Raw genomic sequence first — 121,300 nt, forward strand, 5'->3', positions numbered from 1 at the left:
ATACAAATAAACAATCCTTGATCGTAAGTCTTCAGACAGCTCTTTTGACCGAGCAATGATGCACGTAAGACAATGCATCTCATCAAGACAACTCTTACCAGGTGTGCGTTTTATAGTGGACAGGGCCGCTTTAAACCACTCATCAGTGATTGGGCACACATCTGACTTAAATTGTTTGGTAAAAATTGGTTTAAATAGCTCTTTAAGTCTCCTAAGGCAGAGGGTTCACGGACTTATTTTTCCCAACCTATAAATGTTTGGGTGGTTTTAGTTAAAGTAGACAATGTTTTTACATCTGTGTGATTTTGGCAAAGGTCAGATCACATTTTATGGTGATTCTATGCAGAAATGTGAGATATTCCAAAAGGTTCAGATACTTTTTCATACCACTGAAAATAATAATATCCCCTTTTCACAGATCTTACCTACTTTCTTAACCCCTTCAGTTCTGCACTGATTTTTTTCCTACTCAAACACAAGGACAAAGTGCAGTTTTTTTGGTCGGGGATATTTCATGGCTTTTATTGGTTATTTTTTATGTTAATGTGTTTTTATTGACAAATGAGCACTTTATGTTATACTTTTTTAAAGTTGCATTTGGTCAGCCATTTTCAAAGAGCCAAAAATAGCAAAGAGGGCGTGTCAAACCTCATTATTTGATTTCGATGGGTAAAGTTTCATTCAATCATCTCCAAGAAGTGGCAACAGCAACTAAATATAATGTATTTATTGGTTTAGAGACACGAACGTGTCATGTCCTTCAGCAGCGTGCTTAGGTCTGAAGGGGTTAATAATACAAATAGAGAATCAAACGTAATTGTAAAGGAATTACTATCAACAAGCATATTCATCAAAGAAATGAGACATTTTTTTACCCCCATGGGAAATTTTGAAGGTTGCAATGTAGATTGACCAGTCTTTGCTAGAAGGAGGTGGGAATTTCCACTAAAGGGCTGACGACCACTTCCCGGAAAACTGGACCACGCGGACGAAGGGCTATAAGAGCAGACGGTGCCGCACTTTCAAGCCACAGTCACATTCACACACTCATTGAGACAGCAACACTTAACACTCAAGACTGAGAGCCCTTCTATACATCATTTAAAATGGTAAGTGTTAACATTTAAATAAGAAAACTTTAGAACGCAGAAGATTGACTGACTTCATCTTTGCCTTTTGCTTTCTTCTTCAGGAATTCTGCTGTGGGTTACTTCAGAGTCGTGCATCCAAAATGTCCAGCTGCTGGATCATGCTGGCTTTTATTTTCTCAAGTAGGTGCAAAGTCATTAAAACATTACCATTACTCATTCTGTACAGAAACAGTGTTTTAATATAAGGTTGCGTGCTCCATCCTCAGTGCTGTCCATGCAAGTTCACTGCTGGTCCTACTTCTACTCTAACACCACCATGAACTGGGCAAATGCCCGAGCATGGTGCCAAGAGCACTACACCGACATGGTGGCCATCCAGAACCAGGAGGAGATAAGCCATTTGAACACCTGGCTGCCAAAAAAGAACAACTACTACTGGATCGGAATCCGAAAAATCAACGGTACCTGGACGTGGGTGGGCACCAACAAGTCTCTGACAGCAGAGGCCACCAACTGGGCTCAGGGAGAGCCCAACAATGGCATGCACGGCAAAATCCATGGCAATAGCGAGGATTGCGTGGAGATGTACATCAAGAGGAGTCCGCAGCCCGGGAAATGGAACGACGAGAGATGCAGTAAGAAGAAAACGGCTCTGTGCTACACAGGTGAGCAGAAAGATATGCGATATGAAAAGAACAGAACTTGAAATGTTCAAGTGTGTAACGTCCTTCTTCTTCTACCAGCTGCGTGTCAGAAAGACTCATGCGTCTATGGAGATTGTGTCGAAACCATTAACAGCCACAAGTGCCAGTGCTTCGAAGGCTTCTATGGAGATAAGTGTGAATACGGTGAGGATTTACTTGTTTTTTTATATTATTAGTTTAAAAAGTACATATACAACATACAATATATATATATAACTCCAATCAACATAAATTCAAACTAATCTCAAGACTATAATTAAAAGGAGACATGCACATTTACGGAGGCTCTAAAAAGCGGTGGGCTCACTATAGTGCATTAATAATTGTGGCTTTATGCTTCATTTCAGTTGTTCAGTGCAACAAAAGCGAGCTGACACTCCCTCATAAGGGCAGCGTCGAATGCACAAACAAGTATGGCGAATTCACCTTTGACTCCTTATGTCAATACTCCTGCGAAGAAGGATACCAACTAAGTAGACAAGAACCCTTAAGGTGCACCGCCACCAAAAACTGGTCACAAACGCCTCCTACATGTCAAGGTGAGTGGAACAACATGTCACAAAAATAACCAAACTTCACTTACGTCATTCAAGAGTTCCTGATTTATTTATTCTTATTCTCTGCAGCCGTCCAGTGTCCTGCCTTACTCCAATTGGACAACGGCACAGTCAGCTGTGAAGATGATGATCCAGACACGAGGTTCAGCTACGGGGGCACCTGCACGTTCAGCTGTGACCTCGGCTATCGGATGGTGGGCCCGAGCGAAGTGACGTGCACATCGGCTGCGCGGTGGAGTGACACGATGCCGCGCTGTGAAGGTGAGAATACACATTTTAAATCCATAAATTTAAACTGCTTTTGATAGCAACGGCAGAATTAAAACCAGTGTTGTTTTTGGCAGCCATTTTAATTTTCCGTCATAGCCTTTGTCATATTTTAGTCATTTCAAAATGTGTTCGTCTTTGTATAGTTTTAGTCGAAAATTCTCAAAATGTTTTCATCTATAAACTTCAAAAGTTTTAGTCCATGAATAAACAAAAGGTTTCCAACTATTTCGAATGAACATGACAGACGAGCACATAACTGTATAGTCTACAGATATGAAGATATCACCATTTTCATGATGATAATACACACTCAGCAGGAAAACAGCACATTATTTGCAATTAATTAAACTCACTCGGAAGCCACGAACTGTATGTAAAATGTTTTCCAAGAGTTTAAGAAGGCACTGAGTCACTGCGCTTAATGCTAATGCTATGCTAACACTACAAGTTAGTTTAGTGTGTGATGATCACTCAGCACAGAGCTTTAAAGGCTACGGCAACATGGCATATCTAGCCAAGACAAGAAAGCAAAACTTACCAAGCAGCACCTGACACATATGTTTCACAAAAGTAGCCTGGAATGGGCACAGGCTTACCCGTGTGTGGGGGTGGGGGAGTCGGGGGGAGGCGCAGCATGTCACATGAGTGACACGATCAAACACTGCTAAATGCGTGCTAAATACGCATACAATAAGAAAATATCACACAGATTTATGACAGAAACTATGGCGAAGTTTCATCTCGTTGTCGTGTCGTCAAAAGACAATTGGCATCTATCTCGTTATGTTTTAGTCTCCCAAGACACGTTTTCAGCGTGTCATCGTGACGTCGTCATGAAAAAAAATGTTCGTTGACGAAATATTTTCATTATCGTCATCGTTGACGAAAACAACACTGATTAAAACAAATACACAAACATATGTTTGTTTTACCCTTTCGCTGCCAGTCAAGATGGGTTGGACATCTAATGCCGCTAATGGTTGCCGATGAATCGAATGAGTGCTCTATGAGGGTTAAATGCATTTTTATTCTTTCCCTCCCTCTATGCAGCAATTACATGCCCTGCCCCTGAAGTTCCCAAAAGAGGTCACGTGAACTGCACTTCATCCCTTCTCCCATCATGGGGCTCCTATCTGCACAATACAGTCTGCACATTCAGCTGTGATGAAGGCCACGAACTCCGAGGCGCTTCCAACACTGCGTGCACGCTTCTGGGCGAGTGGAACGTCGTGCCTCCGACATGCATAGGTATAAAAGTGGACCGCGTAGAGGTTTTAAATATTTCAAGTTTGGTTGTCAGTCATTAACGTTTATTTTGTAACTGTTTCTTCAGAGTCAACGACTGAGTTTAGTGCTATTACGGCTGGTGCAACAATAGGAGGCGCTGTGTCATTGTCTACCTTGTCTGTGGTCATGTGGATCCTCAGACGAATGAGGAAGAAGGCAACCAAGTTTGAGCTGAACAGGTAAGATCACATTTAAAATGTATATGGCGGAAAACACTCAGGTGAATTGAAGTTCTGCTCTGAGACCCCCAATTTGGCCAAATTTCAAAATTGTCCTTGTGTGATACATCATGGGAAAGCTTAAAATCTCAATTTTCTGGGGGAAGAACATTTTTAAACAGGAGGGCATTTAAGGAAAAAAAAAAAAAAAAATTAAACCCTTAAACACTAACTCGGGGTGAGAGCATGAGAGAGCATAATTAAAGACACCAGGATTTTAGCGAAATATTATCGCGTACTTACCATGTTTCGATCCAAAACCTCGTGTAGCATGTCTCACCGAGTGTCAAGACACAGCTGTGAATGGCGACAACCGGACTTTGTGGGGATTTTATGGGTGAAACACGGTAAGATAACGAGGGTCGGAATGCAGAAATCGCAGACATCAAGGAGTGGACGAGATTTTCTTTTTCAAATATTTACCCTTTGAAACTTTTTTTTTTCTTTCAATTTTTCTTTGTTTGGATCGATGATTTATCATCTAAAATATTGGGAAAATGCGACAGTAACAACAACAACAACAAAAAAATACAATTAAGCGATAGTTATGAGGTAGATTTCCGTGACCTATTAACAGACACTAATTGTTTTCATTGTGACGTAATTTTTTTAAGAGTATAAAATATGCGAGTGAATAATTTTATAAAGTAATTTAAAAAAATATATATATATTAGACACCAATTAATTTTTCGAAGCTAAAATGATAGACTTTGAATAATAAATATTAATTATCTTCTTTTTATGGCTGGGTTGAAACAAAAGCGGTTTTGCGGTGTCTGTAAACGGGGGTCTTCAGGGTAAAACGGACAAATTAAAAATAGTTTGAGGGCATAATGCGCCATGAAACTGCTATGGCAGCATATAGACATATTGTTCTATCAAACAAAACAGTTCTTTTGGCTTAAAATACACAAGTTTATTTTTAAAGAGGGGTGCAAGAGCAGAAACTGCTTTTTCAGCCTTGTCTGTGTTTTCCGCCATATTCATGCACAACCTTGGTTATCCATTTTTTTCTGAGTTGAGCTGAACTCATATGCAGTCTTATTTTTTTCTTACAGCAACTCTGACATTGAAGACCCTCCTCAAGTCTACAAAAACAGCATTGACAGCCTCATATAGGACTGCTACATCACCTCGACACCAACCATCATTTGAAAAGTTCCATTAAAACAAGTGATGTACTTGTTTCGTGTCTTTGACATGTATTTGCTCCCAAAGGGAGTTTTGTATTGAGCATATTGTTTGATACCCTTAAGAACATGCAGGAAGTGTGATGTTACCAAACATAGTGCACTGTCGTGTCCTTATTAAGCTGTGAGTAATTTAGTATATTTATAGAGTGTGATATTTATTGTAGTATTTGAAATGTTTTATGTTAATGTTCTTATGTTGATGTATTGAATGTCAAAATGATGTCAATGATCATGGTTTGATTCTATTTTTTTCTTTTTAAATTTTCCACGTCATGGCACTAAGTTGTACAGTGTGTACTGAATTACATAAATGCAATGAGCAATAAAAGAGAAATATGACGAAAACATTTATGAAGTTGGCATCTTATCACTTTATCTAGTCATTACTTTGATGTGTCAAATTATTAGCTAGATATTAATGGAAACCACTTATTTGCGCTGTCAGTTCTGTTAAACACACACACATGCAGGCTGACCTTGCAAAATTGTTCCAATGCCTGTCAAGTCAGATTTGGGCAGAAGCAGAGGAAGCGGAAGAGGAATTTTCAGATTTGATAAGACATTTCTTTATTATTTGTCATTAGTGGGGGAAATTCATACTGTATCAGGATGTCATCATTATTGTGTGTCTTCCATCGGCACTTTGGGGAGGATAACTGGAAGAGATCACACTAGAGGTGACACAGTAATTAATCAGACAACTTATGTAATGACAAACTATCAGCCAATCTTTTTTGCCGCACAGGTCATGTTTTAAGCAACACTTGAAACCAAATTCTTGAGTGCGTAATGGAAAGAAGTTATTTTAATACAAGTCAAACAACACTATACTTTTAATTACTGATGGACTAATACCGATACCTGTATCGGCGGGGGGGCAAAATGGTGGTATCCGTATCGGCAAGTACCAACATACAGGGCGCCAATACCATTCGCCGGTCCGGTAACACTGAACGCAGCCTTTTTTCTCCTGACACGCACAACACTCTGTGTTGTGTAATCACACATGATTACTTTGCATGCCAAGCAGCTATCGGTATTGACATGCTCCAGACCAATGAGAGCGGTCCAACAGTTGCTCTTAACCAATGCCGGGGCAGCTTTTTCATATGAAGGAAAAACAAACTAGCAGTAGGAGAAGAAAACGTCTGAGGTTTCGGAATAGTTCAGCATCGAGTACAATGGCCAGGGATGGACCGCAGCAACTAACTCAGTAGGATGAGATGAGTGAAGCAGCAAAACAGATGTCCGAAAAAATCACCGAAATGACTGTTGTCTGTAAACTGCCCCTTCCCTTCATTGAAAGCGTGTGAATCCTGCTTTTTATGGCTCACGCGGTACCTAAGTCCCAAGTGGCAAATACATTAAGGAGACGACTATCCTGCACTAAAAAAATTAAGTAACGAAACATGTTTTACAAAAGCTGGAGAAGGCAGGGGCCATAAGCTTTTCAACCGACGTCTGGAGCAGCCAAGTCTCCCAACTTTCCCTGTCTACTTGACAGCCAACTGGAAAATGTACAGTAGTACTTCATGCGAATAAATTCAACGGATCACACACACCAGCCAAGCTGTTATTGCTGCTCAACTGGAGCATCCCGACATCAAAGGTACTTTACTTTTCTTGTCTTTTACTGCAAGAAATGCCGCAGTAATTTAAGGTTGTTTCAAAAGTGCTGTACAATTAAGCAAAGTAAGCTAAGCTAAGTGGCTAAGCTGTGTGCGCGCTTTTTGCATTTGTGCGTTGCTATAGATGGACTTGAGTTATGTTGCTGCTGGTGTACAAAGAGGGGGGCGAATAGACAGGATGCTGTGGTCAATTATTATTATTATTATTACTAATAATTTCATGAAAGTTGCACTGTTTGGCCTTTGAGAAGTTTAAAAGTTTATTCAGTTAATTCAGAGTTTATTATTATGAATGTATTTTTACTTTCTTACTGTTGGGCTAGTATTATACATGTCTTAATTTCTCGACTTTAGCACCATTTTGGCCTTTGAGAGCCACAGTTTTATTCAACAATTGCCACCCATACCAGGTATGCAATAAAAAGTTCTACTGGATTAATTTAGGCTAGGTTCATACTACAGGTCTTAATGCACGAATCCGATTTTTTCGTGTTTTTCCGACTCCAGTCAGGCATTAACTTGACGGTCTGAATGGGATAAGTCGCATAGAAGTTTCATTTCAAAAACGATCTGAGTCACTTTCGTATGTGGTTCAAATCCGATCTGGGCCACATTTTTTCAGAACGTGACCAGCGGTCTGAACTGTCAAGACTCCCAAATCCGAATTCATGCAGCAATTACGTAAGCAAAGAGCAAGAGGCACGGAGGACGGCAGCCATGTAGGCATTAACGCCTAGCTTGAACTCTGCTTTTAAGCACAAAGTGCGCTTGACCACAATCATAAAAAAATAAAATGTAGAAAAGAATAAGCCTTACAATTTTCGATTTTCATTCTGTGCGCCGAATGAGCAATATTTCATTAACTGATGCACCCACGTCATTTCAAGCACACACGTCAAGGCTCATGTGTGTGCGTGAATGCGTTTTATCAGTCCATATAAACTTTGAGTATAAGATTAAATGGGGATTATTAATGTCTGTTATTTGTGTCCTCTTTTTTGGAAATCAAAATATGATCACTCTGGAATGACATACAGCTAGCATGTGTAATTTGTTTTGATGCTTCTGCACATGCGGGTCTCTTTGCTGATCGCATCTCGGACTGCGAATTAGTGCGCATGCGTGATACTTGAACGGTCTCAATGGACAAGGGCAGTCTGAACGGGCAGGCCAAAAAAAAATAGATATGGCAAGAAATTGGATTTGTGCATTAAGACTTGTAGTATGAACCTAGCCTTTGCATTAGTCTTTTTCCTGTTTCGCAAAGGTAAGCAGCAGCCTGACAAAGCCACGATAGCTATGATTTCACATCCAAGTATGTAGCGCTTTGAAAAAAAATATTTATACAGTACATGTAAATTAGGGCTGTCAAAATTATCGCGTTAACGGGCAGTAATTATTTTTTTAAATTAATCACGTTAAAATATTTGAAGCAATTAACGCACATGCCCCGCTCAAACAGATTAAAATGACAGCACGGTGTCATGTCCACTAGTTACTTGTGTTTTGTTGCCCTCTGCTGGCGCTTGGGTGCGATTGATTTTATGGGTTTAAGCACCATGAGCATTGTGTAATTATTGACATCAACAATGGCGAGCTACTAGTTTATTTTTTGATTGAAAATTTTACAAATTTTAATAAAACGAAAACATTAAGAGGGGTTTTAATATAAAATTTCTATAACTTGTACTAACATTTATCTTTTAAGAACTACAAGTCTTTCTATCCATGAATCGCTTTAACAGAATGTTAATGTTAATGCCATCTTGTTGATTTATTGTTATAATAAACAAATACAGTACTTATGTACAGTATGTTGAATGTATATATCCGTCTTGTGTCTTATCTTTCCATTCCAACAATAATTTACAGAAAAAGATGGCATATATTATAGATGGTTTGAATTGCGATTAATTACGATTAATTTTTTTAAAGCTGTGATTAACTCGATTAAAAATTTCAATTGTTTGACAGCCCTAATATGAATATAAAGTGAGTGGTATCGGTATCGTATAGGCCAATACTGCACAGCCAGGTATCGGTACTGGGGCGAAAAAATTGTATCACTACTTTTGCAACACTACTTTTAATTTTTAATGTAAAAAAAAATGACAACGCATAATATCGGATCAACCATGCACAAAGTAATGAATAAATTACAAACAGGTATTTTCCTTTTATCACATGATGAGAGTTTGAAATTTGGAAGGAAAAAAACCGAATAATAATAATACCGTATGACTCATTGACACCATCTTATCAGAGTTTACAGTAATTTGGAGGCTGTCAATCATCACATTGATTAACATTGTACAGAAGCATCCAGGTATTGTCCAGACTGAGATCATATAAGAGCTTGACATGAACTGTTGCTTAATTTAGTCATCTACCGCTGTATAGCTTCCACTGGAATAACAGCAAATTGACGATGATTTAGAATATTCAGTACTTGTTCTAAAAAAAAGTATATACCCTATAGCTGGCACCACTGTAGGTAAGTGAGCACTCTCTTATTAAGGAGTGATATTATTTTTGTAAATATTTCTCTTGTACAGGTTTTCTGAAAATGAAGTGGATGCTGTTGCTGTTCCTTGGTGAGTACTCGAACGGCATGTGTTCGCAACTTCATTATTAAGACCTGTACAACTGAAAGTCCAATACAGAAGTTTGCATGAAAAAAACCCCTTTCTGTTCTGCTATCGGCCCGACCAATTATTGACTTAATCGAAATTTCTGTAATATTTGTTGCGTTAATTTAGCCATTCATCTTCACTTCTTTTTAAAATCAGTTTAAAGTATTAGAATATCATGTATTTTTATGTCTCTTCATAAATACTTGGTGAATCAATTCATTGTAGAGAGAATAACATAAACAATTTCATACACATGTTTAATAATGTTTTATTTATTTTATCCTAATATCAATATGGCGGAAAACACTCAGGTGACTTGAAGTTCCGTTCTGAGACCCACAATTTGGCCAAATTTCAAAATTGTCCAATATGCATGTGTAATACATCATTGGAGAGCTTAATATCTAAATTTTCTGGGGGAAGAAAATTTTTGAACAGGAGGGCATTTAAAAAAAAAAAAAAAAAAACATTTTTAAACAGCAAAACCCTAACTGGACATGAGAGCACGCGAGAGCATAATTAAAGACACCATGATTTTAACAAGATATTATCGCGTACTAACCTCTTTTCTATCCAAAAACTCCATGTAGCATGCATCACCGAGTGTCAAGACACAGCTGTGAATGGCCACAGCTGGATTTTGGGGGGATTTTATGGGTGAAAAATGGTAATATAACAGGGGTCGCGATGCAGAAATCGCAGACATCAAGGAGTAATTGATTTTTATTTTTAATTTTTATTTTCATATATTTACCCTTTTAAACGTCTTTTTTCAATTTTTCTTTGTTTGGACCGATTATTTGTCATCTAACATAAAATGCGACAGTAACGAAAAAAATACAATTAAGCCATAGCTATGAGGTCGATATCCATGACTTTTTTACAGACGCCAATTTTTTCATTGTGACATAACTTGTTTAAAAGTTTAGAATATGCAAGTGAATAATTTTTTAAAGTCGTTTTTTTTTTAAAACTAAATATCAGACATCAATTAATGATTCTAAGCTAAAAATGACATTTCGAATCATAAATACAATTACTTACCTTCTTTCGATGGGTAAGTTGAAACAAAAGCAGTTGCGCGACGTCTGTAAATGGGGGTTTCAAGGGTAAAACGGACAAACTAAAAATTGTTCGGGGACTTAATGCACAATGAATCTGCTATGGCAGGATATAGACATACTGTTCTATCGAACACAAGTTTTTTTGGCTTAAAATGCCGCAGTTTATTTTAAAGAGGGGTGCAAGAAAGAGCAGAAACTGCTTCTTCAGTCTTGTCTGTGTTTTCCGCCATATATATATATATATATATATATATGTATATATATATATATATATGTGTGTGTGTGTGTGTGTGTGTGTAAGAATCAGGCTTGAACCGCTCATTTGGAATGCTAAACCTAGTTTGAAACCTTTGTTTGAAACCAAATTGGAAGCCTTACTTGAAACCTTACTGATCGTTTGAAACCCTAAGTTTACAGCTTTATTTCTTGTAACAATAATTTGAAACACTTACTATATCTTAAAAACCTGACTCCCGTTTTACTTGAAATTACAAAGCCCTAACAATAGACTTCATAATGTATTGACATGACACATTCCCCATTCACTGCGTCACGCCTTCCTAAAGGGGGCCGTCCAATACGCCGCTTCATTTATTAGCAGTCGGTCACATGCAGCGATCTAACGCCGGATTTAGGTTGTCTCAGGACTGATTTGTTCGAGGATTCAAGGTAATTATTATATTTTTTTGTACCATGCATGCATTTTAAAACGTGAAAAAAAATCAGTGGGAGAAATTAGCCGCTACAGCATTGGCATTTACTTCGCAATATTTACATAAAATAAATGGTACATATGGCGACGCTAATTTCCTTACTGACTAGCCTCATAGATTGCAATATTTACGTAAAACAAATGCTACCTGCTACCTCTGTCAGCTTTGCTGAAGAATCGGCCTCGCTCCCCGTGTCATGTCAATACATTATGAAGTCTATGCCCTAACTTTGGTCTGAAGTCCGTGTCCAGGCTTAAAACCCTTGTACAGTAACAACAACACATGATAATAACTATTTGCTTGTCAAATTACAAATCAGGAAGCTGCCTCACTGGTGTCAGCTCGGGATGGACGTATCACTACTCTAACAGCACCATGACGTGGACCAATGCCCGAAAGTGGTGCCAGACTTACTACACAGACATGGTGGTCGTTCAGAACCAGGACGAGAATGCCGAACTTGTCTCCTTCTTGCCAAACAAGAATCATAGCCCGTACTACTGGCTCGGTATCACCAGAGAGCACAAGGACGGGAACTGGATCTGGATCGGGAACAACAGCACGTGGGTGGGCAAAGAGTCCTGGGCGGAGAATGAGCCCAACAACAACCAAAGTTGGCCCGTTTGCGTGGAGCTCTATGTCAACGCCGGAGCTAACCGAGGGAAATGGAATGACGAGAAGTGCCATAACAGGAAATATGCAGTGTGCTATCAAGGTTGTGATGGGAAAATAAAATAGAATGCAAAAATACAGAATTAACATTTAATTGTGCAGAATCAGTGTGAGTAAAGTGGGTATTATAGAAGTTTAAAAAATGATTACAGTATTTTTCGGACTATAATGTGCACTAAAAATCCTTTGTTTTTCTCAATAATTGACAGTGCACCTTATGTATGAATTCTGGTGCCTAATGACCAATTAAATGATTTTTTTTTTTTTTTTTTTACTTTTTCAGTAAAGTGCTGAAGATACAAGCACCACTCATCAAACCCATAACTACAACTACTTTAAATAAAAATGATGGTACTAAAGAAAAAAAATATGACAATGTAAAAGATATAAATGACAAATGCAGTGCATTTATGCACTAATGTGCCTTGTAATCAGGTATACCTCATACAGTGTATCACAAAAGTGAGCCCCTCGCATTTCTGCAGATATTTAGGTATATCTTTTCATGGGACAACACTGACAAAATGACACTTTGACACAATGAAAAGTAGTCTGTGTGCAGCGTATAAAATAGAGTTAATTTATTTTCTCCTCAAAATAACTCAAAATATAGCCACTGATACCTAAACCCCTGGCAACATAAGTGAGTATACCTCTTAGAAACTACGTACATCCCTAAATGTCCAAATTGAGTACTGCTTGTCATTTTCCCTCCAAAATGTCATGTGACTCGTTACAGGAGTGCTGTCAGCATTGATGCAGAGATTGAAGAGGTGGGGGGGTCAGCCTGTCAATGCTCAGACCATACGCCGCACTCTAAAAATTGGTGTGCATGGCTGTCACCCCAGGAGGAAGCCTTTTCTGAAGACGGTACACAAGAAAGCCCGCAAACAGTTTGCTGAAGACATGTCAACAAGGCACATGGATTACTGGAACCATGTCCTATGGTCTGATGAGACGGGTGGGCTTTCTTGTGTGCAGCGATGCTGACAGCACTCCTATAATGAGTCACATGAAATTTTGGAGGGAAAATGACAAGCAGTACTCAATTTGGACATTTAGGGATGTACGTAGTTTCTAAGGGGTGTACTCACTTTTATTGCCAGGGGTTTAGATATTAATGGCTATATTTTGAGTTATTTTGAGGGGAAAATAAATTAACTCTATTATATAAACTGCACACAGATTACTTTTCATTGTGTCAAAGTGTGATTTTGTCAGTGTTGTCCCATGAAAAGATATACTTAAATATCTGCAGAAATGTTAGGGGTGTACTCATTTTTGTGATACACTGTATATGAAATAAAATGATTAAGTGATGATTTGGCTTAGTGCACTTTATAGTCAGAAAAAAAAAATGTAATAATCCCTAATTTAGATGCTAATATAGTAGTACTATAGAAATTACAGGAAAATAATAATACTCTATACAGTTTATGGCAGAGGAGTTTCTGTTGATATTATGTTGGTTTTGTGACAGCTCAATGTAATGCAACCATATGTGGGAGAGGAAAATGCCAGGAAGCTGTCAACAATGTCACATGTTTATGTGAGCCGGGCTTTGCAGGGAATGCTTGTCAAACAGGTAAGTAGTCTCTTTACTAGTTCCTAATAATGTCTTGCATCACCCAAATCTGAAAAACGCCAAATTCTGTGCCCCGTACACTCCCAATGTCAGTGGGCCCCTATCCATGCCAGTACATGCATGAGACAACCGATCACCCCCTTCAAAAAAGGGGAGGGGTGTTTATTTAATATATGTGAAAAAAAATACAACAACTTAGAAATAGGCCAGTTGTTGTCGGCGGACGAAACAATTTTGTGCCCAGGACTGGAGGGCTGTGATTTAAAGTTAATTTTCTCAGTTTATTTTATCAGTAGTTTCATTTTTTTGTTCTGGACATTGCATGTTAATGACAAATACATGTAAACATACCACACCAGATTTATGCCATTTGCTGATTTCCAGAGAGAACCCAATATACAAAGCAGTGTTGTTTTTGGCAGCTCTTTTAATTTCGTGTTAGTCTTTTGGACAAAAATACTTTTTAGTCTTTTTAGTCTTCATCTAGTTTTAGTCGACAATTCTCAAAATGTTTTCGTCTATAAACTTCAAAAGTTTTGGTCCATGGATAAATAAATAAATAAATAAATAAATAAATAAATAAATAAATAAATAAAAGGTTTCCAACAATTTCGAATGAAGATTGGCAGACTAGCACATTATTGTGGAGTCGACAAGGACATCAACATCTTCATGATGATAATACACACTCAGCAGGAAAACAGCACATTATTATTTGCAATTAGTTTAACTCAGCTGGACGCCACGAAATGTAAGTAAAAAGTTTTCCAAGAGTTTAAGATACTCACCGCGTCACCGCGCTAAATGCTAACGCAAACACTATCCTAACGCTACAAATTAGTTTAGTGTGTGATGATCACTCAGCACAGACCTTTAAAGGCTAAAGTAACATGGCATAACTAGCCAACCAAGATAAGAAAGCAAAACTTACCAAGCAGCACCTGACACGTGTATCATAAAAGGAGCCTGGAATGTGCACACGCTTAAAGAGCATACGACAGGAGAAAAAGTCTTAAATGGCATTATTATGTGAATTAGAATCATATTTTGAGACGATTCGACTATATACAACAATTTAGCAAAGCGCAGATGACGAGAAATTAGTCTTTTAATCTGCCGGTTAGCCACGCCTACCATTATAGGGCTTTGGCGTCCCCAACAGGTGGGTGACGTCAGCGGTAGACTGGGCTCATCGGTTTTACTATTCAGCCCATTGAGGGGGAATTATTCAGAACGAGGAAAACGCGACGAAGAGAGCCGCAAAATGTCATTGTTTCAGTCTCTCTACTCCAATATTTTTACAGGATATTTTTTTTATTAAAGTATTTTTCCCCAATAGCTATATAAATGGCTTGAGAAGGACCAGTCAGCCTGTCGAGGGGGAACTATTCACAACGAGGAAAACGCGACGAAGAGAGCTGCAAAATCTCATTGTTTCTGTCTCTTTACTTCAGTATTTTTACAGGATATTCTTTTTATCCAAGTATTTTCCCCAATTGCTAAATAAATGGCATGGTCATGACAAATAACAGTCTTGTGCTAAATGGAATATGAAATAATAAAAATGCATTTATTCAGGACGACATGGCAAAATTACTCCATAATGGTCAAAACTGTCGACTTCACCTTTACTGTCGCACTTCCCGAACGATATTTTATGACACCTAAATCGGACATATGTCATTTCCCTTCCCCGGCTTCGGAGAATGTAAACAAACCAAAAGGCGTGACAGCTAGCCGACATGCTAACCCGAACCGAGTGATGTTTCAAAGTCTTCGAAGCGGAAAATCACACATAACTAGTCTGGATTATTTGACATGACGACTGGGTTGTCGATTGTCTTTGTGGATCGGCAAACCGCCCGGCGGAGAGCAATTTACAGTTCGTTCCCCGGAGGAGGATGGCTGCAGTTGTTGTGCAGCTAACGTGCTGCTAATGTGCATGAGGACAGCTTTTTACATGCCTATCAATGATCAAACGTAAGTAGTCCTTTATTTAAAGAAAGTTTGTAGTGCTTACTTTGTAATCGCTGTATTCGTATTTGACAAATACAAAACAAGATGTTTACTCACTTCCTCGTAAGTCCAAAGGTCCCACAGTAAATATCCACGGTGAATGGGAACCTTTTGAAACTCCAAAAAGGCGCATACGCCTCTCCCTCATACAGAATGATTTTTCTGCAGCCGTTTGGCTGGCGTGATGCGAAAAATAAACATATTAATCCGCAAAATCAGCTGAATCCTTCGTCCTCATACACAACAGTACACTGTAGCGTGAAGAGGACGTCTTCTACCGTACACGTCACAGCGCCCTCCTCCACAATGCAAGCCGGAAGTCACTCATTTTCATGGCGCGGGATTCAAAAAACTAAATAAAAATAGTGATCGCTTCCACACACATCCAAGCGGTCCATATCATTGAGGAGCATAAAATACCGCGTGTATTATGAAATAAACATGCTTTTTCGTGTCACATGCACTTTAAGCCTGTGTGTGGGTTGGGGGGAGGCTCAGCACATCACATGAGTCACACGACCAAACACTGCTAAAATGTGTGTTAACTCCACATACGAGAAGAAAATATCACACATTGTGAACTCATGACGGAAACTATGGTGAAGTTTCGTCCCATTCTCATCAGATAACTACTGGCATCCATCTTGTTTTGTTTTGGTCTGTGAAGATACGTTTTTAGCTCGTGACGTCATCGTCATGAAACAAATTGTTTGTTATCGACACTATTTTCTTTGAATTAAGCAATTAATTCCAGGTTGTTTTCATCACCGATGACTATAACCAAAATATTTCATCAACGGACAATTTTTTTCCTGATGATGACGCGCTGAAAACGTGTCTTGGGAGATTAAAACATAACCAGATGGATGCACGTTGTCGTCTGACGAGAACGAGATGAAAATTCGCCATAGTTTCCATCATTAGTTCACAATGTGTGATATTTTCTTATTCTACGTGTAGTTAGCACACATCTTGGCAGCGTTTGGTTGTGTCAGTCATGTGACGTGCTGCGCCTCCACCCTGACCCACGCTTAAGCGTGTGCCCACTCCAGGCTCCTTTTGAGAAACACATGTGTCAGGTGCTGCTTGGTAAGTTTTATCTTGACTAGATATGCAATGTTTCTGTAGCCTTTAAAGGTCTGTGCTGAGTGATCATCACACGCTAGTAGCGTTCGCATTAGCAAAGCGTTCGCGTTAGCATTTAGCGCGGTGACTGTGTCTAATTAAACTCTTGGAAAACATTTTACATACAGTTTGTGGCGTCCAGGTGAGTTTAATTAATTGTAAATAATGTGCTGTTTTCCTGCTAAGTGTGTGGGAAACTTATTATCTATTTAACTTTTGAAGTTTATAGGAGAAAACATTTTGTGTAAGTTTCCGTTGACTAAAACTAGACAAAGACGAACACATTTTAAACTGACTAAAGTATGACTAAGACTAAGAAGTATTTTCGTCCAAAAGACTAAGACGGAAAATTAAATGGCTGCCAAAAACAACACTGATTAATTCTTTAATGTTGACTTTGTTGAAATTGTGGAAACCTTTTCAAACAGTCTACAGCAGAGCTTAATCGACTAACAATTATTGAAATGAACCTTTCTCATTGTCTTTGGCTTTAAAAATATTATTAATATCTCACTTACCTTTCATCTTTTATTATGATATAATCTCTGGATCTGTACTCATACAGCATTGATATTGTTGAAAAACCATGGTAATCTTTAGCCAACCACCTGTTTCCTCTCCTTTGAAACATCTTTCAGCATTTTTTTTTTTGGTAGGTATTCAACTTTTTTCCATAATCGTACCACACTGTTTAGTTTCAGTTACCCCACCTGTGGAATGCCCCCCTATGTCACCCCCCAACGGATACTTCCACTGTGCAGAAGGCAACCACACTGTAAACTCTACATGCCGGTTCACGTGCCACGGCGGTTTCCTGAGGATCGGCTCAGCGGAGGTCACCTGCGGGGTGACGGCCAACTGGGGTGGCCCAAAGCCTGCTTGTGCAAGTATAGATGTTTTTGTTACTACAGTGAGGCAGATAGGTATTTAGTCAACCACTAATTGTGCAAGTTCGCCCACTTGAAAATATTAGAGAGGCCTGTAATTGTCAACATGTGTGAACATCAACCATGAGAGACAGAATGTGAAAAAAAAACACCAAAAAATCACATTGTTTGATTTTTAAAGAATTTATTTGCAAATCATGGTGGAAATTAAGTATTTGGTCAATACCAATAGTTCATCTCAATTAGAGCTGAAACGAATACTCGAGCAACTCGAGTAACTCGAGTTTAAAAACTAATCCGAGTAATTTTATTCACCTCGAGGAATCGTTTAATTTTGCCAGCTGTAAGCATCACGTTTTGACCGGACTACTTTTAATGCGGGACAACACGCTGATGTCACGTGCGTAGAGGAAGAAGCAATGAGAAAAAAAAAAAAAAAAAACTGCAGCCGACAGCGCTACAAACTACGCCGACGTTGCTAAAAACTAGCCCGCATGAAGCTACGGTGGTAGCAGTAGCAGGTAAGGTCTGATGCGTCTCATAGATATTACATGTATGTTAAACTAGATGCAAAATGACAGAGTCAGCGGCATTAGCAAACGGCCATCATCTTAAAGCAGTACACTTCTCAGCGCTGATAAATAAGATTAACGTTACTATCACTCGCTCATGTAGCGTTAGCCCCACGGAGGGCTCGGTTTCTATTAATTATGACCACTAACGATACACAGGCTTTATTTAATCTGTGAAAACATAGCACTGTAGAGTGATGAGGGTGTAAAATAATAACTTAATAATGCTGTCAATTTTAGCTCAGTAGTCATTGCTGGATAAAACACCAAGTAGCACTGGTCCCTAATCTGCTCCAATACAGCAGGCATCATACTGTAACATTGACAAAGAGTCACCCGCTTCGTTAGGTTACAATTATTTATTTTTTAGGAACTTTTAGAACAACCAACACAACGCACACGCACCTGCCAGAACGACAATAACAACAGGAAGGCACGTCTTCCGCTCTCCCGCACCTCCCTCACCCCCGCACGTCAAGCGGTCCATTCAGGAACGTATGCAAATATCCCTGCCATATTATAACCTGATATGTTACAGTACATTTATTTTGAACACTGCAAAAACTCAAAATCCTATCAGTACTTACAGTTTAGACTAACTTAAAACTTAACTAGAACTTACAAATAGCTTGACACAAATGGAAATTCAATTGAAACACGAGGGAAAAACTCCTAACTTTTAAGTGTTGTTTGTTATCAAGCGTAATGACATTTTTAGGTAAGAAATAAGATTTTTTTTTTTTTTCACAGGATCAGTAATTTTTTTTGAGTGAAGCAGTGAATTTTTGGGAGTGGGTTTTCTGGTCACATCTGAGATGCAATTGTTGGCTGTTTTCAACAATGTACATGGAAAATAAAGACATTGATTGACTGAAAATGGTTCAATATTAGGTGAAATGTCTTGTTTTCTCATGTATATTTATAATTGCTCTTTACCTAAAAAAATGTATGTTTTATCCGATTACTCGATTAATCGATAGAATTTTCAGTCGATTACTCGATTACTAAAATATTCGATAGCTGCAGCACTAATCTCAATACTTTGTTATGTACCCTTTGTTGGCAATAACGGAGGCCAAACGTTTTCTGTAACTCTTCACAAGCTTTTCACACACTGTTGCTGGTATTTTGGCCCATTCCTCCATGCAGATCTCCTCTAGATTAGTGATGTTTTGGGGCTGTCGTTGGGCTACACAGACTTTGAACTCCCTCCTCACCCCGTGGCGTCAAAATGATAACAAGAACGGTGAGCAAAAATCCCAGAACCACACGGGGGGGGCCTAGTGAATGACCTACAGAGAGCTGGGACCACAGTAACAAAGGCTACTATCAGTAACACAATGCGCCTCCAGGGACTCAAATCCTGCACTGCAAGACGTGTCCCCCTGCTGAAAAAAGTACACGTCCAGGCCTGTCTGCGGTTCGCTAGAGAGCATTTGGATGATCCAGAAGAGGACTGGGAGAATGTGTTATGGTCAGATGAAACCAAAATAGAACTTTTTGGTAGAAACACAGGTTCTCTTGTTTGGAGGAGAAAGGATACTGAATTGCACCATACCCACTGTGAAGCATGGGGGTGGAAACATCATGCTTTGGGGCTGTTTTTCTGCATAGGGACCAGGACGACTGATCTGTGTAAAGGAAAGAATGAATGGGGCCATGTATCGAAAGATTATGAGTGAAAATGTCCTTCCATCAGCAAGGGCATTGAAGATGAGACATGGCAGGGTCTTTCAGCATGACAATGATCCCAAACACACAGCCAGGGCAACAAAGGAGTGGCTTCGTAAGAAGCATTTCAGGGTCCTGGAGTGGCCTAGCCAGTCTCCAGATCTCAACCCCATAGAAAATCTGTGGAGGGAGTTGAAAGTCCGTGTTGCCCAACGACAGCCCCAAAACATCACTGCTCTAAAGGAGATCTGCATCGAGGAATGGGCCAAAATACCAGCAACAGTGTGTGACAAAGTTGTGAAGGGTTACAGAAAACGTTTGGCCTCCGTTATTGCCAACAAAGGGTACATAACAAAGTATTGAGATGAACTTTTGGTATTGGCTAAACACTTATTTTCCACCATGATTTGCAAATATATTCTTTAAAAATCAAACATTGTGATTTTCTGTTTTTTTTTTCCACATTCTGTCTCTCATGTTTGAGGTTTACCCATGTTGACAATTACAGGCCTGGCTAATATTTTCAAGTGGGTGATCTTGCACAATTAGTGGTTGACTAAATACATATTTGCCCCACTGTATATTATTTTTGAAAGTGTGTGTTAATATTATTGTTGGCATAACATTCACTATCATTGTATCCTCAGGCTATAAATTCTTGTTGATTGTAGTAGGATGTGGAGTGCTCACACTTTTCTGCAGCTGTTGCATGTGTATTAGATGGACAAAGAGCAGGACAAGTAAGTGATTGTAAGCATATATACAGTACTACACTAAGAGAACAAACTAACATTTTCTTCATCCCAACAGGAAAGACTCCTGGCCAGTTGAGGTCAGTGCTGATATATTGACAAAAATGGTGATCATGTTCGCTCTCATGGCCAAATTTGATCAATTTTGTGTTTTCCTACAAATCAATAATGTTGGTCAGTTTCTCCATGTTTTTTTGTTTTTGTTTTTTTTAATCTAAAATGTAGCATTACTTATTCCACTTGGATTTGTTGACAGGAGGATTGGTTTATGACTAGGCTTGTTTTGCTTAGACTTGGAATAGATTGATGACCGGACAACATTCAGATTGCAGGAAAAATACACATCAGTGCCATGTATGGATTAGGCAGAATTTTATAATGCTCAGGTTTCGAAAGGCTTTAAAAAAGGAGCAAGTCTGATTTGAAAGTGCTCGTCTAATTGCTAACTGCAGCTGTTTAGATTTGTGATTCATCGAATCTGACCCATCAAAATAAAGAATGCCCTGCTAATGACTGTAATTTTCATGCTTCTTGTGACTCTCAGGAGGGTTACTGAAAACTGGTTCCATCCACTCAAAAAACGTACCACAAATAAATAAAAGACATTGTACCAAATTCAACAATGCAAGTGAGGGTTGGACCAGAAAGAAAAAATATGCATTTTCATAAGCATGCCAATTTGTATTCTTTCACAGGTTGACTGAGGAAGGAGAAAGAATGCCCAGTGAACTGGAGGGATGAAGATCAACACAACCATGTCGCCATGCTTTTGTTATACTTGTGATTGTGTTATATGATCCTGCAAAGAGACTAATCGCAGTCCTTTTATTAATACAAGAAACTAATGTAAATTTGTCAACAAAAAATTATCCTCTCATTGTTCTGGCATTTAGCTAGTAGAAATAATATTGCTAATCCTAATGGACCTAAATTAGAAGAGCTTTAGTCAGATTTTGAATCAAACAAACCCATCAGAAAGCTGCAGTTATATTAATTGTTACATTCTGTAAATAAATAATATATATATATATACCTGTGAGTATTGTTATATTGGTAATCGGCATGAATCTTCTAGGGCTGTCCCAAACAACTATTTTTCTCCCGATTCGTCAGCAGACTTTTTTTTTTTTTTAACGATTAGTCGACTAATCTAATGTAATCTAATCTAATGTAATCTAATCTAATCTAATAAATTTGTTTTTTTTTTTAAAAACAAATCTAGAAATTTAGTTTTATTGACACTTCTTAATTCACAAAAACATTTTGGAAGACTTAAATTCTTTATTAAAGTACAAATAAACACATAAATAACAATAATACATCACAAATAAACAATGACGTCAACTGGTGATAGCATTAACTAGTGCAAAAGAATGGAATGTAAACAGATTCAGAACACTGACTTTGCCTTTCCAACATGATTCAAAACAGTTCTTGAAAAAAAAGAAATAAAATTATCTAGCACTAATATTATAGTATACTCCTATATATAATAATATTATAATAACTGTTTATTGCCAATCAGATTTTTCATAAAGGGTGTCATTTAAAAGCTATTCTTAGTGTAGAATCTGAATTCTGAAGTATGTGAGATTAACTCCAGAAATGGTTATTTATATGTTGAACATGGCGTGCTTTTATTTTGAAATGTTCACCAAAAGTACTTTTGCTAAACCGCTAACCGTAAGCTTCCAACTCGGCAAAAAAAGTGCACTTTTCGTCATTGCACGTGGTGTCAATAATACATTTAAAAAAAAAAAAAATCTTTGTTTGCAAATGCTGTGAAACAAACAAATTTTCATGTTTGAAGTGTCACCTTTTGACTGCAAGTTTGCGTTTTGGAGTAGACTGCCAATGTTTCACAGCTAGCTAAAGAAGGTTGTCTTTTTTTCTCCATTAGCCTCAATGTAGCAATGCTAACGATTACATTATAGATGTGTTTCCTTATTTTGTATGTCCGAACTTTAATTCTACGGCGTGTTGATGACCAATAAACATCTGTGAAAGGAACTGGAGTCTCATATCCCATCAAAACGCACGTGTACAGCGGCGATAAAATGCAGCACTGACAATTACCGCCCTAATTTTTATTTACCGTGCGATAAATGGACTTACTGCATATCGCGACAGGCTTAGCAACTTCAATAAAAAATGTCGTTCGTTCGTTCGTTCGTTAGTTAGACGGACTTACAATCTGCGAGCTTCTTGTCTCCTGCTGTCTTCCAAAATTACAACTGGGAGACGGCGCTTAAAGTGTTCATTCGCGGCTGAAGTGCAGCCAAGCTTGGAATTGAAGAGACAGGACACATGAATGTACCCTCCTTTATTTCGTTGAAATAAATCAATGTTTTGGCCACTTTGGTATGCTTTTTTTGGCTTTGTGCCGCTTTCCACGCTTGCATACCGAGCATCCGCCATTCTCAACTTTCCACGCATATATTTTTTTAACCTTAGTCGATTTTTTTTCTTTTATCCCAGACAATAGTAGGTGATTTAATTACCTGACATGTTTCGTCGAACACTTCCGCCTTTATCAGAGGTTCACTGGTGTTTGGTGGGACGCGTCTTTATCAGTTGATGGATTAAGGCGTGACTCACCTGTAAGATTGACAGGCGAATCACGCCCTCTGCTGACCATTCACTCTTCCAGGATGCTGGTCCAGGTTGTAGACAGCATGTACGCCCTTTAAACAGGAAGCAAGAGCAATTACAACACTATCAAAAAAATAAAGATATCACAATCCTCCCAGCAATCCTCCCTATTATTGTCTGGAATAAAGGAAAAAAATCGACTAATCTACAAATGTAGGCAAAATGAACTCAATACAATTATTTTTTTTAACCCTTCATTAACCATCGACAGGATGTTGTGCTCATCGACGCATTTACGTCACCGATGACATTGACTACGTCGACTAGTCCGGACAGCTCTAGAATCTACACATGTAAACATATTAATAACAACTCTTTCCTGACACCTCCAGTATATCTATATACTGTAGGTACTAGGGATGTTCTGATTCAATCATGTGATCAGAAATCGGGCAGATCGCGCCATTTTTCAGAGGATCGGAATTGGGTGAAAAGGATCAAGTTTTTAATTTAAATGTTTTTTTTAAAATGTTTTTCTGTTTCATGCTTGTACAGTGCCACACCCTCCCTCCTGCTAAGCAGTGCAGCCGAACAGTCCAGTAAAGCTTGTGTTTGGTTATGAATGATTGACAGGTTTGTAGCTTTGATCTTGCCAGAGAAGCTTGGAAGCTCTACACCAAATGTGTCAATAATTGTTAAATTTGCAGTCCAGTCATAATTGTGCTGTGGCAACTCATTGTGTAAGTGAGAGGCTGTTCTCTGTGGATTTGAGTGGACTCACTCAATGAAGCATTGAATAAAGACAAGCATTTTTCTACATTATTCTTGTTTAAAAATAATTCACATTATGGAGAACATGTTTGGATCTTTTGTTCAAAATTTTTTAAAAAAATCTTTTTTTCGTATCGGATCGGGACTCAGATTCGCAAAATCAGATGACTCAGACTCGGGTGCAAAAATATGCGATCAGGACATTTCTAGTAGGTACGCCAAATCAAAGATATGAGTTGCCCGGACAATTGGGGGAGCTATGTGTGGCTCAGAGGCGTGACACTCAGCGAGAAAAATACTAATCTGATTGGCACATACAAGACAAATTGTTCTGTTGGAGAAAGGTACTTCCCGTCGGCCAGGAAATGCATGTTGAAGAGCACTGAAAGTTCAGCAGTTACACGTGACTAACACACTTTCAGGTTAGATGAGCAACAGCTTGTAAATAGACATAAGTAACAATGCTCACTATTCACAAGGGAGGGGGAATGTTTTGAAATTATAATTTAAATAATTGACGCTCTAGCTTACACTATAACGAACACTGACACACATATTGCTCACTTTACCCTGATTAGTCTTGTGGGAATTACAAAAATTAATCATGTTGACGACTGACCAAGTGGGAGCTGCACACACCTCTCCACTATACACTCAAAAAAATGAATCAGGCAGGTTGTAAAGTTTACTAAAAGACAGTGTGCATTTTCAGCAAGAAACCATCATGTTTCCAAGGTGAGCATGATTGAATCATGCAGTCTCTACATAAACATGAACAGTGAATGAGGAGCTTGATTAGATATTGTTGATGCAACATTATGTTAATGTGTCTTTCCAACTAATTGCAATAGTCTCGTGATTTCTCGCGAGATTTAAACGTAGGATTGCCAACTCCCTGAAAACGTAAGGGACACCTCATTGGTACCGTCACCATTGAATTATTATTTTGTATGTGAAAAGAGATTTTTTTATTAGATGGGACTTTGAAAGGCAAAGGCCCAGCTAGTAAAATTCCTCAACTTTATTTTTATTTCTTTCTTTCATAATCTTATTATCCACATTTTTTCGGCGCAGTGGAGACTACAAACCGTTTGACCGACCGGCACCGTTTGAATATCAAAATGACCGGAATTCCATTCATTTTTAATAGCAAACATTTTCCATTCATTTTCAATGACAGGAAAACATAGGTGGTATTGATTTTTGACCACTTACCATTACAGCCCATTGACATTGAAGTGGCGCCTAAGTACGTAAGTCAATACCACTGACAGCTATGTACGTCCATGCCATTGACTATCATGAATGTCGCTACTATTGATGCCAATGTACTGGATTCCATTGAGGCATATATAAATTGATGCCATTGACGGCCATTTACGTTAAAATTAGGGCTGTCAAACGATTAAAAATTTTAATCGAGTTAATCACAGCTTAGAAATTAATTCATCATAATTAATCACAATTCAAACCATTTCTAAAATATGCCATATTTTACTGTAAATTACTGTTGGAATGGAAAGATAAGACAAGACGGATATATACATTCAACATACTGTACATAGGTACTGTATTTGTTTATTATTACAATAAATCCACAAGATTGCATTAACATAATTAACATTCTTTCTGTGAAAGGGATCCACGGATAGATTCTTAAAGGATAAATGTGAGTTTGTATATTGCCATCTAGTGTATGTGTTGAGCTTTCAGTAAATGATAATGTAGTTACAAAACTGTTCTGCCCAAATGCATGATGGGAAGTGGGTAACCATGACTGTGTGTGGCGGCTGCAAATAATATATCTTCTCTGTGTTGCGTATAATGCAGGGTGTTAAGAAAAAGATCAACTCCTGTCATTCTCCCCTACGTTGCTTGCCTCAATAGATATAATTGTTGTGGAAGAGATGTCAAAGCTTTACGCAATTAAAAGCAAGGTCCAAATGAATGCCTGTATCAATTCTACTCACCTGTCACTGCCTCTTAGCTCTGTGTATACGTAGAACTAGAGCAGGGCGGTAAACCGAAAATTTACCGTCACCGAAATTCTTAACGATGACCGACGTAATTTTGACCATGTCGGTAAATTCGGTAAATCAATAAAACAAGAAAATATAGTCTTTTCATCCCGCTTTGATTCTGTGTTGTTCGTCTATGTTCATTCCCCTTTAAGACAGCAGTGAATGTGCTTACGTAGGGAGTCACGTGATCATCAGGAAGCCAATCAAACAAAAGCCCGGTAAGCTAACGCTAGCAGCTAACGCTACAAGCAAAACGTGATGGAGTGTGGCTTAAGGGAGGTTCACCAAACTTTCAACCGACATTTAGTAGACTGTTGGTGGCATCCAGACGGGCTTTCACCCGCTGTCCTCCTTTGTTCTCACGATTTCCGGAGATGGTGCTTTCAGTGCTTTCTACTGGTAGCGAGGCTAACGCTAGCTAGCGGCTAACGCTACATATGAACGTTATGGAGTCGGATAGCGGCTCTAACATTGTCGAAACGGCTGAACTTAATGAGTGGATTGGGCACGGACTGCATCTAGCAATTACTATGTGGCGTTATTTTGTATCTGTGTGTGATTCCTCTGATAGCTTTTGTGATGGTAAAGCATTCAGCATAAAGTAGAATCCAACGGCAAAACTTATAATGACCGAGAAATGGCCCCAGCTATTTTTATTGTGCGTGCATTTACTGAAAAATTACATGTTTGCACAGGCATATTGATTTTGACAATGTACATTGTTCAAGTCATACACGTTGTTATAAATGTTCATACTTGAATTCTTATTGCTTACAATACATTTTTATAAACTTAATGTTTAGACTGCATGTACAATTGTTAAATACAGTATATCAAATTGAATGCTGGTAAATAAATCAACAAGAAATAGTTAATCTGTATTTCATGCATTGATTCAGATTTTCAAATTATATAACAGTCCGCTTGGGCGAATTTATCGGCATTTATCGTTATCGAGATAAATCTGCTCAATTTATCGTGATACATGTTTAAGGCCATATCGCCCAGCCCTACGTAGAACGTCGCCATTGTAGTCTGTTTGCGGCAATGCGTGAGTGGGTCGCTCTGTGCATCCGTTAAATATTTTAACGTGATTAATTTAAAAAATTAATTACCGCCCGTTAACGCGATAAATTTGACAACCCTAGTTGTGCCTTGTGTTGGCTCAACATGTGTGCTTTATATTAAAAGAACACAATTGCCAAATACTGAAGGAAAGCAATTTAATCAGGTGCAAATGATGTATTTCTTTAATGTCCGTTCAACATGTATTTTGGGGTGAACATGAGTGCCTTATGTTGGCTCAACAAGAGTGCTTTATGTTCGCGCAACATGTGAAAAGACTTCACATGTTGTCCCCAGTGCCAAATTCAAAGGTGGATGCAATGACCTAAACCAGGGATGCTCATTGTTTTTTGCTCCAAGATCTACTTTTCAAGGAGAAACGCCCCCGCGATCTACCTTAACAGTCGGAGTGGGGGGTTCATTGGGGTTGCTGAGCCACATATGTTGCTCATACAACTTAATAAAGTATGTATATTAAAAAAAAAACAACAAAAAAAAACACACACACACACACTAGGGTTGCGATCGACCGGTAGATCGCTTCAACGTAATAAGCACTCTTGGCCTAAGCTCTCCCCTGCAGACTGGACATGATCGACCCGACCACTGCGGCACACTGGCTCGACAAAAGCTGTGAATGCACGACAGTATGACATAATCTTTGAAAATGTCCAGACAGGTCAGACATTGGATATGGTCCTCCACTCTTCCAGCCGTGGTCCCTGTGAAGAGGTATCTCTGCCTTTGAAAACCCACTAAAACATGTTGAGCCGTGCATTTTCCTCCCAGTTGTGGTAAGTGACAAGTGGAAAATGTGTAGGGTTTTCTCACCCAGAAATTCAACTGCCAATTTCATTTGTTTCCTCTATAGTTCTAGATATCTTTTTTGTGTGTATTCAAGTTGTTATTATTTACTCAAAATGGTTTGAAATATCTGGAATACCTGACAATAATATAAAATAACAAAAGTGAAAGGATTGGGGGTGTCACGACTCCGGTTTACTCTTTCAGTGCCATTGACCATGACAGAAGTCCGCTTCATTTGAATGTGAGGTGCTAGCGGCGACATTGCAAGGCAATAAGGGCCAGTGTTTAAAATATAAACTATAATGTAAGAATTTTCTCTGTTTTGGTGCCTTTGTTTTTGTGGTCAGGTGTGATTTTATTTGTTGGTTGCGATTGTTTGCATTCTAACAAATCCAACCAACTAGAGCAAATGTTTTTATTTCACACTATTTGATAACAAAAGTCACTGTTAAAGAACAAAGTCCAGTTCATGTACAGTGGGGAGAACAAGCATTTGATACGCTGCCGATTTTGCTGGTTTTTCCACTTGCAAGCCACGGAGAGGTCTGTAATTTGTATCATAAGTTCTCTTCAACTGTGAGGGACGGAATCTAATACAAAAATCCAGAAAATCACCTTTTTTAATTTTTAAATAATAAATTTGTATTTAACTGCATGAAATAAGTATTTGATACATTACCAACTAGTAAATATTTCGGCTCTTAGTTCTTTTTCAAGAACCCCTCCTGTTCTCCACTCATTACCGGAAGTAACTGCACCTGTCTGAACTTGTTACCTGTATAAAAGACACCTGTTCACATGCTCAAACAAACAAACTCCAACCTCTCCACAATGGCCAAGACCAAAGAGCTCTGTAAGGACATCAGGGATAAAATAATAGACCTGCACAAGGCTGGGATGGGCTACAGGAAAATAAGCAAGCAACTTGGTGAGAAGGTAACAACTGTTGGAGCGATTATTAGAAAATGGAAGAAGTTCAAGTTGACGGTCAATCTGCCCCGTTCTGGGGCTCCATGCAAGATCTCACCTCGTGGGGCATCACTGATCATGAGGAAGGTGAGGGATCAGCCCAGAACTACACGGCAGGACGTGGTCAATGACCTGAAGAGAGCTGGAACCACAGTCTCGAAGAAAACCATCGGAAACACATTACGCCTTCATGGATTAAACTCCTACAGCGCACGCAAGGTCCCGCTGCTGAAGCCAGTGCATGTCCAGACACGTCTGAAGTTTGCCATTGACCATCTGGATGATCCAGAGGAGCAATGGGAGAAGGTCATGTGGTCGGATGAGACCAAAATGGAACTTTTTGGTCTAAACTCGGCTCGTCGTGTTTGGAGGGAAAAAGAAGGATGAGTACAACCCCAAGAACACCATCCCAACCGTGAAACATGGAGGAGGAAACATCATTTTTTGGGGGGCTGCTTCTCTGCCAAGGGTACAGGACGACTGCACCGTATTGAGGGGAGGATGGATGGGGCTATGTATCGCCAGATCTTGGCTGACAACCTCCTTCCTTCAGTGAGAGCCCTGAAGATGGGTCGTGGCTGGGTCTTCCAGCATGACAACAACCCAAAGCACACAGCCAAGGCAACTAAAGAGTGGCTCCGTAAGAAGCATCTTAAGGTCCTGGAGTGGCCTAGCCAGTCACCAGATCTGTACCCGATATAAAATCTATGGAGGGAGCTGAAAGTCCGTGTTGCCCGGCAGCAGCCCCGAAACCTGAAGGCTCTGGAGAAGATCTGCATGGAGGAGTGGGCCAAAATCCCTGCTGCAGTGTGTGCAAACCTTGTCAAGGACTACTGAAACATTTGGTATCTGTAATAGCAAACAAAGGTTTCTGTACCAAATATTAAGTTCGATTTTTGTGATGTATCAAATACTTATTTCATGCAATTAAATGCAAATTTATTATTTAAAAATCATACAACGTAATTTTCTGTTTTTTTTGTAGTACTCACTTTTTTTTTTTACTTAAGTAAAAGTACAGATACAAGGGCAAAAATAACTTAAGTAAAAGTCTAAGAAAAGAGTTACACAAGTACAAAAGTACTTGCCATAGAATTTACACGTAAAAAGCAAAAGTACTTTCTCCTAATGCAAAAATGTGATACATGAGATCAGTGCCTAATTTTTAAATCATAAGGTGCCGGAACGCAAAGTACATATGACAGCGCAGGGAAGACGAGACGGGCACAGGTCCCGGAACATAAGCAGAAAATGTTGCTGAAAACAACACGCAAATGCCCACTTGCCATGCTGTGGGACTTACAAGCCTCAATTTTAAGATAATATCCATGGTATAAATGTTATGAGAACAATTTACAATTATTTAGGCTATACTCTGCACAGCACTGGCAATTGCCCACATAACCACAGGTGGGACTTACAGTAACGTACAGTCTAACTTGTATAACATTAAAAAATAAAAATAAAGAAAAATCTGAGAACAGAATAAATTACACAAACCCATTCTTTTGCAAGTTTCAAACCCCCCCCCCCCCCCCCCCCCACCTTCTCTGGCCTCAAAGTTCCCACTGCCTTACAAATTGTGGAGCCCAAACCTGAATTTCCTATAACGGTACTGGCCTGTTGCTCTGGCTGTTGGTGGTCCACCTTGCTGACTTCTGGCACTGTAGCTGGCCCCCACTCCGGGTGGCGCTGAACCTGCTGCCACGGTGGCAGCCTCCTGCTCTGGCTTGGCTGGCTGTCCGTGAACCTGGCTAGCTGCTGCGGCGCTAGCCTCCTGCTGTTAGTATGCCTCCTCCGTTTGCATGATCGCTGCAGCTGCCCTCATCGCCGGTTGTTGCTTTTCTGACTCGTTTTGAATCATCTTCCTTCTTTGTGAAATAAGACAGTCAATGCAACTGTCTTTTTTTGCATGTTGAATTACTGTTTGATCCTGGCTGCTTGCTCCCCAGATGCCACAAATTTCTAATGTTTTTATTTATTTATTTATTTATTTATTTTTTATAATGTCAGGGGGGTGATTTGCTGGTGCAGCTTTTGAGTGCATTAAGAAATCGCTGACTCTTTCAAATGACGTTAAATTTTTATAAACAACATGCAATTCCTGGGATTTATTCTGTAAATGAATTTATGTCTATAATTATTTTTATTTTATACTATTATGTCCGTAACTACGCACGGTCCCTTTAAGAGAGGATGGGACTGGAGAGCTGTGAGATAGTAAGAAACAAGGGGGAGACGGGTGAGAAGCAAAAGTTTGCGGTCGAATGTGGCGGCAGTCCGCTGTTATTTTGTTTGTTTTCTTATAGTTGCCACAATAAAGTGGAGCAAGCCATCAACGACTCCTCTCCTTCTTTCCTCCCATTCGGAGTTATTACAACACATTTTTAAAAACCGTTTTTATATTATTATTATCTTCTATACACAAGAGGTGCCGGATCTGCCCAAATAAGTGCCGAAGCACAGGGAGGTCAAAATCAAGAGGTGCCGGACCTTGTTCAGGCAGGATCCGGCACAAATTAATCCCTGTACGAGAACTGAGCCAATATGCAAAGAACCAGAAACTTCATTCACTGCTCAGTTTTATTTAAAACTGTGCAGAATGGAAAAAAAGCAATAGAATTAACTGCACTGTAAACAGAAGCTTAAAAAGCTCAAAATTAGGGAGTAAACAACTTTCAGGCACATACTGTACGAGAGCATGAATGGGGAGTGGATTTTCACTCCCGTTCTTTTCCGCTCCCATTCTATCCCAATCCCGGGGTTAAATCAAAAAGTAAATCTCATTCCGTCCTACACCTGGAGATTGATTCCCAATCCCGTCCCGCTCCCAGTACAAATTACACCCACTTCCGTTTTTTTTTTTTAATTTAAAAAACATCTTTAAGGTGATCGTTAGGAAAGTCAATGGACTGTTTTTTTAGATTAATGTGTTAAATGCAATTCAAAATCAAATTGAGACCACTCGTCCCCGAGTCACTACAACCAGACCCATACATTTTTTTCACGCCACTTATTTTGTAGTGGGACAGTCGCATTTCACTTTCAAGAAGTTTTCAAATAACTTGGACCTTCCTTCTCGAGCTTTCATGTGTAGTTCTCTCTTTGGATTTTCACCTCCACCATTCCATACTGGAATATGTACAGGTAGTTCCTTTGACGTGCCACCACAAGTCGAGAAAATGTTGCCCACGAACAAAAAATAGACGCTTCGGTCTTCTAGGTTTTTTAACAAAGGTGAAAATCATCATCTATTACGTTGTACTTGCTCCCGTTTATTAATATTCCTGTCTCGTGACCCACGAAAGAAGAGAACGCTGGGATACACACATACACATACAGTGGAGGTCAGGCTTTGCTGCTCAAACATGAGGCCGCATTGGACCAGGAATGCTTTGTAAGCACCCAGATCGCCATCATAGGGAGCGGGCGTCGGCACCATGGGTTCACGCAGGGGTGGAGCTGGCGGTGTTGCAAACGGGGCAGGTGCTCATTGAGGTGACGAAGGTCGTTGAGCGTGTGGCAAGGGCGTGAGCTGGGCTTGAAGTGAAAGCCCTCTTAGCCGACTGGATGCCAGGAATGGTATGCAATAGCCAATGGCAGAGTAGCTATAAGTATGTTACGTTCATTAAACTGTGGGATCTGCGTGTATGATCCATACTGTATTTTTGCCTTTCGTATCCTGAAATTTCTTTCTTAAAACAGGCAATATTTTCCCGTTGAGGCGTGTCTTAACCTGAAAATTCTGTATGCAGAGACGTTCGTAAATAGAGGTATCCCCATATCTTGAAAAAAAAAAAAGTGTTCCTTTTACGACGCTTTATTTTGAAAACTGCACATCACGATCTTCTGTCTGCAAGCTCACGCCAACAGTAATGGAAGCAGTGCCCAGAAAAAGGTATTTAATATTAAAAGAATCTATTTCTTGTTTAAGCCTGTGAAATCAACCCAAATTTTGACATTGTTACCAAATGTAACGTTTCATTGATTTTGTTTGTTTATTCTGCAAGTCTAAATCACCCCGACCTAGCTCGTTGTCCTGACTCGTCACCGGTTGCAATTTCAAATGAGTATTTTAAAGTAATTTTGGAAAGAAGAGAAAAATTTCCAAGGACCTGTGTCAGGTAACAAAAAATAAATAAATGGTTGTTGTAGTTGTTGTTGTTGTGATGTAGACTGTCCCATTCCGCCATGTATGATTTGCCCTCACGTTCCAGAGGGACTTAGCCCTCCCGCTCGAAGGAGTAGAAATAACCAAAATTCTATGGCAAGCGTTGTCTATTATGTCGAGATAAAGTTTTTAAAAACAGAATCAGGAACGATCACAGACACTTGTTGAGACGGGAAATTGAGTGGAGGAGCGAAAGTTATTAGATAGTAAAGCAAGGAAGGGGGCACAGTCCAGGGAAGGAGAGGTCTCAAGAAAAAAAAAGCAAGCAGACAGAGAATCTGGCTGGGATCCAATGCCATTTGATTGACAGACCATTCCTTTCGGTAAAAGCAAAGGCAAAGAAAATGACAAGCGAAATAGAAAAAGGCAAAGGAAGAAAAAAAAAATTCCGTTTGTTTTTCAATGACAAAAATTGCCAGTTTTTTTGTCTGTTTTTAAATGAAAAAAATTAAAAGTCAACGACAAAAAATATACTTTTATATTTTCATGCATTCATTCATTTATTGCTCTTTACTATTCATTTATTTAAATGTTCATTCATTTTTTTATTTTATTTTATTTTGGCTCTCCCGTGATTCCATACAGGGCACCTTAGGCAGAAGTTCAATGATTGACTATGTGGTCGTGTCATCAGACTTGTGGCCTCATGTCTTTGACACTCAAATGAAGAGTAGGGTGGAGCTGTCACTCAAAATGTGTGTGGATGTTTTGTGTTAGATTTGTGTGCGCATCAAAAATGTGTTTCGTGTCAGATGTGTGTGCGCATTGAAAATGTGTGTGTGTTCAGTAAGACGGTTCGATTAATCGATTTTTTAAAAACCAAAATCAACTTTTCTGGTTAAAAACGTTTAAATTGGTATGTTTGGTTTTCAAAAACACAGTTTTGGTTAATCTAAGCCAGAGGTGTCCATGTCCGGTCCGCGAGAGCCCTTATCCAGCTTGTTTTCCATGTCTCCTCCTTGAACACACCTGAATCAAATGATCAGCTCATCAGCAAGCTCTGCAGGAGCCTGATAATTCATTCATTCATTCATTTTCCATGCCGCTTTTCCTCACAAGGGTCGCGGAGTTGCTGGAGCCTATCCCAGCTAACTACGGGCAGTAGGCAGGGGGACACCCTGAACTGGCTGCCAGCCAATCGCAGGGCACATGGAGACACACAACCATTCACGCACACACTCATACCTACGGACAATTTAGAGTGTTCAATCAGCCTACAATGCCTGTTTTTGGGATGTGGGAGGAAACCGGAGTTCCCGAAATATTATGGCAAAAATGCATAGGTCTACATTTTAAAATTTTAAATGTGTTTGACCTGACTTCTTTTGGAAAGATCAGGTGCTCATAACTCTAAGGGATCATTCTGTTTGTTACCTGCACTGGGGTGCATACTTGTGTTTTTTTAGACAAGGTGATTGCCACCTTGCATATTGTTATTATCAAGTGATAGTTTTGCACTAATGATTCATTTATGTAAGACCAAAGAGAAATGTGACAGCACATCACCCTGAGCCTGGCTGCCTACCTACTTCACCTGACTTACTTGATTGACTGGTTGGCAGACTGACTTGCTGACAGACTATTTGGTTTACAGACTGACTACCTTTTCTCATGTTTAATTTTGTTTCAAATGGCATGTGCACTTTCTTCTTTCGTTATTGCTTTAATTAAGAACAGAGCTGGAGTATGATGAATAAATATAATGCTCTTAATCCCAAGGGATTGTTCTATTTGCATTAACAGACTTAAATTCACTGGCACTTTCAGTTATAATAAAGAAAAAAAATAAGTTCAAATAGAAGACATTCCGAATACTTTGTCATTATTTTTATTTTGCCAAGAAATTGTAATCGATATCAGAAAATCAGGTTTGAGAGAAAATAATCATGATTTCTTGTTAGGCAAAATCGAACAGCCCTAGTGTTGAGTATGAGACTGTTCTAGCTCCATAGAACTCTGGGCTTCCCTGCTGTCCCCGCAACCCGACCTCCGACAAGCAGGAGATGAATGTATGGAACAATCAGTTTGGAGTGGCAGGTTACAATAAAATTAAAGACAAGTCTTGCATCAACCCATTCCATGTTCTAACGTTCCTTCTCAACTTTTGAATAGACTTTCCAGCTCACTTTAGCATTTAGATAACCATCGCCATCTGCTGGCGTAAACATAACTGCAGCAAGAGGGAGACAAATTTTGAGAAGGGTCCAGCTGCTGCTTGCAGTACTCGCCAACCGCGCCCTCTTTGGAGATTCGGGCCACTTTAAGTACAGTGTTGAAAATATACTACAACCAGTGCTGCCAGATCTCCGCGTGACCAATCAACTAATTCCTATCACGATATATTGGATCACTCATTTACTTTGACAGATATAGGAAGCTCCGCATTCGCAGAGCATCAAAAAATTGAGAAAACTATTGTTGTTCCTCCCCACGGAAATCTTTAGTAAAAGGCGAAAGATTTATGCGATCTGAAGAGAAACAAGAGTGTACTATTTAACTGTCGTCTGAATGAAGGAACTCATCATCCGCCATACCATTTTAATACACGGTCTGAATTGCTACATACCAGCAGGGCGTGTTCCAGTGCGATTTAGCAGCCAATCACGTTGCGGCTACCGTGTCTTTCATCCAATAGCAGTGACCCTTCTCATTTAACAGCGCTCTGAGTAATCCCAAAATCAGAGCCATGGAGAAAGAGAGTTGCGACACTCTGATTTCGCCGCGGGTGGCCACGTGGTTCATGTAGAGCATGGGTGTCCAAACCTGTCCTCAAGGGCCGCTGTGGGTCCTGTTTTTTGTTCCTACCAATCGGGCACAGACAGTTTAACCAATGAAGTTTGTGCTAAAACAAGCAGCACCTGACTGCAATCAACTGATTACACTTGTGAGACACCAGATTGGTGAAAGGTTGTCCTCATGACGGGTTTGAACAAAAACCTGCACCCACTGCAGCCCTATGTGGAATAGTTTGGAAACCACTGATGTAGAGTGTGAGTAGTTCCAAGCACAAGCAGCGCTGTATTGGTTTTCAATGGAACTAAGCTGTGATTGCGTCATTTATAGGAAAATAGAAAAAAATCACATATGGAAGTACTTGTTTGATTATGTCATTGCATTATAACATAAATGTTAATGCTAATTTTACGTTTGGAGTGGTAAGGCCACAACTGAAAACTAGGTAGACTGTTACGCAGAAGGGAACTTTCCCATGTTGTGGAGTGAAAGTTTCATGTTTGTGTTAGCATTAGCAAGATTACTGTTTTTCTTTCATCACAACTAGAATACTGTTTTTCCAGAGAAAGTCTATATTTCCTTGATTCACCTACCTGCCTCTTAACGTATTAACGCCATGTATAACACATTTTGTTCCCAACTTCTAAGTGGACGTTCCTAGTTTGTTTCGTCGCATTGACACATAAAACACTTCCCAAAAATTTTGGATTTGTGATCACGACTTTTAAATTCTATTTCCCACTTCCCTTTACTGTTGTACTTTCTAATGCTTGTGTACAGTATGTGTGTGTGTACATCTTTCTTCTTATAGATTTGGTTTGATCAGAAACACAAAAAAATTACATTTAGCAAATATTTGCTGCATAACTTGACTTAATTTTGAAGATGGCCTCTAATTTTAGCTAAACTAAACCTGTACCTCTTTGGAGGCATTTTTCATTTAGTTTGGACCCAAGCAACACAAATAAAATGATTACAAGACAGGAACAAAATGTTATTTTCCCTGCACATGGTGTAATGTATTGCAATAACAACTCTGATGAAGAAAATCATATTTTTTATGGAACAATTGGTGAAATTGGTGTCATGAGTCATTGTTTACACCTAACATTTTATAATTCAGTGGCCTGTGATGGTTGGTTGTGCAGCATGGTTTCCCCAAGTAGCAACAGCAGCAGAAAAAATGGATGGCAATGGTCAGCCGTCAAAACATGAGATAAAAGACTTTTGTTGTTGTTGCTTTTCTTGCTATTTAAAAAGGGCTTAGTGCCCACAGCCATCAGTCACCATCAGCAGGGACCAGCAGCATGATACTGCGGTGAACTGAGCCGCGTTTTGTCCAAGCCAGCCGCACTTTGTTTTCTGTTGCGTTTCCCTTTCGGGTATTACCGCACCGTGATAGACGGCGTAGGTGTGGTGCATTTAGTCTATATACACCAACATGCCTGTGACGTCATGTGCTAGAATGGCCTAGTGGTAAAGTTATTTGTGGCTTATACATGACAATGCGGGTTCGTATCCCGCTTAAGAGCTGTGTTTCTTTGTATTTTTCTATGGCTGCCTGACTAATTAAAAACTGTTAAAATAAAAAAATTTAAATCAAGCACGCATTTTGTCTCAAGTATATTGACAGATCGTAATCAATATGTGCTAGGATTTACAGAAACATGGAAAATGTGTAGCTGTCTTAATTATAACTTTTTTTTTTTTAATCCACAAACAGAGAGGACAGTACTACGAATGTAGACTGATAATTAACAATAGGTGACATCACAGCTATTAAAATTTGAATCAAGTCACTCAATCAAAAAATTATGAAAAATTTGAAAAACTTATATATAGATAAATTGGAAATCTAAGAGGTGTGCCCTGATCTCCAAGTAAAGTACTTCAACCCTGCACTGGTTTGGGGTCAAAAGGTCAAATGGGCTAGGAGCTATTGAAGTTGGAAGCTAGTCAGTCAATTAAAAAAATCATTAAAAATTTTTAAAGAGATAAATTGGAAAACTAAGAGGTGTGCCCTGATCTCCAAGTAAAGTACTTCAACCCTGCACTGGTTTGGGGTCAAAAGGTCAAATGGGCTAGGAGCTATTGAAGTTGGAAGCTAGTCAGTCAATTAAAAAAATCATTAAAAATTTATAAAGAGATAAATTGGAAAACTAAGAGGTGTGCCCTGATCTCCAAGTAATGTAAATGGTGGTAAATGGTGTTATACTTCAACCCTGCATTGGTTTGGGGTCAAAAGGTCAAATGGGCTAGGAGCTATTGAAGTCGGAAGCTAGTCAAAAAATAAAAAAATCACAAAAAATTTATAAAGAGATAAATTGGAAAACTAAGAGGTGTGCCCTGATCTCCAAGTAAAGTACTTCAACCCTGCACTGGTTTCGGGTCAAAAGGTCAAATGGGCTAGGAGCTATTGAAGTTTGAAATTTGTCAGTCAATTTAAAAAATCATGAAATATTTTTAAAGAGATAAATTGGAAAACTAAGAGAAAAAAAAAATATATATATATATGAAGAGCTGTTGTCTGTTGACCAAGGACTTGCTCATTCAAAAGTACTTGGGTAATTCTGGCCACCTCTCAGGGTTTTTACCGGGGAGAAGAAAAATCGGCCTTTGCTTGGGACCTGTAGGAGTACCAGAATTCTCTGGTACTTGTAGTGTTAAGGTGTAACCCAGCTACTGCCTAAAGTTTGCTGAGATAGGCTACAGCACCCCCGTGATCCTAGTCAGGAGAACCGGTACAGAATGAAAGAATATATATCCTTTAAAAGTATTGAAAATAAAAAAAATAATTGTTTCTGAAGTGGAGTATTTGTTGTATAAAAAATAATGAAATTACTTATTTATTGATAGGCAGTCTAAATAAAGTATTTTGAAATCAAATTTATGTTTTTACTTAGTTATGTACATATCCATAAACATCTATGTAGTATCTACATTGTAATTTTTCCAAAAAATTTTTCTTCCAAAAATAGCCAGGGTTTGTTCATATTGGTTTACAATTAAAAAATGGATGGATATAAATAAATTGTCGTTAAATTTGAGTAAAACCAAAGCTATGATGTTTGGTAGCGTTAAAACTAATTCTGATTTGCATATAATTATTGACGGTTTCCAAATTGAAAACGCAGATGTGAATACATTTTTAGGTGTCAAAATTGATAGTAAACTGACATGGAAACCCCACATCAGACATATAAAAACAAAAATTTCCAAGAGTCTCTCAATTATAAATAAAGCTAAACAATTTCTTGACGAGAACGCACTCTGCACTTTATACTGCTCCTTGGTTCTTCCATACTTCTCATATTGTGTTGAAGTCTGGGGAAACACCTATCAAAGCACGATAAATCCTTTAGTCACCTTACAGAAACGGGCTGTGCGAATCATCCATAAGGTCGGGTTTCTGGAGCACACACATAATTTGTTTATTTACTCAAAGCTGCTAAAATTTAACGATCTTGTAAAGTATAATACCTCAATAATCCTCTATAAAGCATTTAATAAATTATTACCAATTAAATTGCAAAACCTTTTTACTATGAAAGAGAGAACTCATAACTTGAGAGGATATGGAGACTTCAAAATACCAAAAATTCGAACAACTCGTAAAAGTTTTTGTGTGTCTGTGTGTGGAGTAATCTGGGAATGCAACACAAGCAATGCCAAACTATCTACAGATTTAAACGGTTATACAAACTTATGGTCTGGTCACAGTATACTGATATAAGGTCTTAATTACATCAGTAAGTTGTCTTGGTATGAGTGCTGGTTGTTTCTTACCATTGCTGGTATATTGCCCGGTACCATTGTTGGTATAGTTATTGTTGCCATTTATAATTTGTTTGCCCTGTGTGAGTGGCCTTTACCATAGTTGGTATGGTTTAACTTTCATTACCATGTTGGTATGAAATTGGTTTTGGGTTTGGGTGTTACCTGTGGTAACTTCATGTCAAGGGCAGGCATGAAAATGGGTCAGGGGTTAAAAAGGTGAGAAGGGTGTGGAGGAAATATGTTCCGGCGTTCTGCCAAAATGTCCTCCGTCGGCGAAACATGAGGCGAATTTGACAATTTTAATTTTTCACATAAGGCTTAATATTCAAATTAGCAGGGGTTTAATTAGTTGAAGGAGTTGATTTCAACCACCATTGACTCGCGCTCTCACTCCGAAGCCCTGAAACTATCAAATAACTGGCAAACTGCACAGAATTTGTTCAAATCAACTCCAGTGACCAATTGAACCCAGGCTAACTCAAAGATTAAGCCTAATGTAAAAAAATCTGAACTTCCCCTTTAAAGTATAGACCATTGAATATGACCATTAAAATGTTGTCTATAAAAGTTTTAGAGCAATAAAACAACAAAAATGAATGAAATGAATAAGAATGCTTCAAAGTATTTCATAATGGGTCCAAATTATTTTTCGAACAGATCCTGTGACTATAGCACCTGAGAGACAGCCGTTTGCTTTGCTTAGCCAAAACTACAGCTGAGGAGGCAAGATGGATATTTAGAATTTCTTTAAACCTAAGCTTTCAAAACCCTCAACAACAACAGAGCTTGAACAGAGGATTGAGCACGAGCAGTATCAAAAAGTCCTGGCTGTCTTGCTACCTGTTGTGCTGTAATTCCAGGTGGTGCTTGAATTGGATGCTTTAGCGGTCAACAGTCTTTTAGAGCCAGCGCAAGGAGATATTTTTGTCATCTTTACTGGACAAAAATGTGAAGTAATGGCTGTGTTTCCAGTGTGCAAATGCAGCCGTTTGTAGTATATCTCCTGCCTATTTAATTGCATCCTGGCGAGATAGCAAGGCTATGTTGTTTTGACCGCAAATTCCCAGCGCTCACGGCTCACGCATCATGGTAAAACACGTCACCTGTTTTTTTTCCATACCCGATTAGAAAATGTGACACGTGCTGTCACTCCCATGACTACAGTATTCTTCATTATACATACATTATGGGGCAATAACAAAATAGTAACGCACATGCATCAAGGAAAGTATATCAAGGAAAGTAACTTTAATCAGATTACAGATTTAGAAAAATGAACGCGTTAGATTGCTCTTTACTGAAAGAAAGTAATCAGATTACTGTTACGCATTACTCACATAACGCGTTACTGACAACACTGCTTTTATATTACCATTAAATACACAAGCTTGACGCTAACCAAACGGGAGCTATTTTTTTCACCAGAGATTTGGCTAGCTCTGGCAGTATTCAATGCAAGCTGGAACGAACGGCAGTAACTTGTCATAACGCAAAATATGAAAACGATTGAAACCATTACTCACCAAATTCAATATGCTGGCAAATGCATTCATCTAAAAAAAATTGGGAGTGAGACCTCTCCTCTTCCAGCGAACGTGATTTTGTACTTAGAACAAGATCATCTGTCGCAATTAACGATCTTTGACACTCTTTTCTCCCCCCCTGCATTCAAACTTGTTTCTCTCTCAGCGGCTGTGATTAACCTCAATGAAGTTGCTCTCCTTGCTAAGCCTTGCCTATCATTCTGCTTTGTAAGTTTTTAGTAACTTTGTATATTGAATTTGAAAGGAAAATGTGTGGGGGTTTTTTTGGCAAACTTTTTCATGAAGCTAAACTGTTGAAGCTACTCACACTTGGAAAAATACGATTGTACGTTTTAAATGTATTCATTTGGTATATTTCAGTTGCCACGATGTGAGAGATCAATAAATTGCAGAGAAGTACGCCTTGCGTTTAGAGTGCTTGTTTTTGGGTTTGCTGGAATAGCGTCACTGGCACACGCAGCATCAAACAGGGGAAAGGGTAAGCGCTGCCGCGCCAAGCCACTTCTGGCTGCATTTTTGACACATGAAAAATAACGATTATGTACTACTGTATGACGAAAAATTTTAGTGGTTTTGTAACCGCGACGTTTTAATAGCATGACAAACCGTGAAGGTAACCGGCACATGCCTACACCCGAACCCCCCCCCCCCTTAAAAATTTTCTCCTCGGATCTACACGATTCACGTAGGTCATCCTTTTTTACTTCAAAACGGCGAATTTCGCCGAAAGGTGAGAGATTTTCATGCCTGCAAGGGACAACATTTGTTACAAAAATGAAATTGTACATAACTGTTTGAACTGATTTTTTGGTTGCCTACACTTTTGGAAGGAAGTAGCAAGATTTTTTTTCTTCCTAATTAGATGAGAATAGTGGTGGGATTAAATAAGTTTTCTTCTTCCCACTCCTTTTCAGGCATGTAGTTGATGTTGCTATGTTAGTTTTGCTGCTCTTTTTTGTTATATGTTTATAAGAGCTGTATATGTTTGCTGTCTTGACAAGGAAAATTACGGCCTGAAATAAACAAATGAAATGAAATGAAATGATAAAGTGAACAAACCCTTTACAATTCACAGCTCTTTCTTTAAAAAAAAAAAAAAAAAAAAAAAAAAAAAAAAAAAAAGATTAAATGAAAAGTAATTATCTATCAAACTAATGACTTGATTATTATTACAATGTCTACAGGGTGGGAGGATTCTTCAGTTATTTGAAAGTTGCACCTAGTAGAATTTGACATGTTTGGGTTTTGCTTACGTCTTGGAACAAAAAATAATTGACAAGATTCCAATACCTTGACAGTTACTATTGAAATGTTATAATTGTATTTTTAATTACGTGTTGCACATTATGGTTTTCCAATGTAATTGGATGCCTTTGTGGATTTCATTTTAGTGTACATTATTACATGCAAGACTCCATTATGTTCTAACTGTAATGTTGAAACGAAACGAATTATTGAATGAATTAATAAAGTAAATAATTTTTTAATTAAGTAAAATAGGAATTACCCAAATAATTGGAGTGGGTGGTATCTTTTACTTTTATTACTTTAATCTAGATTTTGAAGCAAGTACAGTACAGTAGTGAAGTAGTAAAGTAGTAGTTTACAGTAGTAAAGTAAGGCTGTCATTGGGATTCATCAATTAAAAAAAAAGTTATATAGTTACTTGTAATAATCCAATGCCTTTAAATATGAAAAGGAACACAGTACAACTTGCTCATGTTTATTACATTATAAATCTGAATGGGTTACTCGGACTCAAAATAAAAAATAAAATATATAAATATATAAATAAAATATGGAATGCCAAATAAAATTTGAAAAAAAAACATGCAATTAATCTATGTCAAAAGTGTTCATTAACACAATGTTCTTTAATAAATCATGCCATTAGCAAGCGAGCTATAGGCCTATAGGTAATAGGTTAATGCATATAAGCCCATGAAGTCAAAATGTGTTTTCCACATTTGAGTTGCGCAAAAATTATGATGCATCATTCATATGTTCTGCTATTTTCACCCTATAAATCGAGGATATAAGTGGGTTTAAATTCAAAATTGTATTTATTTGCATGCACTGTAGTGGGGGATGGGTCTGATATATCGATATCGTGGGTCTGCTTTAAGGAAAAGGCCTTGTCCTTGCTTGTCTCTGGACTGTAACATTCTCCGTAATACATGCAAGACACCATTTAGATAACCTTAACTTTTAACTTATTGATCTGGCCATGGCAATAATAAAAGTTTGTTCTGTACTAGCTTCCAACTTCAATAGCTCCTAGCCCATTTGACCTTTTGACCCCAAACCAGTGCAAGGTTGAAGTACTTTACTTGGAGATCAGGGCACACCTCTAAGATTTCCAATTTATCTATATATAAGTTTTTCAAATTTTTCATAATTTTTTGATTGAGTGACTTGATTCAAATTTTAATAGCTGTGATGTCACCTTTTGTTAATTATCAGTCTACATTCGTAATACTGTCCTCTCTGTTTGTGGATTAAAAAAAAAAAAAAAAAATTATAATTAAGACAGCTACACATTTTCCATGTTTCTGTAAATCCTAGCACATATTGATTACAATCTGTCAATATACTTGAGACAAAATGCGTGCTTGATTTAAATTTTTTATTTTAACAGTTTTTAATTAGTCAGGCAGCCATAGAAAAATACAAAGAAACACAGTTCTTAAGCGGGATACGAACCCGCATTGTCACATATAAGCCACGAATAACTTTACCACTAGGCCAGTCTGGCACATGATGTCACAGGCATGTTGTTGTATATAGACTAAATGCACCACACCTACGCCGTCTATCACGGTGCGGTAATACCCGAAAGGGAAACGCAACAGAAAACAAAGTGCGGCTGGCTTGGACAAAACGCGGCTCAGTTCACCGCAGTAGCATGATGTGGATCATGAAAATGTAACCTAAAAAAAAAAGTATACATTAGTTTCCTATTCTAAATTTATGTCTATTGTTTGTTGACATCACTTTTCAATCTATACACATCTCTAAAATATAATTATGTCATACATTTTGGTGTAAAGAATACAGGTTGTCATGCATTGACTTGTACTCTTCCATGAGGATGATACCTTAGTTTAAAGCTTACTAAATCGAGCTAATAAGAACGTGAAAGCCAGTTGTCTACCATTACTGTACTCACAAATACAGATGAGTGTGTACGTCACAAAGGGCCTCTGAAAGAGTTGACAATTTAAAAGAGCTAGTGACTTAATCAATTTATCCCTAGAGATACCTTCCCAGTAAGCAGAGTCAGATTAAAAAGTAGGAAAAAATCGCTCGTCAACCAAGATAAAATATATGTATAATTACGCCACGCACATACAAATAAAGCTCAACATATACACCATAAAGCACCTCTGATAGAAAACAGAATGTTGAAAATTCAAAGGGAATTGTTTTTTTTCATCAAATTACCTCCGAATATGCTTAGAACCAGCCATTCATATGAATGCGGTCCGCCCTCATCGAAGCGATGTTTAGAACTCCCCGAGATTCCACAACCCGGAAGTAAAATCGTATCATGGATCCCTATAGACCCTACTCACGTGACGTCACAGCCACGCCCCCGCGCCATGTTGTCCGTATACTCGTCATGTTAATGCATTAGCGCTTCGTAAATTCCTCCTATTATGGCGTGTTTTTCTGCTCGTTAAAATTAATAATCAAAATGGTGAAGTCGTGTGTGGCGGTCGGTTGCAAAAACAGAGAAGATAGAGACTTGAAGTTTTACCGTATTCCAAGAGACCCGAAGAGGAGACCGAGATTGACTGCTGCAATTCGACGAGAAAACTGGGCTCCAAACGACTACCACAGATTATGTAGTAGTCATTTTATATCTGGTAAGATGCATTTAATATATATTTTAGAGGGTTTTGGGCTGACAACCACAATTAAGATCATTGCTAGGCTAATCGCCGACAACATACACTCAGACGTTGTGAATGAACTACCTGAAAATATATAATTATAGGGGGATAATCAGACAGTTGTCATACAATTAATTTACAATTTCTCTATTGAAGTCAAAAGCCAAAAAATAAATTCAACTAGGGACAATCTGGAGTAGTGCTATTGCACTTCATATTTATTACATATTATATATGTATGTAGTGAGAGTGCTATCGCTAAAACATATAAACATTAAAAGCCCTAGCTCCATTGACAAATGACATGAACTACATTATACTTGACAGTGGATGTTAGCAAGAACAAAAGATTTTGAATTGAAAATTTCGTAACTCACCTTCCGAGCACAAGATTCTTGCCGAATTTTCGTGTACGAGGACCTGTTTCACCCAACCAGCAACGTAGCATTTATAAGCCTCCAAGCTCTCCAAGTTTTTCAAACTTTCGTGAGAATAGGCTGATTTTGTGTGGACAAGATAGTTGTAAATATCAGGATAGCAGATGTCAGGCAAAGACAGCGAAGCCAGCGGGTCGAAAAACATCGATTTAGGCATCAAATACGGATCTGGCGAATGGATAAACTGAAGCTTTTCCATGTAACGCCTTTTATGCAATGCATCCAATGAGTTTACAGCGTCAGATAACACCGGGGCTTCCATGAATTGCTCTATAACTTGCTCGACTAATTGAAAACAATGAGAATAGGTCTAAAAAATAGGTACAATATGGCGGCCGGAAACAGCGACACGCCCATTTTGTGACGTAGGTGAGTAGGGTCTATAGGAGTGTCGCAACTCTGTTTTCCATGGCTCTCCCCAGGATACCACTTGGTCCCCTCCAGATTCCACTCGATCTGCTGCACTGTGCTCAGCTGCATTCCGGATGACGCAACAAGTACAGTACGTTTGTATTGTAATCAATACGAGGTGGTCTGAGTCCGGCCTCTCCGGTCCGTCAAAACTAAAATACAATTGCGTCCATGGGTTGTTATGTGATTCTACATAACTGTAGCTAAGCTGCACTATTGGCCTTTGTGTATTTTTGGCCCATACATGTGCGTTTTTTTCTGAAAATAATGTGCCAATAATAAACTCACGTGATCGTCTAGAGTCCACGGGTGTACGGACTGCATGAGACGTATGCATTGGGCATCGCAGGCGGTCCGCATCGGAGCTGAGGGCAGTGCACACAGATCGAGTGGAATTCCAGGGTAACTTGACAGCAACTCATTACTTTTTAGATCATAGAAATCGTCTTTCTCAAAACATTTTCATGGAGAGGAATAAAAAGAGTCCCATTTCATTTATTAATGCCCTGCGAATGCTGACTCAAAATAATCTTATCACATATGAAGCTCATTATCATCGACATTGGAGAGAAATTGTACATGTACCCAGGCCCGGAGTGACTAATCGGGAGCTTCTGGACGATTCCAGATGGGCCGGTCCGCGTTTTATTAAAAAAAAAAAAAAAAAATTACACTGTTAACATTTTTTGTTTGGTATTTATTTATGACAGTGTCACTGAGTATAACTTACATTCTGTTACCGCTGTCCCTGTGGGCCGTCTTAAAAAAAAAAAAAAAACAGTATTATTTTTTTTTCCAGACTCATCCTCACGTGTGCAGACGAAAAATACAGCATGCAGCTCCGCCCCCTAATTGTAGTCTGTATTGAGCCAAATTAGCTGCTATCTCGGTGCTCGGATGGATAAAAAGAGCAAGGGTGGCGCTGAAAAATAAGAATTAAAAAGAGAAAAGCACTCGTGAAAGAATCGGCAAAATGCGCGAAAATAGCTAATTTTTTTCATGCAACGACCTTGCTGCCTCAAACTACAGAGGATTACAACGAAAGTGGTAAGGCCAGATGGCGAATAAAATGCAACTTGCACCGTGTGATACGAGAATATGTAATTGTGGAAACTTTGGCTTCTTGTAGCACCTCACAAGGGATATGTAGCAGCAAGCATTAGCCATAATGAACACACCACAGGTGCAGAGCTGGAAGGTAGGATTGCCATGTCGTTCAGCGAGTGAACATTAGAATTAATATAATCAATTACGTGGCGTTTTTAAAGTGGAAATGGAAAATAGATAATAGTATCATTAGAAGTTGTTACAATGTGCAATACGTATTCTTTATTTTTCATATTGTTATGTTGCTATGTTTGTTTTATCTGTAAGCACTCATTTTGTTAATATTTGATGTTGCAGAAAAGGTCTTATTTATTCATTTATTTTGGGGCTGCCAAAATTATCGCGTTAACGGGCGGTAATTAATTTTTTTAATGAATCACGTTAAAATATTTGACGCAATTAACGCACATGCCCTGCTCAGACAGATTTAAATGACAGTACAATGACATGCCCACTTGTTAATTGTGCTTTATGGAGTTTTGCCGCCCTCCGCTGGCGTTTGGGTGCGACTGATTTTATAGGCTTCAGCACCCATGAGCATTGTGTAAGTAATTATTGACATCAACAATGGCGGGCTACTAGTTTATTTTTTGATTGAAAATTTTACAAATTTTATTAAAACGAAAACATTAAGAGGGGTTTTAATATAAAATTTCTATAACTTGTACTAACATTTATCTTATAAGAACTACAAGTCTTTCTATCCATGGATCGCTTTAACAATGTTAATAATGTTAATGCCATCTTGTTGATTTATTGTTATAATAAACAAATACAGTCCTTATGTACCTTATGTTGAATGTATATATCCATCTTGTGTCTCATCTTTCCATTCCAACAATAATTTACAGAAAAATATGGCATATTTTATAGATGGTTTGAATTGCGATTAATTACGATTAATTTTTAAGCTGTAATTAACTCGATCAAAAATTTTAATCATTTGACAGGCCTAATTTATTTTTCAAATGTATCATTAAAATAGTTTTTTTTAAAATCCATTTTTAAATTTGTTCAAAATATGTTGTGTTGCACTTGTTAAAATAAAGCCACCTTGTTAAACAACCATGACCTGCACTGAATTGGAATACACAGAATTACAGTACACGGCTTTAGAGAACACTGAACTTAACACGTGTATGCATAATGACATAATTTTAAATGAGTGGGCCGGTCTGAGGCATGAAATTCCAGGGCCGAAAATGAGTCCCACTCCGGCCCTGCATGTACCTACAGATTGGCCTGATTTGAGTGATTTGGACCTACAAAACTGTAACCCAAAATTCACTGATCACTGTTCCCATTTTTTGCGTGCAAGTGTTAATTTGCCTTTGGGATATGATTTCATTGACTAATAACTACATCTTGACTCAACAACAATAAATGCAATTTCAACAAAACAATGAAGCACTGTTTTTGTTCCGGGCTACTATATCCATTTTACAGAACACAGTGAATCTACGAATCAGTTAGTTTTGTCCATCCATTTACAGACCCGCTTATTCTCATAAAACAATGTATGATCAGGAAATAATTTGAAATTTACACATATTTCCCCATTTATCTGAAATATGATTGGAATTTTTACGCGGGTTTAGAACTGAATCTACTGTCATCAGCTCGTAGCAAGTGAGAGATTAAACATTAGTGCACTACATTGTATGTGCAGCAGCATTCTGCAACTTTTCATTTACATACACAGCTATTCCTGAAATGAGGTTTTATCGACAAGATTGCATAACTACACTGAAGATACTGTATTCCTTCCATCACTGCTCCATGAAGAAGCAATTAACATTCATCAATGGCAAAGAACATATGACGAATCATTTTTCTCTGACAGCTTCACGCTCAGAAAGGAATATCTAGCGAGACCAATCACTTTAGAAACACATTTCTCAAGTCAAGAACTATAGAAATAATTCCTGAAAGTATAGTCTTAACTTTTACCTGGCGGACGATGATAAGTCATCTGCGAAGGAACTATTTTCACCCAGAGTAACACCCAACGGCTGTGTGATTACTTTTCTCGAAAGCCCCAACATGTTTTCACCAATAATGACAATACAAGCAAATATTCAATTCAATTATTATTTGGACAGCTTAACATGGCTTTAAATGAGCTCACTTTAGAAGTGTTCGATTCTCAGAATGCTTTGGGCAAACGGTTTCAAAAACATTTTTTTTTGTTAAAAAAGTGGCAAATTTTAAAGCTTATTTCTTTAACAAACTTGTAGCTAAAAATAAAATGTGTTATTTTTAAACGTTACTTTGAAAGGGAAAAATAGAAGGTCGATTTTGAGTTAATAATTGAAAGAAGCTTACTCAGCGCATCTGTTATTGACAAGTTTCCTGAGGAAAAATTGGGCGGCACAATCCTTGACATTTTCTGCTACGGACTTCCAGTTTAGACAGAACAATACGAAGTGCGGTTGAAGTAAGCAGTGTGTAGACAAAGTTAAAACTGCAAAATCAAACCATAGGAACCCACGGAATCTCCAAAAATTGATTCAGCACGACGCAGATGAGGCTCTGGGACTTTCTGTGCTGTGCATGAACTACTGGGAGCGCCTATTGGTTAGAAGTGGAATGTTTTGACCAGCGACCAGCTAGTAGCTGCAAAGCACCAGTGTGGATCTACCTCGCCATACGCCTTAAATCGAAACCAGCAGCAGACAATAAGTTAAGGATGTGCTTTAAACCTGAAGAACCCACCTAAAAGATTGTATGTTTGTTGTTATCACTTTGTTGATCGTTCGTGGAAAACAATTTAAAAATCTGTTGTGTTAACATGAGGTGTAGATTGATAAACCCGGCCACTTTAGTGATCAAAATAAGGCAAAATTACAAATAATATTACAGTTGCCGAATGCAGAAAGGCTGACACGGATTTTGTTGTTACAAGGAAATACTACAAGATATGGAAAATGAATGAATGAATGAATTTTTCATCTGGTTATAATTATGGTATTTTAAGCTCATCACGCATGCACATATGAACACAAATAGTATGTCATTTTTTTTTATTGCAGATATTGATTGCAATTCAACATTTGGACAACATGATTCCATTTCTTGTTTTATTTTAAAAACTTGTGCATGTGCAAAATAGGTCAATAAATCACTATTTATAAAATTATTAGAAAAATATTAACTAAGGTGGACCAAAAATCGAGCCTTCCATCATCAAGGTAGAATGCACATACCCGGTAGTCTCAATACAGGTCCTTCTAAAAAAATTAGTATATTGTGTTAAAGTTCATTATTTTCTGTAATGTACTGATAAACATTAGACTTTCATATAATTTTTATATTTTTTTCATTACACACAACTGAAGTAGTTCAAGCCTTTTATTGTTTTAATATCGATGATTTTGGCAAAAAAGTAAAGAAAAAACAAAAATCCCTATCTCAAAAAAATTGCATATTTCATCCAACCAATACAAACAAGTGTTTTTTAATACAAAAAAGTCAACCTTCAATTAATTATATAAGCTACGCACTCAATACTTAGTCGGGAATCATTTTGCAGAAACGACTGCTTCAATGCGGCGTGGCATGGAGGCAATAAGCCTGTGGCACTGCTGAGGTGTTATGGAGGCCCAGGATGCTTCGATAGTGGCCTTAAACTCATCCACGATATTGGGTCTGGTGTTTCTCAACTTCTTCTTCACAATATCCCACAGATACTCTATGGGGTTCAGGTCATGAGAGTTGGCAAGCCAACTGAACACAGTAATGCCATGGTCAGTAAACCATTTACTAGTGGTTTTGGCACTGTGAGCAGGTGCCAGGCCGTGCTGAAAAATGAAATCTTTATCTCCATAAAGCTTTTCAGCAGATGGAAGCATGAAGTGCTCCAAAATCTCCTGATAGCTAGCTGCATTGACCCTGCCCTTGATAAAACACAGTAGACCAACACCAGCAGCTGACATGGCACCCCAGACCATCACTGCACAATCTTTCTCAGGGTGCGGTCACCTCTTCTGGTTGTGCAGCATTTCCTGCCACACTTTTTCCTTCCCACAGAGGTGCCTTGATACAGCACTCTGGGAACAGCCTATTCGCTCAGAAATTTCTTTCTGTGTCTTAGCCTCTTGCTTGAGGGTGTCAATGATGGCCTTCTGGACAGCAGTCAGGTCGGCGGTCTTGCCCATGGTTGCGGTTTTGTGTAATGAACCAGGCTGGGAGTTTTTAAAAGCCTCAGATATCTTTCGCAGGTGTTTTGTGTTAATTCGTTGATTCAGATGATTAGGTTAGTCACTTCTTTAGAATACTTTTTCATGATATGCTAATTTTTTGAGATAGGGGTTTTTGGTTTTTGTTGACTTTTTTGCCATAATCATCAATATTAAAACAATAAAAGGCTTGAACTACTACATTTGTGTGTAATGAATCTAAAATATATGAAAGTCAAATGTTTACCAATGCATTACAGAAAATAATTAACTTACCACAGTATGCTAATTTTTTGAGAAGGACCTGCATATGTCCATCAACATGTGTTGTCGTGAGGCACATCAAGTTGTCTTCCCTTGCCTAACAGCGATTTCCACCAGTAAACAACCGAACAAAAAAACGTGTAAGACTTGCATTTAGGGTAAAAAGCCTGTGTATGACTTGTGGTAGATGAGTGTTTGTTTTCCATTTCTTTATTGTTGAAGCTAATGCAAAGCTATGATGTCTCCTCAGCTGTGACACAACACACAGAACTGTAGTCAAATTGAACGTAATTGTACCCATTATTGCTTTGTAGTGGCACTGTCTTGGTTCCACATCTGCCTTCATGAACACAAAATTCCTGTATCATGTATTACGACACATTCCGCTTTGTTAATGCGCAGGTAGGTATTGGATGCCTCGGAGCTTGCGATTCCGTTTCCATCCACTGCTATTAAATTAATAAAATACAAAATTATCTTGGCTGAGGTGATTCTTAGTCATTTCTTCTTGTTGTCCTCCCATGTCGTGATGATGGGAAATGGATGCGGTATTTCCAAATTGTCTTTTTTGAGGGATTTTTATGCGTGATGACACTCCAGCTCGATTGTTTTTTTGGTTAGTGAACGTGGAAAATGGAAGTCGTGAGCAGAAATCCAAACAGCTAAACACTAAAAGGCTCACACTCCGGATGTTTTCTGAAATCCTTTATGTGTCTCTCTTTTCTTTTTTGTGAAACTAAAACAATAAAAAATACATGCAATCAGCATCAATGCTGGAAATAACAAAAATGTCATCCATATATGCAAATACAATTGGCCTGTATGAAATAGTGCTTGATTAGTAATATAAAACACTTTCAGTCTCAAATATGCAACCTAAACACAATATGCTGAGTGTAACTCTCAATTTGACCACAAAATACTTACAGACGTTGCTCTAACAAACACAAATGCCACAGAAGTTGTGAGAGTGAAGCTGCCATGTAACACACTGAATCACGTTTGAAGAACTTCCTATTTGCATTCTTCTTCTACTGTTTTGGTGGAAACAATAATTAAACCGGCCACAAGATGGGGCGCTTTAGCAACTGATAAAGATGGTACAATAGACCCTACCCACCGACATCACAAAACCACGTGCTCGCTGTATGGTTCCGCCCCCTTGTCCGTCATTTTGTCTCTGTATTAGCATTGGTTTCAATTGATCGAGGAATTTAAAATGCATTTCATGGAAGACCCGGTGCTTTCGGATGCCGTAAACTCACTGGATGTGTTGCATAAAAGGCGTTATGTGGAAAAGCTTCGCTCTATACAGTCGCCAGATCCATATTTGATGCCCAAATCAATGTTTTTTGACCCACTGTCTTCGCCCTGTCTGCCTGACATCTGCTAGCTACCCTGAACTGTACAACTATCTTGTCCACACAAAATCAGCCTATTCTCACGAAAGTTTGAAAAACTTTAAGAGCTTGTAGGCTTATAAATACTTCGTTGCTGGTTGGGTGAAACAGGTCCTCGTCCACGAAAATTCGGCAGGAATCTATCTTGTGCTTGGAAAGGTGAGTTACGAAATTTTCAATTCAAAATCTTTTGTTATTGCTAACATCCACTGTCAAGTCTAATGTATTTCATGTCGTTTGTCAATGGAGTTAGGGCTTTTAATGTTTATATGGTTTAGCGATAGCACTCTCACTACATACATACGTGTATGTTGTCGGTGATTAATTGTGGTTGTCAGCCCAAAACCCTCTAAATATATATTAAATGCATCTTACCAGATATAAAATGACTACTACATAATCTGTGGTAATCGTTTGGAGCCCAGTTTTCTCGTCGAATTGCAGCAGCCCATCTCGCTCTCTTCTCTCCGGGTCTCTCGGAATCCGGTAGAACTTCAAGTCTCTCCGTCTTCTCCGTCTATCTTCTTTGTTATTGCAACCGACCGCCACACACGACTTCACCATTTTGATTATTAATGTTAACGAGCAGAAAAACACGTCGTAAATAGGAGGAATGTACGTAGCCATAACAGGGAAACGTGATGTGTTGACGGACAAGTGGGCGGCACCAGTCAGGAGGAAGGAGTTGTGACGTCACGTGGGTAGGGTCTATATAGGAAACATAACAGTCTCAGTAGATTACGAACACACACAGTATATTGGGCTCAATAAATAGTCACATAACTGCAAAGCAAATTATATCTAATTTAAAAAGGTTTATTATAAAAAATTAAGTCGTTCATACATCCACACAACCATACTAATCATGAAGGAAGCCAAATATTATTTTTCACACGTCAGATTGAAAATATTCTCTGACTTTGATCCTCTGAAAAATGACGCAATCGGCCCAGTTTTCAATCATGTGATCATATCAAGGACGTCTCTAGGTAATAATGCGTTTTTACCGATCAGGTCTTCCCATAACAATACACTCAGATCTCAGACATAACAGACTGATAACGGATTAGAATCGGTTGATATTTATACCTGTAGGACTTAACGATCTTCTCTAATGATCATTTTCCCGAATCCTCTAGCGCCACTAACCTTATCTCACATCGATTGTCACACAATTTCAGAAAATGCTTAGTAGAAAGAATATATCAATCAGCTAACATCGCTCCATTCAGGATAGTATAAGAATAAAAGATGGGTCCAGCAGCATCAATGCATCGGCGCATGCACCGAGTCCCATTAAGAATAGTCTCACTTCGATGCTTGTAGCGCTTTAATAAAAAGTCACTTGACCGAAGGAGTCACTGAATCTCTTGTCAGTTGAGCTTTCAAACTGTCCGAGTATATAAGGAAGAGCACCGGATGTATCGTATCAAAACTTCAACTTCTGAAGAAAAATTGCCCCTGTCCAGACACTGCAAAACGAAACCCATTCAAGAACAAGATATTAAAAACACTTTGTAGTAATGGATCATTTCAAACTCATATCGACAAAAAAAAGGCTATTTCTTCTCATTTCTATGTCATCCTTTTCCTGGAACTTACCAATAGACCTACTAGAACTCAAATCTATTTAAAATTGATTTTTTTCTTTTCTTTTAATTCATTCATTTTCTGCAGGTAAAATGTCACATTTGTCAGACGTATCTCTCGCTCCTTTTCATCTTTCTCTTAAAGCAGGAGAAATAGCGTCACGCAGGCAAAATTGTCTGAAGCCCAAATCAATCATTTGAGATTCTTATTTTCCTGAAGAAAAATTTGTGATGGAAAATTAAAACTACTCTGTCATCAATACAAGTACATAAGCAACATCACATTACAAAAATGTAATCAGATTTTAACCCTTTAACTGAAAAGTCGCAAAATTGCAACAAGCAACATTGCTGATATTAACACACCAGACCTTCAAATATGATGCCTCATATAGTTATTACTTTGCACCAAAAGATGGCAAACATAATTTATTGACTTCACTTAAAAAATATCAAGCATATATTTAGAATGTATTTAGATACAAATACTACTATGCCTTCTATCATTTTAGAGTTATTAACCTGACAGGTTATGAAAATGTTCCAAAAAATATCGAGTTCTAATAGATGTCACTGTTACACAATGACTACAAGAAACAGATGCGGTCATCACTACCAATGTGTAGGCCCCTGCATTTCCCATTACGACACATAAATCTCTAGTAATTATATTTATCTTAATAGTTCTGCATAACTACTCCGAACATATTCCTTCCTTCTCTGCTCCATGAAGAAACAGTGAACATTCATCAATGGCAGAAAACATACGATGAATCATTATTCACCGCCAGCTTCACACTCAGAAAGGAACATTTCCTCTCCTCATTGTAGTTAGCAAGACCCAGGGATTCCCCTATATTCAACAGATTGTGGCGCACCGCCACACTAAAATGAAAGCCGCCACGCCTGGCAAATGAGATGTATTTTATTTATTTATTTAAATAAAAAAATTTTTTTAAGGCCGCTTCAAACTAGCGGCAGCCGAGTGGGAGGAGTTCAGCGGACACCTATTCATTGTGTATTGTAGCCTAATGTTCGTAACTATGCAGGCCCCCCCTTAAGAGACGCAAGGGGAACGACTAGGAAGAATGGGAGAACGAGCGAGATAGCGAGAGATAGCGGTCGCATGTTGTAGCAGCCCGCTGTTATTTTGTTATTGTTTTTCTTTATTATTGTTACCACAATAAAGTGGGTAAGCAAATACAGACTTCTCTCCTTCTTGCCCATATCCGGGGCATTACAATAATTTGGATCGGACTTTTCAGCGAAAGTGAGCGGTGGACGGCCGTCTTGGACGGAAAGCAAACTTTGACTAACTTGCGCTGAGAGACTGCGGAGAGGCGGGGCCCAAAATAAAGCCTTGCTCTATTTTCAGAGCGTTGGTCACAGTAAACGATTTATCAGTTCAAGCAGAGTAAAATGATACATATTCACGGTACAAGAACGTCGTTTCTGTGTCCATCGATTGGTAAGAAAAGGCTGTTTGTACGAGTGACGTGTGGGCGCTCCCGTCAGGGGGGACATTTCACGTGGAGTGGCTATTTTTCTGCACAACACCGGCGCGCCAACTTCAGACAATTACGGCTGACGAAACTTTGATAAATGCGCCCCCCCCACCCAAATTTCGCGAGCTCTGGGACACTCGAAAAATGACTCTCATACCTCTCCTTGCTAAGTTAATGGTACCTCGACGTGCCTTTGTGTGGAAATTTAGTTTACGAACAACGGGGAAAAAACTATTCACCTTCTCACCGAATCAAGTAAAACTCTTTACCCCCCAGTGCTCTAAATGGGTCAGTTGACAGAAGGACTGTTATTGTTGTGGTAATGTAGTACTTATGAGGGTCAAATAAAAGGAAAAAGGAGGACGACGATGGTGGTCTGCAACCCGCGGCTCTCGGGCCGCATGCGGCTCTTTAGCGATGCTTCGGAGCTTTTTTTTTTTTTTTTAAATGGAAAAAGATGGGGGAGGGAAATATATTTTTTTGTTTTAATAGGATTTCTAGGAGGACAAACATGACACAAACATTCTTTCAATTCATTAATATTGTAATGAAGTTAAACTTGTGGTGGTATAGTACAACAGAGTAGTCACGTGGTGCGTCATTCTCTATAGGATCCACTGCAGGGAAAACAAACATTTAATCATGAAGGCTAATTACGTATTTCTATAGTAGGCTAATATAGCTAGTATCGATAATTATAAGGCTTGTAAAAGGCTTTTAATTTTTTGTGGCTCCAGACATACTGTATCAGTTTTTTTGTGTGTTTTTTTGGGGGTCAAATATGGCTCTTTCAACAGTTTGGGTTGCCAACCCTGAGTCACTACGAGATGTAAGTCGTACTATTGCCACGAGAAAAAAAGTCGCATTAGTACATCGGGTAACGTAGCTGTAATCAGCTACGCATTTTACATACATGTACTGTAGCTGAGAGGTACAACATTAGCCTGGCTAATGAAATATTTCAAATATATCTTTGTTATGGTTCTTCTTGGGGGAAAAAATGAAGGAAAAAAAATTCGCTGTGGCACGACATGGTGAGGCTGTCCGACTCCGATGCAGCCCACCACCACAGCTTCAAAAAATCCTAGGGGAAACACTGAGACCAATCACTTTAGAAACACATTTCTCACGACAAGAACTATAGAAATGATCCCTGAAAGTATAGTCTTTATTACTTCCTGGCCGGCGATGGCAGGTCATATGTGGAGGAACTATTTTCACCCAGAGTAACAGCCAGGGGTACTTTTCTTGTAACTAACCACATTTTCACAAGTAATGAAAATACAAGCAAATATTCAATTCAATTGTTATTTGGACAGCTTAACATGGTTATAAATTGGGTCACTATTCAAGTGTTTGATTTCCAGAATGCTCTGCGCAAACTGTTTTAAAAACAATTTGTTTTGTTAAAAAAGAATGACAATTTTTAAAGCTTGTTTCTTTAACAAATTTGTAGCTGTAGAGATACATTTACATTTATTCACGCATATACATATCGCTGATTGGCTGAGAGAGCCTGCATGCGACTAGGTAGCGTGGACGGACCACAGCAGTGTCAGCAACCTTAAACACGAGTCGCACCCAGCACTTTGCAATCTATTTGTACACGCTGTCGTGTACTTTATTTTTCATTCAAGAACGTGAGTCATACTGTGACCAAACGTGATTTATTTATTTATTTCCCCGTCTTATAGACCCTACTCACATGACGTCACAACCACGCCTCCGCGCCATATTGTCCGTCAACTCGTCGGGTTTAAGCATTACCGCTACGTAAATTCCTCCTATTATGGCGTGTTTTTCTGCTCGTTAACATTAATAATCAAAATGGTGAAGGCGTCTGTGGCGGTTGGTTGCAGTAACAGAGATGATAGACGGAGAGACTTGAAGTTCTACCATATTCCGTGAGACCCGGAGAGGAGAGCGAGATGGACTGCTGCAATTTAACGAGAAAACTGGGCACCAAAGGATCACCACAGATTATGTAGTAGTCATTTTATATCTGGTAAGATGCATTTAATATATATTAAGAGGGTTTTGGGCTGACAAGCACAATTAAGATCATTGCGAGGCTAATCGCCGACAACATACAGTTTCAAATTCAAGATGTTTATTTCTTCCGCCCATCATTATTTTTTGAATAATATTTAGCTGGTACCAAGTGAAAGAAGCTGGCCTCATCTCCGGATCATCAGTTAAACAGGTGTGTCCAAACTTTTTGCAAAGGGGGCCAGATTTGGTGGGGTAAAAATGTGGGGGGTTACATTGGCTGATTTACGTAGAACAATATATTTAAAGAAATTTTAGCAAGCCCTTCTGTGTGTCACATTTGCTTTATTATAATTTTTCAAATTAATAATTTCAACAATCTCGCCTTTGTGGCGTTCTCTTTCGACACTCGGGCTCTTGCGAAATACTGCTGCTGTGAAATTAAACTAGCTTCTATTTGCTATAATTTCTCGCTGCGTATCTTCCTTGTAATGTTGTACATGTCAGCGTGTCTTGTTTGCTAATATCGCGTCACATCGAACTCTTTGAAAACAGCGACTGTCTCTTTGCAAATGAGGCAGACACAGTTGTTGTGTATTTTATTGAAAAAATAGTCCAATATCCACCTAGAAGCGTCGGCCATCGCAGTCAACTTTTTTTTTTTTTGATTGTCGCCATTTTAGAAAATTGGAAGTAAAGGATCACACAGGGTAATGTTGCTTAGGGTGCTGCTCTTAAAGTTTTTCAAAGTTTCGTGAGAATAGGCTGAGTTTCTGTGGACAAGATAGTTGTAGATATCAGGGTAGCAGATGTCAGGCAGAGACGGCGAAGACAGCGGGTCGAAAAATATCGATTTAGGCATCAAATATGGATCTGGCGAATGGATAGACTGAAACTTTTCCACATAACGCCTTTTATGCAACGCATACAATGAGTTTACAGCGTCTGAAAGCACCGGGGCTTCCATGAATTGCACTATAAATTGCACGACAAATTGAAACCATTGAGAATACGGATAAACAGTGACGGACAATATGGCGGCCGGATACAGCGACACATCATCCTGTGACGTTGGTGAGTAGGGTCTATACCCCTGCACTCTCGCTGCATGCAGGCAACGTTCAAGATCACAATGTTAAGCAACGTTCACTAACACCACACATGCCACCAGTAGAAGACCGAATCTAACAAAACGGCATGCTCAAAGTTGACCAAGAGAAGAAAATTGGACAAGGAAAATCGCCATTTCAATGAGGAATGGAATGACGTTTCAATGAGGAATGGAATGACAAATATGCGTCCATTTTACCAACTGCAAGTACCAAACCTATGTGCTTAATATGCTTGAAGACAGTTGCTCTGATAAAAAGTGAAAATGTGAAACGCCATTATGTTAAAGAGCACACAGCTCTTTTGAAGATAAGTTTCTTCCTAAATCAGAATTGAGAAGGCAAAAAATTAACAGGATGAAGCAGTCATATCAAGAGTCAAGCAAGGTTATTGTTAAATCTATGACACAACAACAAATTGCAACGGAGTGCTCACTCAGCGTATCGTGGGTGTTGGCCAAACATAAGCTGTTCTCTGATGGATAAATAATAAAACAGTGTATGACTGAAATGATGAGAGCAATGTTCAAAGACAACGAAAACGAGGAACTGACAACAAAAACAAGTCTCACTCTCAGATTTATCAACCACAAGATGCACTGAAGTACTGGCTGAACATGTGAGTAAACAGCTTTGTGACCCCCAAATGCCATTTCTCTCATTGAGCAGTCTTTTACAGTTAAATTTACTGTCAATAATTGTTATGTTTGCGCCTTAATGACAGAGCTTGTCATTTAGGTTCTGAACAAGTGAATATGTACTGCACTACTTGCACGTTTTCTCTTTTGTCCAGCAGTGTTTTACAGTTACAAAATGTACTGTCAATAGTTATTGTTTGCACCTTAATGGCAGAGCTAGTCAATTATTCAGTGTCCATGTGTAAACATTGTTCTTGTACTTTTTAAGTCAAAAAAAAGTTTAGTTAATTTCATTTTTATTTAATCAGAATGTACATTATATTTTTGTTTGGTCAAAAGAAAACCACCTTTACCACCTTCGACCTGCCTTGTACTTGACTGACATTAATAAATGGACCCATGCTTGTATGAAAAAAAAATATTGTGGACCTTCAAGATTTGTAATTGAGGACCCCCGTAAATAGACTGATAACAGATTCAAATCGGTTTATATTTACTGTCACACTATTTTAGAAAAGGCTTTGCAGAAAGAATATATCAATCTGCTAACATTGCTCCATTCAGGGTAGTATAAGAACAAGAGACGAGTCCAGCAACACCAATGCATCGGCGCATGCGTCGAGCTCATCAAGCGAAGTCTCGTCCCGAAGCTTGTATCGCTTTAATAAAAAGTCACTTGACCAACGCAGTCGCTGAATTGCTTGTCAGTTGAGCTGTCAAACTGTCTGAGTAATAAGGAAGATGTATCGTATCAAAACTACAAATTCTGAAGCAAAATTGCACCCACTGACCCACTGCAAAATGGAGCCCATTCGAGAATAAGATTATAAAAACACTTGGTGGCAATAGATCATTTCGAAATCATATTGACAAAAAAAGGGTAGTTCTTCTCATTTCTATTTCGTCCTTTTCCTGGAACTTACTGTCAGACCTATCAGAACCCAAATCTATTTGAAATTGACACTTAAAAAAAAAATTCATTCTCTGCAGGTAAAATGTCGCATTTGTCAGACGGAGTTCTCGCTCCATTCCGCTTTTAATATATGATCTTTATTCAGGAATCACACAGGATGTCCATAGCACACATACCAACAGAAAAATACGGTACATAAGAAAACATAGGAGGAAACAGAAGCTAGAAAACAAAACAAAAAATTAAGGAGGCACATGCTATCAGTACACAATAAACAGGCTTTTATGCCAGTGGCGCCACATGTTTAAACTCTATCTAAAGCTATTTATAGGGTCTGTTGTTTTTAGAGCTGTCCCGACTAGTCGACATAGTCGACGTCATCGATGACGTAAATCCGTCGACGAGCACAACATCCTGTCGACGGTTAATGAAGGGTTAAAAATATATATGCGTGGAAAGTTAGAATGTCGGATGCTGTTTGCAAGCGGGGAAAGCGGCACAAAGCCAAAAAAAGCGCACCAGAGTGTCCAAAACATTGACTTATTTCTAAGAAACAAAGGAGAGTACACTCTTCTGTCCTGTCTCTTCAATGCCAAGCTTGGCTGCACGTCGGCCGTGAATAAACACCTCAAGCGCCTTCACGCAGTTTGTAATTTTTTTTTTTTTCATTTTTTGTACACCAGAGGGTGCTGTCGCCTTACTAAATAATAATGTTTCATTGACAATGGGCCTATAAGTGCTATTAGTATTGTTCTTAATGCTAATTGAAAGGTATATTTTATGGCATAGAAAATTATATAAGGTTAAAAGGTCATAAATATGTACAGTATATACAGTGATTGCACTCAAGGGAGAGATTGTCAATGATAAGGTAATAAATTAAGGTAAAGGCAATTCATATAGGCAATTCATTGATATATAAATAAGGTTTAAAAGGAAAAAGGTGAAAAGTTTTTGTTAATTTCTAATTGTGTTGCTTTATTTGTGTGCACCGTAGCTCTTACAGTGTGTTTACATCAAGGATGGAATAAAAGTTGTAAACCATCAGTTTAAGAGACCATCTTTTCAATCGGGATGCTACACTAGTTAATTCTATTAGCATTTGAACTCATTGTTTATTTGTGATTTATTATTGTTATTTACGTGTTTATTTGTACTTTAATAAATAATTTGAGTGTTCCAATATGTTTTTGTGAATTGATAAGCGTCAACAAAAATTTCATTGCTAAATTAGTAAAAAAAAAAATATATATATATATATAAAAATATATATATAATTAGATTAGTCGACTAATCGTAAAAATAGTCGGCTGACTAATCGGGAGAAAATTAGTCGTTTGGGACAGCCCTAGTTGTTTTCATTAAAATATGATTATTATTATATACTTCCAAAGCAGGAGAAATAGCATCACGTAGGAAAAATTTTCTGAAGCCCAAATCAGTCATTAGATTATTTTATTTAATTTTGTGAATGAAAATTAAAATCATTCTGTCATCAATACAAGTACATAAGCAACATCACAATGCACAAAATTGCGACAAGCAACACTGCAGTCGTTAAGACACCAGACCATCAAATATGGTGCCTCATTTAGTTATTACTTTGCACCAAAAGATGACAGACATGATTTTTTGACTTCATTTCACAAGTATCATTCTTTAAAATATACTCAAGACTCAAATCGTCACCACTTAAGATAAGAGGGTTATACTACTTGCCGATTTAACGCTTAATTGTCTACAGTTACGTTTACTTTAACGGCATTACCTAACTACTCTGAACATATTCCTTCCCTCTCTGCTCCACAAAGAAGCAGTGAACGTTCATCAATGACAGAGAACTTATGACGAATCATTATTCTCTGTCAGCTTCACGCTCAGGAAGGAATATCTCCTCTCGTCATCGTAGTTAGCGAGACCAATCACTTTAGAAACACATTTCTCAAGTCAAGAACTATAGAAATGATCCCTGAAAGTATAGTCTTAATTTACCATTGACCGACGATGACAGGTCATCTGCGAAGGAACGTTTTTCACCCAGAGTAACGCCAGGGGGGCATGTGGTAACATTTATCCAAACCCACAACGTTCTGACCCCTAGCGACATTACAGGCGAATATTCAATTTAATTGTTTTTTTGGACAGCTTAACATAGTTATAAATTGTATCACTTTACAAGTGTTCGAGACCCAGAATGCTTTGCGCGAAGTGCTGTAAAGGCAATTCGTCTTTTTACAGAAAATGGCAAGTTTTTAAAATTACTGATTCAACAAACTCGTGGAAAAAGTAAAACGTACTATCATATTTAAAATATTACAGTGTTAGGGAGCACTAGTAAGTCGATTTTGGTTATATAAGTTAAAGAAGCGAACACCGTGCATCTGTTATATCGTTCCGGTAGCAAACGAGCGAGTAATTTGGGTTCCGCAAAAGTCACATAACTGCAATGCAAATGTTATCAAGTTAGAAAAACGTTGACCATCCCAATTAATATCAAATGGTTTACACATCCACACAATCATACAAATAATAAAGGAAACCAAATGTCAATTTTTCGCACGTGAAATACAAAATATTCTACTTAAGGACGCTAGGTCTTTTGAGTTTAGCTTGTAGTAACCTTAAGTGACACTTGAGGGCAGCATTTGGGAATAGAAGTTAGTTTGTATTTACACTAATTTTAATTATTCAGCTTTTGTTAACGGCCAAAAGCAATGATTTTCGCAAACACAATAACAACTTAAAGACGACAACTAACGAAGAAAGCAAAATATAAGCAGCGAAATTAATTGTTTCTGTTAGCAAAGCACAGAATCCCACCTGCCTAAATCGCCTCCCGCCACGCTGGTAATTAACTATTCTTTATATTCCGCTGGAAGTACGGCAATTGTTGACTTACCAGTGGCAAATTGCATTTGGAAGAATGGAACGTATCGAAGCCGTCTTGGAAGGTCCTAATAACCCTAAATTTGAAAGCAATGCGTTAAACAATCTTCGTTACATCCATCATACTCAAGTTAAAAAGTGTTACGTAAAGATAGTCATTGCGCATGCGTACAATGAAAGGCCTATTACCGTCACGAAAAAAGTTCGAAAATTCATTTTAAAATTACATTACCTGGCAGAGAAAAATACTTTGAGTAATGCGGAGGACGGGGACATATGCACCTTGTTGATTAAAAGTGGAACGAGATAGTACAAAGTTGAACTAGGCAATACTGTGGGTGAAAAAACACGGATAGGAGCATGTCGTCCATCCCGTGTTCCACAGAATCGGGCACGCAGGTAGGACGATGGAAAAACAGACAATTACTACACTACAGTTACAAAATGTACAATTATGCCAGTATTTCTAGTCATTTCCCTTTAATACTGTATTACGTGCATTGCAGGAAATAGTTATGTGTTTTAAGTTTTATTTTTGTTGCACAATGGTGACATGTGACAGGAATCACCAACACAGTAGCCGCAGAGATCTGGTAGACAGGTAGAGCCTAAGGATTACAAAAAACTCCAAATCTGTTCTTTAAATAGCTCACAAATTATGGGACATTGGATTTTAAAGTTTACACACCAAGTGACTTTAAAATGATAGCAGACCATAATTTTGACACAAATAAAATCACCCCCCCCCCCCCCCCCAAAAAAAAAAAAAAAGACAGAAAAAGCTAATAATGAAAGCAGATGCATTTTTCCGGATAGATTCTCTGAACTGGTAAAAGAGCGAGATTTGACTGCCAAATTCATTTTGAAGACAAGATTTTGTCAGTGGAAAGTTTTTTAAAAAGGGTTTTCATGTGTTTTGATTTTATCTTATTTGTTGTAATTTCATTAATTTGTACTCAACTGTCTTTTATTTATCATGAACTGTATTTTGCTTTGTTGTAAAGCACTTTCAGGACCTCTTTAGTCTTTTTTTAATGGGCTATATAAATAAACTTGATTGAAATTCATTCTGAAATAATACATTTTGGAGCTTCAAATTATATTTTTTATTCAAAGCTATATTTTTCATGCGTTAACTCCGCAATATTTTTGCTCAAGGTTTTCACTCTGTCAGAATTTGAAATTGGCCTATGCCTACCTATGACCGTCCTTACCACTTACTAATTTGTAATTACGAGTATGTCCTGTCCATGTGCCTTTGTTGCTGTAGCAAAATAAAAACAAAAAAAACCCAGCATATAATCATAATTTTGGCCCATTGCATGGGCAAAAGTGTTTTAAACCTATTAATTCCATCTGCTACACCAAGAAAGCATCGAAATGCAAACAGTAAGTTTTTGTTTAAAAAGAAAAAAAGTTTTATAAATGTGTACATGATGTTATGCTGGCGTAAAAAGAAAAGGTGCAAATGGTTGATAAATCTTCTTTTAAAAACTTGTTTCCTCCCAAGTCTAGTTTGCCAGGAACCAATCATTTTGCAGAGAAAAACGCTTTACTGGATTGGAGAGTTTCAGCAGTATCTGATAACTTGGCTATTCAAATCTTGGGATACCTTCAAACTGGTAGTTGGTTCATACCTAGTCAGAGTTGAGGTGGACAAATTGTGGGGTGCCCTCTGGACTGGTTGCCAGCCAATCACAGTTCATGAAGTGGGTAGACAGACAACCATTAAAATACATTAATGCAAAATCTAGTCTTTACTGCACCAAATTACTACAATATCTGTTTGGAACGTGTGCGGAACTCCAAGAACATATACCCTCGACATTGGGCCAGAGTTGAGACTCCAACCCAAAACCTCAGCACTGTGAGGCAGATGTGTTAACCACTCCCCACCATGCTTCTCCAGTAGCAAATTGAATGCAATATATAGCCAAATTCAAGATTTGTGTTGGCTTTGCTCAAATTACTTTATGCTTGAGACAAGACTTTCCCATCAACATCTAGGAAGGTCACAACTAGGTTGTTTATTTTATGATAACTGATACAGGATAAATGTTATACATTCTATTTTAACACTGATATTTTTTATTTTCAATGTCAGTACGCAAAACGAAAAAGGGAAAAGAAATTCAGACAACACAAAGAAAACATTCAGTGAAATCAAGATTATGATACATTTCATCAGTAATAAACCAATCAACTTTGATTCTTTTTTGCCCCGCTGATAATGTGTTTAGCTACAATACAAAAAAAGGGGCAAGGGATTGCGGGGGTTTGAAATTAATGCAAACATCAATAGTTGGCCAACAGCAAACACTGTAAAGAACCATATGATCTTCAAATGGTGTAAATGCATACTGTATATAGAAAAAATACATATGCACATACTTGTCATAATGAAGTACAGGATACACAAACATACATACACGCGTTTATACGATGATCTTGTAGAAATGCGCATTAAACCCACCAACAAGCAGAAGGCTATCTGGCTATACAAGCTAAAAACTACACTGGACTTTCATTTAAAAAGAAAAAAAGTAAAGAAAAATTAAACAGACATTCACATTTCTGAAACTATTACCAGGATGTGGTTAAGTCGTGTTGACTTTTAGTGCCAGATGATGCTGCTGATGATGTGAGTGGGTAGGTGGGTTGAAGGGGAGGGGGTTCTCATAACCAATCCCCCCCCCCCGAGTCCAAACTAGTTTATGAGTTTTTCTCCCTCATTCTCCCTCTCCATGAGGAAGTGAACACATGGGTGAATGTACACAAGTACTGCACTGTTTATTTAGTGTATGGATGTCCATGCATGTAACCTCTGTGTGTTTGTCCTCTTAAGGCGAGGCGGGGGCTTTGCTACCGCTGTAATGGACCCGGTATCTGTTGACCGCCTGCCCCTTGAGCTCTGTAGACAGGCAGGTGGTCTTGCAGGGGATCATGTCCTCCTCGTCCTCTCCCATCAGCCACTTGTGCACTATGCGCTCGGCCGAGGCCGTCACGTGCTCTGCCCGCCAGCCCCGGTGCCACTTGGCCAAGCGCTCGTGCTGGCTCGCCGCCACTCGGTGCTGAGACTGTGAAAGAAAAGACAGTCAATGTCAAGGGGTGATACATTTGTGACATTATAGTAACATTTCACATTTCGTGAGTAAATGGAGACAAACTTAAAAAAAAAAAAAAAAAGAAAAAAAAGAAAAGACGTGGAACCGCACCTTCCTGGCCTTAACCAGCGCTCCTCTGCGGTACATGTAGTCTTCAGAGTTCATGACAAACACCATCTTGTGAGTGTTGAGCTTGAAGCGACAGTCCAGGCTGCCGGCATTCTCCACGCCTAGTTGCCGATGCCACTCTCGCCTGCAACGCATCGCCTCTACCTGACGCACCTGCCAGCGCCGAAAACGGCGCAGGTTCCTATGCAAAACAGACATGCAAAATTAACCTTTCCCCTTAAAAAGACCAAAAACAGCAGAACATGTACATGCATTGTCAGCAGGTTCCTAAGGGGGTGTGAAGAGCATACAACTCTTTGATTTGACGATTGAATTGCTCTGAGAGCAACATAACTCGAATTTTTCTGAGTGTGCTTTAGTCGCGTTTAACCTACGCTAACGCAACAGTAAATTCAGAATTAGAGTAAACGTTGTACCTGTAGTCCTGTGGTTATTTTATAGTTGAATGAAAAAATAAAATGTTGTATACTTAAACCATAGACTCCACCATCTGTCGACAAGACAGCTCCCACAGACATTGCGCCACGCTGTGATTAACTCAAACACACGATGCCTTCCAACGCCAGATTTAGGTGGAAATAGGACGATGGTCTAACTGCATACAAGCAGGTAGGAGTGTGCCAAGAGAAATTTGGTCGAGGATTCAAGTTAATTATTATATTAAATAGCACCATGCATGCACTTTGAAACGATGAGAAAAAAAAAAAAAATCAATGGATAAAATTAGTGTAACTTTGGCTTGAAATATTTACTTAAAATGAACGATAGCTGTCCGTTTTTTTGCTTTTAACCAAGAATCTAGACTGTTTTACGTTCATATCTATAGAAATTCCGCGATTTAAACATTTATTTACAAGAATTTACAACTTAAAAAGATGTTTGTTTCGTGACGGCCGCCATGTTGGATTACACAATACCGCAACTTTGCTTGAAATATTCACGTAAAATGAACGATAACGGCCCGTTTTTTGCTTTTAACCAAGAATCTAGACTGTTTTACGTTCATATCCGTAGAAATTCCGCAATTTAAGCATTTATTTACAAGAATTTTCCAACTTAAAAATGTGTTTTTTGACTGCCCTCATGTTGGATTACACAATCTTTTGCTAGAAATATCTACGTAAAATGAATGATAACTGTCTGTTTTTTGCTTTAGAACAAGAATCCAGATTGTTTTACATTCATATCCATATACATTCCGTGATTTAAGCATTAATTTGCATGAATTTTCGACTTAAAAAGCCCTGTTTTGTGACGGCCGCCATGTCAGGATTGTCAGGATTTTGTATCTCTACGCAATAGCGGAATTCAACCTAAACAAATGCAAATTTTGCTTTTGCTGAGTAAAATTAAGATGATTCTGCATGCTTTCCTCAAGTATTAAGTTTCTGATGTGAGTATTGAGTGATTTATTAGCTGTTGAAAACACACACACACAAAAAAAAATAAATAAATAAATAAAAAAGTTGCTATTTTGGGCAAAAACTTGTATGTTAAATATTGCTATTGATCCTGAAAATATAGGTGATTATCTCTGCATTTGGCGATTTTTGAGCATCTAGTGTAAAATTTGAGAATTTTACAGCAATTTCAAGTTTTGTTATAGTTGTATAAAAAATAATCAGGATTTTACTTGGGAACGACTTTGAATTTTTTGATGTCGCTGCTCATGGAGACTCATGTATGCATAAGGGAGGTGACTGTTTTGGTTTTAGGTCACTAGCGGCTTTAGTTTTGAAAATATTAGAATTTTAAGTTTTTGAAAATAAGCCCCCCCACGGATCAGCCCAGAGCCGCATGTCCCGTCAACTGAGAGTGAAGTCTATGCTTAACATTGCTAGTGTAGATGGTGAACTCACACACTGTAAAGACATAAAACTTCCAAAAAGATTTTAAGAAAGTACAACTCAAATTTTCAGATTTTTGTCAGTAACCTGTTGTCTTGAGTATTTGAGTATTGAGTATTAGATTGAGAATCATCCAGAGCCACCATGCACAGGCGTGTGCTGGAAATGGCAGAAGCGCCTGACCCGGGCTACAGAGAAGCAGCACTGGACTGTTGCTCAGTGCTCCAAAGTACTTTTTCAGATGAAAGCAAATTTTGCATATCATTAGGAATTCAAGGTGCCAGAGTTTGGAGGAAGACTGGGGAGAAGGAAATGCCAAAATACCCGAAGTCCAGTGTCAAGTACCCACAGTCAGTGATGGTCTGGGGTGCTATGTCAGCTGCTGGTGTTGGTCTACTGTGTTTTATCAAGGGCAGGATCAATCCAGCTAGCTATCAGGAGATTTTGAAGCACTTCATGCTTCCATCTGCTGAAAAGCTTTATGGAGCTGAAGATTTGATTTTTTTAGTGCCAAAATCACTGGTAAATGGTTTACTGACTACTATCAACTCTTCTGACCTGAACCCCATAGAGAATCTGGGATATTGTGAAGAGGAAGTTAAGAGACACCAGACCCAACACTGTGGATGAGCTTAAGACTGCTATCGAAGCATCCCGGGAATCCATAACACCTCAGCAGTGCCATGGGCTAATTGCCTCCATGCCACGCCGCATTGAAGCAGTCATTTCTGCAAAAGTATTCCCGACCAAGTATTGAGAGCGTTGCTGATATAATTAATTGAAGGTTGACTTTTTTTTGTATTAAAAAACACTTTGTATTGGTCGGATGAAATACGCAAATTTTTGGAGATAGGGATTTTTGTTTTTTCTTGACTTTTTTGCCAAAATCATCAATATTAAAAAAAAAAAAGCTTGAACTACTTCAGTTGTGTGTAATGAATCTAAAATATACGAAAGTCTGATGTTTATCAGTACATTACAGAAAATAATTAACTTTATCACAATATGCTAGTTTTTTGAGAAGGACTAGTAAGTGCTAGTTGAACTGGCTTACCGTGGAAGAAACACTGGTTTGAAAAAGTAGCCATCTGCTTGTGAGCACAAACTGGACTCTGTTCCAACAAATTGCTCCATGTAACTGGACAAGCACTGAAAGAGCAAATATATCATTTGGTTGGAACAATCACACAAAGTGTTGTCATGCTTTAAACATGTATCAAATGCATTTACCTGAACATCCAAGGGGTCATCGGCCTGGGCCTCTTCAGTGTCCTGCAGCTCAATTGTCATTGTCACATGACCCTTGTTTTGAATAAACATCACCTAATGGAATAAAAGGCAGATATAAACCCACTTGCTATAATTCTATCAAATGAAACTATTAAACATATCTCCCTAGTCAATAACGGCATCCATCTATTTTAAACATTTCCCAATTATACTGTATTAGGAACCTATTGTAGTTATTATTGAAAAATCTTACCTTATGCCATTTGTCATATTCAGAGTTACTTGGCATGTATAATGCTAATGCAGAAATATTCATCCGACTGCCTTATTATTTTCTTGACAAACTTTATTTAAATGCATTGAGTTATGTTGATCAACAGGGAAATAAAAGCTCGCTAGAGGCTGCTCATCTCTTGCTGATTAAGTGTCGTTGCTCAAGTCTAAACATCCATACCCCCTGGAGGAAAAACTCAACTTTAAGTAAGCTTGAACTTTGCTTTTACAGCCTATGATTAAACAGCTATCATATTTCACTGAACCAGAAAACGGTAAAATGCAAGATCCGAAATGAATCTGTTTTTAAGGCATTATGTACAAACAGTCCATTGTTGGTCACAAATAGGCCTGTCGTGATAACAAATTTTAGTAGGCAATATACTGTCCTATCTTATTGTTGATATGCAATATTGTTTGTTTGTTAGTGTGTAGTGACAATACATAATACACAATAATAAATCACCAATTCAAATGCAATAAATTGTTATTCTTAAATACACATTAAAAATATTTAAAAAAAAACAAAAAAAAAACAACAACAATATATAACGAGTCATTTGAAAGCTAGCCAAGTGCAGAATATAAAACGGGTAGGAAACCCAACGTTGTTTTTGTTCTCTGCTAATTACAGCACATCAAAACTGTTTATTTGATCCTTGTCCTGCAAAGTGCGCATGTTAGCAAATTGGAAGCCAAATTATTCATTGCCCATCAGATTTTTCATAATGGGTGATATTTCAAAGCTATTCTTGGTGTAGAATCTGATGTATTTGAGATTAACTCCAGTCATCTTTATTTACATGTGTAGAACGTTTGCTAAGCTGCAAAACCGTAATCTTTACAGAGTATTTTCACAATTTTTGGCACGCATGTGTTGTCAGTAATTGATTTTTTCTTGTTTTTTTTCCCCCGCATTGTTTGCAAATGCTGTAAACCAGTGAGTTGTCATGTTTAAAGTGTCACCTTTTAACCACAAGTTTGTGTTTTGGAAAAGACTGCCAATGCTTTATAGCAGGCTAAAATGGTTTGTACATTGTCTTTCTATCATTAGCCTCAATGTAGCAATGCTAATGTTTTCCCAATGAGATGTGTTTCCTTATTTTGTATGTCTTAACTTTAATTCTACGATGTGTTGATGACCAGAACTGTGAAAAGAACTGGAGTCTCATATGCAATCAACACGCACGTGTGTCGAGTGCATGCAGCATACGCATGCACGTACGCGGCGATAAATTGCAGCTGGGAAAATTACCGACCTCATATTTATTTAACGTGCGACTAATTGACTTATTGTATATCGCGACAGGCTTAGTCACAAACACACAAATGCATTTCCTGCGGTCAAGAGTTGTCTCAAAATTGTGTTTTTATTTTGAATTCATTCCGTTCTAGATAACTGACCTTGAAACAATTCTCTTCAGCCATGGCTCGCTCAGCTTTCCACTGGTAGCTTGTCTCCCAGGCTGATCGCACGCACTGAGACGATAAGTTCCCCCCAGCGGCCCCTCTCTTCCTCTCAGCCAGATAGAGATCAACCACCTGCAGACACACCTCGTCGCTCACAAGGTGCTGGAGCTAGAGTTTCATGAAAAGTTAAAAATTAGATGTCAGCACATATCATCACACTAGAAGTTCATTCATTCATTCATCTTCCGAACCGCTCATCCAGCAGAGGGTCACGGGGGTGCTGGAGCCTATCCCAGATAACAATGGGCAGTAGGCAGGGTACACCATGAGCTGGTTGCCAGCCAGTCGCAGCACACTATAATAAGTAATAACATAATATTTGGAACTGTCCCTACCTGCCGGATGATGTTATGGATGACCTTGTCGATGGTGAATCCAATATAAGCGTGAATGGTGAACATCTCCCGTAATGTGTCCTCGTACTGAGTGGAATCAAGGTTGCCATCCAGCAGACTGCGCACCATGTCCAAGAAAGCTGGGTAGTACTCTTCTAATTCCACCTCACCTGGACAGGTGCACATACATGACATAATTATGAAAGCACATTTTTAGGCAATAGTCTGTAGTTCCAGTGAGGAATCAATTAGCATGACATCCTGTAGCATAAGACCATGTACTCATTCAATCCTGTTTTTGTAAGTCAGTACTAGGAACACTACAGTGCTTTACATCACAAGGACATTTTTAACATTAACATTGGGAGTGTACCATTTGGTGTTATTCCAGGATTTAAGTGAATGAATGGAAGAGGGGAAGCTTGGTGGAACAGTGGTGCTGTTAGTAGTTTTTGTCAGATGTTCACGACATGACATCATGACATTTTTTGCTTATTGCGTGTGGTTTGTCAGACTGCATCCTTGTCCTGTTTGTTCAAGTCATGTGCTCACTGGGTTCACAACCCACCCACTAAAACTTCAGAATTCTAACCGACTAAACTTTTTTGAGTATTCGTCCACTAAAACTAGGCTAAGCCTGACACATTTAGAAATTACTAAAAAATGTGGACTAATAAGCCCTTTCATCCATCCATCATCTGCCGCTTAATCCGGGGTCATCCAAAAGACTAAGACTAAAATTAAAGGGCTGCAAAAAGCTTCACTGAATTGATGGCGAGACTGATCGTTAGCCATCCCTCCGAGTCAAAATGGATTTGTACGTCTATCACCATCAGTAGCACAAACATGATTATTATATACCACCCATCCCAATTAAAATGGATTTAATGACTATCAATGATAGTGAATGAGTTAATGTGTAAGGAAGTTGGAGTACCACAACTAATTAAATTTGTTCTGTGACTAAGCTCATAACTCAATTTACTTATATCTCGAATTGGTACTGTGCTGCTCTTGTGGCTTATTTATCTGCCCCTTCTGACCTTGTACCTCCAATTTATTCCCACATTACAAAGAAAAAAATGATGCTCCTAAGAGAGTAGATACTTATTCAACGTACTTGGCTGTTTGAGGCGCAGCTCCATGGCAAGGTCGCATGCCTTTTCTCTCCTCCCTTCGGCCACAAGCAATCGCTCTCTGCTCTGCTCAGCACGGTGTTCCAGCAGTTGCCGCTCCGCCTGCCGGTATACTCTCAGCAAGCGCGAGCACAGAGTCTGGTGTAGCCGCAGGAAGAAGTACCAGTTGTTGTTGACGTAAAACAGGTTGTAGACGTCGTCCATCTCCTTCTGGTGCTCGGCTTCGGGGTCACGCAGGTCAACCTTTTCAGCAGGTGCGGCTGAACTGGCCTCCATAGGTGCGGATCCAGGAACGGAAGCGGTCGTAGCCGCAGTTTGGATGGTACTGCCAGTAGTTCCGGAGGCCTCTGTGTCTGGTGGTTGAGACGGGCTGCAGCGCCTCCGCCTGGATTCATTGTTTAATTGCTGCTGGCTTTGAGCCGGGGCTTGAGCTTGTTGAGTTTGAGACTGACTACTGGTTGCTGCAGCTCCTGCCGCATCAGAAGAGTTAGTTGTCGTCGAAGACGACGACGTCGTTGATGCGGTCGTTGCTGCCGCTGCGCCGCTCGCTCCTCCCTCCTCAGTCTCTGCTTCCTCATCAGTCCAGTCCTCAGTGTCGCTGAGCTCACCACGGCGTGAGAAGAAGAGGTCGGGGACAAAGTGTTGGATGATGCGCTTGATGTGGTCCTTGTCGTCTTTGTGGATGGTGGGCTGGCGTTTGACGTGGTAAATGATGAGCGCGGCAGCGTCCTCCAGGACCTGTTTGTCCTCGTACGTAAACACCATGTGAGGCTCGCTGGCCGACGCCGAGCTGGAGCCATTGCGAGCCTGCTGGCCAACGCCTCCCTCCTCTGTACTCTGCTCCTGTCGCTAAAACACAAGCATGAAAATGATAAGCTTTCAAATAGCTATCAAACCACACATAGTAATACTTGTCGCTAAATGAGCCGTTTGTGATTTAAAGACGTTAAAGGAAGTAAATATCAACATTTTAGCTTTTTTTTCTTTATCAAGCGGGAACTTGTCCATCAGAGGAATAATCAAGCGTTCATTCAATTCTATTTTGTTCCGTGTTTATATAATGGTAAGATCTCTTCAGTCTCTTGGAATGGTCAATTTCGGTTAGGGCAAACAAATAGCTTCCTTGAAATTAAAAAAAAAAAACACGTTAAAACAAATTTTGGTAAGAGCCTAAATAAAAGCTGGATAAACAATGCACAGGACTAAATGGAAAGGATTAGTGGCCATAAATGGTACTGCAACTAGATCAAACTTGACGAGCACAAAATGCCCCCATCCCCCTTCGGCCTACCAGAACACTGCTTCACACTGGAGAACCTGCAGAAAAGGGACTTTAAGGTACCATAGGTACCATAATTTTCAAATTATAAACCGCTACTTTTTCCCCCTCATTTTGAATCTTGCGTTTTATAGTCCAGTGTTGATTATTTACCTCATCGTAGACACTTTCTATCTCATTTAGGAGACTCTTTGAGCGTAGCGCCTTCATGTCGTTCTGTTTGAAGTTGACTCCTTGGTGGTCCAAGGACTTGAGGTAGGCCTTCTCATACTGCTCCCTCCAGATCTTGTTGAACCCCTGCTGGGCCTCTCTCCATTCCTCTTCCTTGGCTTTTAACCTGCAAACCACAGGGTCACAATAGGAGACAATTGAATGTAGTAAAATTGAGAGCCATTGAGTTAACTTTCATGACAGTGAATTGCAATTTATTTTTATTAATTAAAATTGTAGTTCAAGACTGTGCCTTTCTGGAAGACTACGTTTAAGTATTGCTGATCAATGGCTTTCAATAGCAAAATAATAAAAAAATTAAAATCCCTGTCAACAATTTTTATGCATTCCAAAAACATGGTGGGACGCCAGTTAATTTCTCTATCACCAGGCTTTGCAAGGTAACTGGGGGAATGCGAGAAATGCATAATGCACACCCAGCTGCACGGCCATTAAGCACACAAGCATGATCCAAAACAACATATTTTTAACTAGTGAAAAAAAAATGAAGGCCAGCTCTGACCTCTTTAGCACCACAGGCACCGCCGTGGCCGGACTCCTCTTCAGTCCCTCGATGATCTCGGGCGCTTTGTCACCATAGATACGATACACGGCGCGGCGCTGGATGACCTCTGAGGTGCCACCCAGGCAGTCGTCTAGTCGGAAACGATCCTGGTCTTCGGGTGAGAGACGTGACAGCTTCTTCTGGACGCTTTCAAGCACTCGGATGGTGGCCAGGTTTGTCTCTAGAACCACATCCAACTAAAAGGGAGATGTTAACAATTAAAATAAAGCAATAAAATTATACATAAGTACAATGAACCTCCATTGATTCAGACAATATTGATTGTTTTCTCTACAACTGAACCTAATATTAAACTTACTTACCGGTACTTTCACTAACACCTTTTCTGTGTTCATTCTCTAAGACCCAAAGATGTTGCCAAAAAGCTCTAATCATAAGATGCTATATTAGCGTAGGAGTTGCTAGTGCTGGATACAGCTTTAGCTAGCAATCAGAAAAAGCAGGACGATATCTTGATCACTACTGACAGCAATTTCAGTTAACTGATGACCAGTTGGTAATGGCTAGCTGCTAATTTACAGCAAAACAACTGAGGAGTAATTTGTAACATATGTGTTTAAAAAATTCACTGAGTCAAAAATGCTTAGGGATGGTAATATGAAATTAGTGAATGCTATTTTTTGTTTGATGTACTTTACTCTCAAATTTACCCTTTTTGCATTAGGGCAAGAGTCCCAACCAACATGTAAAGCAAGATCGCCGTTTGTGCAGGTTGCATCCACTCTCTTATTACTGTGCCCTCCATAATTATTGGATTTATAATAATTATGTGTTTTTTAGCTTCTAATCCTTTTTCTTCTAAATAATATGGGACCTTAATGGGAAAAAAAGAAAAATCCAACCTTCAATACAAGTGCATTTATTCAGTGGGGAAAAAATCCCACTTTGTGTATCACAATTATTAGCACCCCTGGTGTTAATACTTTGTACAACCCCCTTTTGCCAACAAAACAGCACCTAATCTTCTCCTATAATGTTTCACAAGATGGGAAAAGATAACAAGGTTCCCAGGGCCTTTGGAAGCGAAACAGCCCCACAGCATCACTGACCCACCCCCATACTTCAGTGGTTATGAGGTGCTTTTCAGCATGTGCATATTTCGTGGCACGCCAGACCCACTTAGAGTGTTTGTTGCCAAAAAGCTCAATCTTGGTCTCATCTGACCAAAGCACACAGTCCCATTTGAAGCCCCAATACCGCTTGGCGAACTCCAGGCGTTTGCGTTTATGATTGTGAGTGAGGAAAGGTTTTCTCCGTGCATGCCTCCCAAACAGCTTGTTGGCGTGTAGACAGCACCTCATACCCACGGTGAAGTATGGGGGTGGGTCAGTGATGCTGTGGGGCCGTTTCGCTTCCAAAGGTCCTGGGAACCTTGTTAGGGTGCATGGCAGCATGAATGTTTTGAAATACCAGGACATTTTAAATCAAAATCTGCTGCCCTCTGCCCAAAAGCTGAAGATGGTCGTCACTGGGTCTTTCAGCAAGACAATGACCCTAAACACATGGCCAAATCTACACAGAAATGGTTCACCAGACATAAAATCAAGCTCCTTCCATGGCCATCTCAGTCCCCAGACCTCAACCCCATTGAAAACCTGTGGGGTGAGCTGAAGAGGAGAGTACAGAGGAGAGGACCCAGGTCTCTGGATGATTTAGAGAGATTCTGCAAAGAGGAATGGCTGAAGATCCCTCTTTCTGTCTTTTCCCATCTTGTGAAACATTATAGGAAAAGATTAGGTGCTGTGTTGTTGGCAAAAGGGGGTTGTACAAAGTATTAACACCTGGGGTGCTAATAATTGTGACACACATTATTTGATGCCAAATAATTATTTATTTATGTGCGATTTTTTTCCCCCACTGAATAAATGCACTTGTATTGAAGGTTGGATTTTTCTCTTTTTTTCCATTAAGGTCCCATATTATTTAGGGGGAAAAAAATATTAGAAGCTAAAAAACACATATTTATTATAAATCCAATAATTATGGAGGGCACTGTATCACTAACAAATGCTGTAAAAGGTTCACACATTGAAAAATATGAAGTACCTCAAATCTTTCATCCTCACAGCGGTGAAGTTGCTCCTCATATGGAGTCTTTTTAGAGCTGACAAATGTGGAATCCTCCGACCAGGAGGGGAATGACACCCAGGTGTCATTTAACACCTAAAGACATCAATGCATAGCATCAGTGGCCTTTTCTCTCGAAAAACATTCATTCATCTTTCAAGGCACTTATTCTCACGAGGGTCGCGTGGGTGCTGCTTGTCATGCATTTATTTAGCAAATAAATTATTGTCACAACATTGAATATATAAGTGAACACACCTCTTTGCATAAGGCGGTCCGCCCACTGCATTTAGGCTGCTGGTAGGTCTTGGGCAGCGCTCTGTAGCTGGAACCCAGGCGCTTGCAAGAGGCATAATCCACCTCCCTGCCTCCTCCTCCCTCCATATAGCGATCCGACAGCCCCGACATGGCATGAGAGAGCTCTTTGTCTCCCAGAAAGGACTTGAACTGTGTGTACACTTCAGGAAACTTCCTGGAAAGCGTTTGGATTCAATCTTCAGTGACAAATATCAGAATTCCGGTCACTGTTTACTTTTATAGGATGTAATACCATTGAGCCATTTGCTGTAGTGGGACTAAAACGCTACAAATTGCGGTCATGTATTGCAATACAGTAATTCGTTATTATACATTTCTGATACCGTTACAATTGCAAGGCATTCTAAAACACAGTAAGTATTCAACAAAACTAATCGAAATGGTATTCACCGCTTCCTGTTTTGCTGATAACTTAAACTCAGATCTTGCTCGTTTCCCGTTATTTTATGATAGTTCCGTAGCCTACTTTGTGCGACACTGAGGAAACGCTATATTAAGGAGTAACTTTTGAAAATCCCAGTCACAATGAGCTAAAGGGGCTATCAGTTTGAAAACAGAACGCAATGGTCACATATTTGTTTTAACAGTTATATTTAAATTAGGGCTGTCAAACGATTAAAATTTTTAATCGAGTTAATTACAGCTTAAAAATGAATTAATCGTAATTAATCACAATTAATCGCAATTCAAACCATCTATAAAATATGCCATATTTTTCTGTGAATTATATATATATTCTGTAAAATAAATTGTTGGAATGGAAAGATAAGACACAAGATGGATATATACATTCAACATACGGTACATAAGGACTGTAGTGGGCATTTCACTCTACGGTCATTTAAATCTGTCTATGCTGTCCTCACTCCGAAGCGTCTACTTTTTCCAAAGCTAGACAGCTAGTGAACGACGCCTTAATAATCAGACTTCTTCCTTTTTCATCTGATTTATTAATAAAATGGCCTCAAACCATTGTCCTCTTTAGACCGTTTACGTTAAACTACAAAAAAAAAAAGTAAATAAGCATTGCATTAGCAACAACGTTAGCTTAGCACGCTATACAGGTTGACTAAACAAACAAAAAGCGTCTCATACAAAAAATATAACATTTCGCTTATTAACATAATATGTACATTCTTTACAACAACTATACTTACGGACAAATCTTTTCCAAGGATCATATAAGCACAACAGAGACGTCGTGCAGCCCATATTGAACTGGCAAGAAAAAAATAAACCATGTCGCAAAGCGACCACAAGAGTTCGCTGTTAGACAGCACAAAACGCCTTGCTGTAAAATGGTAAATGGTGTTAAACTTATATAGCACTTTTCCACCTTTCAAGGCGCTCAAAGCGCTTTACACTATCTCACCATCCACCTCTTACCAAAAGGCAGAATACTGTCTGAGAGGGACATGTGCGTTAATTGCGTCAAATATTTTAACGTGATTAATTAAAAAAAATTAATTACCGCGCGTTAACGCGTTAATTTTGACAGCCCTAATTTAAATGGATGCACAGTTGCTTTACTAGCCTTAAAAGGACAGTACACAGACTGTAAGACAATGAATGAAATCAGCGGTTGCTATGTAGAATCGCGTTTTCTAATGTGAGGCTGGCTTGACTGCAGCCAGGGGAAAAAGAATTCTTCTCGTCTTTGTAGAGCACTTCATGTATGATGAGCTGCAGTAAATTACATTTCAGCATTTTAAAATACCATACTTAATCATGCAATTGAGCTCAAGACTTTCAAATTGGATGACTGTAGTGGTAAATTACATTTTAGAAGTACCTTGCTCTCCATGAGTGATTTCCCACAAACCTACTTACCCCAGGAAAGGAGTGACTAACTGGAGCAGCTCAGCTCCTGATACCACCTCCTGGTTGAACAAGGCAATGCAGCGCAGGAAGTTCTCATACACTTCCTGGCTTTTAAACAAGCGGCGAACCTGATGGACAAATCACATCGATACTGATGCTTTACAAGTTGTACCATAAAGCCCCAAACTCTCATTGAAAACCATCAGACTTTTCACCTTATCAAAGAAGGAAAATTCTCGCAAAACTCCATGTTTGCCGACTGAAGCAATGGACTGGTCTTTGGTACAGGAATACTTCATTTTTTTCTTTGGTGGAGTGAAAGGACAGCCATGTTAAATACTTCGACGTACAGACACATAATAACTCAATAAGTCAGTTTACTATTTCAGTGCTCTACCTTAAGTAGAGGAGACATGTGGGGCAGGAGTATGGGTCTGGGCCTCTTTTTATTCTGTTTGGTTATCAGGTCATCATCATCTGGTCTCTTCAGCTGCTCTTTCGTTCCCGTCAACGAGTTTCCGGTGAACTAATGATAACACATTGGATAATGTGTCACTTAGACAGATTTATATACTGTAAATACTGTGTTGTGCACATTTTAAGAGAAGGTTATTAGGATGACATTTTTCATGGGTCAAGTTAGTGTCGCTCCTGGTCTACTGACCAGTGATCTCTTGGCGTCAGGCAAGAATTGGCCAAACTCGGCCAGCAGGTCCTCTTGTCCTTTGAAAAGACTGGCAACTTTAGAAAACACCTCATCTTCAGTCATCCCGCTGGTACCTCGACTGCCCCGGCTCTCCTTCACCTCCAGCTGCTCCTTCTGGGAGCGCATTATCAAAATGGGTATTAGTCAGAGTGAAAGAAAAGGCCAGAGCATGGCCATGACTGGCAACTTAAACAGCACAGTGTATCACCGGACTCTCTAGTACCTGATATGTGTGAAGAATCTCTAGGAAGGCTCTGTAGATCTCTGGGTGGTCCAGAAAACGGTTTTTGATCTTGTTCACGTAGCTAATGGCACTGTCAAACTCGACCGGGCTAGTCTCTGAGGCGGGTGGGGACACTGACGAGGTTGCAGCCTGATTCTGACTCTCTCTACTTGCCAAAGGAAGGGACAGTCGGCTGGGATTTTCTAGGGGCCCGGCTGAAGAGGTTGAGGAAGATAGGGACTCTGCTGAGGCTGGCTTTACATCAACAGCGTGGCCAGGTCCAGCTTCAGAGGTGGCGGCGGATGCGGCACCAGAAGTCGATGTCACGGGCGAGGCGGTGACAATCTTCCCCTGTTGACCGGGTGACACCTGAATAGATGACAAATGTAGAACCAAGTGAAAGATAGCTCAAATGGGGGGCAAAATTTCAACCATCCCATCTTAACACACAAAATACTACATCACTTGATTAAACAACATTTACAGCATCCCCTTAAACATCAGTGTCACTTTATCCCACCTATGCAATATTACAACAACAAACAGCTAGACAATTGCTATGGATAATGGTTTGTTAACATATTAATATACTGAGCGGATTTAAGTACCCAAAATGTCCCTCTAAAGTCGATGGACACCATAAAGTATAAAACCAAATAGAAAACACCAAAATCATACAAACCTGACATTAAATAGAACTAAATCAGTGGCGAATTGGAAAAAAAAAATCTAAATGAACAATTGTAATATAGTAGACAGACATATATTTACATAAATGCAGTGACTACCAAAGTACCTAGTGCTAAATTCATAGGAAAGCCTCTATTGTACTTCCTCTTCTTCCTGGAGTATGAAACATATATTTTTTGTTTCTTTTGGCAATGCCATTGTATTTCTGGATTATTTTGTTACTTTTTGCCCTTAAAAAATAAAATACAGTGGTACCTACAGTAAACATACGAAGTTAATTCATTCCAGGACCTTGTTTGTAAGTTGAAATGGTCGTATGTCAAGCAGGATTTTCCCATAAGAATACATTATAATTCCAATATTTCATTCCACAGCCCAAAAATCTACACTAAATCCTTAATAAATACTGCTGGTACTATTACAAATGGCAATTACACATGCCAAAACAAATAATTAATAAAAACCGGAATAATAAAATAACAATAATTCCTGTAATAATGTAACGAATCTGGTTCTAATGTGGCAGATGTGTTTTGTGCGCTGTACCTAAACGCACCGCATCGCGGAAATGACAGAGGGTGCGGTGCGGTTGAGAGGTTACTTTTACTTTTAATGTTTTGTTGAGAACACTATTGCGGTGGACAGTAGGCGTGTTGTGTTGGACAAGTTCTGAAATAAATGATAAAAACCTGACGAAGCTGGCTATTTCTGTGGCGATGTTACCAAAATAATAATTGTCACCTTAACTTGTAAAGACTGGCGAACGGACTGTGGAGATCATAGACATTCTACAGCTGTATTGTTGAGCCAGTTCATGGATGCGCACCTCACGCTCATATTTTTCTATCATTTGCATACTCATTTCAATGTAAGCGTCACATTTTTCCTTGTTTCACCACCTGTACCAACCTTTTTGAAACCTGTGTTGATTTGTCTCACAAGAAATTCCAAATTTCCAATCCTCTGAAAAGTGGCACGATCTTCCGTGATTTCCGATCATGTGATCGGATCGGGGACATCCTGAGCATAAATATTTTGTTTTCAAAACGAAGCCGATATTTACTTAGGTATTAAGATTTCAAATAATGTCAATAATGTGACTTTTGGGGGGTAATTCACGCTATTTATATGAAATAACACTATTTCATACAAACTCCATCACAAACGAAAGGAGATATCCGTGTATTGCTTTCTGATAATTTTTCCAGATATTGATTGTCCTTGTTCTGTATGGAAAAAACACACTTTTTTTTTCTTTTCAATTTTTCAAAAACTTCTTTCCTTCTCCCCCTACACGGTGCCTCAATTGCATAATTCCAAAGATCAATGCTGCAGATGTCATGTCTGCTCTGCGGACTATGTGTGTTATGGTAATGACACCTACAATGATGTGGTAAAGGTGAGGTATCAAAGTCATTCATTGCACGTTCGTTGCCTCCAACTCTTCTAAACCTAAACCATCTGATTAATCCACCATAGCATACCTGCTTATAACACTTAATTTAGAGTGTGTGAGCGAGTAAGTGATATAGAGAGCGTGAGTAAGCGCACTGTGCAGTGAACATGTGAATAGCTGACTTTTTTTCCACCCATAATTTGGTAGAAGCGATGGATTACAGATTTAGCTGTTGACAGAAAACTAATACTATCAATAATTTATCGTGACTCTGGAGCAGAGCCCAGCCCAGTTAGGAAGCATCATATCAATTATGCTGGGGCGCCAAAGCTGCCCTGTGTCCAGATTTCAGTCATGGAAATCCTTGACACTGGAACACTACTTGCCATGACCACAAGTAGACTGTGCGGGCTCAGTCCTCACTCAGTGATGAAGTGAATGTGAGTGTGAATGATTGTCTGTCGCTATATATTCCCTGTGATTGACTGACAGCCAGTTCAGGGTGTAGTCGCCCGGAACAGGATAAGCCATATATAAAAATGAATGGGTGGATGGATGGATGGCCACTGCCCAAACCCCTTTGTGTCAAATGCTATGGACTGTCCAACAGACTTCACCACACATCTAATTATGGCCTCTTGAGTTTCAACTTACTAAGAACGCAATGTGAAAGTGGCTTTTGTCTCACCTGTGCGGAGAACGGTGACTGAAGGAAGGCAATTCCATTCTTTGGGACTTCTATCCGATACCCAGGCGGGAGGAAGGCATTGAAGCCCAATACTAAGTCGGGGTGGCCATGGAAAAGTTGTGACACTCTGTTTATTACCCCTGGAGTGTCAATGCTGCAGAAAAGATGATGGGTCAAGAAAATATTAGTCCAATCAGTGCTTGAATTATATGCTTAAACCTTCATAGGGCACTCATCGCCTGCCATTGACGATGCTATATGTATAATCCATTTTGACAGGGAGAGCTGTCAGCGATCATTCTAGCACCATCATTGGCACTTAAACATGAGCATTTACAGCTAGTTCTGCCATGTTAAAAGAAATGCACATCTATCATTGTCAATGGCAGCAAAGAGCGTAGGTTCGGTCTCAACATTGGTAGGGACTATATAACAGCGTAACCTGCATGTAAACTTTTTGCTGGGGACGGAACATTAATAAGACTAAACAGATTGGGTGGGGGGGGGGGATGGGGTCACGGCTACATTTCTCATGAACATGAACCCAAATTAATTTATAGGCTAAATGATCAATGCAAAATAAATCTATTGACTTATACTAACGTTCACGTGTATTGGTTTAGGTGATACACCGTTCGATTCAAACCTTTTTTTTTTTTTTTTTAATCTAGAATAAATAGTTTGAAAACTTCCAGAATAAATGTCTGGATTTTATTAGCAAAATTAAATTGCACCATTTGAACATAAATTAACATACACAATTAATACAAACTTGTTAATAATCTCAACTATCCAGGAATGCAAAAAATTAACATTTGTCTTAGCACCACTCAACAATCTGTCTGTCCAAACAAATTGAACATAACTGAAAAAAAACTTTGTCAGGGTATAACAAATATAAAAATTGAGCCTTCCTTCAGGTAAAACACTACTGCTTTTATCCACAAGCACAGCCAAACAAAACAAAACAAAAAACTACCTAAATCATGATAAATGTGAGATTATCTGTTAAAATGTCTGCATAGACTGCATTTTTTTTTTTTTTTAATGCAAGTCTTCAGCCAATCAAATGTGCATTGGAGGGGGAAAAAATGGACTGGCCCATTAAGCAAGTGAAGAGGTACAATGTAACTCTGCATATAATGACAACAATTCACTTTATAATGGTAGAGTCAATTATATCCTTACAACATATAAGAAGACAACCTAAATTACCTACAGTGGGGAGAACAAGTATTTGATACACTGCCAATGGGTTTTCCCATTGACTGTGTATCAAATACTTGTTCTCCCCACTGTATACAACTGCACCTATTATATAATGCAAATAAGGTTGCTTAAAAGTTGGCGGGGACAATTTGAGCATCCTGAAAAGTCGATAGTGTTATGTCCCTACCGTCCCTATGCAAACCTACGCCCTTGATGGCAACCAATAAGTCATATAGTATGAAATTAAAAATAATAAGTGTTATTGGGGGCCATAACCAGTGAATTTCTGTTTTTATATATTGATTTTATTAACATTATGTAATTTTATTTATTCATAAAACATTTAAAAAATATTAAAAATAAATAACAATTATAATTCAGAGCTGGCACATTTTGGGTCATGTTGTGGCCTACATGAGCCACAATGTGATGGACACGAAAATGGACCCAGGTCTTTGTGATGCTTTTTTTTTTTTTTTTTGTCGTTTGTCCTATAAAATGTTATCTGTTGAGAAGCAACACCAAAGAGTAGTTCAATTAAGTATGAAAACATATTCAACAATGCAATAACATCCTGCAATGTGCACAAGTATTTGCATTTTGTGTCCATGATGAGAGTGATCAGATGGGAAAATACCTTTGAGATTTGAACTCTTTCATGATGTCCAGAAACTTGTTGTATATTCCAGGATCGTTTGCAAAACGTATTTTAACCTGGTCCAGATACGACAAGGCATCTTCAACCTGCAAAACACGTCGATAACATTTAGAACATAAATCACTTTACACAGGCATTTCGGCATGGTCAAATAACGAAGCCAGGATGCTGAATCAGCTCTGCTGCAGTTCGACAGCGTACGCTTCATATTTAGCTCAATAAGCAAATGACCGCGACGAAATGTAAGCCAACACAAAAATGAATTTACTCAAAGGTACTTGTATGGTACTCAACGGTACTTCTAACAGGGCATGCATCGTCATTGTCCAATCCGAAATCTCGAAACGAATACTCAAGTAAACAGCTGTACGCGGTGTACAGCCAAGAAATATATAAATAAATGAATGAATGCGTGGCTACCAAAACAAGCCAGGAGGCTTTTGTTCACTGCTTCGCGTCTTTCTTTATCAGCTACGAGTAAGTTTGGGGTTAGGTTACGATGAATTCATGTTTGTTCACACAAAGCATTGTCACATATCTTTGGAGGGCTACTCGTGTTAGCATTAGCCACATAAATGACGATAAAAACTCCTCCAACACCTACACACGAATACACATTTTGACACTCGGGGCTTATTCGTCGCCCTTTTTAACCAGCTCACAGCGGTAAAATGCAAACACTGCGTTACGAACAAACGTGTAAAGAAGCTGCTCATCAAATGGAGTAGCCTCTCTCAGCTAGCCTGGCTGACGTCCTCCACTTTGTTCAGGGTGGCTGAAAAAGGGAACAAGGAGGAACTTCTCACAAGCAAGCTTTTTTTTTTTTTTTTTTTTTTTTTAGTTCACGGCTGCTCTCCGTGGCCGCCAATGACATAGTGAAACGAGAAAGTAGCACAAACTGTGTCACTCGACTGTCACTTGGGACGCCCATTTACACAAAATACACTTTCCACGTTTAAGCTTGTGTGTCGATGACGGGCTGTTAAGAAATGAATTACTTTTGATAGGCCAGCAAGCTCCGCGGGGTTAGCCAAAAACGCTTTCACTCATTTCGACGTTCGGTGCCTCAAACAAGACAAGCCCGGTGTAATAAAACAAAATGGTTGTGACTCTGAGGGGACTTTTCCTCCCCCTTTGCCGTTGTCTTCTTACCTTCAGCTTCTGGAAGTGCTGCTGCTGCACTTGCTTTTGTGTTATAACGAAGGGCTTGTCTTGAATTTGGTTGATTTGTTTCCCCGTGCTGTGCGCCTGGATCTTCGCCATGAGCCCGGCGAAGGGAGGCTGCAGGAGCCCAACTTGGGAGCAAAGCTTCGGTGTCGCTTCGGCGGGTTGGCTAGCCGACAAAACGTCCTCTCGGTCGGGGAGCCAGCCTGCCACCCGCGAGCAAGCGAGTAGAGCAGCCCTACTTTGCCTGGCTCGGGTAGTCTCACTCTACACGGCGCTAACGGACGGAAAATCCAGGCGAGTGGAGGTAGATGACTGACAAGCAGCTACTCGACGAGACTTTGGCGAAACATCGTCGAATTGAAAGAGCGGAGTTAAGACGCATCGGAGGAGGGGGAAAAAGCTCAGGGACAATGGTTGCCGTTTATCGTGTTTAAAATAACTATCGCCTGTCTCTTTAAATTCGGCGGCAGCGCTGTTTCTCAGCGTCCGGAAACCAGAGTCAAGTGAGAGGGAAAAAAATGTGTAGAATCCAAATGCGCATGCGCGACGATGGGAGGACCTCAGTTCACAAGAATGAGATAGCGCCACTACCATAGATATCACGTATTTAAAACTAGATGCCTAAAATCGCAGTCGGCAGCGTTGCGGCCATCTTAAAGCAGTAAAGATCATTGGATAGCGCTACTCCAATGAATGTAAGTTGGTTTTATCCCATAAATTACTAAGGTAGCAAAATCTTGACGGATTTTCTAACCGTTTTGTTTATGACTAACTAAATTTACGTGGCTATGATTTGGGCATATTGGCGAGAATTTAAAAACGTTTTGCTGTCAGTGAATTCATAATATCCCTGGGGTTTACGAAAATAAAGCAGTTTAGAAATCAGGTGAAAATCAAGCAATTTATAGCCACTTCAAATAACACGCTCCATTGACTAGTTTGCCTAAAGGTACTGACATAAAATGGCGGACAAGTGATAATGACCGCCCCAAATGGCTCACAGTGCGCTTTTCATATCTAGTTCTGTATATGTGATATCTCTGTTCACGCCCACTACACTGCTACAAAGAAGCCGTGCTACTTCATGTAAAATCACAGCGTAATGCACCGCATTTACAATCACTACGCAGCAATCACTAAAGTACTGGTGGGGAGTTCAATTAATAGCATTGATACACCTTACATTTCTATTGTAATACAAGTTTGAAACCGCTCGAAAGACAACATGCCACATTGGAGACCCAAACAGATAAGCAAATTGTATTTATTAGCACGACTCAACATTACAGACAAAAACAGCACAAGATGAATACATTTTTAACAATGCAACGTTTGAAGTGCCACTATTCTTGAGCATTTCTTAAACTAAAGGCAGGCAGACAATTTTGCCACTTAACATGTTCCTTCCTTTCAGCCCTCCCATTTAAAATTGATAGGACGCCTATTGCCATCAAATACAGTCAATGAGTTAAACCTAACAAGAAAAGTGATTATTTTTGTTAATTCAAAACATAACTTCAAAAACACCTGGCGTCCACATATCACATTTTATGTCACATGTGCCACAATAGTTAACATTAACTTAGTGTTAGCCTTCATGACTCAAAATGTGATGTCCACATATATGAACACTGGATCTCAATTATATTATTTATTATTAATCGTAATTGTATGCAATATATATAACACATTGCTAAAAGAATTAGAGGAACAATTCAAATAGGGGTGGGGGAAGGTGATCTTGAATATCTTTCCTGGTAATAAGTAGGTGCTGTATTTGTAACAAAATGATACCACATAATTTGATAGAAATGAAATTGATCACACTATAGAGAGAGTTCCAAAGACACACCAAAAATGAAAGTGAAAAAAAAAAAAATGATGCAGCAGCATCAACTCAAACTGATCAGTAGTTTGTGTTGTGTGACGGATGGTGTCCTGTGGGATCGCCTCAAAGATCTGGACCAAGGTGTCACTGAGCTGCTGGACAGTAAGGAGCAACATGGCAGTGCCAGATGGACCAAAATAATGTTCCAGAGGTTCTTTATTGGATTTAGGTCAGGTGAACATAGGGGCCAGTCAATGGTATCAATTCATTCATCCTGCAGGAACTGCCTACATATTCTAGCCACACGAAGTCAGGCATTGTTGTGGACCAACAGGAACCCAGGTCCAATTCCACCAGCGTAGGTTCTGACAATGGGTCCAAGGATTTCATCCAGATACCTAACAGCAGTCAGAGTGCCATTATCTAACCTTTACAGGTCTGTGCGTCCTTCCAGTGATATGCCTCCCCAGACTAACGCCGACCCACCACCAAGCCAGTCATGCTGAATATTGTTGCAGGCAGCATGTTCTCCACGGCATCTCCGGATCCTTTCACGTTTGTTGCATGTGCTCAGGTTGAACCTGTTGTTATAGGTAAAGAGCACAGTGGCGTAGTTGCCAATTCTGGTGGGTTCTGGCAAATGCCAACCGAGCTCTATGTTGCTGGGCAGTGAGCACAGGGCCAGCTACAGGATGTCAGTTCAGTTTAAGTTTCAGGCCCTCAGGACACCCTCATGGAGCCCATTTCTGATGTTTGGTCAGAAACATTCCCAACAGTCGCCTGGTGGAAGTCATTTTTTAGGGCTCTGGCAGTGATCATCCAGTTCCTTCTTGTACAAAGGAGCAGATACAGATTCTGCTGAGGGTTTAAGGACCTTCTACGGCCCTGTCCAGCGCGCCCGGACTAACTACCTGTCCCCTGAAATCTCCTCCAATCTCTTGAGAGTGTGCCAGAGACACAGCAAACCTTGTTTCAAACCTTCTTACGACCAAACCTTCTTGTATTGATGTGCCATCCTGGAAGAGTTGGACTACCTGAGCAACGTCTGTAGCATCCAAGTACTGCATCATGCTATCAACAGAGATGTTGATTTAAGCCAAATGAAAAACTACAGCAGTAAAAAGTAACTCAGTAAAAACTCAGCCAAAAGAGATGGAGGGGTGGGGGCTATTAATGGCCTCAACCTGGAAAACCATTCATGTTTTTCGAACTGTTTCAGTTGCACCTGTTATTGATTTGTTTTCAATGACAACAAAGAGGCTGAAAATGGTGAACAACCCCCTCTGCTACTTAACTGACCAGATCAATATCCGAAAAGTTTGATTGATAGGTTGCCATAGTCTGATTTAAACATTTTCCTCTAATTTTGTTTAGCAGTGTGTGTATATTATATACAGTGATGAGCAGAAGTATTTGCACCCCTTGTGATTTTGCAAATTCACCCACTTAGAAAATAGGTAGAGGTCTGACATTTCAATCATAGATGCGTTTCCACCCAGAGACATAATCTAAAAAAAATCCGTAACTCACCTTGTATGATTTTAAATAATTTATCTATCATTTACTGGGGTTCATAAGTATCAGTAATAATTATGACACTCAAAGAGTTGTGAGTGTACCTTTAAAAAAGTAATGAGTAACCACCCACCCACTACCCGTTTGAGCTCTATATTGTCACCTGTGCACCCCACAGTCAGTCATAATCCAACTGCTACCATGGGAAACACAAGACAGCTTTCGAAAGACACCAGAGAAGAAAAAATGTTGAGCTCTACAAAGCTGGAAAATGCTATTGGACAATTGGAAAGCAGCTTGGTGAGAATAAGTCAACAGTTGCAGCAATTGAAAGGAAATGGAAAAGCCTAAACATGAATGATAATCTACCTCGGACTGGGGCTCCACGTAAAATATCTCTTCGTGGGGCATCACTCATGATCAGAATAGTGAGGGCTCAGCCTAGAACTATACGACAGGAGCTGGTCAATGACCTGAAGAGAGCTGGATACACAGTTTTGAAGGCTACTGTAAGTAGAACACTACGGTGCAATGGTTTAAAATCATGCATTGCTCAGACGGTTCCCCAGTTGAAGCCAGTACATGTGAAGGCCCATCTGAAATTTGCCAGGGACCATTTGAATGATGTAGAGGGGTCATGGGAGAAAGTCATGTGGTCAGATGAGACCAAGGTAGAACTTTTTGGCGCAAACTTTACTCGTCGTGTGTGGAGGAAAAAGAAGGATGAGTAGTATCCCAAGAACACCATCCCCACTGTGAAGTATGGGAGCGGAAACCTCCTGCTTTGGGGCTGCTTTTCGGCAAAGAGAACAGGACGCAGGGATGCATCTGGGAAATTTAAAAAAAGGGGCCACTTGGCCCCCTTGTGTCTAAAAAGGGGGCCAAATTCTAAAATTGATGGGGCACGATTTAACTAGATTGCCGAAGTATACAAAACTGATTGAAATAAACCAAAATACATTCATTGGAGCATGATATTTCTAAATTGCAAATAAAAAACTATTATTTGAGTAAAATCTATTTTTCTAATGTATCAACAATTTTAATTCAATTTTTATTTAACTGGAACGCACCAAAACAAATGCAAAGTGATTATGGCTAGATTAGAGGTTAGATCCTGTGCCCGAACCCAACCAGTCGGGCCCATTCACGTTCGGGTTGGGTTGGGCCGCCGCGCTGGACTAATAAATTATATATTAAAAAATGGGATAAAACCGAGAGCCGGCTCTCTGTCTTGTGCATTTGCTTGTGCACGCACATGAACGCCGTGGCGCCGCCCGCTTTTACTTATTCTCCTCCCGCCGTGGCGCTTGCGATTCGTTACGAAAGACACTTTTATTTATGCACACAAAGGCAACACAAATGTGATTCTTTTGTATCTTCTCCTCTGTGTGTCTGCAAAACCGCATGTTTTTTTTATATTAAACTTTCCCAGCGTTATTTCGTTGTGTAAATGCTTTTATAATGATCATAAAAATATGAAGACTATTTAAACATTAAGAAAACTTGCGCTTTTTTTCTGCCAACTGAGAATTCGTTACGAAAGGCACTTTTATTTATGCACACAAAGGCAACACAAATGTGATCCTTTTGAATCTTCTCCTCTAGGTGTCTGCAAAACCGTATGTTTTTTTATTATATTAAACTTTCCCAGAGTTATTTCGTTGTGTAAATGCTTTTATAATTATCATAAATATATGTAGACTATTTAAACATTAAGAAAACTTGTGTTTTTCTGCCAACTCGAAGAAATGAAAATAAATTGCTGCTGCTGCGTTTTTTTTCCGCGTCACTCCAACAAATTAAAAAAAAAAATCGGGTTTTTGGGGCTCGGGCCTGGAAATCTAGTTAATTGATCGGGCACGGGCCGGGTCGGGCTTCAATACCAGCGGGCCTTGTCAGGTCAGGCTGGATTTTTTAGGCCCGATCTAACCTCTAGGCTAGATATCGGTAAGGCAAGATGGCAGACGACGAAAGTTAAAACCTCTGAAGGAAAACGAACAGTTTTCAATTGCTGTTTAACTAAATTTATTTCTTTAGCTATTTTAACAGAAGTATGTCATATGTGGCGCAGATCATGTAGCAATATGCGCCTATCATAATAGACTTGCGCCGGTGCTGGCGCAGTGGAGTTACAAAGTTGCGCCAGTGGCTGTCAAAATGCGTAAATGGCGCAAGGGGGCGGCCCAGATGCATCCCTTTGGACGACTGTACTGTATAAAGCAGAAGATGGATGGTGAAAGATATCGTCAGATTTTGAGCCACAACCTCCTTTCCTCAGTAAGAGACTTGAAGATGAGTCGTGGCTGGATCTTTCCACATGACAACAATCCGAAGCACACAGCCAAGCTGACCAAGGAGTGGCAGTGTAACAAACCATATCAAGGTTCTGGAGTGGCCTAGCCAGCCTCCAGACCTCAGTCCAATAGAAAATCTTTGGATGAAGCTGACACTTCATGTTTCTCAACGACAGCCCTGAAACCTGACAGATCTAGAGAATATTTGTCCCCCGTTTCCATATGTGAAAACCTGGTGAAGAACCACAGAAAGAGTCTGACATCTGTAATTGCAAACAAATGCTCCTCACTGTATATAATGAATAAATCTACGGTAGTTATAATTTAATAAAATACAAATGAAAACAGATATAAACTAAACTTTTATTTTATTTTTTTAAATTTCTTTGTCGTTAACTCATTACCTGCCATTGACAATGATAGAACTCCAATTCATTTAAAATGGGAGGACTGTCTGAATGCTCATCTCTCAGTGGCATTGACATCGCTAGACGCCCAATCCATTTTGACAAGACGGGACGGCCTACTGCCAGTCAAAATCAATTGGACGTCTAGCGTCATTAATGGCAGCCAACGAGTACCCTATACAGTATATGGTTAAGAATGCTAGAACTCCTTTTGTCTAGACTTTGGCAGCTAGTCGCCATTTTTCTAGCCATTGCTGAAAAGTCAGTCCTCCTTTGCGGACATCAGGTACAACATTCCGTGCTGGCTGATCCCACCTATTAGAGTTAACACACACAAAGACACGCATGAAAAAGTTAGCAAAGATAGTCAACACAGATGACTTGAATTCATTCCACTATACAGACCAAGTGATGGATGAATACTACAATCTGTTGTCACATTTTCTTTCATCTTGATTCATTTACTAAACTCAAACAGTTTCAGAGAACCCATTTCCAGATCCCTCCTAATATGCAAATGCTTTTATCAATCAGAGTTCACCAATTAGGTCCCTGTGAGCACTAACAGCTCTTAAGGACCCCAATCACCTCAGAGGCCTGTTTCATTTTCACAGGACATCGTAATTTCTTCGAAATGTTGTAGAATCTTAGAATGTAGTTGATCGTTTGAAAACATCAAAACTTTAACACGTACTAGTATATAAGGCGTATTGGTACCTTGTTAAATCATTGTTGACATTTATTGTGATAAGTCATTAATATGCTCAATGTCTTCACATAGATTATGTTGTAGTTTATTTGGGAACCCTGCAAAATAACAACTAAGAGTGATAGTAAAACCGGACAGACCTAATGAGTAAATATGTTGAGTTTTGCATTGTGTCTCACCAGTCAGAGATGGCCGTTTGAAGCTTCTCTTCATAAGAAAGGCTTTCTGCACATTTTTGGGTAAGAAATCTGACCCTTGGCACCAGAGACTTCAACAATGTCTCATCTTTCGCTTTGACTTTGGACAGCAAGGCTTAAGAAAACAATAAAGAAAAAGATATTATGCAGTCCGATAGTTTGTTTTTTGCACAGATTCATACATATGCACCTAAAGGTTGAGTTTTGATTACCTTTGTGACTGGATGCAGGCAGGTGAGCTGCCCTATCCTTGGATTTTTGCAGCGTGGTACAGTGAAGTTGTTGTAACTGACAGAGAAAACGCCACTCAAGTTGGTCACAGCACGCCTGGGCACACAATTCTTCTGGAGCCTTAAGGAAGACAAACAAATTGATTTACAGACGTGTAAAACCTTCATATTTAATGGCGGTCTTTGAACGTCCATATTTAAGTCAGTCTCGCTCTGTACAGCGCAATGAACACGGCTTTTAGCAATCAAAACGAACTATTGGCGGGGCTACAAAACAACAACTTTTTCTTTTTGACTCATATTGTGAATCGCTGATTCATGAGTCTAAGCTACAGAACGCTGTGCTGCGTGAAAACAAAAAGTTGGTCACACATTGGTCACAACAGATGGAAGTGTTACATGCTCACCCTGTAGAGAGGGAACGCCATGTTCAGACACAGGCTGCCAAATGTCGGTGACTGTAAGCGATGGATGGAAAGCCATGATGTGGGAATTCTCTGCATTCTGAAGTAAAGCACACGCAGATAATTTGCCTGAGTTGGATTCAGAAGTTATCACCAAAGTCACAAGTTGACGGTTCACAACAAATCATAAAATGATAATCAAATGTGAAGGCAATTACTGCATTGTCTGGACTATAAGTCACCCCCCCCCCCCCTCCATAGTTTGGCTAAGCCTGCGCCCGATGTAGACTTGCTATCGACTTCCAGGGCTGGAAGAGCTGTACAAAAGTAATAGAGAAAATCCAGATCTTGATGGATTTGGTCGTGATGTTAAGATTTTGGTGAACTAATTATGTTGTGTTTTTTTTATACAAGTGTTAATTGTTAATAAGTGTTAATAGTGCATTTTTGACTGGTACAACTTATAGTCCAGAAAATATTCTACAACCCACATAAACAAACATACTTTCCTAAGTTTCCTTGTACTCATGTGTTATTACCTGACACAAGCTGAAGGAAAATCTGTGAGGCGCATTTAATCTAACAACCATTTACTATCCATTAGGTGTGTGTATTGCCTCGTATCTGGCGATATGATTCGTACCACGATTCGATTCGATCCCGATTCTACACTTGAAGACCATTATCGAGATAATTTCATATCACTTTAGAAAAAAACAAAATGGACATACACTACGGTTCAAAAGTTTGGGGTTGCTTTGATCCCAAACCTTTGAACCGTAGTGTACATAATGAAAAATCCCATATGCTACACTATGGTTCAAAAGTTTGGGGTCGCTTTGACCCCAAACTTTTGAACGGTAGTGTAAGTACATTTATATTAATGTATTACTCTAATCCAACACACACGTAAAAATGTTTTTGTTTTACGTTTGAACGGCATACTGCTTTTATTACATTTTCTCTTATTTAGTGCAATCCTGATTTGGTCCAAACATGCTTAAATTTAGGATTCCAAATACTCATGCCCGTTTTCACCGTCAAAGGCGAAATGAGCCAAAATTTCACTTAGAGACTAATCTGAGCAACCACTGGAGGGTGACGTATACAAATCGCTACTCGGATTAGTCTAACGTTGTTGTTACTTCAGCAGACTGCAAGGCAATGCTGCTGTGCGCGGCCGACTACTGGATGTGAGTAGAAGTACAGCCACTGAATTTTTTATTTCCACCAAAAAAAAAAAAAACATGTTAGGATCGATACAGACGGATTTTGAAGCAATACAAGAATTGCATGACATAATATCGCGATATATCTCAGAATAAAATTTTATTACCACTCTTACTATCTATACTTCGGCTATGCACTTGACAGTGCTGATTGTTGATGAGCTACTATACATGACCTTCAGGTTCTGAAAAACACAATTTTACCCATTAACAGTCCTCCGGTCCAAAGCTTGAAGCGAAATGGTGCTCAACTGATTAACCTCCTTTGAGATAGAGTTCCTCATGTTATTGGTAGCTGTAACGACATCTTTGCATTGTGGCACCACCTTGTCCTCCAGAAAGACCTGTAGCTAAAAAGACAATTGCAAAATTGATCACTGATAGTGTCCTTTTTATAACTTTGAATGAGCTAAAGTGTGACATCAAAGATGAGCAAGATACCTCTTTGCACATACGGACCAATTCAGTTTTCACTAATGAATTTCCTTTGATAAGACTATTTATCTGTCCTTGCCTGTGGACCTGAAGAGACAACACAAATTGCACAATATCCACAAGGCCAAATTTCACGTTGTGCTGCAAGTCTCACCACTTGTTGTCTGGAGTCTATAATGTTCTTCCACTGGCTGTGGAGGTTACGGAGCACCTCCTGTTGGCTTCTGGCATGCTGGTCAAGCTGGACGAGGCGGTCTTGAATATGGTCCCTGGCTGCAGCTTTCATCACACACTGAAGGTTCAGTTCTAGAACTGACCTAACAACAATAACCAAGAATTAAGAATAAACGAAGCCCAACTTGATTAATGTGGTAAATCACAAGAACTTAGCAGTGGACTTACAATGCCAACTTATCTTTGTTGTGATCAGAAACAAAGCAAGAACTGTTCTCTTCAACTTGCGTCCTGCAATCCACCAGCTGGTTCTGAAGTTGCTGGACTCTGTTTTGAGTCAGGGATAATTCAACACCTCTATCGTCCAGCTCTTGCCACGCAGCCTACAATCATATACATGTACACAGTCCTTACTGAAAACACTGTATGGTAAAATTTTCTTAATACAATGTACCACCATGTTGTCAATGGTTATATTTGTAAGACTGACCTTTAAGAGGGCTTCAACGGAGGGCAAGTTGTCATTCTCATCTGAGAATACGTCGAGGTGATTATTGGTTTCATAACACAACCTATATTAAAACATAAAAAAATAACCCCTGACAGAAAACTTTTGATAAATCTAAATACTTGAAAAACGTTTGGCTTGCCTACCCAAGAGCCTTCACATCCTGAGAGGAAACATTCCTCACCAATGCCTCCTCCTCTTGGGAAAGTAAATGTTGCAATGCAGAGAGGATGTGGCTTATAGGGTAAGCATCCACCAAGTTCTAAACCCATAACATGTAGTAATTTATTTACTTGTTAAGTATAGACAGTAAAATCTCAAATATTGTAGTTTGAAAATATCGACCTCCACGGCACTCAACCAGGACTGAAACACAGTATTCCTCGTCCCATCAGTCATGCTGCAACAGGAGGGAAAACATTAAAAAAGCTTTGAAAAGCTGTTGAAAACATTTTTTTTGTTTACAAGCAATATGACGGGAAGCTCCTACCATCCATTGTCTGCTTTTTTCAATTCACACTCTTGTAAAGACCGATACAAATGGGCCCTCTCATTACACAGCTGTCTCACTTGACGCTATTGAAAGACATGAGTCGAAAAGTTTTTGGTGTTGAGTTTGACCAATCAACATCTGCATTACAGTGGTATGAAAAATTATTTGAACTAATTGGAATTTATCACATTTCTGCATAAAATCACCATCAAATGTGAGCTGATCTTTGTCAAAATCACACGGATGAAAAAAAGTGTCTGTTTCAACTAAAACAACCCAAACATTTATAGGTCTTCGTATTTTAATGAGGATAGTATGCAAAAAATGACAGAAGGGGGGAAAAATAAGTAAGTGAACTATCACATTTAATATTTTGCGGACACCCTCTTTGGCAGCAATACCTTTAACCAGACGCTTCCTGTAGCTTCAGATCAGTCTGGTACATCGTTTAGGACTAATCTTGGCCCATTCTTCTCCACAATGCTGCTGTAATTCAGTCAGATTCCTGGGATGTCTGGCATGAATCGCTGTCTTAAGGTCAAGCCACAGCATCTCAATGGGGTTCAAGTCTGGACTTTGACTTGGCCACTCCAGAACGTGTATTTTGTTCTTCTGAAACCATCCTGAAGTTGATTTACTACTGTGTTTTGGATCATTGTCTTGTTGCAGCATCCATCCTCTCTTTAGCTTCAACTGTCTGACAGGCAGCCTCAGGTTTTCCTGCAAAACATCCTGATAAACTTTTGAATTCATTCCTCCATAAATGACTGCAAGTTGTCCAGGCCCTAATGTAGCAAAACAGCCCCAAATCATGATGCTCCCTCCACCATGCTTCACGGTGGGGATGAGGTGTTGATGTTGGTGAGCTGTTCATTTTCTCCGCCACACATGACCTTGTGTGTTCGTCCCAAACAATTCAACTTTGGTTTCATCAATCCACAAAATATTTTGCCAAAACTTCTTTGGAATGTCCAAGTGCCTTTTTGCGAACATTAAACGAGCAACAATGTTTTTTTTAGACAGAAGTGGCTTCCTCTGTGGAGTCTTCTCTCTATTTGTAGACAACTTCTCTGTTGATAGATGAACATCCAGACTTTAAGAGATGGTTTTGTATCCTTTCCCAACTTTATACAAATCAACAATCATTGATCGAAGGTCTTCAGACAGCTCTTTTGACCGAGCCATGATGCAAATCAGACAATGCTTCTCATCAAGACAATTCTTACCAGGTGTGTGTTTTATAGTGAGCAGAGCAAACAACTCATCAATGATTGGGCACACATCTGACTTAAATTGTTTAATAGTTTTAATTGCTCTTTAAGTCTACTCAGGCAGAGGGTTCACTTACTTATTTTCACCCTTCTGTAGTTGTTTGCATGCTATCCTCATTAAAATATGGAAACCTATAAATATTTGGGTGGTTTTAGTTAAAACACTGTTTTTATATTGCTGTGATTTTGACAAAGATCACATCACATTTGATGGTGATTTTATGCAGCAATGTGAGAAATTCCAAAAGGTTCAGATACTTTGTCATACCACTGTAAATGTATATTTACATCCGCCCTTAGATAATTACACATGTAAGTATTTAAAAATGCCAGTTTAGTGATGAATTTTTTTTTTTCTTGTCTTAGCATGTTTAGCATAGCACTTGTTGTTTAACAGGTTTAAATATTCAGGTAACTTATTTATCATTAAATAATACATTTATAGATTTTATTATGCCTTGGCATTAATGCTGCCTTCACAGAAGTGTAAGTTGCCCAAGTGAGTGGCACTTAGACAGCCCCATACCATCAAAGATGCTGGCTTTTAAAAACTTTGCATCCATAACAGTGCAGATGGTTCTTTTCCTCTCTGGCCTGTAGGACACTACGTCCACAATTTCCAACAAAATTTAAAATGTGGACTCGTCAGATAACAGAATACTTTTCCGCGTTGCATTAGTCCATCTTAGATGACCTCGGGCCCAGAGAAGATGGCGGTGTTTCTGGGTTTTGAGGATAAATGGCTACTGCTTTGAATAGTTGTAGAATAGTAGAATGTAGCGCTAAACTGTAATTACCAGTACTGACAATGTTTTTTGAAGTGTTCTTCATCCCAAGTGGTAAAATTCTTTACAAAACGATATCGGTTTTGATGCAGTGCCGCCTGAGAGATTGAAGATCACGTGCATTCAATGTTGGTTTTCTGATTTCTCCAGATTCTCTGAAACTTTTGTTGATAATACAGACTGTTGAAAATCAAATGCTTAAATTCCTTGCAAATGTACATGGAGGAACATTGTCCTTAAATGGTTTGAATATTTTCTCTTACAAAGAGGTGAACCTCGCCCCTTCTATGCTTGTGAATAAGCTTTTTTACCACCTGTCCCAGCGTTTTGAAATGGGATTCAGCCATAAAATTCTAACTTATTGATTATCTGCCCCCCCCCCAAAAAAAAAACAAAAAATAATTTGAATATTACATATCTTGTTTTTGTATTGTATTCAATTAAATATAGGCTGAACTTGATTTGAAAACCAGTGTACAGTATTATGTTTTCATTTACAGTATGTTCAACAAAACTTCATTGGAATTGGGGTTGTACAGTTCAGAGGTTCTTACCAGCACTTGTGGCTCCATTGGAGAGTTGAAGAGGAGTGTGTCAACATCACAATTGCTGGAAAACCCATTCCCAAACAGTACTTCAACCTCAGCCTTCCTACAATGTAGAAAATAAATCTTATTCTCTAAAAGTGCAACCAAGGGATTATGCATGTACACATGATGACATTTTCTGGAGATTGTTCCTGCCCTACCTTGCCAACAGCTCCAGTGCCCGACGAAAGCCACACACAACTTGAATGTCACTGGACAGTATCTTGCGACTTGACACGCAGCGCTGTTTGAAAGCGTGGAGGAGCAAACTCCTGCACTGACTGTCCTCCACCTCAGCCCAAGTGGAACTGATGGACCGCTCTTTGAAATAGGAGGAAAACCAAGAAATATGAGGTCAATACCATCACATTCAAATAAATTTTGGCGTCATTGTTATGTACTGACCTTGAGTAGCAAGATGCTCCTCAGTCCTTCTGATCTTGGCGTCCAGATCATTGACCTCACTCCTGAGCTGCTGTATCTCTATCTGAATCTCGCTCATCTTAGCCACTACGTTTTGGCCTTCATTTTGCTTTGCCTGAGCATACAAAACAATATATGAACATGAGTCCGTCATTAAGAGTGGAATTCCAAACCTACCTCTTTGTCTTGAAGCACTTTGTACCTTTTAAATATTGTCAAACAAAATACACAGAATAATAACAGTTAGTTTGCCCTTGAGCAAGGCAGCAACACCCCCCCCCCCCCCCGTCAAGCAATGTATGGTGTTTTCAAATTTAAAGGACATTAAATTTAATTAAATACGAGCTCATTTTAGAAATTTTGTTGTCATACAAAAACAATACAAATTGCATGGTTAGTAAAACAAAATTCTAATGATGTTAGTCAGAAGAAAAAAGGATACCACTGAAGATTGTCTCGCTTGAGCTTCACGGTTCTAGAAATAACAGAATTGACAAAGAGGGTTTCAGCTACAACTTGTGAAATACCAGGTGAGTCAAATGTAAATGTGTAACTATTAAATCAACTTATATGAAGAAGGAATGATTTGTAGTCCACCCCGTGTAATGGCAAAAAACCCATCTGATAATAACTCATTAGCTGTTGGATTGGATATCTATCGCCGTCTCCGTCAGTGAAACCTGATCATTTGATGCTAGCCATCCCATTTCAAATACAGGAGTTGGAGAAAATAATAGAAACACCTTGAAAAAAAATCAACAAAAACTAATTTAATATGGTTTCAGTTCGCCTTTTGTGGCAATTACAGACTCAATTCTCTGAGGTATTAACTTGTGAATTGTTTCCAAAGGAATTTTAAGCCATTCTTCAGTTAGAATACAGCGGCGATGGCGGTGGAAACTGATGTCCTAATTTAATCTCTAAAACTGACCATAAATGCTCAATTGTGTTGAGGTCTGGGGATTGTGCTGGCCATACGAGATGCTCAACTTTAGAATGCTCCTCATGCCATTCTTTAACAATTATGTTCAATGATTATGATGCCAAAATGTTAGGTGTTTCCAAGGGCGTAAGTTTGGTCTCAACATTGGTAGGGACAATATAACAGCATACTCTGCATGTAAACTTTTTGCTGGCAGTGGACATTAATAAAACCAAACAGATTATTGAACGGGGGTCAGGGCTACATTTCTTACAAATATGTACCCGATTAATTTACAGGCTAAATGATCGATGTAAAATAAATCTCCATTGACTTATTCTAACTATCATATGTATTGGTTCAGATGATACAACGGTCGATTCAAACTATTTAAACATTTTGAAGTGCAAGTCCCCTATATTAAAAAAAAACAAACAAAAAACGGAGCTATCCAAACATTGGTCCAGTTCTGGGGGACACTGGAGAGCCACTAGACTCAAACTAAAGTATTGTCATATGAAAGGTATTTGGGAAAAAATTTATGAAAAAAATCTGAGATATCCAAGGACCAATCTACATCTGAGGCATACTAGACTACTAAGACTCAAATCAAAGTACTCAAATTCTGATGTGTGATTTCATTTCACAGATTTTTTTTTTTTTTGTTCATGTCAGTCTTCCCCTGAAATGGACCCATTCTTGGATAGCTTCCCGTTTTTTTTGTGTTTTTTTTTAAATAAAGGGACTTGCACTCTGAAGCCACCACATTGCATTATCGTAATGCACATAATGCAAACAATGAACAAAATGAGGGAGGGCTAGCTTGACTTCGTTGTTCCTTGTGGAGGCTGGCCTGACCGTAGTAGTTTTGCAGGTTAGCAAGTTCACACAGTTTAATGTTACGCTAACTCTGATGCAGGTGAGACTTTCAGTAGCAAAATTAGTGATGGTTGCCCCACCTCCACAAATCTGATGTCTTTTTACATTTACAGTGGCTGCTGTTGGTCCAAATAAACTTCTAACATCCCCCCTCTTTGAAGGCAGCATGTTGTCAACATGAATCTGTCGGGGCTGTGTGAGTGTGTGTGGCAGGGGGGTCATGTTATCAGCCAATCAAACGTGCCTTTGAACAGAAAAAAATGGTGAAAAGTGATAAATGTAAGTCCGAACATAATGAAAATAACTCACTTAATAATGGTAGGGTCTACTCTATCCTTACAACTTATTGGAAGAAAATCTAAATTGCCTTTATAAATGAACTCATTATATAATGCAAACAGGGTTGCTTAAAAGTTGGTGGGGGCATTTTGAGCTTCCTGAAAAGTTGGTAGTGTTAAGTCCTTACTGTCCCTCAGGCAACCTACCGCCTTGGGCGTTTCCGTTATTTTGTCCAACCCCTGTATATTTCATGTCTATCGCTGTCAGTAGCAGTGAGAGTTAAATACGCTTACAACACTTAAACTTTGCAAGAGACGAACCTTTGTTGAAAAACGTGACAGATGACATACTTCCAAATTGACGTTCTTTTCCCAGCACACAAACTGAAAACAATTCATAAACAAAAACAGTTAGCGTTGTTGATGTTGTTCAAATCAGCTGACATGCAAAAATTAAGTAAAAATGACACCGACGCTCTGAAGTAGCTGTTCGGCGGCAGACACTCTGAGGGCAGATTGAACTCTTCTGTCGCCCAAAGTTTCAAGTCCTTCACAAGGTGGTTGACCGCCATCCTGATCGAAGTTGGAATAGAACCAAGACAGCGAGCTAGCTGGCTGGATGCGCAAGCTAACTATCGAATAGTTGTTCGTTGTAACTAGCTGACATAGAATAGTATGACTGAGGTGGTACTTACAAACTTGTATATTGAACAACGCTATTTTCTCAATAAGCTGGTTATTATTTCATTGTTTTTAAAGCAATAGTTTTGTACTCAAGGATGTCGCTTAACTTTCAACTTCCCGCCTGTTCGCGTCACTTCCGGTATATTTTGCGTCGTTTTTTGTGGCGGTAGCGTTTTTGGTCACATGACTAAAATGGCCCCGCCCATGTTTTTCTTATATCGTTTTTGTTCTTGTGACGTCCTGCGTTCACAGAATACGTCAAGACACATACAGTGCAGACAAAAAACATACAGTGCAGACCATCGTTCGGCAACATTTGTGGACTTCTTCACCCTTTATAGGGCAAGTGAATATTTTTGGTTAAAAATAAACAAAAAACAAAACTTAACCCCATAAAGACCTATAATCAACCATTAGTTATGTTTTATGAATAAAATCATAAATAAATGTTAATAAAAAGATACACTCTGGTTATCGCCCCTAATAACGCTAAAGATTTTTTCTTTTTTTTAATTTCATAGTATTTAACCCATTGCCTGCCATTGACAACAATAGACATAAATATTCATTTAAACTGGGAATGCGAATGAGCACTGCCAGCCCTCTCAATTAAAAGACTGGATGCCTACTGTCGTCAAAGTCACCCAATTAGTTAAATTTATTTAACTTAATCTGAAATTTTCTATACCTAAATTATGTCATGAAATAAGTTTTGAAATTTGTCATTTTCATCAGTACGAATATGAATAACCAAATAAATTAAGTCACTGGGCCACCACATCCAATTTTGCTTAAAAGACAATAATCTATTAAAATAATAAATGAAAAAGTTCTGGCAATTCTGATTGCTCAAACAGATAATTATAGTATAAGTGATGTGTAATAAACTGATTATGCAACAAGCAACAGCAATTATCATATGCAAGATAGCTTGAATCAAATATATTTTATTTACTTACTACAAAGAAATAACATTTTAGTTCTGATTTAAATGCACAGCATTAGACAAACTGAACCCAAACTTTAGGATCATAATGCTCATATTGAAGAAACAAAGGAAAAGAACAATGTCATATTTCTTTACATCAATTTTTAACACCGCAAGGGGTGCTGGAGCCTGAACACGCTGACTTTCGGAAAAACGTCAGTCAATGGGCACATACAGAAACGGACAACCATTCGCACTAACATTCACACCGTCATGAAATGATCCCACGCTGCTGCCCAAGTCAGGCAAATGTACCGCCACACAATGAGCAACGTGTTATAATTCAAGTGCGTAAATAAATTAGACCTGTTTACAAAATCAAAAGGTACTCTACTTGATTCACAAAAGAAAATTCAAGGAAAAAGTTGTCCTTGTACTTTTTTAGTATACAAAAGAAATTATTTCACTATACTTCCACAAAACAAATTTTGCATGATTAAACATTTTCAACTGCAGAAACATGGCAATGATAGGAGACCCTTGATTTTGTTCCGTGTCACCGAATCCTGGTAAACAGGTTTAGTACGGACACAGATTCCTGAAAGAAAATAAACAAAAGTAAGTGAATTGTCTTGCAGAAACGACGACTGCTCAGTAACTGTTCAACAACCTTTGTGGATCTTGTTTTACTGAACACGTTCCAAAAGCGGAGCGTCTCATCTCCCGCTCCTGTAACAATTGCTTCCCCATCCGGGGACATAGCCTGAAATTTAACATATTAAAAAAATGTATAAACTTGACAATATATCAAGAGATGACAAAAATTACACCAAGTAATATTAATCATGAAAAGGAAAAAAAAAATACCAGATAAAGAACTCTGTAGGAGTGCCCTGTGAGTTTAGCCACTTGAGTGAGCGCTGGATATTTCCAAACCAAGATCTGATTTTGAGAGTAGCCGTGAGTGCTTACCTGGGGGCAGAAAAAGGAACACACACGAAACTAATCAACTATTTGTTAACGCTTGTATTTATTTAGCTACTTATAAAATCAAGATGAAATACAATTGTGCATTCAGAGTCACTTACTAGCTCATTCGTGTGCTTGGACCAAGCCAGATTGCAGACCTGTGAGCCCGTGTCCACACACTGCAGCGGCTGCGATGTCAGCGTATTCCAAAAGCGAATGCAGCGGTCCGCTGTGCCGCCCCCAGAGGCTAGCAGGCCATGCTGATGTGGTGACCAGGCGATAGCCTTCACTGCAGCCAGGTGATTTGTGTACGCTTGCACAGGACTCAGTGATGAGTGGTTCCATACCAGCAACTAGAATGAAGGCACAACTAGTGATGCACGATAATGCATTTTTCAGCCCATACTGATAACCGATAATTTCCTCCTCGTTCCAACCGATAACCGATAATGTCAAGCCGATAATTTTATTAAAAGATTTATGTAAAATTTTAAAGTATGCACAAGAGAAAATATTACTGTGCAAAAATATTATTGCACTTTTTTTCTAACATCAAATGCGAACAAGTAGTAAATTCCAACATCTAAATAAAGACAGATTGTCTGACATTGTGTAATGGTAAACCTTTGGCAACAATTACTTAGAGTAAATACATAAATTGCACAAAAATGGCTTTAAAAGTAAGCCATTCCTAACGTATACCATTACTACACAGCAAAAACACAACTCCTTAAAACTAGTTAAAATCCCTTGTTTTCAGTGTAAATCTATTGGAAATAAGTGAAATTAACTGCCAGCACTTCAAGTATATTTCACTCAGATTTCTTGAAGAAAAATAGCCAGCTGAAAATAAATTTAACAGCCTTAGTTTAAGCAATAAATTATTATACATAATCCTAAAAAAAAAAAAAAAAAAAAAAAAAAAAAAAAAAAACTTGTCAGAAATGTTCTTTATTCAAGAATATGTATGTTTCAAAACATTATTTGACAGCAATTTTTTTTTGATTTAGCTGAAAAATGACATTTTTTAGATGTTTGGGCTTAATAAGAACAAATGGCAATATTTAGTTCAAGTAAGTGGAATAATCTGGCACATTCATCTGTTAACTAGTCTTCAACACTCAAACAAGCTGGGGAAAATTATTTGACTAGATTTAAGAAGAATGATCTGATTAAGACGTCATAAATTTAAAGCGTACTGAATGCATTACTGACTGGATGACTTCTTTGTATGGTTTGGTGCATGTTAAAATTATCAACTAACCACTGTGCCGTCATGATAAACATACTTTCTTGACATCACTTATGTAAATGTCTGTGGTAAAACTGATGTGATCGGCATGTCTTTCACGAAGAACCGTGGTCGTATAAACTGCATCATTTTTTCATCCAGGGGTTTGGCTATCGGGTCATTTCGGGAATTTCCTCCCGCCTGTGCCCTTCAGTCCGCCTGGCTGCCAAATTAGCACCCGCGTCAGGCATCTGTCTTGACCCGGAGTGGCGGCGACAGTTAAGTTCGTACCGGATATCCGCCCGCCCGGCCGGCTCGCTGCGGCATATTTGGTGCTTGGCTCTGCTCTGCCTGCCGAGGGCGAGGCGGCGGCGGCCTGCCGGACCGGCGGGCTCCGTCGGAAGACAGCTACTTGTCGACTATCGGTCTCGTGAGGTCTTTAGCCATAGATGGGAGTTTACCACCCGCTTTGGGCTGCATTCCCAAACAACCCGACTCCGGGAGGACCGCAGCGTCTCTGTATCGTCACAAGCCCCGTAGCTTCCTTTATAGTGTGTGTTTACAATAGCTTTAGCATTCGCGCTAGCAGCAGCCTCGTATTCGTTCCAAAAATCATTGTGATGCAGTTTTAAATGGCTGCTGGGTTAGTGGTGTTCAATGAGAACGCTTTCTTTACGCCTCGTGGAACTGTTTTGTCGATGGCGAGAGCGTCGTTTATTTCATTTCACACACGGGAAAAGCAACGCACGCTAGTGAGAGCGCCTCAACACTGATGTGTAAACACCACCTCCTCTATGACGTCGTACTCCTCAACCCCTCCTCCCACAGGGGACTCAGAGAGGGGAGGGGTTGAGCAGGCGGCGGTGGAGAAGTGAAGAAAACTGCTTGGTTGCGCACATTTGGAGGCTAAATCAAGTATATAATTATCGGATTGCATTATTGGTTGAATTTTTTTTTTTATCTGTATTATCTGTGTGACGTCATAATTGCCATTATCGGCCGATAATTATCGGTAACCGATATTATCGTGTATCTTTAGGCACAACGCATTCAATGAGTGAACTGTTCAGGCCGACTAGAAACATGCGACGTGATACAATCTATGCGACAATGGATTTTTTTGTTTTGTTTTGGCAATACAACAATGAGCATATAAGAAAACTTCAGTGCTCCTGGTTAGTGGCTCTTAGCTCAGTTGTCCTGATCCAGTCAGAGAGACTCAAACATGTAACGGATACTACAAAGTTTGGTAGGAATCAGTTTTGCTGTGTAGCAGTGATTTTTTCCTTTAAACGATGACAAAAATATTTCGCCAATGAACATTTGCACATCCTTTCATGACGATGACGAGACGATAATGAGCTAAAAACGTGTTTAGTGAGACTAAAACATAAGTAGACGAATGCCAGTTTTTTCTGGCGAGACCAAAACAAGACGAAAATACACAATAGTTTCCGTCACATGTTCACAATATGTGACATTTTATGTGTAGTTAGCCTGCATTTAGCAGTGGAGAAAATAGTTTCTACTTTGAATACCGAAGTTTCTTCGGTTACTATTATGAAATTAAAAGGATCTCCGGTTTTCTGTGGTCAATCGGTGCCAAATAAAAACTGGGAGAGAGTTTAAATCCACGCTTTCGATTCATGTTGAGGGCAGCAATCTATGTCAAATACTTCATTTGTTACGGTGCTTTAAAGACGTGTGATTGAACAGGTTTGCGTGGTCATAGAACGGCAAGCTTGTGTCTGACTGGTGTAATGGAGTCATGCGATCATTGTTGTGACGTCTCATTGGTGAAATTAGTAGCGCTACTCTTGGCAATAGCATCGCTAGCAAAAAAACAAAAACAAACATCTAATATGTAAATACGTACAATAAAGAGGAAAAATGTAATGACTCTTGTGTAGCTAAAAGTAGGAGGAGCAAGAGTAGCGTTTTTTCTTCACAAATCTACTCAAGTAAAAGTAAAAAGTATGGCTTTGTAAAACTACTCTTAGAAGTACATTTTTCTCAAAAAGTTACTCAAGTAAATGTAACGGAGTACATGTAACGCGTTACTACCCCCTCTAGACGTTCTGTGCCCCCCCCTCCCCTTCCAGACACCCCAGTCTGTCGTCTCCAGTCTCCATGCAGGCTTGCACACACGGTAAGATTTGTTTTCTTGGCCAGAGAGAATATGCAATGTTGCTTTAGCCTTTAAAAGTCTATGCTGAGTGATCATTACATACTAACCAAATTTAACTCGTAGCGTTAGCATAGCATTTACTTTAGCCTTAGGCTAATGCTAACGGCCAGCGTCCTCTAAACTCTCGGACAACTTTTTTTATTTTATACAGTGAGGCGTCCAAGTGGGTATAATCAATTGAAAATAATGTAACGTTTTACTGCTAAGTGTGTATAATCACCAAGCTGGCGTTGTCCTTGTAGACGCTACAATATGTGCTTTTCTATTAATGTTCATTTGAAATTAGGCTCGAGCGTTTACGTCACAGCAGCACGGGATCGTGCGAGATTTGCGACAATGCAGCCATTGCGGAAGCACGTCTGCATCACGGGACATTTAAACTTAACGGCAAATACAATTGAACTACGAGTGCCAAAGATGGAAAAATGTAGGGAAAACTTGCCAGTTCGATACCGAGACAAACTTGTTACCACGGCGAAGGACAGATATGTGAGCAATCTTAAGGATGTGAATAATGTTGACCCTCACGAGCAAGCCGAACACAAATGGAATAAAGATGTCGACAAGCTTCCACCACTACGCGAAATGGACATCATGCTGTATTTAGTGTTTGATGTATGTTACTAAACTCATCAGCAATTCCGAAACTACAAATCGCTACAAAGCTACGAACAGTTTTGCTGCGGATGGGTGCAGGATCTGCTCATTATGACCATAGCAAACGGCAACACCATCTTTCTAGCAAAGGTAGGCAATGTGTGTTTACATTAGTCTGTGACCACGGATGTACAAATTTTTTGTTGCAGAAAATGTAGCCTGTGTACAAATTCTTTGCCACTCTCTCACGTCAAAATATTACAGCTTTTTCATTTAGCAACGACAGGAATTATGAAGACAATGCACATGTATGCATGCTAGTTGTTTAGCTGTAGCTATAGCTAACAACAGGCCGACTTAGGGCGTAAAGTTACTGAAATTTGCGTAAACAAACGAAATTAACTTACCGGAGTGGAAGTGCATAGAGCAAACTCAGTGTGTAACTGGAGAATCAAACGTTATGCCCTTCCTTCTGATCGTGGCCACCCATACCATTCTTGGACGTTTGGTAAGTTCAGATATGACCTTTCCCTCGCCTTTTCTCCATGTAGGGATCCGGAAGAAACTCAATGGTGTTCCGTCGAGCTGTACATTCTCCTTTCTATTCGATCGGTTGTTGCAATTCTTTACCGCACAATAATTTCCAACCATTTTTAAAGAGCGACCTGTGTTCAAATGCCTCACTGTTTATGTTTCTCGTTTCCATAATGGCGATAGCGGCGGAAACCTCGCGAGTGCCACGTCATACGCTCGAGCCTAATAGTTGGAAAACTATTTATTTTTGGAGTTTTTTAATTTTACATAAACATTTATAGTAAACGTCGACTAAAACTAGATGAAATTAGTCTTGAGTTTTCGTCAACAAAAACTAGACAGAGTCAAACACATTTTTAGATGACTAAAATATGACTAAGACTAATAAGTATTATCGTCCAAAAGACTTAAGACGAAAATTAAAAGGGCTGCCAAAAACAACACTGCTGTTTATGTAATCCAAATCTAACAAACTGTATGTGTCCTCATATTCAAGTTGTACATAGTCATAATTACTACTAAAAATTACTGGAAAAATGTACAATAAATAACAATGTTGTGTCAATACTAGAGGTGTGCGAAATTTCCAATTCTTAGATTATTCGCGATTCGGCCGTGGAAGATTCGAGAACGATTCACAAACATCCAAATTCCGATTATTGAAATATGTCAAGTAAAGCGGAAGTAAAACACACTCAGCGCGCCTCGCGGTCTTCGGGACGCAATAAGAAACGGAGCGAGAGTAGCTAAACATGATGCTTGTCATTACCTGGCCCCTCGGGTAATGCCAATGCGCAACTCACGGCTCTAGCTCAACTCATGCCGCGAGATAAAAAAATAACAACATACCTGACTGCTGCTGACAGCTGCTGCAAAGTACGTCCACATAATGGTACGGTAGATATCATATTTATATAGGACTAGATGCAAAACTGACTCGGTGGCGTTAGCAGCACATGTGCAGAAAGCTAGATGTGTGCATTAGTAAACAGCCGCCATCTTAAAGCAGTAGACTTCCCTGCAAGGCTGTTGTAGCGAACCTTCCATGCGAACGTAATTAACTTTTAATCTAAAATACTCCTAAATCGGTAAAATATTGGCTTGAATCTATCTTTAAAAAAGTTTTAAAACTTTCACATGTCGAAAGTAGACAAAATGGAAATTATGGAATAACGGGAGCAATTTTAACAACTTTAACGGTTGCTTCACAGCATTAAATTAATTTAATGTAGTTTAAAGCTGCCAATACAGAATGGGGATTTGAGTATATTATTTATTGTTTTTAACTGTTAACTGATACTGAAATAGTCATTTATTTAAGTCTGCAAGGCTTTTTTTTTTTTTTTTTAACAGTTATTGTAACTAATGTACAAATCATTAAAAACAGCTAATAGCGGGGGTGGGTGGGGGGGTGTCATCAATAATCCATTTATAATCGAATCATAGTCTCTGAATCTTAATCGTAATCGCATCGTTAGGTGCCCAAAGATTCCCACCTCTAGTCAATACCATATACGTACTGATTCCATATCAAATATATTGCCTGTAAAATAAAAGCTGTTTTTTTTTCAACCGTTTGATTTTGTAGATTGCAGTCACCAAACTGAAATTTCATTGACGTTGAAGAAAAACAACATGCCATCCTTTGTAAAAAGTGAAGAAAATGTGTTGTGATCCCGAACAAATAAAATCTAGGAAAGGCGACTACGAACCTTATTGTCATTACCACCAGAAGCGAGCAACTGATGGTCGGTGCTCCACTTCAAGCCGCACACTTCCTGCCTGTGTCCTTGCAGCCGTCGCTCTGACTGGAGAGGAGGAGCTCGGATGTCCCTCTGAAGAATCATGCGATCCCGGCTGCCTGAGGAGAGCTGGTCCGCATTCCATGCTAGAGCCCCTGTGGTCACACAAAGTAATTTAAACATCTTAAAAGGAACCTCGGAATTAAAGACTCATAGGCTCGAATAAGCCACAACTGTTCTCTCTTACTAAAAATGTTATTAGAAACATATAAAATATTGCCATTGATTTAAAAATTTATAATATTTAGTACATGTTTAGACCTACGGGGTCATTATGTTTTATGCGCGCAATGGACGCTCGGGGTGATGACGTAGTTTGTCACTCTCTAGACGAACACTACCTGTGTTCTGCAATTTCTTCTACGCGGCGAGACGTCCAACACATGTGCACATCAGTTAAAAGCGGCGAGTACTTGCTATTCATGTTTTTACTGAGTCTTTTATTACCTTTTTATTACCTCAAAACACTTTTCGCATGTGTTTCCCTCTATACTTTTAAGCACTGTGTTTTCTTGTGGTAGCGTTAAAGCAGATAGTTGATCTGTTGACCACATTATGCACATAGCATATTTAAACCACCCTTATTTGTTATTACTACATTTAAATATTTTCTTAAGGCATCTTTAGTATGTTCTGTATGTATTGAAACAAAACAAGTTGAAGGCGCACGGTAGTACTTCGGGTGTCCAATTCGCCTCTTGGAGGTCGTTTCGCCAGTGTAGCACATTTTGGCAGAACACCGTTATTTTTCCCTACTCTCGTCTCGTCTCATCCCGTCTTTCCTGTTCATCTTGCTTTTGCTGATAATTTTGGAAAATATCAACAGTGCTATTATGCTCATTAATGTTCCTCTCGGGTTCAAATTGAAAGGGTTAAATAGATGACATGTTTTTGTCGCTAGAGCCATACTTTGGACGCTCGGCAGCGTAACCATGTGGCGTCACCGCCCTGCACCGTCAACAACAATGGCAACCTACTAGTTAAACTAATTTTACAAATTGTAAAAAAAACGAAACATCAAGAGGGGTTTCAATATCAAATTATTTTAACTCATAACGTTTATCTTTTAAGAACTACAAGGCTTTCTATGGCTGGATTTCAACTGAGAAGTTTAATTGGCAATTCATATTTTTTCTCTCTTGTGGCACGATTACAGCTGTTAAATGAAATGTAATTCTAGTCTTAGACCACAATTTCTTATTTTATTTAACTGCAAACATTCTAACCAACTCTGGCCGAGTGTCCTTCCAGGGTGGAGATTTTCTTGGCGCCGCCGGCATCCCAGATCTGGACATAGCCTTTCTGAGTCCCCACTGCTACCAGGTTGCCCTAAACATACCGTATATGAAGAATCCTTTCGTCAACAAGACCCAACTTAAAGACTTTTATAATTCACCTAGTTACCGAATAGGTACCGTACAGAACTTACCCTCTCAGACCAGCCAACTGACGTAACTGAGTCTCCCTCCACGGATAGATCACATAGTCTTGTTACCTGATGAAGTAACATTTCCAATAGAATAACTCGTTGATTACCAATGATGGTGATGCGCGCCCAATCCCTTTGGAATAGAAGGGCTAGCAGCGATCACTCAATCAAATATGTATCACTTTAGCTTTTCTGAACGTAAAGTAAAACTATTGACTGTACAATACACAGGTTTGTACCTGTGTACTGTGTGCATCCTTCAGGAATTTGGTATTTGTGAATCCAAGTATATTAATTGTTCGATATGATAGTAGGGTTGGGAATCTTTGGCATTTTCGATATGGATCTAGATTACGGGTTGCAATTTGATATTGAGGTACAATCTCTTTTAATCTAGACATCAATCAAAAAAAGGTAAATTCTAAAAAAATCAACAACAATGAGTAAAAAATGCAACACTTTGACGTGATTATGAAAAAATTCAAGGTAAACTTTTTTTTTTTTTTCATGCATTCGTTTTGTTTGTTAGTTCTAGAACCAGTTTAAAACTGATGAACGGCAGGCGAGTCAATGAATAAAATAAAAATATTTGATTGTGATTTTCGGGATGTAAAGGAATTACTTGAATAATTTTACCTCATGAGTGTCCAGAGTTTCGGTAGCAAGTCAAGCATGCCGTACTAAGGATGTCGGAAACATACTGGTCGCTTCAAAATAAAACCCCAACAAATCGTGCATAGCACAAAGCAGTATCGTATTAAATAGGGGTGTAACGGTACACAAAAATCTCGGTTCGGTACGTACCTCGGTTTTGAGGTCACGGTTCGGTTCATTTTCAGTACAGTAAGAAAACAAAATGCAAAATATAAATGTGCTAGTTGTTTATTACACACTTTTGTGCTTTCAACAATAGGAACAGTAGCCTATACAAAGCTAGAATTCTGCTCAAAAAGTAGCGGGTATTTAAAGATAATAATCCAACAACAATTTGCCTTTTAGACCCCGCGTATTGATCAGCTTTCTTTCTGAAAGAAAGAAGAAAAAAGAAGTCCTGTGCTAAAGAGAAAAGCAATCCCAATGACAAAGATTTTAACATGTATTTTACTTTCATTTTACATTTTGTATTTTAATGAAATGCCTCAATGAATCACTTTTTTTCCTTATGAACGGTTTTCAAAAGCTTTATTGGTGGATTTTCTCAAGTTAAAGCGCCACACAGAAATTAATAAATGTAATTGTGTAAGCAGGATCTGTGTATTATTATTTAATTACAGCTGTTTTAGCTCATTTAATTTATTCTATTTAAATGGGCTATTATTTATTTTATTATGTGTGTGTATTTTACAAATGTGATGTAGTATTCATTTATATTGTATATTTTATGTTGTATAACTTTAGTTCCTATGTGAATATTAGTTCCTACTTGTTTTGTTGTGGTAGGCGGGTTTTGTATTGAACACAGGGCCGTGTTGGTTATTATTATAGCAGAGAAGACAACTGTAAATCAACAAAGACAAGTCAACTGTGCCCCGATCTACCACTCAAAGAGATCTGATGGACTCAAAAAGTGGGTTACGATTGCATATTAGTTTGAAACTCGACCGGATCCACCGTATTTTTACACGAGTGACTTCCGGTCTGCCAGCTAGTAGTATTGACGCAGGAGGGCTGCGTCTCACGTCAAATAAATATACTCTTCCGTTCTTTTCGCGTGCATTGCGTTGAGCCGCTTCTGGGACGCGTCTAACACGCGGCCGCACTGTGACTAGTGTGCATTGGCTGACTGACTTTAACGGCCGCGTTTCACTGCGTTCTCGCGGCGGCCACGTTGTCGCGCCGTTGACGTTTCTAATTTACTGTCCTACCGTGTTGGTCCTCATTATAGTAGAGAAGACGGAGTAAATATGATCAACACATAGAAACTGTAACCCGATCGACTCACAGCCTCGAAAAGTAAGGGTTACATTACGTCAGAAACTCGTTCGGTACGACTCCGTTCCGAACCGACCACCAAGTACCGAAACGGTTCAATACGAATACATGTACCGTTACACCCTTAGTATTAAACTATAAGGCGCAAATAAAAGCTTTCAATTTTCTCAAAAGCCAACAGTGCACCTTATAATCCAATGTGCTTTGTATATGGATCAATATTGGTTAATCATGGCATGAAATTCACTTTAGTGCAACTACATCTAGTGGTATGCATAATGCAACCCCAAGCCCTACTACTACTACTACTACGGCACCTTATATATGAAAAATGTTTTAAAATAGGCCACTCATTCAAGGTGCGCCTTATACTCTGATGCGCCTTATAGTACGGTAAATACTGTACTTTTCATTTTAAGCTGGTCCACAACGTCAGTCATGCTGCAACTTCCTACTTGGTAGCAGTTATGTAGCGTTCAGTTTTTTTCTTTGAAAAATATTATTCAAGCACTCAATGTTTAAAAAAACAAAACAAACAAAACAAAAACAAAAAAACGATGTGAAGCGTCAGACAACCAATTCCTAGCCTTGTGACACACAGCTTGATAATCGATGTATTTCTGGATTACTGGCAAATTTTGTGATGATTGAGTACCTTGCCATTGATATGCTCAAATTTCTCATCCTAACAAACGGATATCGATGGAATTGTTTTTTTGTACCTACTCTATTAGTTCAACTACAACCTGTGTCCGGAATGTAAAAGCATTAGTCAACTCATTGCCTGTCATTAACAAAGGTAGGCGTCCAATTTATTTGAACTGGGAGGACTGGCTGTGAATGCTTATGTTGCAATGTCACTAACAGCACGAGATGTCCAATTCATAAAATGATTGCTGCGAGCCCTCCCAGTCAAAATGGATTGCACCTCTAGTGCCGTCAATGGCGGCCAGTGAGTTGCAGTGGCACATGTACCTGGCTAGTAGAAGCACTCCACAAGTAAACGCATGTTCCCAGTCCGACGCTGAGCACATTGAGGGATGACCAGTCCACCAAATTCAGGTAAAAGTCATCCTGTAGTTCTGGTGCATCCAGGACTTTGAAGGGAATCTTGGGAATCTTTCTGGTTGGCTTTCTCGGTGATCGGAGCAGTTTCTGACTGCAAAAAAAGAACGTCAGAAATGCTGAAACCTTCAGGAAAATATGATAGTTGGAAACAAACCATTCTACCTTTTGTTGCTGACAGGTGATAATGAGTATGGAGAGATGTTGGGTTCGTTGGCTGGTGAGCTTCTTTTGAGCTCAAGAGTGTACTGCGAAGATCACAAAGGAATAACGTCTCTTTTTAGGTAATTCTAATCCAGGCAAAATGAGTGCTATTATGTATGATTGGACAAATGGAGCTAACACTAGTCAAGTGTTAAAATTGCCATATTTATATTTGTTCGTACAGTGAAAAGTCTCTGCTTTTGAGGTGTCAACAGCTGCAAATGGTTGTCTTCGGTTTGAGGATCCTGGACCCTTTCTATTCCTGCTCCCAGGAGCTCATTCTTCAGCAGAGCGGAGTATGTCAAACCATCTGCTGAAGGCACACATAATTAGTTGAATATAAAATGAGATAATAGTCATCTACTTTATTTAAAATAACAAACAAAAACCAGACACACATTCAGACATGAGTCATAACAAAGTGGAGGTGAGACAGAATGCAAACATGAGTGATTCTGACTTGTGTTTCATACTCACCTTTAACAATATCAGAAGATGGTTCCTTGGCTTTCCTGTTTTGATTTGCTGACTTCTCGTTTTCCTATTTAAAAACCAAAAGAGATACTCAATATAGAACACAGCTCATTAATTTCTCTTTTGCTGAAAACCAACTGTGTGACTATACACTGAGGTCATTGTTTAGGGAATGACCTATGCTCACTGCTCATTTGATAAGCAATGCAAAATGGCTCATTATATTGGCCAAAGTACTCAAAAAGTGGCTTCAGAGAAATTCCAATTACAGCTTTAGTGTTGCTTCCTATCTCTTAAATGCAGATTAGATATCACAGAAACGTGTTTGACTTGGACTACATTGTAATAATTATTCCCTGTATTTTTATTGAACAGAACATACACTGAGCCTGTGGAAGTTGATATCCCAATTGGCCCCCGCTCTAGTAGGAATAAATCGGTCTCCAAGTTTATTGGGTGACATGACTGGGGAAGCAGTGGATTGTGTTGCTCTCTGGAAACACAACAGATATACACACAATGTGAGAATAGTTCAGTATTTGTCAGTGACTTACCGGTTACTGAAATAAAAGAAGGGAAACTCACAGTCAGGCATGTGTTGTCATTTTGATGGTTGATTTGGCGTAGGAGGCGGTATTCATATTGTAGATCCATTTTGAAATTCAAGAGAAACCTAGAAAACTGATGCTATTAAACGTCAATATATAATATCAAATGTATACATAAAAATATATATGTTTATATTTGGAGTGGGAATTCAATGCATTAATTTAGAGTCATTATTTACATGAGAGTTAACTAGTTTAAAAAAATTAACGCATTTTAATCAAGGGTTGCATTCCAATCACGGAACCTTCAAATGGAATAGAATAGAAGGACATGTAGTTCTTAAAAGATAAATGTTAGTACGAGTTAAAAAAATTTGATAGTAAAACCCCTTTAATGTTTTCGTTTTAATAAAATTTGTAAAATTAGTTTAACTAGTAGGTCACCATTGTTGGTGAGGTCACATGGCCACGCTCCTGTCACTCTTTAACTACATAAACATGTCGTTGGTTCTGCTCTTCCCATTTCCAAATTTTTTCATTTGTCTGCCGCCCTGGTTTTTGGAATCCTCTACCATGTGCAGATATTTGAGTCCATTATTTTTTTTCGCCTTGCTTTTACAGCCGCTCACCACGATTTTCCCCTCTGTTCTTTTTTGTTTTGTTTGTTTTTTGATCCCGACCTGCTGTCACGGACCCTTTTTTTGTCTCCCTTTTTGCGATCGTGTGTTTATTGTGTGTGTTCAATAAACTCTTGTACACGATCCATCTGCTATTGTTGTCTGCTTTGTGGTCAAGCCTCGCTTCCGCATTCGCAGATCGTTTTTTTGTTATATAATTAAATTGAGGTACTGATTGCAGCCAATCGATCGCTAAACAATACACATACGATCAATGTAGAAAAAATAACATGGTCCTTGAGGTGTGCCTTTAATGTTGCCAAAAGTGTGGTCTTGAATGCTGCCTTAATGCAGTGCCAGTGCGGAGTGGAATAAAAAGAGAATCACATTTGCTCAAAAATTTTGACACAAGTACAAATAAAGTACACGACAGTCCTCTTAGATCTCAATATGCAAAATTAGGCATCATTATAAACTGTTGGGCAGAAAATAGAGAATAGCCAGCAATCAAACTACGTTTAATACATTTATTCATTCGTTTTCTGTGTCGCTTATTTGCTGGGAAGCAAGCTTCGGGAGCAACATCTGATAAATCTGACAGCAGCACCCTGCGACGTCAACAATGGCGACCTACTAGTTAAACTAATTTTACAAATTTTATTTAAACAAAAACATAAGTGGGGTTTTAATATAAAATTATTATAACTCGTTATTTGATGGATGAAGGCGCGACTCACCTGTCAGATTAGACATCATCCATCAGCTGATAAATGACGCGTCACACCGACATCAGTGACACTCTGATGAAGGCGGAAGTAGTCGCCGAAACATGTCAGGTAAATAAAACAATTGTCTGGGATAAAATAAAATTTCAACTAATATATAAGTGTAGACAAAATGAACTTAATACAACTATTATAACTCGTACTAACATTTATCTTTTAAGAACTACATTTCTTTCTATCCCTGGGACCCTTTCAACCGGTGGTCTCCAACCCGGTCCTCAAAGCCCGCTGTGGGTCGTGGTTTTTGTTCCTGCCGATCCTGCACATATATTTGAACCAATGAGGTTTCTGCTAAAACAAGCAGCACCTGACTGCAATCACCTGATTGCACTTGTAACACACACCAGATTGGTGAAAAAGTGTAGTCATTTTGTTTGTTTGGAATTAAATTCTGCACCCAGAGCGGGCCTTTAAGGTCCGGGTTGGAGACCACTAGAGGTGGGAATCTTTGGGTAACCAACGATTCGATTACGATTCAGAGGCTCCGATTCAATTATAAATCGATTATTGATGTCACCCAAACCCCCCCTTTTAATTTTTTGTACATTAGTTTAAAAATACTATTAGGCTAAACCAAACTAATATTTAAGTATCAAGTTAACAGTTAAAAACATCAAATAAAATACTCAAGTCCCCATTCTGTATCAGCTGCTTTAAACTACATTCAATTAATTTAATGATGTGAATCAACCGTTAAAGTTGATAAAATTGCTCACGTTATTCCATTATTTCCCTTCTGTCTACTTAGAACATGTCTAAGTTTTAAAACTGTTTCATCATTTAAAGATGGATTCAAGTCAAGATTTTGCCGATTTAGGAGTATTTTAGATAAAAAGTTAAATAGGTTTGCTACAACAGAGCCTTCCAGAGAAGTCTACTGCTTTAAGATGGCGGCTGTTTACAACGCGGCAACTACTAAACTGCAAGCCTGTCGTTTCGTATCTAATTCGTTTTGTATGTTCTAACACCGCAGTCGTCTTTCATTTAGCATCTAGTTCTGCATATACTGGACTGTCTCAGGAAATTAGAATACACAATATTCTAATTTTTTGAGACAGTCCTGTGTATATATACAGGACTGTCTCAGGAAATTAGAATACACAATATTCTAATTTCCTGACTGTCTCAGAATAGACAGTATAGAATATATATACACAGGACTGTCTCAAAAAATTAGAATATTGTGTATTCTAATTTCCTGAGACAGTCCAGTATGTCATATCTACTATAGCCATAAGCGGCCGTATGTTTTAGCAACTAGCAACTGGGCGTTGTTTGAACCAGCTGTCGGCCGCAGTCAGGTATTTTTGTGTTTTTTATCTAGCGGCATGAGTTGAACATGATATTTGCTCTCGGTCCGTTCCTCATTGCGTCCTGAAGACCACGCCGACTGTGTTTTAGTTCTACTTTACCTGGTATAATTCAATAATCGGAATTTGGATGTTTGTGAATCATTCTCGAATCTTCCACGGCCGAATCGCGAATAATCTTAAGAATCAAAAATTTCGCACGCCTCTAGAGACTACTGCTTTAAACAAAAGAACTCTAGTCAGAGCACAATCTTCTGATGCACCGATTAAACTGACTCACGCATTAGCTCGTCTGATGGTTACAGAAATCAAGTGATCTGATTAAATTAGCCTATTTCATCTAGAAAAAAAGAAAATTTGATCAACATTTGGGTTTGTACGAATATATATGGCAGAAAACACAGACAAGGCTGAAAAAGCAGTTTCTGCTCTTGCACCCCTCTTTAAAACAAACCAGTGTATTTTAAGCCAATAGAACTGTTTGACATAACAATACGTCTATATGCTGTCATAGCAGATTCATTAAGTCCCCAAACTATTATTAACTATTATTAATTTGTCCGTTTTACCCTGGAAACCCCCATTTACAGACGTCGCGCAACCGCTTTTGTTTCAACCTAGCCATAAAAAGGTAAGTAATCATATTTATTATTCGAAATGTCTGTCATTTTTAGCTTTGAATCATTAATTGATGTCTAATATTTCATTAAAAAAAAAAAAACGACTTTCAAAAATTATTCACTCGCATATTTTAAACCTTTAAACAAATTACGTCACAATGAAAAAATTAGCGTCTGTAAATAAGTCACGGATATCTACCTCATAACTACCGCTTAATTGTACTTTTTTTCGTTACTGTCGCATTTCCCCCAATATTTCAGATGGTAAATAATCGATCCAAACAAAAAAATTTTGAAAAGTTTAAAAGGGTAAATATATGAGAATGAAAATCTCGACACTCATTGATGTCTGCGATTTCTGCATCGCGACCTTTGTTATATATATTACCATGTTTCACCTATAAAATCCCCCCAAAATCCGGCTGTGGCCATTCACAACTGTGTGTTTACACTTGGTGATACATGCTACATGGAGTTTTTGGATCAAAAAGAGGTAAGTACGCGATAATATCTTGTTAAAATCATGGCGTCTTTAATTATGCTCTCGTATGCTCTCACATCCAGTTAGGGTTTTGCTGTTTATTTTTTTATTTATTTTTGTTTTTTTAATGCCCTCCTGTTCAAATTTTTTCTTCCCCCAGAAAATTGAGGGTCTGGGGGTTTCAGAGTGGAACTTCAAGTCACCTGAGCGTTTTCCGCCATATACATAGTGCTAGTCTTCACACAATTCACTCAAGAAGCTATGAGCCGGCTGGTTGAAAAGGTGTCTTAAAATGAAATCAGTACATGTTGAGGGAAAAAAAGGCTAACATCACTTGAATCTCAAATAACCATTTATAGAAGACGTGCACGTTATGATTTTTTTCCTTTTTTTGTTGTTGTCTTTTTTTAAACATTGAAATGCAGTTTCTTTAATTTAAAAAAACAATAACAACATGATGCATAAATCCCCATTGTTCAATTAGGCTTCTTCTCCTAACTATTTTTTAGCTAACTTTGACACATCGAGCTCATGTGTAAAGCAACGTGTCAAACTTGAGAGACTGATACGACCCTCAACATCATTGTGTGACCCGTAAACACTTGCCATAATTTCTTCTTAACCGATACTGCTACTAATACTAATCATAAATTTATAATTATAATAACAATAAATATTTAAGCTGTATGATCAAAAAGATTTTTGTATATTTAGCAGTATCCAATCGTGAATTTAGGGAAACATAACAAATTTATGGCGTATCGCTCTAACCCAAGCTAATATCCTTTTTTGTGTTCTCGTCATTTAAGCCACAGTATACTACTTATACAACAAATGTGACCAGAGCTAAAAACATTTCTCAAAACTGGTGTAATGTGAGCAACGCCCATTTCAATAGACGCGTAAAAACATACATAACACCACGAAGCTAAAGCGAAATCTTAGCTCACTTAACGTGGCTAGTTTATTTGTTTACCGACTCGTGAGAACACATACCTTTAAAGTCAAGCGTCACTTTCTAATATCGTCCATCTAACTTTATACATTTCTTCGTCAAATCCAGATAAAGAACATTCACTGGATCAACGCCAACAAATGAAGCAAGCTAAACGCAGTTGCATTATGGGTTATAGTCCACCTGACATAAACACGGAAGTGTTTACTTTTCATGAATAGATATCACATATACGAAGATAGATAAAGCAAGTTGGCGTTAGTGGCTTTACTAACTGGCGGCCATCTTAAAGCAGTCCACATTTCCATCAGCCTCTCGTGCAGAGCACATAAGGTAAGTGATTTTCTCGACTAAAATACTCTTAACTCGAGAAATTTTTTGACGGATTTTCAAAGGATTTGGCAAACACGATAATATGCTTCA

The 121,300-nt window shown here is 38.9% G+C and overlaps 5 protein-coding genes, 3 non-coding genes and 2 pseudogenes across 16 annotated transcripts; 2 read left to right on the top strand and 8 right to left on the bottom strand.

Moving 5' to 3' along the window:
• The first annotated feature begins 1,032 nt into the window (after positions 1 to 1,032).
• sele (selectin E) lies at positions 1,033 to 5,656 on the top strand. The gene is made up of 9 exons (XM_057841538.1): positions 1,033 to 1,109; positions 1,193 to 1,271; positions 1,358 to 1,756; positions 1,835 to 1,939; positions 2,143 to 2,334; positions 2,422 to 2,613; positions 3,673 to 3,870; positions 3,956 to 4,088; positions 5,187 to 5,656. The coding sequence occupies exons 1-9, from the start codon at positions 1,107 to 1,109 to the stop codon at positions 5,245 to 5,247; spliced, it is 1,362 nt and encodes a 453-aa protein (XP_057697521.1). The 5' UTR covers positions 1,033 to 1,106; the 3' UTR covers positions 5,248 to 5,656.
• A 3,859-nt stretch (positions 5,657 to 9,515) lies between these two features.
• Positions 9,516 to 23,605, top strand: LOC130919060 (E-selectin-like). Its single transcript, XM_057841457.1, has 8 exons — positions 9,516 to 9,543; positions 11,679 to 12,074; positions 13,512 to 13,616; positions 16,581 to 16,721; positions 17,453 to 17,644; positions 20,535 to 20,627; positions 20,698 to 20,719; positions 21,335 to 23,605. Exons 1-8 carry the CDS (start codon positions 9,516 to 9,518, stop codon positions 21,378 to 21,380), a joined length of 1,023 nt encoding a protein of 340 aa, XP_057697440.1. The 3' UTR covers positions 21,381 to 23,605.
• An 11,805-nt stretch (positions 23,606 to 35,410) lies between these two features.
• Positions 35,411 to 35,521, bottom strand: LOC130919574 (U5 spliceosomal RNA). Its single transcript, XR_009064009.1, has one exon. It is a non-coding gene; the product is annotated as a U5 spliceosomal RNA (small nuclear RNA).
• A 13,171-nt stretch (positions 35,522 to 48,692) lies between these two features.
• On the bottom strand, positions 48,693 to 48,881 carry LOC130919571 (uncharacterized; annotated as a pseudogene).
• Positions 48,882 to 55,064: 6,183 nt separating this feature from the next.
• On the bottom strand, positions 55,065 to 55,280 carry LOC130919559 (small nucleolar RNA U3). The gene has a single exon (XR_009063997.1). It is a non-coding gene; the product is annotated as a small nucleolar RNA U3 (small nucleolar RNA).
• A 1,635-nt stretch (positions 55,281 to 56,915) lies between these two features.
• On the bottom strand, positions 56,916 to 57,045 carry LOC130919573 (uncharacterized; annotated as a pseudogene).
• Positions 57,046 to 62,296: 5,251 nt separating this feature from the next.
• On the bottom strand, positions 62,297 to 62,510 carry LOC130919547 (small nucleolar RNA U3). Its single transcript, XR_009063984.1, has one exon. It is a non-coding gene; the product is annotated as a small nucleolar RNA U3 (small nucleolar RNA).
• Positions 62,511 to 65,299: 2,789 nt separating this feature from the next.
• sin3b (SIN3 transcription regulator family member B) lies at positions 65,300 to 86,474 on the bottom strand. 3 transcript variants are annotated; one of them, XM_057842202.1, is made up of 19 exons: positions 85,939 to 86,474; positions 84,766 to 84,872; positions 82,920 to 83,073; positions 80,146 to 80,514; positions 79,881 to 80,036; positions 79,614 to 79,742; positions 79,432 to 79,521; positions 79,226 to 79,344; positions 77,336 to 77,549; positions 77,057 to 77,173; positions 74,948 to 75,186; positions 74,368 to 74,551; positions 72,920 to 73,784; positions 71,800 to 71,969; positions 71,399 to 71,572; positions 69,722 to 69,814; positions 69,546 to 69,640; positions 66,627 to 66,825; positions 65,300 to 66,488 (listed from the first exon to the last, which is right to left on the bottom strand). In XM_057842202.1, exons 1-19 carry the CDS (start codon positions 86,047 to 86,049, stop codon positions 66,252 to 66,254), a joined length of 3,822 nt encoding a protein of 1,273 aa, XP_057698185.1. In that variant the 5' UTR covers positions 86,050 to 86,474; the 3' UTR covers positions 65,300 to 66,251. The 3 variants fall into 3 exon arrangements, with proteins under 3 accessions (XP_057698185.1, XP_057698186.1, XP_057698187.1); XM_057842203.1 differs by lacking the exon at positions 85,939 to 86,474 and adding an exon at positions 85,480 to 85,850; XM_057842204.1 differs by lacking the exon at positions 85,939 to 86,474 and adding an exon at positions 85,484 to 85,507.
• Positions 86,475 to 87,207: 733 nt separating this feature from the next.
• On the bottom strand, positions 87,208 to 103,029 carry haus5 (HAUS augmin-like complex, subunit 5). Of its 2 annotated transcripts, XM_057841473.1 has the most exons (20): positions 102,220 to 103,029; positions 101,999 to 102,097; positions 101,846 to 101,908; positions 99,888 to 99,920; positions 99,623 to 99,647; positions 99,428 to 99,560; positions 99,184 to 99,343; positions 98,990 to 99,086; positions 96,377 to 96,462; positions 96,232 to 96,286; positions 96,033 to 96,148; positions 95,869 to 95,950; positions 95,607 to 95,761; positions 95,359 to 95,521; positions 95,211 to 95,291; positions 94,974 to 95,119; positions 93,544 to 93,640; positions 93,119 to 93,257; positions 92,889 to 93,021; positions 87,208 to 92,315 (listed from the first exon to the last, which is right to left on the bottom strand). In XM_057841473.1, the coding sequence occupies exons 2-20, from the start codon at positions 102,094 to 102,096 to the stop codon at positions 92,216 to 92,218; spliced, it is 1,962 nt and encodes a 653-aa protein (XP_057697456.1). In that variant the 5' UTR covers position 102,097; positions 102,220 to 103,029; the 3' UTR covers positions 87,208 to 92,215. The 2 variants fall into 2 exon arrangements, with proteins under 2 accessions (XP_057697456.1, XP_057697455.1); XM_057841472.1 differs by having other exon boundaries at positions 101,999 to 103,029.
• A 110-nt stretch (positions 103,030 to 103,139) lies between these two features.
• LOC130919074 (fizzy-related protein homolog) lies at positions 103,140 to 121,065 on the bottom strand. Of its 6 annotated transcripts, none has more exons than XM_057841475.1 (15): positions 120,919 to 121,012; positions 117,464 to 117,526; positions 116,147 to 116,234; positions 115,944 to 116,054; positions 115,565 to 115,628; positions 115,270 to 115,400; positions 115,049 to 115,131; positions 114,794 to 114,977; positions 111,887 to 111,952; positions 111,684 to 111,786; positions 110,368 to 110,552; positions 104,225 to 104,458; positions 104,004 to 104,108; positions 103,807 to 103,899; positions 103,140 to 103,734 (listed from the first exon to the last, which is right to left on the bottom strand). In XM_057841475.1, exons 3-15 carry the CDS (start codon positions 116,213 to 116,215, stop codon positions 103,693 to 103,695), a joined length of 1,470 nt encoding a protein of 489 aa, XP_057697458.1. In that variant the 5' UTR covers positions 116,216 to 116,234; positions 117,464 to 117,526; positions 120,919 to 121,012; the 3' UTR covers positions 103,140 to 103,692. The 6 variants fall into 6 exon arrangements, with proteins under 6 accessions (XP_057697458.1, XP_057697461.1, XP_057697462.1 ...); XM_057841478.1 differs by having other exon boundaries at positions 116,147 to 116,242; positions 120,919 to 120,987; XM_057841479.1 differs by lacking the exon at positions 117,464 to 117,526 and having other exon boundaries at positions 115,270 to 115,397; positions 120,919 to 121,065.
• Between the last annotated feature and the right edge of the window lie 235 nt (positions 121,066 to 121,300).

The sequence above is a fragment of the Corythoichthys intestinalis genome, chromosome 7 (assembly GCF_030265065.1).
Source record: "Corythoichthys intestinalis isolate RoL2023-P3 chromosome 7, ASM3026506v1, whole genome shotgun sequence".
NCBI lineage: Eukaryota > Metazoa > Chordata > Actinopteri > Syngnathiformes > Syngnathidae > Corythoichthys > Corythoichthys intestinalis.

Coding starts and splice junctions, on each gene's coding strand:
- sele (XM_057841538.1), top strand. Junction 1,272..1,357: donor GCTGGCTTTTATTTTCTCAA/GTAGGTGCAAAG, acceptor CTCCATCCTCAG/TGCTGTCCATGCAAGTTCAC. Junction 3,871..3,955: donor CGTGCCTCCGACATGCATAG/GTATAAAAGTGG, acceptor CTGTTTCTTCAG/AGTCAACGACTGAGTTTAGT.
- LOC130919074 (XM_057841474.1), bottom strand. CDS start 116,215: ATGGATCTACAATATGAATACCGCCTCCTACGCCAAATCAACCATCAA. Junction 114,978..115,048: donor TCACCTGTCAGCAACAAAAG/GTAGAATGGTTT, acceptor CTTTTTTTGCAG/TCAGAAACTGCTCCGATCAC. Junction 104,459..110,367: donor CTGGTGGTAATGACAATAAG/GTTCGTAGTCGC, acceptor CCTTCATTCTAG/TTGCTGGTATGGAACCACTC.
- sin3b (XM_057842202.1), bottom strand. CDS start 86,049: ATGGCGAAGATCCAGGCGCACAGCACGGGGAAACAAATCAACCAAATT. Junction 77,550..79,225: donor TTAGTCACTCCTTTCCTGGG/GTAAGTAGGTTT, acceptor AACGCTTTCCAG/GAAGTTTCCTGAAGTGTACA. Junction 71,573..71,799: donor TCCATAACATCATCCGGCAG/GTAGGGACAGTT, acceptor ATGAAACTCTAG/CTCCAGCACCTTGTGAGCGA.
- haus5 (XM_057841473.1), bottom strand. CDS start 102,096: ATGGCGGTCAACCACCTTGTGAAGGACTTGAAACTTTGGGCGACAGAA. Junction 99,648..99,887: donor AAGCGAGACAATCTTCAGTG/GTATCCTTTTTT, acceptor AATATTTAAAAG/GTACAAAGTGCTTCAAGACA. Junction 96,463..98,989: donor CAATGGAGCCACAAGTGCTG/GTAAGAACCTCT, acceptor GTCTTTCAATAG/CGTCAAGTGAGACAGCTGTG.
- LOC130919060 (XM_057841457.1), top strand. CDS start 9,516: ATGAAGTGGATGCTGTTGCTGTTCCTTG. Junction 12,075..13,511: donor ATATGCAGTGTGCTATCAAG/GTTGTGATGGGA, acceptor GTTTTGTGACAG/CTCAATGTAATGCAACCATA. Junction 20,720..21,334: donor AAGACTCCTGGCCAGTTGAG/GTCAGTGCTGAT, acceptor ATTCTTTCACAG/GTTGACTGAGGAAGGAGAAA.